At 36.2% G+C, this 144,179-nt stretch overlaps 1 protein-coding gene and 1 pseudogene across 1 annotated transcript; both read right to left on the bottom strand.

Annotated features, from left to right (window-relative positions):
- Nucleotides 1-23,158: 23,158 nt before the first annotated feature.
- Nucleotides 23,159-128,006, bottom strand: LOC101320699 (uncharacterized). Its single transcript, XM_019919135.3, has 3 exons — nt 127,964-128,006; nt 125,933-126,132; nt 23,159-23,993 (listed from the first exon to the last, which is right to left on the bottom strand). Exons 1-3 carry the CDS (start codon nt 128,004-128,006, stop codon nt 23,385-23,387), a joined length of 852 nt encoding a protein of 283 aa, XP_019774694.1. The 3' UTR covers nt 23,159-23,384.
- An 11,736-nt stretch (nt 128,007-139,742) lies between these two features.
- On the bottom strand, nt 139,743-143,534 carry LOC117313842 (alpha-ketoglutarate-dependent dioxygenase alkB homolog 4 pseudogene; annotated as a pseudogene).
- Between the last annotated feature and the right edge of the window lie 645 nt (nt 143,535-144,179).

Genomic DNA, 144,179 nt, shown 5'->3' with positions numbered 1-144,179 from the left:
GCAATGGTGGCTGAAAATTGAGTCTAATTTGGTCAAGAGAAAGAGAAATGAGTTTGGCCAAGAACTAGCTAGCCTCTGCCTCTTTTTCTACAATTAGGTCTCAGATGAGTATAGATCCCACTCATTGATTCATAACCCTAAAAAGAAACTAAACTGGAGGTAAAAAACAATGCACCCCCTTAGAGAAAGTCATCATCAGTGATGTAAAAGGCCAGCAGAATAGGCCATACTAAAGATCATTATCCAGCTATCAGGAATAGCAGTGATAGGCTTTCACCCAACACAGTCTCCTTCCTCAGGTTAGGCATTCCTCTCCCTTACCCAAGAGCTCATCATTCTGGGAAGTGAGGCAAATCACTAAAACCCCATGAGCTCTCAATTAGAAATTTCTCAGAAGAGCTGGTCAAATAAGTAGAGGGTGCTGGGGAGTAAAATATTGAGGTGTTTATTTTCCATAAGATATATCAATATATTAGAATACAATTAATACTGTGCGGTGGGAAAAGATGTACCATCTGAGGGAAAACAAACTTGCTCTAAAAACAAAAGCAAAAGTGAAAAGGTGGATAGGTTAGTTTGACACCAAATCTGCTATCTACAAAAACAGTCTATCACTGAGTAAAACCTTGTCTCATTGATTTTGAAACAGGAAACTCAAAACCAAAACCTAAGTGCCCCTAATATTAGGCCTATGGGTAAACTTTTCAGTATCCTGAAGGAAGATACTGGGTACCATGTAGTCCCTCAGACCATTAATATCTTTCCTAGTATTGAGGCAGAGAGGAGGGAGAGGGAAAATACTCTTTTTTTTTCCCTACTACTACCCATTGTGATTAGCTATCTGCTCTTTGCTTGGTTATAGTAAGTTATCTTCTGTGAACAGCATCATATACTTGGTCTTGCTGTCTTTTTTCCCATTGGTGTTTGCTGCTTTTCTGTCTAACCCATACTGCCTCTAGTGGCAAGCACCTGAACCCTGACTCACTTGGGAGGGTGTATTTGTAAGCTCTTTGGAGTGCCATGTCCTAACCAATCCTCTAATTTGGAGAATTTGTATCAGGCTTAACTTCTATTTTCCCACTTCTCCTATGTCTTCCATCACACAGTCTCTTGCTTCCAGAAAACTATCTCCAGAAGACTGCTTTCTTGAGCTGAAATTGTGAGACGCTAAAGGCAGACAGCTGACATCCCAATTGTCTCAGCAATGACTATCTGATTTGTCACATCAACCACAGAAACGTAAATATGCCCTCACCCCTACTCCCATCCATATGACCTCTCTCAGGTCCATTATGTTTCTTTCAGGCCATTTTCCTAATGCCACAGCTCTGTGATTTCAGAGGATGAGCACACTTCAGACAAAGGATTATCACCAGTCCTTGACTTGCTTGGAAAGGAGAGATTTGTTTACCTCCTGAATACCATAGAAAATGAAGTAAAGGAGTGATACCAAGTGTTACCCTCACCAAAAGGAAGGGAAGGGCAAAGGGATGGGCAGCCCTCCATTCTTCCACTCTGTTCCCAGGGAAGATCTCTGATTGGTCCATTGTATATAATTTGCACATTCATAGGCCAAATTCCTTGCTACGGATTTGTACTATGATTTAACAGTTTTGTGTAATATGCTCAGTCTTGTGTCCCTAATAGCGGGGTACACCAATTGTTGCTCCAAAATAATCATGGAAGATAGGAGGTGAAGTTTCACACAGGAAATGCTCTTACCAGAGAAAAGAGAAATACTGTGAAGATAAAATTAAATATCTTTCAACACATAAATAGAAAGAGAATATATGTGTAGACTTGCACACAGATTTCTACATATCTTATATAGTAATATAATGGTAGAGAGGAATAAAAATGTAATAGAAATAGGGCTCAACTTGAAGTTAGTAGACTTATTTAATGTCTTTTCCTGGTTTGACTGTTAATCATTCTGGCCTTAGGAAAATCTTATTTTCTACTGTGATCATTTCTGTCTTCCTAAAATCAAGGTTTGGGCTACATTAGAAGTCAAACTCAATTTCATATGGGTACTAAAATTATAACACAGATGTATGACATTGGCAAGGTAGGGCTATCCATCTAGCTTCTCTTTATTTGCATATTGAACAAAAGAGAATAAAAGAAAAATGTTCTCTCATTTTCTTGAACTATGCAGGCTTCTAGGTACATCTGCCATTTTATAAACTTTGAGAGTTAGGCAAAGACAAGCTATCTATCCAGTGAATACTCTTATTCTCTCTTTCACACTGTAGAATTGAAGGAGCTGCAGGCAGGGACTTCATTTCTCAGCCCAACCCTTGCATCTAGGTGGCATATGGGGCTTGTTACACCAAAGGAGAAATGGTATGCATCACTTCCAGGTCGTGGAATTACATAGATGCAGAATTATGAAATGTATATACTACGTACACCCTTTCTTTCCCTTCCACTAAGTGATCACAGATGATCTCAAAATCTCAGGGGATCTAAAAGTCACAAGATGAAAGGAAAATGAGTTCTTAAATCACCACTTGGAAGAACACACACACTGAACTATAACATAAAAAAGAAATAAAATTACTTTGGGTTAGGTCACTGAACATTTTCTTGTTTCTCACAGAAACTAACCCTGCTCTAATGAATATAAAAATAAAAAGGGAAGAGAGAAATTGTCTTTATTCAAAAATATATATATATGTACATGGTAATAAATGGTAAGAAGACACTGTTGTAGTGTCTTGGAGACCACAGTGAATGATTGGGACAATCTTGAACCAAAGAGCACATACAAATATTCTGTTTTTCCCGTAAGAGTTTGAATTCCAGTAATTGTGGGATTTTTATCTATTTTGTTTATTTTAATTTTCTGAGCAACTAGAGGAATATTATGCAGAATAGGCTATAAATAGATATTAGTTTGAATAAACAAACGAAGGAATAAATATCATATATAAAGGAGTCAGTTGCTAACAACCGTAGTACATTGCTGTTATTCAATAACACAGATTTTCTTTTGTCAGATTTTTTCCTTTTTCAAGATAAGTTGTAAATGTGGCTATTTTATGTTGATTCAAAACATCTGAAAACACTTTATAGACCAAAGAAATAATTTCTGTGAGTTGGATTCAGCCCACTGGCAGCCAGTTTGTGACCTCTGAATCGTAGTATTGATTCTCAAACCTGGATGAGCTGAGTGCTCTTGAGAATCCCTTTAGGAGCTCTATGCTAAAATTAAAAAAAAAAAGTTGGCTCTCCTTTCAACCTATTAATAGAATTTCTAGGAGTGGGACACATATATATACATATATATATATATATATATATATATCTCTCTTAAAAGTTCTTCAGGTGATTTTCAAATAAACTGCCTAGAATTAATCCATGGAATAGTACTAGGAATCACTATATTATATGACTCCAACTTGTATGCTAAAATTTATATTTTCTGGCATAAAACCTAATAAGAAATTAGACTAAATTATGATAGAATTTTAGAACCCCAATAATTTATACAAAGAAAGTTCTTCTTTATATTATTTCATTAATGTCTTACCTTTTTGCATTCATGAGAATTTCTAGAATTTCTTTCATATTACTAACAAACATATCTAGCCTTCATAATGTTACTGTGTAGTATCAGAGATAAGTTATAAAGATACTGAATAAATCTATAACATATTCAAAACCTACAAAATGAATGAAGCCTTAGGTAAATTGAAAACACCAGTGTTTTCCAATACCTAAAAGTAATAGTTACCAGATTTCATCAACCCACTTTCTTTGACTATGGAACAACTTTCATCTTAACAGAGTTGGAGCAAATATTAAAAGAAATATTTGAATATTAATGTGAAAATAACACCCACTACCAAATATTGATTTGAAATATCAGTAATTTTTACAAAATTTAATTAGACTAAGTTAAAGAATAATCAATTTACATTTTGTCTCACATCAGGGATCTTTCAGTAATAAATTACATAGTATCAAATTATTACCCATGTATTTATTTAAATTGATCATTTCCATTAAATATATTGAATGAGCTGTTATAAATTTGTGTGTATTTAATCACTGCACTGAATCTGATCCAGTTGTAGCTGACTCTAAATGTGAAACATTCATTCATTTAATAATTGTTTATTGAGTTCCTTGGGGTAGCTGATCAGTATTCCAAACATGGGAGGTACAAATAATGATAAACAATTACATTCCCTCCCCTATTTGAGTTCATATCAGAGAAGATGGACACTAAGCCAATAATTACATAAACAGTGATTGAATCACAAATGTGATGATTGCAAGAAGATAAAGTCCAGTGGCTTGAGCACCTATATTTTGGTCAGGGATAGCATATAGCTTGTGAGGTCAGGGAAGATATATGTAAGGAAATATCAGACTTAAAGGCTGAGTTATCCAGGTGAAGAGGGAGCAGAGTGGAGCAGAAATGTGTCAAGAGAGAATAGATGATGAGTGAAAGAATGTAACATGTTCTTAGTAGTTGGAGTAACATGTTCTGAAATGAAGGTATGAAGAACCTTGATTTTCAAAATGAGATTAAAGAAAACCCTTGACTAGGTTTCAAGTTATCAGGAAATAAATATTTCTGGGGATTTTCATTGTTTTTATAAGATTATTTCCTGAGTATAAATTGGAATGTAGGGAGAGAAGAGGGGATGTAGAAATAACATTAAAGTGCAACAGAAAAGTCCAAGAGAAGATGGTGACTTGCCCAATAAGTATGGAAAGATGTGTGCTGATTAAAAAAAAAAAAAATTAAGAAATAAAGAATATAGCACTTCCTTAAAGAAGTCTAGGCTGAATCTTTCTAATCTAAATTAGGTCACCTTACAATATTTTAAAATGTACAGCCGATCCCCTTTATAAAATTTGTAAGTGCCCTCTTATTTATGTGATGTTTTTTAACAACTGTCCTTCACTAGTTGGTAAGGTCCACAAGTGCAGGTTCCACGTCCTTTCTATTTGTCACTGAAGTCACCATTTATGACAGAGTTTGGCAAAGAACACTTTTTGCCTAAGTTATTTTGATGGGATTGGAAGGATGATCTGGAAAACAGAAATAAAAGATAACTTCTAGGTTTCTGACATAAACAGCTAGAAGTGTGATGATTTTTTCTAGGTGAAGGGAAGATTATTAAGTCTGTTCTGAATGTACGATGTTTAGAGCTCTGAGGTATCAGAATAGGGCTTTTGAGGAGACAGTTGGACGTAAGGGTCTGTGATTTAAAACAGACATCTGAGGGATATACATCTGGGATCTGTCTGTATGCAAACCATGTAAGAGGGATGGAGACTACATCATTTAAGCAAACAGTATAAGAAGATAAAAAAAATCCTGGGACAGAATCTTGTGAAACTCCAAAATGTAGAGCTCCTAGAAACAGAGAGAATTGTCAAAGAAAACCAATAATCCAAAGCCTGACAGGTAGGAAGAAAAAACAAACAAACAAAAAGAACTGTGTACTTTTCTAAGAATCTAAAAGAGGAATGTGTTTGAAAGGAGTCATTAACCGGGTCAAATAACTGTGCGGTCAAGTGAAAAGGGAAACTCTACAAATATTCATTAGCTGTATTTGTTTGAGACTGTTTGTCAAAATGCTTGACTTCTTTCCTCTGCAGCCCCATAATCACATGTCACTTGAATTGTCACCATCCATCTACCATCATACACTCAATAACTAAAGCCAGAAATCTGGGTGTACTCATTGATCCTACTTTTCTCTACTTCCTAAGGCCTTGTTCTTTAAGCAATCCTGGCCCTTCAACCTCCAAAATGTATCTGCATCTCTCCCTGTCTCTGACTTAGCCAACCACTGTCCTACTTCGATTTATCATTATCACTTACCTAGGCCACTCTAACTGTACCTGTTCCTGCCCTTGCTCCCTGCGTCCCTTCATTCCATTCAACATCTTAAAAGACAAAACACATGCTATCTCTTCCCTACTTAAAAAATTTTCAGTGACTTTTCTTTACAACTCTAATAAAACCCTAGCTTCCTACCAATGATTCTAAAGCATTCCTGATCTAAAGCCTGATTAGTTGCAACCTCTTCCCTTTCACTGGCCTCCCTACTCTCTAAACTCTGTTCCTATTAGCCTTTGTAAAAAAATTTCCAAGAACACAGCAAACTCTTTTTCACCTTATGGTTTTGGTCATGCTTGTGCCTTTTCCAGGAATGTTTTTTTCATCAGATATGATTGGATTTAGATCTCAGCTTGTCCTCTATTAACAACAACTATCAAAAACTTCTCTTACTACTTAGGTAAGTAACCCCATTCTACACCAGATCACTTTTCTTTAAGATTTATCTCTATTTGTAAACATCAGTATTTGTCTACTTATGCTCTGTCCTTTACTAGAGGAGCAGTGTGGCCTTTGCCATCCTGTTCACGGTTGCATTTCCCAACCCTATCACAGTGTCTGCCAGAGAGTAAGCATTTGATATATAGTTGCTGAAGTGAACTGAATTAGTTAGAGCTGTGTTACTGAGGTGATGGGAACAGACTCTGTGTTGGGGAGGCTGGGGTGGTGATTGAGTGGTAAAGAGAAGACCTAGGAAAATGTGACGGGAAGGAGGGAAGGAGACAGTAGCTTTAAAGAGCTGTGTTTCCCAGAGAAAAATTTAAATGCTCTTTTAATGGGTATTATAGAGAGAAGGAGTAAGACTATATAGCAGAAATAGGTTGATATTTGATAGTGAAAGATTACTGACAAGGCAAGGGGGGCTGTGATTCAGACACTGGTGAAGGGATTAACCATTAATACAAGGACAAATTCTTTTGTTAAGACAGAAGCATAAAACTTGGGAAGGGAATGGTTGGTATGCAGTGTTTCTGAACAGTTCCATAAATTTTCAGTTAGGTAGTGATTTCACTTTTGCTTCTGATGATCCTTTTTTTCCTTATTTTTTACTAAAAGCCTATGGTTACTTCATCATTAGAAAAATTCAAATTGATAATTTCAGTTCAGTAGGTTAATGGAAAATCTTCCTTATATCGTATTGTAGCTAGTTGCATACACTCCTGATATTAAATTAAAGCAAAACTGTCCCACTAATTCAAATAAAATATATCTTCTTTATTCTGTACATAGGTCTCAAAATGCTGGCGTATATTACTAAGATATTAAAGAGAGGCATTGTGTTCTGGCTAAATTTGGAAATGCTATTAATTCTCTACATATAATTTCTACTGCCTGTCAAAACAGTTTAGTCAGTAAGTTTTATAAACTGGTTTCTGAATAAATGCATTTCTCATTATTTTTCAGATATTGTATATAATTCCCGATTGCCTCCATTCACACTTTCTCACACATATAATCTCATGCCTTAAAAACCTCATGAAATCTTTATGTGAGAGGTTGTCAACTCTGATAATTAGCAATAATGCCTTAAATTTCTACTACTGAATGGGTTATTCAAAAATAGGGGAAAAATTAAATTTTAAAAATTTCCTTTGCTAATTTAGATAATTTAGCATTACATAACTTCATTTTCTATAGGGAGGTCAGTAGATTCACTAACAAGAAGGAACTAAATTCATTATTTAGGCTCACTCATGTCTGCCTTGTTGATGAGCTGAAAACAGTAGATACACCCAGAGAGCTTTTTAATTGATAAGTCCTAGACGTTGTTCTAGATCAGAACTGAAGAAAGTGTGTAAATATGCAAGTAAAAAAATGGATATAATAGGTATACTGCAGACGGTTTCCTGGGAAGTTTGCGTCTATTGTATCCCTATGTCTCTTCTTAGCAAGAGCTCACAAAAGAGCAAGAATATATCAGAAAAAATATTCACCAAAGAATAGTACTGACCTTAATGGATTGAAGAATAACTAAGCCAGATGTATGAACAGACTTCCTTCCTGCGTCAAAAAGCCATGACGCTTGACTTCCAGAAACAAATAGGAAGTTTGGTTGGTCTGTAGGTCTCAAGCCTTTCCTCCACAGAGGACTCCTCTTCCTGCTTCTTCAAGTCTGCTCTGGAACTCACTCTTCAGTGTGGTGTTGACCTGTTGTTTTTAAAAATGAGTAATATATATGGACTGAATATCTGTGTCCTAATAAAAAAGAAAATAAAAATTGAGTAATATAGAGGTTAGTAAAACAAGCTGCAGTGACCATTCTTCTGGCTTGTCCAAAGATGATAATTAATTATTTATTTCCTTCACCACCCTTTCTCACCCTTGGTAAATACTTCAGCTGGGCCAAATGACTTACCTGGTGGTATAACATAGACCTCAATTACAGAGTGGTCTGGGACCTTGCTCTTCTCCTGGTCAGGCTGTAATTGCTACAATGTCCTGTTCACTGTTACCACCAGGAATGGAAGAATGGAAAAACTTCCATGTGAATTTTAGACCTATTGCTCTCTGATGATATTATGTAGCAATAACCCTAACTTCTCAACATGGTCAGAGTCAATTACATCTTCTAGCATGTTACCTCATTTCTATGTCTACAGTCTACTAGCATGAGAAGCCCAAAACACCTTGATCACAGTGGTTTTAGGTTCAGTAATCCTTACTACCCACTGGTGGAAGGATCCTGCTCCTGCGATCTAAAACCAGTAATCCAGCATCCCTAAAGTAATGATACAGGAAGAATGAATTCTACTGGATAGTTAGTGGGAATAGTGGTGGGAGAAGTCAATTCTAACTTTTTGTTTTCTAGACCCATCTATTCTAGCTTTTGGGGACACAGCAATATATGGTTTTTGGTTCAATAAATATACCATATACCATCCTGGAGGAAAGTATGAGCAACCCAGGCTGGCATCAACCCTTCTATAGGCAATTCCAAACTTCTATCAGGTTGTCTGCTTCTATGTGATGCAGTGTATTGTCATGAATCTTGTGGACATGTATTCTTTGTCACACCTCTTTCACTGTGAAATGTGTTTCTTTGTCTGAGACAATATTATGCATTATTTCATGTCAGTAAATAAAACATCATAAATCCCTAGGATTGTGGTGCTGCTAAGGTATTACGTGTAAGAAAAGCATACCACCATCTGGAATAGGTGCAACTCCAGGAAGGATGAATTGCTGATGCCTAGAGTGGAAACGTTGTGATGAACTGGCTTGCTATCCAGTGCTGGTGGTTCTCTTAGAGGAGAGTACCATATTGAGGGCTCAGTTTTGATCTCTGCTGCTGACCAGTTGGTCTTCAGCAACAGCACTCTTAATGAAGATTCCCTGATGTTGAACCAGTTCATAGCTTCCAATCTGCCACTTTGTCCACTCCATTCAGGGTGCATTTCATAAGCTATCTCTATGTTATGGAGGTATTTGGCAGGTTGAAGATGGTGGGGTTTGAAAATTCTTCTCCTTAAAGGACAAAATAAATTGGATAGTGAAAATAGTTCAGTTGAAAACAGTGAAATGACAACAGTGAAAACAGGGAATGTGGTAGTCAATTTTATGTGTCAGTTTGACTGGCCAGAGGGTGCCCAGATTAAACATTATTTGGGGCTGTGTCTGTGAATGAGATTAGCATTCTGAATGAGATTAGAATTTGAATTGGTGGATTCAGTAAAGTAGATTGCCTTCCCCATTGTAACTGGGCATATTCCAATCCCTTGAGGGCATGAATAAAACAAAGGCACAGGAAGGAAGAATTTGCCCCTTTTTTCCCCTGCCTCACTGATTGAGCTGGGTACTCTTATCTTTTTTGGCCACTGCTCTGGGATTTACATCATCAGCTCCCCTCGTTCTCAGGCCTTCAGACTCCGACTGAATTATTCCACTGGCTTTCCTGGGTCTTCAGCTTCTCGCGGGACTTCTCAGCCTCTATAATCACATTAGCTAAGTCCTCATAATAAGAAACCTCCTTTAACGTCTATTTCTATAGATCTTATCTACGCCTATATCTACATCTATATTCATATTATATAATATGCAGATATCTCCATCCTACTGATTCAGTTCTCTGGAGAACCCTGATTAGTACAGTAAAGAAGTTCAGCTGTCTATAGAGTCTATCTAGAAAGTCTTTCAGGAAATTACACTTTCAACTGAGAATAGTCCTTGGGCCAAAATAATGGGAGCAACTTGGAGTTTTCAGAAGCCAAATCTACATTTAGAAAAGATATTGGATGAACATATAAAACTGGAAATAAATATAAAGAAGAGAACTAACATTTATTAAGCAAACCATATTATTCAACAAGCAATATCCCCAACGATATATGACATTTTTCTTACGATTTCATTCCAGTTGCCTTTCAAAATTAGTATTAATATCACCACTTTATAGGTAAGGTAATTTAGACCCAAAAACACTTACCAAAACACCTTAGATTACACATTAATGATAGAGACCTGGCTGTTATTCAACTTAGGACCATTTTATTCCAAATGCTTATGCTCTTGTTGAGTGAAAGAAACCAGACAGAAAAGAGTACAAACTGTATGATTCCATTTATATTAATTTTTTTATAAAATTCAAACTAATGTATAATGAAAGAAAACAGATCTGGGAAACACAGGTAGGAAGGGGGATTGAGTGCAAGGGGCACAAGGAAACTTCTGGGGGAGATGAAAATGCTTTTATCCTGATTGTGGTGAACGGTTTCATGGGCACATATATTTGTCAAAACTCTAAATTGTACGCTTTAATTGCACATAATTGTTTACCTAGTGGTGTAAATTATGCTTAATAAATGACAGTTTTTATTAGTTATAAAAATAAGACACTCGTGCATGTACTGAAAACACAAGATAGTATAAAGAAAATAATACAAATTATCCAGAAGTAATCTCTATTTTAGTTTTCCTTTATACCTTTCTTCTAAACATGAATATGTGTGATTGTTTGTATAAATTAAATATACACTCAATCTAAATATACACTCAATCTAATAATAGATTTTATATTTCAGCAAATTTTCCTTATATACACACTTATATACACACTTTAAGCAGAAAAGCTGTAAGTACTATAAACTTCGCAGAAGTGAAAATATTTAAAGGAAAGCAAATTCAAACATATGCTGCAAACACAAAGATAGTCTCTCAAATGAAATGGATAATTTAAGCAATAGGGTAATATTTTCCAAAATCTGAAGTGATTTTATTGAAGTTATAGTGATATAGACAATGCATATGCAGATATACTGTGAAAAACAAAAACATATAAACAAAAAAAGAGCTTTTTAATTATCACTTGTCTATACTTACCAAAAGCCATAACAAAATTCACATTACCCATTTAGTTATTTTACTACAAGTCATTCATGAGAAAATCAATCAGCAATTCAGCCAAAATCTAGGTAAAAGGATGTTTATGCAGTACTTTTTAAAACAGCAAAAAAATTACATAACTTGTCAACAATAAAAGAGTGATTATGATAAAGCCAGTCTCCATAATAAATACAACTTCAATTCACATTAAACTAATGCAAAAATTTTTATATTTGTCTTCCTGTTTAGACATTATATACCAGTTATAGATCTGAAGTATTTACTGCACAAATCACGTGACATGTTATGAGTCCCACATTTAGCTTTTAATTACTTTATAAGTACAAATCTATCTCTCCTTTTCCTAATTGGGGATATGCTCTCTTACATCTCATACCTATGGTCACAAGGCTCTTGCCCTCCTCCTGACCTCAAGACTAATGTCAAGGGAATCATTGATGGTATTTTTTTTTTTTTTTTTGCGGTACGCGGGCCTCTCACTGCTGTGGCCTCTCCCGTTGCGGAGCACAGGCTCCGGACGTGCAGGCTCAGGCCACGGCTCACGCGCCCAGCCACTCCGCGGCATGTGGGTTCTTCCCGGACCGGGGCAGGAGCCCGCGTCCCCTGCATCGGCAGGCAGACTCTCAACCACTGAGCCACAAGGGAAGCCCCAAGGTCCTATTTTTAATTTCTTAGTCTGTGATATTATTTTTCCCAACATTTGTATAAATTGTTTTACAAAATTATGATATTATGAAGGCATTTTAATCACAGTTTCCAATAACTATTTAAAGGATTATGAAATCTTTGACATATAATACTAAGTTAAAATGACAGTGCACAATTCTGTATCCAGCCTAAAGCAGGGAAATAAAGACTAGTTCAAGGTTGAGTAAAGCAAATACCATAATGATGGGGTTTGAGAGAAGTATATAGTTGTAATTTCACCTCTGAATTGATTATAGCTCTAACTGTATTTCTGTATTGCTTACGTTTTGGGTTTTTTTTTTTTTTATTATTATTTGGTTTTGGGTGTTTGGGGTTTTTTTTTTTGTTTTAAAGCATACAGCAATGTTGGGTAATGTTTAATTTCTTCTTCATATACCATCTTTCAACTCCTACTCCAGGACCTAGATTCTGTTAGTCCTTACTGCTAATTTGTACCTTCCAGAATAAGTTGCTTTTACCCAGAGGTTTATCTCATACTGCAAAGGTTTTACCAAGGTGTAAGAAAGCACAGTTTAAATAACTGCATCACTCCTAACGAACGTTTATGAAGGACCTACTATGTTCAGAGCACTGCAGTGTAAATTCTGGAAATTCTAGGATAAAATACAGAATACCTATGACATAACTTGAAAACAATGCTGAGAAATAAACACATAATTTCAATGCAACATAAAAATGCTTTGAACAAGTAAAAATTTACTGAAATTGGGGGTCACAAAACACATAAAATATAGGTTGGATGGGGAAAGTTAGTAACCTTTTTTGGATAACTGAGTTTTGAAAGATGAATTTAATTTTACTATTAAAGAATCAGTATAACAGGAAGATTAAGTGTAATGTGCAAAGACACACTCACAGAGAGATTGAGGATGTGTTTAAGGAGATAGAAATTGTTCCATGTGGCTAAAACATAAAGTTCAAGATGCCAAGTGGAAATAGATGAGGTTGATGAGACAGGAAGATGTCAACTCACAAAGGGACATAAATGTTGTAAAAATAATTTTGACCTCCTCTTGAAGAAGATAGAGAAAATTGAAGACTTTTCATCAGAGGAGTGATATAAACAGTTCTGCATTTGATATGGTCATGCTGGCAACAGTGTACATGAACTTGAGGTAGGTGAAGATTACAGGAAAATACTGAGTAGAAGGCTGTTGTAGTAATTTACCTGGAAGATAATGGAGATCTGACAGTGCCAATGAAATAAAAGAGAACAAACTAAAAAGACTGCAGTAATGATAGTTAATATGTATAAAGTGCTCACTATATGCCAGGATTTATTCTAAGTGCTTATAACCTATAACTTAGTGTACTATATGCATTAAGTACTATTGTTCTTCTCAATTTATAAATAAGAAAATTAAAGCACTGAAGACATGAATTAATTTGATTGGGATTACATAGCTAAAAAAGTTCTAGAATCCAGATTTAAAGACAGATATTTAGATTCCAGAGTCCTTGCTCAGAACCGTCGTAGCAGATCAACTTGCTTAATTGAAGAAATAAAAGTCAAAGAACAAAAGATACAGTTTATTTACTAATAAGAATGGGTGGTAAAGATAATGGACTATTTATCCCAAGCATTTAGGCTGTAAATGGAGTTATGCCATTATTTTAAGTTAACTACATATGTGAAGGAAAAGTCTATTTAAGGGTCTAAAGAATATAATGAGCACCTGAACATTTGCAGTGGTGACTTATTCCACCTCCTCTAAGAGTATGTATGGATAAAAAAGAAAAAAGATTCAAAGAAATACTTTAAAATTCAAGTCCATAAACTACAGTACATACCATCACTGCCTGACGAATGCACTTGCTAAAATTTCATGCTTTTTCATCAAGACTGAAAATAACTTGCTTCTTTAAACTCCGTATTTTCCATTGACTCCTAGAGGAATAATGCAAAAACAACATCATTTTTGTCACCTTGCTCATTGACTGGTAACAAGCTAATGGCTAACAAATAGCATGTAGTTAATCTTTTCTCCAGATTAATTCATGTGTACAAACAGGGTAGAGATACATTTCCAAATTAGTGTTCTGACAGCCAGTGTTCTCATGCATATTTTATTACAGCCTGATGTACTAACATTAGACATCCTCAGCACCTACCATCAGCAGGGAGGCCAGCAAATACTGCGAACTTCACAGAAGTACAAAATTTCTTGTAGTAAAAAAAACTCTGTAGAGAGATTTAAAAAGAATGTCCAAATCCTTAAAATAATTTGAGCACAAACGAGGCTATATTTGTACAGTTGTCATCTATGCTATAAACAATGATATCATAACATGTTTCCAGAGGCCCTGTGAATCTAAATTCTACCTCTGGGCTGACCTAGATTCACTGAGAATATATTCTTTGTGCTGGTTTACCTCGCTGCTCCTTCCCAGAGTTTTAGAGCTATTTGTTCATAGCATTTGCCGACTTGCTCACACTGAATTTTCTCTCCCAGTTCAGTGCTTTTCAGAACACCAGATTGGAGGTACATGTGTTACCAACACTCTGTGCAGAGCTGCAGTGAACACTACTTTCATACTGGTAGTAACTGTTTGCTATTTAATTTTAAATCTACCTTCTGGCATCTAGGAAGGACCCATCTAAATCTGTCTGCCATGAAGAACACGGAGCATTATCACCTCTTCACAGCCTTCATCACAGTGAGGAGCTTCAGGCTATTGGATGTCATACTCTCTCAACCTGCCTCCTAAAAACCCAGTCTGCCTTTCTTGTTTTCATTTTTTCTACTTATTTGTCTACCAGAGCAGTGTTGTACACAATGTGGTATGTGAGAGATCCAAGCCTGGGGCTCCAATTAGAAAGGGTTGAATAGCCAGGAAAACTGCAATCTGCCTACCATAAACATCTTAGGCTCCAAGTGTGTTCACTGTTGAATAGGCGAGAGGCCTAAAGGAAAAAAGGATATTTGCTTAATCATTGCTGGTATGTAAGTTAGGTTTTAACTTTTTAATCTCTTGAAAGAATGAAAATAATGGCACTTATTGGATGGTGCAATACCTTTAAAACACTGGGACACCTACTTGGGTAATTTTCAATTGTAACTCTCATACTGCATATTAAGACACATGGACTAGGGTAAAATATTTACTTTTATTTTTAATTATCCCTTGCTTGTCTGACTTTCATTTCACATGTTTAGATAATGGTTTAATATAAAATTGGTATAGCCACAACTTCCTATTTGTTAAAAACAAAAAAAAATCAATGAAAAAACATAAGCACTGTGTATTAGAATTCTCTAGAGAAACAGAACATCAGGAGATATGTAGCTATAGATATAGATATATAGGTATAGGTAAAGGTAAAGGATATAGATATAGATAAAAGGATAGTGATAGAGAGGTTAGCGATAGAGATTGAGAGAGGGACATTTCTTTAAAGGAACTGGCTCATGTGATTGAGGAGGATGGTAAATCCAAAATCTGCAGTGAGGGCCGGCATGCTGGGGACCCAGGGAAGAGTTGCAGTTGGAGTCCAAAGGCAGTCAGCTGGCGAAATTCCTTCTTGCTGAGGGGAGTTTTCTTTGTTCTCCTAAGGTCTTCAACTGATTGGACAAAGCCCATCACATTATGGAGGGTAATCTACTTCACCTACTAAGGTCTTCACATTACATTATGGAGGGTAATCTACTTTAACATTCAAGAAATGTTAATCTCACTGGAAAAAAAAACAAAAAAACCCTTCACACAAACATCTAGAATAATGTTGGACCAAATATCTGGGCACTGTGGCCCAGCCAAGCTGACACAAAGTTAACCATCACAAGTATCATATACATTTCCAAAGAAAATTGAGAATAGAACACATTCATTTGTCAGGATTTTTGATTATTATATTTATTAAAAGATATGGTATACCTAGTTTCCCCTTAACATCTAGCATTCTTTCCTTACAGGAACATTCTTGGTTACTTTATATTCTACAGTGGTTCCAGTTCAATTCGACTAAATTAAACACATGCCCACAAGCAATATAGGGTAAAGTCAGAGCTAATATTTTTCATTATTAAGAAGGGACATGATGTCTCTCTCTTTTCTCATAATTTTTAACAATTTGCCAAATTGCAAAATGCATTAAAAATGTTCTTAGATATTGCCAAAAATCCTTAACTCACCTAGACTACTAACTTTAGCTGGCTCTTGATAACTTAAACAAGCTGAGGAGTATATCAGCTTCCTTTGTGAGATGTTTTTAAAACACCCTATCCCTTTTTCATTTTCTTGAAAAATAATGTACATTGTCTATAGATTTTTACCCATAACTTAGTGAATTTATGGAGAAATGAACACTAAATATCTAAGTATAGCATATGTTCTTTAAAGTGAACTTTTTTATCCTAAATCTGTTTATTTTCTGCTAAAATAGAGAATTTGCAAATCTTTATCTAAGTTTCCTTATGTTCCCAGTGTTCTGTGCTTCACTATCCTAATCATCAATCCACATGTCATGCCAAAGGGTAAACCTACAGTTAAGCCTGAGGTATATGGGAATAACAGCTCTGCTGATTAAAGTCCTTAGTAAGTGTTTTACATTTATGTCCCTGATAATCTATTCAGCAAATCTATGAAGTAGATATTATTCCCACTGCACAGCTGACAACACTAGGGTAACATAAGTTACCACTGTCACACTGCTAACATTTTTTATGATAAAGTCATAATAGGTATAACCAGGTTAAGTAAATTCTGTCTCTGGGGTTTAAAAACTTAAAGGACTTAGTTACTCTGACATTTTGTGGTTATTTATTTATATAAGCACTATTACTAGGGTCACCAGCTAAAATTTAGGATGTCTGGTTAAATTTGAACTTCAGATAATAATGAATAATAATAATAATAATGTATGGGACATACTTTTACTTGAAAATTAGTGTTTATCTAATGTTCAAATTTAACTGGTCACTTTTTATTTTATTTGTTAAATCTGACAACCAATAATATGAATTAAATATTATGTATGATTTAAAAATTAGTCAATAAACACTCTGGAAACAAATCTCTTATCTCAGTAGATAAAGATTTTATTTTTCTTGTTTTTTAGGTACTGTAAGACCACACAATCATGATTTTTTGAATCTTTGACAGCCCTCTTGTGCCCACAACTTCTACATTCCATTGTTTCTTTCCATATTCTTTGTTCTCATTTTCTATCAACTTGTTTCAGTTTATTTCTCTCATATTTTTCTTGGAGTGGCTTGAATATTTTAAATATTGCAAATCAAAGTGATTGTTCCTTTCTTTCTAGTTGCTAAGGTGATCAATCATATTGAGTGAAAAAATATTCTCATCATTTCTCAGATTAATTACTGCTGAATATTCAGAGTTTGTTTATAATATTTCAATTTGGCACTTTTCCATATGCCCAATGTCAGAAGGTCAGAAGGTCAGAAGGCTGATCTCCAAAGAACTGAGGAATATTAGGATCACTATTTGTAAATTAATTGATGGCTATAAAATACATACCATTAACTTTTACTTGAAAGTTCAGATCACTCAGAAGTCTAAGGAGGAAAGTAAGTTATAAAATAAATGATTATTTTTAGCTTAATTATTCCTTAGCAAGAGCAAAGAGCTCTGCAACAAGTGGAACATTCCCAACTAAACAGGTCAACAAATTTTGGTTTTGCTCAAAGCACTTTGGAAAATGATGGTATCTGCTTGTATGGGACCCTTGATTGGTAGAATATCTTCTATAAGGAAATGTTCATTAAAATACTTTACATTTTATCTAAAACTGTATATAACAAGATATCTATATTAGTTTCCTTCTATAATCAATCCATCAATCATAACCATATCCCTAAAGGGATTTTAGATTTAGATTTCGTTCTAAATAAAAGGGAACATAAATTTCCTAGGATCTAGAAATTGACATTAAATATGACTTAATTATTATTTTGGAAAATATGTATCATTTCAAATTTAAAAATTCTAATCTATCCTAAATCATCCTTCTAGTACCAAAGAAAATCTATTGGCTGAATTTTACTATGGTTTTCCTGAATCAGGGACCCACATAATTCACATGTGCCTGGAAACCCTATCCTCACCTCTTAGACAATAATCACAGACCCCCTCTGGACACTCTTGGGCAAACATTCAATTTGTCTAAGAGATCATCAAAACTATTTCAATAACCCCAAGATTTACAGAAAACCCAGTATTCCCAAGTTGTCATTCATTTCCATGCCTCATCACCTAGACACTAATCTCCTTTGGGCTTTACATAGACTTAATCTCACACACCTTTCCCAACCTTTAATCGTTCTAATCTGAAGCTCAGAATCCCCAATCCCCAAAATTTCGACTCTCAATAATATCCTTGCTGATGTTCCATTCATCTTCTTTCTTTAATTGATACTAACCTATCTCTTCTAGAGTTGGTTGATTCCTCTTCAACCCTCCTGATTAATTTTTTTTTTTCTCCTACTCCCCAGGTTAACATTGTTCCTAGACACAGATTATATATTCACCTTGCTCCTCATTGCCACTTCCCAATCATTATTTTCCAACTTCTTTAAAACTCTTTCCTTCATTCTAAATTCATGATAATAATATCACCCATTGCTTTTTGCATTTGTTTACAGATTTCCACCTCATTTCTCATTTCTTCAGTACTTTAGCAACTTAGTGTTATTAAACAGTAAAAAAACAAACAAACAAAAACCTTACTGTTGCTTTTTTTTCTTTACATTATTACTGTTTTATTTCTTGGTAATTCTGATATACTGGTAGAAGTTACTTCTAATACCTTCTGCATTTCTAACTCATTTACCCTAATACTACAACTCCAAAAAATTTGAATCCACCAACTTATTTATTAATCCATTAATCTTACAAAATTCTCATTGACTCTTATTTCACCTATGATCTCAATTCACTCTTTATCTGGTTTATACTAGACCAATCATCTCTTTAATAACTCCTTATATACACTTTTATCTCTCTGGAAACTCATACATTCTATTGTACATGAAGAGTGAACCCTAAGTCCAACACTATTTCATATCTTCATCTAAATAGCTAATGTATGTGTATAAATATAAAACTAGTCGTGTCAATTTAACTTGATGAACAATAACGTTGGCCCTTGGTGTTGGTTAGCAAAACTGTTGCTTTTACTCAGCTAGTTCACTCTCATAATCTCTTCAATGATTATTTTATACCTCTGTCTCCTCATATCTCATGTTCTTTTCCTTATTCCTCATTTTCAAGTAATGAAAATAAAAGCTATTAAAAGAGAATGACTACCACTCCCACTAATAAAACCATCTACTGTTCCAGACTTCACTTCTTGTATTTTTCAAAGGATAAAGAGCTGGTAGTCATATCTAACAGTACATCCTGAATTTGTTCACTGGCTTCCCTTATTTATCAGCTATTCATATGCTTCTCTTGTAATTTTCTGCACTTTCTCCCTAATCATTCATCATTCCCTCCCTACTCCCATCAGCATATACCAGAGGTTCTCAAAATTTCTCATTTCCTGCTGCCCTCAGTGTGCCTCACTAATTTTTTCAGGGATCACAAGCCACAACAAATATTTACCATTTCTGTTACCAAGCAGTTCAGTCTAAATAAGTTAATCAGTATTTATCTCCTAAAAATTTAATACCCCATGAAGTGACAATCATTTTGCCTGTTGCTCAGGCCCCAAATCCTGACTTCCCTCTGTCACACTCCACATCCAAACTTACTGGCTCTAAATTGACAAAAAATATTGTCTCTAATTTCACAAATCAAAAATCTAATAACTTCTAACCAGTTCTACCACTACCACCTGACTTTGAGCCATCAGTATTTCTCATCTAGGTTATTACAATAACCTCCTGCTTCTACTATTGCCCTCTACAAACCACACAGCAACAAAAAAAAAAAAGACCCTTTAAAACCTACATTCTTCTCTTTGAAACAATCCAGTGGCTTCTCATCTCACTCAGACTAAAATTCAAAACTCTCTGTGATCTCCCAAACACTTCTTTATCCCTTTGACTTCATCTCCTACCAGTCTCCTCTTCCAGCCACACTGGCCTCATTTCTGTTCTTTGAACATGTAAGCATGGTTCATCTCAGAGTTCTTGTATTGTTCTCCTGCCTGAATTGCTCTTCCCTTATATAAGGATTTTGGCTAATTTCCTCACTTTTTTCTAGTCCTTTTAGAAAAAACAGCCTCAGTTTCTATCCCATCTAAAATAGTACCCTACTTATTCACTCAATATCTCCTTGCCTTGATTTTTCTTCATTTATCTTCATTAATCACCACACAAAAGAGTCTATGTTCATTTATTTATATCTTGTCTGTTACTCTCTGGCACCCCATTCAGAATGTAAATCTTCTGAAAATAGAGACTTGCTTTTTTTGTTGTTACTACTGTATCCTGGTTCATATTAAATTTTAATAGATATTTTGATGCATGAACAGACAGACAATTGAATTAATTTTTTGACAACATTCTGAGGCCACATTCAGTTTGTGATGATTGTTTAGAAATTTTAGCAGCACAATGTCAGTGCACTTTATAAATATTTTCGAGGAATAGGAAAGGACTTCGTTTTGACTATATTACATATTCTGAAAATGAGTAGTTCTTCAAAGTGTCGATAAACCAAGAGATCAGTTATTTCCTGTAGTATATGCAAGGAATTGCACTCAGATTTATATTTCTAGAGCTAGGGTGAAAGGTGAGTACTGATGGGGTTGAGGGAGAAAAAGTAAGGCCAATTTATGAATGGCTTCATAGCCACTTTGTTCCTCAATGTCAGTGCCTTTAGGAAGTCAAATTACAGATCATGACACGTTGTGCAGGAACCAGTTTTATAACGTCAACTCTTTTTACTAATCAGGCTGAATTGAGTCATTCGCCTTCTTGTGAAAATAAATAATGCATTTTAATGCTTTTTGGTGTTCATATAGGCATTTTCCATTCAAATGCCAATGCACTTCAGGAAATCTTGTTTCCTATTATTTTATATGGCAGAACTACATACAACAAGCTTATCAATTATTTTAATGTGAGCAACTAAGCTTTCCATTCCCATAATTAACAATGCATAGCGTTCCTTGTAATGTGTTTTCATGATCGTGGCTAATTGTATGCCCCTGATAATTTTTAATGAATTTGAGGGTATGTATATGGAAATTAATGGACAATAAACATGTAAATTTATTAGCTGAATTCAATTCAATGCCATTAGTTAAATGAATTTTACTATGCAAATATATTTTAAACACTTTAGTGATTACTAGTTTACCTACAGGTAGGTTCATTCACCTTCATATTTCAAAGCACTATTACTAAAGAAATGTTGAATTAATTGTCAATAACTGTAGGTAGAAAGCTTGTAATGACAAAAGGGTAATGAATATATAAAAGGATGGTCAATCTTACTAGTGGTAAGGAAATGCAAATTTAAATAATGGTAAGATATACTCAGCATTATAAGGAGAGTATATCCCACAATTTAGGGAGTACATTATGTAGGGCCACCATATACAAATGTGCAAGTTGTTTATTTTATCAAGGGTGACAGGCCAGGGAGAGAAAGGGAGGAAGCCTGTGCTCCATTAGACAAGCCTCCTGTCCTGGAACAGAGCTGTGTGTACCTAGAAGAATTAGTGCATTTCTTAATTCACATTAAGTTGCTTTGTAGGCTGGTAGAAGTACCTATCAATATTCTAAAAATGTTATACTGTTAGACCTAGCACTTCCATTTATAGAAATCTATGCAATAACATTCCTGTTAACATGTTGTTTGTTAAAGAAATATTTTTAATAGAGAATATGAGGGGCAATTGAATTACCTATCAAGAGGGGAATAATTAAATAAGCCACAATATACATATGTAGTATGGACTATTAGTTTGCTTTTAAAAATAATAAAGTAAATCTGAAAGTAGTACTATCAGAAGATATTAATGGTATTACCATTAAATTTTAAAGTTATGTAAAAATATTAAAAACCACAGTGTCACATACATTTAACTATAGTTACCTCTACACAAAGATACACATGACATGTATATTTCTTCAGTTCTAAAGAATCCTCTATTCTAAGTTATGCAGTCTAAGATATTTTTAGAAGAAAAAGAGCACAGGGCACTACATTAAACTTTTTTTAGGTAAATTAAAGTTTAAGTAAATTAAACATTTACTTGTAGACTTTTTCATATAATTTAAAATATGAAAAATAGCTCTTAGTGAAAGAATGTGTAACTTCTGTATTATGAGAAACATACATAGGAGAATACAAACTTGAATACTAAGAGTAACTACACTTGAATCATGGAACAAGCAGGTAAGTGGTTCATACTTATACAGTAAGTCCCTTACATAGGAACCTTCAAGTTGCGAACTTTCAAAGATGCAAACATGCATCTGGTTCCAGCAAAGAACCAGAACCTGTGCTATCAATGTCAGGAGTCAGTGAAATTGCAGTTGCCCTCCATCTCCTATTGATGATGATTCTTCAGCTCTACCATCTCCCACCTCCTGTCCCTGCTCCAGTCAGTAACTCTTCTTGCCTGTTCACTTGATGCCAGCCCCTGTGTGCCAGCTGTTATAGTGTACTTTTCAAGGTATTATACTGTAAGATTAAAAATGTTTTCTTTATTTTTTGTGTTCATTTGTTTTATATGTATTATTTGTGTGAAAAGTATTATACACCTATTACGGTACAGTACTATATAGCCAATTGTGTTAGCTGGGTACCTAGGCTAACTTTATTGGACTTACGAACAAATTGGACTTACAAATGCGCTCTCAGAATGGAACTTGTTCATATGTAGGGGGCTTACTACATTTTGATACACATATATTGGCTAATTATCTGCACTGGTCATGTATAGCTTTTTAAATAATTTTAGGTCAATATACAAAGATAGTACAGATTGTTTAATTGGTTAGGGAGATTTTAATATAATCACCTTTTAATAGGTCATGGAGGGCTTCCCTGGTGGCGTAGTGGTTGAGAGCCCGCCTGCCGATGCAGGGGACGCGGGTTCGTGCCCCCATCCGGGAAGATCCCACATGCCGCGGAGCGGCTGGGCCCGTGAGCCATGGCCACTGAGCCTGCGCGTCCGGAGCCTGTGCTCCATAACGGGAGAGGCCACAACAGTGAGAGGCCCGCGTACCGCAAAAAAAAAGAAAACAATAATAGGTCATGGAAATTAAAAAAAGTCAGAGTGTCCTAAAATATTTGATACTTAAGTTTATTTTTTTATTTTTTTTTTGCTTTGTAAACTGCTTTATTAATTTCGTATTATGAAAAGAATAATTTTCCTATAACTGGATGAAATTGCCCTGCTGACAGAAAGTTTCACAGAGACAAAGCAATATTCAATTAGAAACTGGTAAGTGGAAACACCAAAAGGTTTACAGAAAAAGTAAATCAGAAAAACTACAAGCATGTAGAGCAGAGGCCACATTACTGACCTCAGGGATAATCTTAGGATTCAAGGTATAAGGCAAAACTCATAATGATTGTCAGGTTCAGGAGTTTGGTAGCGCAAATGATGCCTCATTTGCTGCTTCTTAGTCTTTCTCCTGATTTCCATCATCTGCCCTACGTGCTTTTCTACATCATCCCCCACTTCACTGTGATCAATATGCCTGCTGGGTATGGCCCATCGAAAATTAGGGACAAGTTGTCTAATCCGTCCCAGCCTGACATGTCCTCCAGGCTTCTGGCCTCTACCCCCTCCTAAATCGCGTGATTCCTCTCCATTCTGCAAAGGGGCCTGGTCCCCGCCTTCCTTTTCCTGTTGGGTATTTTCCACGTTGAGATTTTTTACTGCTTGTTCCTCTTTGGACGCCACTGCTCCTGGGCCTATCCTCGCGGTCTCCTGCCCCTCCCGATTCTTGCTGCAAGTGCGCCGCCGCGACACTTCGACTCGCAGACCTGCTCCTCCCGCGCCTCTTACTTTTGGGGGCCGCCCCCGGCCCGCACTCCCGCAGGGACCGAGAAGGCAGCGAGCAACACCTCGGTCTACCGTTAGAGCGCGGCGAGTGCCAGTCGGCGCTGGCCGTTCACGTCGGGCCTCCGTCACCGCGGGACGCTGATACTTAAGTTTAAATGAATGGTTATGGGTTAAAATTAGTACTGTAAAACTTATTCACAATTTAATAAATAATATTTATTTATAGTATTATGTGCTTAGCACTCTTTAAGGAATGTAATCCAATAATGGAGATTTACACTCTTCTTTCACTCATGAAAGTTATGCTAGAAGTATTTCTTATATAATTATAAAGGTACTAGAATTTTATTTTAAGAATATTTGACTAACTACAAAAATAGGTGCTATATTAGGCAATCCTGAAATCATCAGTGAATTCTCAAGAGCAGATGTTGAAATAAACTGAACAATAAATCATAACCAATGTAAAATGTAAAATTTCTATCTTTATGTTGCTGAAATTTTCTGTAAAATAAGTTTATAAATATGTGTTGCATAATCAAAACTACAATGAGGTATCACCTCACACCAGTCAGGATGACCTTCATTAAGAAGTGTACAAATAACAAATGCTGGAGAGGATGTGGAGAAAAGAGAGGCTTCCTACACTGTTGGTGGGAATGTAAACTGTACAGCTGCTATGGAAAACAGTATGGAGGTTCCTCAGAAAATTAAAAATAGAGTTTCCATATGATCCAGCAATCCCACTCCTGAACATATATTTGGACAAAACTACCTCAAAAAGATACATGAACCCCTATGTTCACAGCAGCACTATACACAATAGCCAAGATATGGAAGCAACCTAAATGTCTACTGACAGATGAATGGATACGGAAGCTGTAGTACATATACACAATGGAATACTACTCAGCCATTAAACAGAATGAAATAATGCCACTTGTAGCAACATGGATGGACCTAGAGATTATCATACTAAGTGAAATAAGTCAGACAAAGACAAATACCATATGATATTACTTATATGTGGAATCTAAAATATGACATAAATGAACTTACTAATGAAACAGAAACAGAGTCACAGACATAGAGAACAGACTTGTGGTTGCCAAGGTTTGGGGGTAAAGGATGGATTGGTTGTTTGGGATTAGAAGATGCAAACTATTATATATAGAATGGATAAACAACAAGGTCCTACTGTATAGCACAGGGAATTATATTCAATATCCTGTAATGAACCATAGTGGAAAAGAATATGAAAAAGAATATATATATATACATATATATATGTATATATATATATCTGAATCACTTTGCTATACAGCAGAAACTAACACAACACTGTAAATCAACTACACTTCAGTAAAATAAATTTGAAAAATATGTGTTGCATCAAAGAGGAAATAAACATTACATGTAGAAGTAGTTTGCATAGTAGTTTGAAAAATAATAAAATAAGAATCTTAACCATTAAGGGGAACAAAGCTACAATCACAAACTTACATTACCACTTACCATTAAATGATTCATTAAATAAGAAAGAATGAAGAAAAGTTATTACATCAGAAAATACAAGTTAGAAAAGTAAAGCAAAGCAAATCCCCACCTTCATAAAATCAGGGGGAAAAGGTAGTGAAGAAAGAAAGAGAGAGAAGGGAGAAAGGGAGGGAGGGAGGGAGGGAGAGAGAAAAGGAAGGAAGGAAGGAAAGTAGGTCAAACCTGGATACAGAAAGAAGCAATAGCATTTTAAAATAAATTGGAGAACTGATTCCTTAACGAAAGATTTCTAACACTTTGTGAAAATTATATTCTAACAGTGTATAAATAAAGTAGATATATAACAAGAGATAAGAGAGATTTTTCTAAGTATGAGAAAAACTTGCAAGAAATAAAAAGACATGAAAAACTTTTACCAAATATAAATACCATCCATATTTTTAGGTGTAATTTGAGTTAAATATTAGATTTAACATATAAACAATACAAATGAACTTATTTACAAAACAGAAATAGACTCACAGACATAGAAAACAAACTTATTGTTACCAAAGGGGATGCCAAATGGGGGGAGGGGGAGAGGTAAACTAGGAGTTTGGGATTAACAGATACACACTACTATATATAAAATAGATAAACAACAAAGATCTACTGTATAGCACAAGGAAATGTACTCAATGTCTTGTAACAACTTATAATGGAAAACAATCTGAAAAAGAATATGTGTATATAGATATAGATAACTGAATCACTTTGCTGTACACTTGAAACCAACACAACATTGTAAATTAACTATACTTCTATTTTAAAAATGATAAAAAAAAAACAGCAGCAAAAAAACATAGGCCAACCAAACTTGGAAAGAAATGAAACAAAAATGAAACTGGAAAATAATGCAATTAATCGTATAAATAGGCCAAGGTGAATATCATATGACTATCTTTATAAACACTAATAGGTCATTTAAAAAAAATTTGGTATCTGTTTGTGACTAAAATTTTTAGAAATTAACATGTTCCAATAAATGATACAAAACTCTTTCAAACCAATAGAGAACATTTTTAAAATAGTGAATCATTAATGAAACCACATTGAAAGCTGAGTCAAGTAATAAATAACCGTATTTGAATGGGGGGATCAAGATGGCGAAGTAGGAGAAGCTGGAGCTAACCTTCTCCCACAAATACATCAAAAAGAGATCTATATGTGGAACAGTTCTCACAGAAAACTAACTGGAAAGTGGCAGAAAAACTCCTATTCAACTAAAGCTGCAAGAAAGATCTCCATGTAACCAGGAAAGACAGAAAAAACAAAAAAGGCCTTGGGTTAGGGCATTTGCCTCAGGGAAGGATCTGTTTGGAAGAGATAGTCCACATGCGTGGACTTTCGCCCTGGAGAGTGAGCAGGTCAAGGCAAGATCTGGGCATTTCAGTCCTGGTGTCTTGCACAGAGGAGAGAAGTTCCCTTGCCTGCTGGGAAATCCCCTGAGACAGAAGGGCTGGAGAAGCCTAGACTGTACTGCAAGCATGCAGGCATGCAGGCATGCTAACAATCAGGCAGAGAGCCTTGCACTGGTGGCTGTTGCATTTCCGCCCTTCCCAATACAAAGGGGCAAACACCCTGGCCCCGCCCCCTCCAAACCACAGCCTGCCATCAGATCTGGGGAAAGATTTGGTCTAGCTATGCAGAGGCAGAGAGGGGCACCTGGAGTATATCCTGAAGGAGGCTTGGAGGCCATTGTCAGCATGCACACGGGATGCAGCCACAAGAGCACGCAGCGCCTAAGTGCTGAATCTCTAGCAGGCAGGCGCTGGGTAGGAGTACACAATGGTTCATTTCCCAGAGAGAACACCCTGGCTCTGTCCACTCTAAAAGGCAGCTTAGTGCTAGATCTGGGGCAGACAGATCCTGGGAGAAGTCTGCCACAGAGGCAGCCAGATCTCAAGCTGCAGTGCAACTACCTCAATTCTTGCAGCCACAATGCCCTGATGCCTGACACCAGCCTACTCCACACCATAGCCTTGCACTAGATCTGGGATGAACACAACAGAGAAAGGGACGTGACCTTGGGCTACTACTGAGTGGACCCTAGGATACCTGCTCAGGTGGTGCATAGGTTCTCTGTGACCACATGTGTCTCACTTGCTTCAGCAATCACCTCCTTTGGGGCAGGGCACACACTCAAGGGCTACAGAGTCTGATCAAACCTGACCCTTAGGGCTCCTACTCCAACTGTGGAGCAGACCCTTCCCCCAATGGCAGCAACAGCCACAGAGTAGGGAGGAAGCCCCTTCTCACGTCATGCACAGGCTTTAAATATCCCAAGACCAACCACACCCCTATCAAGGGTATAGTGACCAGCACACTCAGGAAAGATGTGGCTGGTATCCATACAAAAACCAGCCTTTGAACCAAAAATACTGGACACGGACAGTTAACAAAGGGACACTTCCACATAAAAAACACCCCTTCAAGACAACAGCAGCTAACTCTTTCTCCTAAATTCAGAGGTAGAGAAAGATAGGTAAAATGAAAAGACAGAGAAACTAATCCCAATTAAAAGAATAAAAGAAATCAGCTGAAAGAACAAATAATGAAACAGACCTCACCAGTCTACAAGATTCTGAGATCAAAAAGGACGTAATAAAAATGCTAAAGGAATTAAGAAAAAATATTAATAGAAAATGCAGATCACTGTAACAAGAAGCTAGAAACTATAAAACAAGCCATTCAAAAATAGTCAATTTGGGCTTCCCTGGTGGCGCAGTGGTTGAGAGTCCGCCTGCCGATGCAGGGGACACAGGTTCATGTCCTGGTCCAGGAAGATCCCACATGCTGCAGAGCGGCTGGGCCCGTGAGCCATGGCCTCTGAGCCTGCGCGTCCAGAGCCTGTGCTCCGCAATGGGAGAGGCCACAACAGTGAGAGGCCCGCATACCGTAAAAAACAAAAAAAAAAAGACAATTCAATTGCTGAGATAAAAACCAATCTAGGAGCAATGAATAGCAGACTAAATGACACAGAAGATCAGATAAGTGATCTGACAGACAGAATAATGGAAATTACACAATCAGAACAAAAGACAGAAAGACAAATGAAAAAAAAATAAGAGCAATGTGCAAGATCTGTGGGATGATATAATGTATGCCAACTTACACATAATAGGGGTTCCAGAAGGAGAAGAGAAAGACAAGGGGATCAAAAGTGTATTTGAAGAAATTATGGCTGAAAATTTCCCAAACATAAAGGAAGAAACAAATATCCAGGTACAGAAAGCACAGAGGGTCCCAAATAAGATGGACCCAAACAGACCCACACCAAGACATATCATAATTAAAATGGCAAAAATTGAAGATAAAGAGAGGATTCTAAAAGCAGAGAGAGAAAAACAGTCATATACATGGGAATTACCTTAAGGCTCTCAGCTTATTTCTCTGCAGAAACTTTGCAGGCCACTAGGAAGTGGCAGGGTATATTCAAAGTTCTGAAAAGGAAAAACCTGCATCCTAGGATACTCTACCCAGAAAGATTATCATTTAGAATAGAAGGAATGACATATCATTTCTCAGACAAGCAAAAATTAACAGAATTCAGCAATAGTAAACCAACCCTAAAGAAATATTAAAGGATCTTAACTAAACAGAAAAGAAGCAAGACTCTATAGGAGAGGGAAAATCACAATAGGAAAGGAAAACATATAAAGGGATCAAAGATCACTTACATATCAGGACATAGATTAAAAAAAGTTGTAGAAGTGGTTATAATTAAAATTAATAGTAAAAGGATAAGCATGTAAAACAGGACATCAAAATCACAAAATGTGAGGGAGGAATGTATAAAAGTTTAGGTCTTTTAGAACGTGTTTGAACTTGAATGATTATCAGTTTAAAGCAAGTAGATATAGTTATGGGTCAACATACTTGAACTCAATGGTAACCACAAATCAAAAACATACAATAGATTCCAAAAACCAAACAGAAAGGAACTCAAGCATACTACAAATGAAAAACATCAAACCACAAAGGAAAAACAAAAAGAAGAAGAAATGAAGAACTATAAATATGATTGGAAAACAGGTGATAAGATGGCAAATAAGTACATACCTATCAATAATTACTTTAAATGTCAATGGACTAAATACTCCCGTCAAAAGACACAGAGTTACAGATTGGATTAAAAAACAAGAACCTACATCATGCTGCCTACAAGAGACCCACTTAAGGGTGAAATACATGCACAGACTGAACATGAATGGATGGAAAAAGATATTTCATGCAAATGGAAACAAGAAAGTGGGGGTAGGAATATTCACAGCAGATAAAATAGACTGTAAAACAAAGGCCGTAAAGACAAAAGACAAAAAACACAAAATTTTTTTTTGCCCTTTGTAAAGACAAAAAAGGGCATTGTGTAATGATAAAGGGATAGAGACAAGAAAAGGATATTATTTTATTTGACAATAATACAATAATAGTAGAAGACTTTAACACTCCACTTACATCAATGGGCAGATCATCCAGAAAGAAGATTAATAAGGCAACAGAGGTCCTAAAATGATACAACAGACTGGTTGGACTTAATCTACAGCATACTACATCCAAAAAAAGTAACAACCCCAAAAAACAAAAAAACAGAATAAACATTCTTTTCAAGCACACAGAGAATCTTCTCTAGGATAGACATACTAGGTCACAAAACAAGCCTCAATAAATTTAAGAGAATAGAATTTATTTCAATTATCTTTTCTGACCACAATGATATGAAACTAGAAATCAACCACAGGAGAAGTATGAACACATGGAGACAAACCAAAATGCTATTAAAAAGCGAATGGGTCAAAGATGAAATCAAGGAAGAAATCAGAAAATACTTTGAGACAAATGAAAATGAAAAGACAATCTTACAAAATCTATGGGATGCAGCAAAAACTGTTCTAAGAGTGAAGTTCATAGTAATACAGGCCTTCCTCAATAAACGAGAAAAATCTCAAAAAATACCCGAACTCACCACCTAAAAGAATTAGAGAAAGAAGAACAAATTAAATCCAAAGTCAGCAGAATGAAAATAAAGATAGGAGAGGAAATAAATAGAGATCCAAAAAGGAATAGAAAAAATCTTCCATAAAACCAAGAGCTGTTTTTATAAAAATGTAAATGAAATTGACAAACCTCTAACCAGGCTCACCTAGAAGAAAAGAAACAGGACTCAAATAAACAAAATAAGAAATGAAAGAGGAAAAATAACAAATGATACCACAGAAATGCAAAAATCATAAGAGAATACCATGGACAATTGCATGAAAACACCGGACAACCTAGAAGAAATGGAAAAGTTTCTAGAAACATACAGCCTGCCAAAACTGAGACAAGAAGAAACAGATAGTTTGAAAGGACCAATCACTAGACATGAAATAGAATCTGTAATAATAATTTTAAAAAATCCCTGAAAAATAAAGTACAGGACTAGAAGGTTTCATTGGTTTATTCTACCAAACATACAAATAACTTATACCTATCCTTCTCCAACTATTCCAAATGATTGAAGAGGAAGGAACACTCTCAGATTTATTTTGTGAAGCCACCATCACCCTTACACCAAACCCAGAAAAAGACACCACAAAAAAAGAAAATTAAAGGCCAGTATCTTTGATTAACATACAGTATTTGCAAAAATCCTTAACAAAATATTAGCAAACCAAATCCAGCAATACATAAAAACGATCATACTCCATGATCAATTTAGGTTCATTCTAGGATCTCAAGAATGGTCCAACATATGCAAATCAATAAAGGTGATACATCACATAATAAAAAGGTCATCTCAATAGATGTGGAAAAAGCATTTGATAAAATTCAACATCCATTCATGATAAAAAAAACTCTCACCAAAGTAGTTATAAATGGAAGATATCTCAGTATAATAAAAACCATTGACGATGAATCCACAGCCAACATACCCTTCAATGGTGAAAAGCTGAAAGCCTTCACACTAAACTCAGGAGCAAGACAAGGATGCCCACTCTCACCTGTCTATTCAACATAATAATGGAAGTCCTAGCCATACAAGAAAAGAAAAATTTTAAAAAGGTATCCAAACTGGAAGAGATAAAACTGTCACTATCACTATCACTATGACATGATACTATATAGAGAAAACCCTAAAGTCTCCACACAAAAATTACTAGAACTAATAAATTAATTCAGCAAGGTAGCAGAATACAAGATTAACATACAGAAATCTGTTGTATTTCCTTACACTAATAATGAAATATCAGAAAGAGAAAGTAAAAAATGAATCCTGTTTAAAATCATGTCAAAAAAAAAAACCTAGGGATAAACTTAACCATGGATGTGAAAGGACCTATATGCTAAAAACTATAAAATATTGATAAAGGAAATTGAAGATGATTCAAATTGAAATGGAAAGAAGTCCCACGCTCTTGGACTGGAAGAATTAATATTGTTAAAATGGCCATACTACCTAAAGCAATCTACAGATTTAATGCCATCCCTATCAAAACACCAATGACATTTTTCACAGAAAAAGAATAAATAATCCTAATATTTATTTGGAACTACCGAAGGCCTAGAATTGCAAAAGCAATCCTGAGAAAAAACAACAAAACTGGAGGCATTATCCTTCCAGATTTCAGATTATACTACAAATCTACAGTGATCAAAATAGTGTGGTATTGGCACAAAAGTAGACATATAGATCAATGGGACAGAATACAGAGCCCAGAAATAAACCCATGCACTTACAGTTAATTAATCTATGACAAAGGAGGCAAGAATATACAATGGAGAAAACAGTGTCTTCAACAAGTGTTGTTGGGAAAGACTGAACAGATACATGTAAATCAATGAAATTAAAACAATCCCTCACACCATGTACAAAAATAAACTGAAAATAATTTAAATTCTTAAATATAAGATATGATACCATAAAACTGCTAGAAGAGAACATAGGCAAAACATTTTCTGACATAAATCTTAGAAATATTTTCTGAGATTATCTCCCAAGGCAAAAGAAATAAAAGTAAAAATAAACAAATGGGACTTAATCAAACTTAAAAGCTTTTGCACAGCAAAGGAAACCATCAACAAAATGAAAGGACAAACTACAGAATGGGAGAAAATATTTAAAAATGATATGACCAACAAGGAGTTAATATCCAAAATATACAAACAGCTCATAACAACTCAATAGCGAAAAAACAACCCAATCAAAAAAATGGGCAGAAGACCTAAATAGATATTTCTCCAAAGAAGACATATATATGGCCAACAAGCACATGAAAAGATGCTCAACATTGCTAAATTTTTAGAGAAATGTAAACCAAAACCTCAATGAGGTATCACCTCACATCAGTCAGAATGACTATCAAAAAGTCTTCAAATAATAAATGCTGGAGAGGGTATGGAGAAAGTGGAACCCTCCTACATTTACTGGTGGGAATTTAAACTGGTTCAGCCACTATGGAAAACAATATGGGAGCTCCTTAGAGATACTAAAAATAGAGCTACCATATGATCCAGTAATCCCACTCCTGGGTATATATCTGGAAAAGAAGAAAACTCTAATATGAAAAGATACATTCACCTCGATATTTATAGCAGCACTATTTACAATAGCTAAAACATGGAAACAACCCAAGTGCCTGCCAACAGATGACTGGCTTCAGAAGATGTGGTGTACACACCACACACACACACACGCACACACATACATACACACACACACACACACACACACACACACACACGCATACAAGGGAATATTTCTCAGCCATAAAAAAGAATGAAATATTGGCGGTTGCAGCAACATGGACAAATCTAGAGACTATTATACTTAGTGAAGTCAGAGAAAGACAAATACTATATGATATCACTTATATATGGAATCTAAAAAATAATATAAATCAATGTATATACAAAAGAGAAACAGACTCAGAGACATGTAAAACATACTTATCGTTACCAAGGGAAGGAGGAAGGGAGGGACAAATTAAGAGTATGGGATTAACAGACACAAACTACTATACGTAAAATAGATAAGCAACAAGGATTTACTGTATAGCACAGGGAATTATATTCAATATCTTGTAATAACCTATAATGAAATACAATCTGATAAAAATATGTAACTGAATCACTTAGATATACACTTGAGAAACTAATACAATATTGTAAATCAACTATACTTCAATTTTTAAAAAGTTAAAAAAATAACTACCCTCACAATTATTACATGGTTTTTTTCTGGAAGTTATACCTAAATGCCATACATAAGAAAATGTTTATAACATGTGTGTGTTTCATTTCACCCCCAGCCACACACATGGAGGGATATGTGTGTGTTTGTGTGCACACACATGTGTGCACATGCATAGAGGAAACAAAATCATAATTTTCAATTAATTTCACACTTATCCTAAGAAAATGTCTAATAGGAAAAAATATTTTAAAGCAATGAAAGAGCTCAAGATGGTCTCTACTTCCTTTACCTCTGTAGAACATTTTAAGATCCAAAGTAGGAGTTAAAGAAACATATCTAATTTATTTCCTACATCAAAGACTCTTCAAGAACCATCATGATGTTCCCCTATGGGATATTTTTTCCAATAGTAATGATTAAAGAAGTGAGAACTTACTTCTATAGCTCTTTACAATTTATAACACATAAAGAAGCTTTAGGAACTGAGGCTTAGAGAAGAACTTGCTGACGGGTGTATGATTAGTAGCACTGAAGTCAGTGACCTATCCATTAGAGCAGGTTTACAAACCAACTGAGGTATATTTCGGCTCTTTAGAATTTAATATGCAGTAATATTAAGGCTTGGGTCAATGCTCTAGCAATGCTTGTGTGTTATAAATTTATTACCTCTCATATCCAGAAGCACCCTTTTTTTGACTGTTCTGTGCTAAGGGAGGTAGTTACATAAATGTCTCCTTGCCATCTAGCACTATGTCAAGCCATGTTAGCAGAGGGTGCTGGAGAGACATAGAGGGGGAAGGGGTGTTCTCTTCCTGGTAGCTCTTTGTCTCACTTGCCAGATTTCTACAGTATAATTTTACAAGAACTAGTCTCCTGAGTTTGCACACTTCTGTCCATGTCTAGGGTACTGCAAAGCACACTTTCTCCAGCACTTAGCTCAAGAAAAGTGCATGATGTTCTCACATGTGAGTTTCTTGAAGAGCATAGTTTTCTCTAGCACCTGACTTCAGCACGGTATTGGGTTGGCAAAAAAGTGCCTTCGGTTTTTAAGTAAAAATAAAAGACACATTTTTTCTTTTCACCAAGAACTTTATTGAACAACGTATTCACCCTTTTGTTCCATTACCTTCTGCCATTTTTCAGGCAACTTCATAATTCTATCTTCCCAAAACTTATCTTTTTGAGCAAAGAACTGTTCCAGGTGCCTTTTACAATCTTCCAGGGAATTGAAATTTTCTCCATTAAGAGAATTTTGTAAAGACCTAAATAAATGGAAATCTAAAGGTGCAATGTCTGGTGAATATGGTGGATTAACCAGAACCTCCCAGCCAAGCTGTAACAGTTTTTGCCTATTCATCAAAGAAATATGTGGTCTTGAGTTATCCTGATGGAAGATTATGTGTTTTCTGTTGACTAATACTGGACGCTTTTTGTTGAGTGCTGCTTTCAGTTGGTCTAACTGGGAGCAGTACTTGTTGGAATTAACCATTTGGTTTTCCAGAAATAGCTCATAATAGAGGACTCCCTTCCAATCCACCAAATACACAACATCACCTTCTTTGGATGAAGACCAGCCTTTGGTGTGGTTGGTGGTGGTTCACTTTGCTTGCCCCATGATCTCTTCTGTTCCACATTATTGTACAGTATCCACTTTTCATTGCCTGTCCAATTTGTTTTAAAAAACAGCACCTTTTCATTACGTTTAAGTAGAGAACTGCATGTGGAAATATGGTCAAGAAGGTTTTTTCGCTTAACTTATGTGGAACCCAAACATCAAAGCAATGAACATAACCAAGCTGGGGCAAATGATTTTCAAGGCTTGATTTGGGTATTTTGAGTATGTTGGCTATCTCCCACGTGGTATAACGTTGACTGTTCTCAATTCATGTCTCGATTTGATCGCTATAAACTTCAACTGGTCTACCCGACAGTGGAGCATCGTCTGTAGAGAAATCTCCAGCACGAAACTTCACTAATCATTTTTGACGTGTTCAGTCACAGCACCTTTTCCATACACTGCACAAATCTCTTTTTTGTGTTTCAGTTATGTTTCTACTTTCTTGAAATAATAAAACATAATATGCCGAAAATGTTGCTTTTTTCTTCCATCTTCAATTTTAAAATGGCTACACAAAAATTCAACAATTTGGATTTTTTTTTTTTTTGGCTGCATTGGGTCTTCATTGCTGCATGGGAGCTTCCTCTAGTTGCAGAGAGCAGGGGCTACTCTTCGTTGTGGTGCATGGGCTTCTCATTGCGGTGGTTTCTCTTGATGTGGAGCATGGGCTTCAGTTGTTGTGGCATGTGGACTCAGTAGTTGTGGCTCTCAGGCTCTAGAGCACAGGCTCAGAAGTTGTGGCACATGGGCTTAGCTGCTCTGCAGCATGTGGGATCTTCCTGGAACAGGGATTGAACACGTGTCCCCTGCATTGGCAGGCAGACTCTTAACCACTGTGCCATGAGGGAAGTCCCCATAATTCACCAATTTTGATAAGCCCTTTTTTAAATGCATGCTGATATGACAGCTGCCACATACAATCTAACCAAATTGTTTCAAATGAAGTTAAAGACAACTAAGTGCTACTAGAGCCATCTTACAGAAAAAAAACTGTATGAACCTTTTGGCCAATCCATGTCTTATTGTTGAGTTTTGTGTGTTCTTGGTGTATTTTGGAAAACAGTCCATTATTAGATGTGTATTTTGCAAATATTTTCTTCCAGTCTATGGCTTTTCTTTCAGTCTCTTTACATTGTTTATTGCATAGCAGACGTTTTAAATTTGAATAAATTGAAGCACATCAATTATTTCTTTCACAGATTGTACCCTTGGTGTTATATCCAAAAAGTCATCACTGTACCTAAGGTCATCTAGGTTTCCTCTTATTTTATCTTCTAGAAGTTTTACATTTTTGCATTTTATCCTTGGGTCTATAATTAATTTTGAGTTAATTTTTGTTAAAAGTAAGGTCTGTGTCTAGACTCATTTTTTTTTGCATGTGGATGTCCAGTTGTTCCAGCACCAATTTATAGAAAAGACTATCTTTTCTCCATTGTATTGCTTTAGTTTCTTTATCAAAAAATAAGTTGACTGTATTCATGCAGGTTTATTTCTGGGCTCTACAGTCTATTCTATTCATTCATTTTTTCTACTCTTTTACCAACACCACACTGAATTGGCTATTGTAGTTTTATAATAGGTGTTGAAGTTGTGTAGTGTCACACCTCCAACTTTGTTCTTCTATTCAATATTATTTTGGCTACTTTGGGTCTTTTTCTTCTCTATATAAACTTTAGAATCAGTTTTTCAAAATACACAAAATGATTTGTTGGGATTTTGATTGGCTCAGCTTTTGGTTGTGTTAATATATAGTGAGTTTAAGGCACATGTCCTCCCTGTGGAAGACTTTTTCTGGTAAACTAAATGGAATTGCCAGCAGGTCTCTTAACAACTTATGTGTCATCTAGTGAGCCAAAGATGTGTCCCCTACAATAAGATCTGGATCCTACCCTTGATGAAGAATCTATTCCTTGGGGCTTTATATCTCAACCACATGGATAGTGGCTACTCTCTATATCTGTTATTGCTATATTCTTAAAAGTTCTCTTTAACTCTCATTCATCAATTCACTATCACTCCAATCCTGTCAATTATTATTTAAACTTTTCTCTGTTTAAATTACTTTATGGTACTTCTCTCCTAATTGAATGCTAACTGATACAGAATTGGTACCAGGAGTAATGCCAGGATACAGATTCACAAAAATAGAAATTTGGGATAGTTTGTTTGAATTCTTAGACTTAGTGCAATGCTGAGCTTCATGGCAATGGAAAATAGGATGCTAGTAACCATGACAGATAATAGCATCACAATTTATCACATATGATTAATTGTAATGAAATACCAATTGAAGTGCATGCTTTGGAAGCTTTTACTTGACTTTTATGGTGGTTAATGACTGAAAGCAGTGTAGTATGGCATGGAGTCTTTCAAGTGTACTTGAGTAATTATGTGACAAGAGCCTGTCCATTAACTATCATATCAACTCACAGTCCGAGAAACTGAGAGCCTTTGTGACAACCCCCAAACCAACTCTTGCTTCTTGTAGCCATAGGTCTAATATTGCTGAAAGAAGCAAAAAATTTAAACCTGCATGACACTGTTTTAAAACAACATTTGAACTTAGTCTTTCCAAGTTTTCACATGAAAGTAAAGGCATTACTGCTTAGGAATGTGATCCTGAAGCTTGGAATGGAGACATCTAATTTGAAATTTATGAACTTGATAATCTTGAACTTTCAAGTTACTATAAGTCTCCCTTACCACTGAAAGGATGTAGCCTGCCCTCCAGTGTCTGAGGAGACTAGCTTTTTTCTGCTTGAAAGCCTGTGATAACCTCGCCTAGGTCAGATGCCTGGAAAGAAGATGAAAATTCCTCTTAAGACCCACCAAAACTACACCTTTGTCACTAGACCCCTAACAGAGTAAAATCTCAGTATGTCATAAGGGAACACATTTGGATCCAGTAGGAAATAGCTTATTTGGTAAAATAATTGCAAGAAAGTAGCAGAGGTAGCTGATAGACCATCTCCAGCTACAGGAGTTAACACTTGAATCTCTAATGATTGCATCCATATCAATACACTTGCCCAATATAGTGTTATAGTCTAATTTTCTTGTTCTAATTCCCTCAGCATCCTCTTCCACCTGTCTTCCCTAGGTGTCTGATAGAAACTCAAAATGCCACTGTGGCCCACCAAAGTTGAGACTTTTGGTTATCAGGTGATATATGGAGTCTTAAGTCCATTCCACAGTATGTCCAGTTTGTCCACAAAAATTCTGTGGTTACTTCATAGGTTCCTGAATGCATATTTGGAAGAGTTATGCTTTATACATTAGTTAACAGAATATTCACACTGGCTCGGTGACCCATGGTGATAGGACCATCATGGTGAGAAGGACTAAGTGAAAGCCCCTAGAGCCTCTACTTCCTACTAAGATAGTAAACCAGAAGTAATACTGCATTCTTGGAGCAACTGAAGAAATTAATGTAACCATCAAATACTTGAAAGAAGCAGAGTAGTACAACATCCCCATTTAAGTCACCAGTTTGGCTTGGCAGAAGTCAGCTGGATCTTGGAGAATGACTGTGGACTATTTTAAGCTTGATTGGGTAGTGACTCCAATTGCAGCTGCTGTCCCAGGTGTATCTTTACTGGGGCAAATTAATACTTCCCCATACCTTGATATGTAGATATTGACCTAGCTAATGCTTTTTTCTCCTTACAAATTTGTAAGGATACCTAGAAGCAGTTTTAACTGCTTTTGTTTTTAACGTTGCAAGACTACCAGTATATCTTGCATGTCTTGTGTCAGGACTATCTTGATTCTACTGCTCTTTTCTGTGATAAAATATAGGGAGATCCTGATTATCTTGACATTCAATGAAATATAAAGCTGGTCCACTACATTGATGGCATTTGTTGATTGGATCACTAAGTAGAAAAGAACTTTATATGCCTTAATATGACATGTACAAACTACAAGGTTAAACCACACAGGAAGTCATGAGTCCTCCATCTCAGTGAAATCTGTAGATATTCAATCACCTGGGGCATGTTAACATGTGCCTTACAAGTGAAAGACAAGTTCTCACACATTTCACAGCTTAAAGAAAGAGGCACAATACTTGGTAAGCCATTTTGGATTTCTGAGGCAACATATAGCTAATTTGAATCCCTTGAAAGGCTGCCAGTTTAATGGAGGGACAGGAAAAAGAGAAGGCTGCAGAAATTGAGGCTTCAGTGAAAGCTATTTTACTACTTGGTATTTATAATAATCTAGCAAATATAATGATATGCAAATCATCCATGGCATATAGAAGTCCTGTATGGAGCCTTTGTCAACTATAAAATGGAGAATCATAACACAGGTCTTAATAAAATTTTGTAGTAAATACCTCCTTCTGTAAACAACTATTATCCTCTTGAGTTTTTCGATGTTACTTGCTTTGGTAGAAAACATAAACATGAGATATCAGGTCATAAAGCAGCTCAAGCTCCCCTGCAATCTACTATTAAATGTAAATGTTATATAAGAAGCCAAGCTGAGGCAGATCTGGAAGGAACAAATATGTTGCATGAACCTATGACTCAGACTTAGGCCCCCTGGAGCATTCCTTGTGACTAGTTGATTGAGGAAGAAAACAAAACTTAAGTTTGGTTTACAGATGTATCCATGTAATATGCTGGTATTAACCAAACATGGACAGTGGCAGCACCACAACCCCGAGTGCCCTTGAGGGACACTAATAAGGAAAATCCTCCCAGTGGGCAGACCTTTGAGCAGTTTTCTACTACATCTAGACTGAGAGCTGGCTAGAAGATCTATGCTGCTTCAACCACAGAAGCTTATGGTTTTGCTATTTTATCAGGGGTTGCAAGGAAGAGCATTGGAAGATTTGGGGACAAAAAATGTCTGAGGAAAGGCCTATGGATGGAACTGTCAGAAAAAATAAAGACTGTGAATATATTTCTGTTTATGTCAATGCCCACCAAGGGGCACACACTATAAAGTAGGCTATTCAAGTGAGAAAAAAATTAACAGAGTGTCATATTAGTAGAGATGGAGGCTAGGTATGGGCTATACAAGTTGGAATTCCACTTGCCAATGCTGTCCTGGCTAATACTACTGCTAGGTATGAATCTGTCAAAGCAGAAACTAACACTGAGCCATTGTGGCGTTATTATCCAGGAAGAACAGACAGCCACCTTGTGGCAGGTTACTTATGTTGGAACCTCTTCAATTATTTAAGGAACAGAGATTTGTCCTCACTGGCATAGACACATTCTGGGTATAGATTTTCTTTCCTTGCCTAGCACCACCATCTTTGCAATGCCAGCACCACTCTGTTTTGGTATATAGAATGCTTATCCACAGTCATGTTATCTTGAACAGTATTGTGTCTGATCAACAAATTAATTTCATAGAAGAGGAAATGCACCTATAGGCTCAAGTCCATGATGTTAATTTTTCTTGCTACAGTGCACGTCACCCATAAGTGTCTGAGCTAATTGAAAGGTAGAATGGCTTACTGAAGTCTCAGGTCTTCATGTGGAAGACAATATGCTAAAAGGAGGTAGTTCTGTCTTACAGGATGCAGAATATGTTTTGACTAGATCATCATATGATTCTACCACTTTAAAGCCAGAATACATGGGTCTGAGAATCAAGGAGTAGCAATGGGAATCTCTTCTCTCACTATCACACCCAATAACCCACTTGGAGAACTTTAGTTTCCTATTCAGGCAACATTGAGCTCTTCTGGCTTAAAAGCCTTAGTTGCTAAGGTGGTAGTATTTCAGCCAGGGGCACAACAATGGTTTAATTGAATCTGAAAATTAGACTGTCATTTGGATATTTCAGCTCCTAATGCCACTGAACTAATAGGCAGGACAAAGTTGCTGAGCAGCCTGGAGTCATTGATTCCAGTTACCAAGGAAAGATGGTGTTGCTGCTGCCCATGGGGTCTAGATCTCAGACAATGCTTTGGGGCAACTCTTAGTACTTGCATGCACAATAGTAAAACATAATGGAAAACGTACACAACCAAAAAATAGCAAGAGGACTCAGACCTTCAAGAACAAAGAATTGGGTCACCCTACTGGGTGAAAAATCCTGACCAGCTGAAGTTCTGGCTGAAGACAGGGGAAATATGAAATGCACAGTGGAAGTTGGACTCACAGGTATCTAATAGCTTTGAGACCAAATGCAGAAATGAGGGCTATAGTTAACTCTGCATATTTTCTCCCTTTCTTCTCATATACATTCAAGGTGTCGTGTGTGTGTGTGTGTGTGTGTGTGTGTGTGTGTGTGTGTGTTTAATTTGCTTTGTATGTTTTTATTAAATAACTGAATTTTAAAACACTGTTAGAACAAAATATTTTAAGTGATACATATATTATTATAAGAGCTAAATATAGAATTATCTAACAAAACAGGTTAAAAATAATGTTAAGATGTGTCTAAAAAGGGAAAGAACAAATAATAGCATAAGACACATAGAATATGCTCACGTGTTTCTGGTGCCACTAAAGAAAAGTGCAGTGTATTTTTGAAAGGCAGTTACATAGGGCTTCCCTTCCTTAACCACTGCGCCTTCCACAGTGGAGCAGTGGCTAAGAATCCACCTGCCATTGCAGGAGACATGGGTTCGAGCCATGGTCTGGGAAGATCCCACATGTCACAGAGCAACTAAACCTGTGTGCCACAACTACTGAGCCCACGTGTCACAACTACTGAAGACTGTGTGCCTAGAACCCGTGCTCCACAAGAGAAGCCACTGCAATGAGAAGCCCATACACCACAATGAAGAGTAGCCCCCACTCGCCGCAACTAGAGAAGCCTGTGCACAGCAATGAAGATCCAATGCAGCCAAAAATAAATAATTTAAAAAGAAAAAGGCAGTTGCATAGGTGTATAAATTCTTAATTTCAGTCTTTTCCTTAATCTAATTAGGTATTGTGGTTATTACTTTTTGTATCAATCCATATCACCACCTTTGATTACCTAAGTAGCAGAAAGTGGAAGCTGTCTCCCAGTGTCACTTCTCCCATATTCCATAGCAATAGAATTCTTTGCATTTTAGTATGGGAGTTTTCTATTGAGCTATCCTCAACCTCACTGATTCTTTCCTTGGTTTTGTCCAGTCTACTGATGAGCCCATTAAAGGAATTTTTCATTTCTATTACAGTTTTTGTTTCTAGCATTTTCTTGTGATTTGTTCTTAGAGTTTCCATCTCTCTACTTACATTACCCATTAGTTCTATTATCTACTTTTTGCATTACAGTTCTTAATATATTAATCATAGTTATTTTAAAGTTCTGTCTGAAAATTTCAAAACCTGTGCCATATAAGTATATGGCATTGATGCTTGCTTTGTCTCATTCTTAAATTTTGGTTTTTTATTTGCCTTCTAGCATGCTTTTAATTTTTTGTTAAAAGCCAACTATGACATATCAGGTAATAGGAACTGAGATAACAGGCTGTAGTATGAAGTTTTATATCAATCTGGCTAAGAGTTAGTCTGTGTTTAATGTTTGTTATAGCAAAAATACTCTGTGCCTGCCAGAGGCTTTCAATTCCTCTGATGTCCTTGTTTTTATGTCTACTTCTGACTTCAGGCTTCCATGAGAACGCCTCCTCAGAATCTGCATCTTGTAGCTCCTTCAGCTGTAATCCACCTTTACTATACTAGAGCTCTGTTGGTAAGGTGTGGGAGAGGGATAGCATTCTATCATCTCATTCCTTTAATGAGCCTGTGTTTCTGCCTTGTGACTTTTAAAAACATTTCTTAGTCCTCCTTCCCTTAGATGAGACAGGAAAGCTAGGGGACCTGGAATGAGAGAAATGCTCCTCTCCTCCAAGTGGCATAAGGCTCTGGTAGAGTAGGTCTTTGTGATGGATAATTCTGTGAGCATATTTCACAATGATTCCTCTTCTTCTACTCCTGCCTAAGTCACCAGAGGACCTTTCTTGCCTCTTCCCCATAAGAACCTGGTGGGGTTTCTGGAAGTAAAAGCCACAAAATGTGGAGCCTCCTAAGACTATGGCCCTTGGAGATTTTCACTCATAAGCTAGTCCACACTCAGACTCCAGCCATTTGTTAAATTACCATTTAATTTTTCTTACCAGTTTATGGCTCCAATAGCCTGTGCTCCAGGTAATCAGATCTTGACTAAACTCTCTGGATTTGCCTGTCTTTCCAGATTTCAGGGATGCAGTTTGCCCTGAAACCTCACTTTTCTGATAGTTTTAAGAAAAATTATCTTCAGCTTGTTCAGATTTTTCTTGGGTGAAGACATGAATGATGACTTACAAGCCCTTTGCATATTGGCACTGGAACCAGGAGTCAAAAACCTGTGTTGAAATCCTAGTGGTATAGTCAGTTCTTCAGGGAAAGTCACATGGTGAGTTTTACTGGAAGAACACTGGTTTAGGAAACAAAACCACCTAAACTCTAGTCTTTTTTCCTCACTTAAAATTGTATGGCTTTCTCTAAATTATAAGCTTTACAATTGCATTTTCCTCACTAGGAAAATGAATATAAAAATTCTGATAAAAATATCTGGCAGTTTGAATCCTGGTGCAATGAAAGAGTAGACAGTGGAATCTCGATAGGTATCTAACTAGCTCTTTCTCTGCTTTGCTGATTGGAGCTTCAGCATAATTTGAAATGATTGGTGGCAAGGCTGAGAAGAACTCAGGGAAGGCCAAGACAAATGTGGTTTCCTACTCACAGAGAGTCAGCCTGCAGTTCTCAGCTGGCCATAATCATGGTGCCTAAAACCTAGGATGACCAACCACTGATGTGTGGGCATGACTGCCACTGTGTACAGCACAACCATCCTGGAGTACTTCACTGCAGAGGGACTTCAACCAGCTGGAAATACATCAAATCACTTAAAATAAAATGTATCAATCCTAGTCAATTCTAACTTACTATTTGTAAAGATGAAGAATTAGACTTTCTAATCAAAGCATAATTACTATCATTCCACACACCTACACATGTCTGACTGAGAGAAAAGGACAAAAGACTGTCTAAAGAATGCCTGGATTCGTTATTATCTCAGGATTCTAAATATTGTAACAGCTGCCCAGCACTGGTGATTCTAGTGAACTGAATCTGTGAAAAACACAATTTTTCCCTTTTGTAATTTTACTTGAGCAGGTTGGAACTCCAAATTATATTTGGAGCAAGTTTAATTAGCTTTCCAACCAACCTAATTTTTACATTCTAGTCTTAACAATTTTTAAGTGTTACTGTGACTTCAAAGAAGCTATTGATTCTGAAGTAGTGGGTTTTGATTGAGTTGACTATTTTTAAAATCCTGTTTGTATTTTAATTACAATGCAGAAATTACAGTAACAAACGTTTGGTTTTGTACAGACATTATTTATATCCTGATACCTAAGCTCAATAAATTTTAACCCCCTGAGCCCTGAAAATAAAAAAAATATATATATATACACATACATATATTATATATATATGTATGTATGTATGTTAGGGTTCTTATAGGGTGATAGAAGAAAAGCAAAATGGAAGTACTTTTAAACTATAGTTTAAGTCTTAGCAATGCATGTGAAATATATTCTTAGAAAAAGCTAATAGTCTCAGGGAAAGATGTACAACATTTTTAATAAATGTTTAAAATTGTATTGAAGGGACTAAAATATTCCCAAAGTAAATAGAACATTGGAGGCTCTGTTAAACAATGCATTTGTCATAATGTCTAAGTAACAGGTCATGGATCATAGGCAATATATCAAATTTAAACATGGCTCATTGCAAATATTATAACAGTGTCCTAGGACATAATGAATGCTAAAATAGAAGGTAGAAGCTATACTGTTGCAAAAGTGGTTCTGTAAATCTTGATCTCAAAAGTTACTCACTGAATCACCCTCCAATACTTGCTTCTGTGGAGTGAATTATTAAAGCTGATTACAATTATTTACCTAGTAAAGGAAAGAAAAATAACAATCTTCTGGTTTTGTTATCCTAGTTTGCTTTTATTTTTCCCCCAATGCATACAGTGATATAATTGTAGTTAAATTGCAAATGCTTGGGGAATATTTTATATCTTTGAATAGTTTTATTAGCTATGTGAGATCTCATTTAATTCAACCTATTTAACTGTAATCATGGAATGTGATCATAATGAGCAAAATTAGCAGTGCTCCTAAAAATGATAATTACCTCCTACTGGCTATATAATATATGAACTGGAATCCAAATTTATGCTTTGAACAATATGGCAAATAAGATGAATATCCAAAATGAAGATGTAATATAAAGATTGAGTTTAATTAGGCTAGGTATGGATAATCTGAATATCTTCTAGACCAGGAGTCAGCTAACTTTTTCTCTAATGTGCCAAAGAGTAAATGTTTTAGGCTTTGTGAGCCATCTGGTTTTGGTTGTAGCTCCTTAACTCCAATATTTAGGGTGAAAATCGACAAACACAATGTATAATCAGACATGGCTGTTTTTCAGTAAAACTTTACTTATGGATACTAAAATTAAGATTTCATAAAATTTTCACTCGCCAAACATTATTTTTCTTTTAAATTGTTTTAACCATTACATTCTTAGCCCCCAGGCGGTACTAATACAATACAAGGGCCATAGTTTGCCAACCCCTGTTCTAGATTTTAAATAATTCCTCCAGGGTTTTGTCAGTAACTTATTTTTTCCTTTTCTTTCAATGTATAAATTGTATGAGAAAACTAGAGATATGACGTATCTGAACATGTGATCCTCAATGTATTTCTTCGCTCACAGTGTAAGGGCATATTCATATTTTCAGAAATTATTTGAGAAGCATTACTGTATGTTAGGCACCATTCTCGTATTGCAGCTGTGAAGAAAGCAAGTAAGTTGTTGCTCATGGAGGAGGTTAAACTGTAGAGGTGGGAGATAGACCATAAGCAAACAGATATATAATAGGACACCAGATAATAACTGTGAAGGGTTATAAACCAAAATAAACAACATGATGGAGATAGAGTTAGTGAGCAGTTTGTTAATCAAATGGGATTGTTAAGGAAGACCCTAAGAAGGTGAACTTCTGAGTTTAAAAAAAGAAAAAAGGATAGAGTATGTCATGGGATATTTGGAGAAAAGCATTTAAGAAGAAGCCTGCTGGTTGTTTCAGAAGAACACCCAAGAGGGGCAATGTAGTTGAAAAATAGCAAAGAAGGATAACCTGGTAAGAGACAAGGTAAGTGAATTATCAGAGGCTAGACTATGTAAAATATTTTGGGCCATATTAAGGACTTCAGATTTTACTTCAGTGTGTTATGAAACTATGGGGCATTTTTGAGCAGAAGAGTAATATTTGTTTAAAAGGATGACTCTGGTTGTTCTCTGAAGAGGGGTGAGAGGAAATCCAATAGGAGGCTAATCCAGGTGAGAGATGAGAGTGGTTTGTACCATGGGATTAATAGTGGAAATGGTGAGCAGTGATAGGAATCAAAGATTTTTTTCTTATTTTCCCAAATTATTATTTATAAAAATTCCAAACAAGCATACAAACTGTTAACTATGAATCTCCTGCACATTGCTTTTAGTGTCTCAGAAGAAACAAATAGCAAGAAAGATGGAAAGAAAGAGATAGACTTGTATAAATATACTGATTTATAATTTATAATTTCCCTAGTATTAATACTTCCATCAGACCTGATTTCAAGCCACTAATGGGAAGCCACTTAAATCAGTGTTATGAAGAATTGTTCACAATCAGCTCTCTCATACTGGTGTGAACATCTCCTGCACACCACTGATTCCTTCCAACAACACATATCAAGATGCTCTCAGAGTTTATCTGAACAGTACAGTTATTGGATATTTTGTATAAGTGTGTGCTAAGCTCCAAGATAAATTAAACAGCCACATGAAATTTGGGGAAATATGAAGAAATTAAGAGGAATACTCAATATAAAGAAAGAAAAAACTAAAATAAATGTATATGGGCCTTGGATAAAACATCAAGACTGTAAGTGAACCTGTTGTTTGATTTGTGACCAGAGTCCCCAGATGTTTTGGCCTGATTAAGTTACATTCTGACCAGGAAGCTTGATCTCATTTCAAGCCATATGTCAGGCAGACATATAAATGGAAACTGGCATATATAAAGACTGTCTGTCTTGATGTGAAATGGAGGATAATATAATATGAACGAAGATGCAGGCAGCTGGAACCACTTAAAACACCTAAAATTATAAGTGCTGGAACTTTTCTTAGCTCATGCTCTGTGTGAGGTAATTTGGACAGTGCTATCTCTATTTTAATTACCATCAATTTTGATAACATATAATTCAATCTCAGTTCAATCTACAAAGGGCTGTTATAGTTTTTGCCCTAAACATATATCTTTTATCTTTGAATATTAAAAAAAAATTATATGCCAAACCAAGTCTATCTAAATTCCCTTTATGAGTCGAGGAAAGTATGCATTATTTAGAAATAAAGAGAAACTAAAAGGTTCACTATAAATAAACATGTAAATATATCAAAGAGTAAAAAGCAGTGTTTTTTATAAGGCAATGTAGAAGATGTACAAAAGTTAATAATGGCAATGTCACATCTTTGTGCAACTCGTGCTTTTGAATAGAAATTATCCAGCAGTCATAAAATCAAACCTTTACAAAGGTACTCAATTTTAATCAAATTTAAATCACACTTTACAAGAATACTTGTATATTTCCATGAAAGATTTTCCAGAGACATGCAAACTAATAACTACAAATTAATGTTGCATGGGTTCTTGATCTCTCTGTCACAAGATTGTAAAAGCTTGGTTTCATAACCAATAAGGGATTATGCAGTGGATGAATTTAATCTGAGAACTACAAGAGAGAACACAGTCTTTTTTGAGTATATCTTTACCTCTAATAATTTCAAATTTCCTCAAAGAGCTATATTTTCTTGGTATATTTTCAAATACTAGGAGACCTCCAAAGTGAGTATACTGGGGACTTTTAGGAAAAAGAAAAAGAGAAGGGGAAATCTGAAACACATGCAACAAAGGGAATTGTGAATGAAAGCAGAGTGTGACCTTGTGCCTTGGCTCTAATGCCCACAAAGGCTGCATTTTGAGTAGCATTCTTCAGGGTATGGCAAGTGCTCCATTTAAAATAGAACAGGTCTAAATCACTGGCACATAAAGTTTCTTCTATAAGTGAATTTTCTGGTCACTAAGCAGGCGACCTCTAAGACGAGTCTAAGCAGGTTGCTTTCTTCAATATGCAGCACACATTGGAAATGTGAGATGTGAGGAAGGCAAAGTTAGGGTTTGTTTACTCATGTGAAAAAAAGTAGAATTCACAACAGAATTGATTCTTATTTATTATCTGTTCTCTCCATTGATCATGTTTCAAATGCAGAAGCCTACAATTTTGTTCCTAAAATCTCCTTCTCTAATATTTCTCTTCCTCTGTTGTAGAGTTCCCTGTGTTTCTTTTCTTCTCTCAAATAGCCTTTTTTTTTTAACATCTCAAATAGTCTTCATGCAAGTGTACACTAGTTCTGTCTGCTGGTTGTCTAACCCCTAAGGTTTTACAGAATTTTATATTTTCAGAGATCTTTAAGAAAAACAATTAATCAATTAATTGGTTTAATAACTATAAGCCAAATTCATGCCTGGGACTTTCTGAAACAATTCAAAAAGAGAAGCATAACCTATAAGAGTCATCCTAGACTTTAGAGTCTGGAAAGGAAGGCTGGTATTAATCAAATAGCTATTCAAGTAAATGTAACATTGCAAAGGTAGCTAGCTAGTGCCATGGAAGAGATACTTGGCACCACGTGAGCATCTATTAAGGTACTGAAGTATTCAAGGAGGACAAGAAATTTTTCTCTTTGGGAATGCTGACTGGAGTTGGGTATGGATATGAAGACATTAATTTGAAGAAGAAGGGGGGTAAGACATACAGAAGTAATCATAAGCCCAGAGTTTCTATAGTTGGAGGGACCTGGAGTGAAAAGAAAGATGAGACTTGAGAAATGAGTAAATGTAAACTCTTGCAAAGATATTTGAGTAATGTTTAAAGAAAGATTTTTGTCCTAAAATTAAATGGGAAGTCACTGAAGTCTTTTAAGCAGTAGATACTATATAATCATACTTGTGTTTCGGAAAGATTTCTCTAGCTGCAGTGCAGATGAAAAAAAAAAAAAGACAGGCAGTAACTGATACCACTGACCACTTAGAAAACTGTGGAGTAGTCTCAGAAAAAGATGATGGGAGGTTAACTAACACTGGGTTATGGAGATGGAGAGGCGTATATGGATTTGAAAAATTTCTTCCTTGTGTAACCATGGTATTGGCATTTTATTGATGTGTAGCTTAAATTCACCTTTTTATATGATTTTAATATATGGGTAATATTCGTGTATTTTTTGTATGCATAATCTATATTCCAAACTAGATTATACATAACAAAGTCAAGGACAAAACATTTCATTTCATGATTTATAAGTAAAGAGGGAGTCACAGAGCTCCATGTGTCACTAGATAAGTCCATTCTTGCAATATCCACGTCAATACCAACCCAATTTGCCTAAATAGATCCTCATTGCTAGACCTGTTCATATGCTAATCTTTTACCAACAGTCACCTCTTTCCAGCTCCCCCAATTTTTCCACTGTGCTCTCTGGATCTCACAGTCTGTGATGTCCTCTTTCTTCCTTCAGATAATTGTTCTTTCCTTCTGTCTAAAATCCATAATGTTTGAAGATCATAGTCTCAAATTTTACTCAATATTAATTTTATTATAATCCTTGAATATTCAATACTGTATAAAACGACTTTTCAATAATCTGTCCTCTTAGAAACTTAACTTCCTCTCTCTAGTTTTATGCTTTATCTTCCCAGTCCCTGGTGGTAACTTAGGCTTCTCCCTTGCAACTAAAAGCAAGTCCCTCCAAAATATAATCTCTAAGGACACCGTTAGAAACTCTCTGGCACACTCCCTTTCTTATTCCTCTCCATACCCACACCACTTGCAATTTTCATCGATTGATTTTGTCAGCTTTCCAGGGTTCCACAGTCCCATAATATCCTCATATCTCTCCTTATCTAGCCTACATGAATTGTTATATCATCAGTTCTTTGCAAACACCCTTATTCCTTTTTATCTCAGTTATTCTGGCCTGGCAAAACACCAGTCTGGTTAAATTCGAATTTCTGTCTATTTTACAACTTCTTCAGGATAGCCTAACACAGCTGGGGAAAAATGCACAACCTTGATAATTGCTCTTACTTTATTTTTATGACCACCAACATCAAATAGACACCTAGTACTATCCATCAATTCTGTAATATTTACTGAACAATTTTCTCCGCTTAAAATTTGGTACTCCCACTTCTTCATTCACAAGTAATAAAGGTGCATCTAATTTTCAATGAGAGGATAGAAATAATTAGAAGAGGGTTTCCACCAAATCTCTCCACAAGTTACATCAATGCCTTTGTATCTTTAAACATACACTCTGATATTCTTTTTCTTAGAAAGGATGACTCTCTGTGTTCCACTTTTGCACAAATCCCATCCCCCCTTTCCTACTCAAGGGCATCCCAAGGGCGATTTTCTCACTAGTGTTGATCTTTTACTGGATTATTTCCATCAGCATATGAGCAGTATTTAATATCTCACTTCTTTAGGAAAAACCTTACTTGTCCCATTATCCTTCTCCAGCTAGTGCTTCAGCTCTGTACTACCCTTTATAATAAATTTCTTTATAATTATTTTCCAAGCCAATTACAACCAATTTCACTTCTCTCATTCTCTCTTAATGTTGAATGATTCAAGATTTTGTCTTACCACACTACAAAATGTTCTTATCAAGCTCAACATCATCTGTCACAATAGCAAATCCACTGAACAAAAATTAATGGTTGCCTCATTGATCATCCCTTTCCAAACTCTCAACTGCCTTCATGAAAAATCAACTTAGATATTTCATGTGCATCTACCAAGAGAATCTGCCAACCTTCCAATTTTCAACACCTTCCTTATTAAAAGTCTGCTTAATTTCTCCCATTGTACATAAAACACTTCAGAGTCATTTACTCTTTCCCTCAATTCCTTGTATTCATTTTTACAAAAATAAATTTACTTAGGTCTTCCTGTATGTATTGTGAGGTATACAGGGAGTATCATAGAATATTTATTCATCATGTGGCTTATAATATAATAAACTCTACCTATAAATTTCTAGGCTTTACAAGGAGATTTGCCACCTACATTAACCATACCTAAATATCTGATTTTTTAATTTTAAAGGTACATTTAATTCTTTAATATCTCTCTATATATCCTAATATTATAAAAAGCTTTATATAGCTTAAAACTGCTATATATGTCATAGCAGTTAAGAGCACAGAATTTTTAAAAGATATATTGGCACGTCACAAACTTACAGGAAAGTGCACAGATTATAATGTGAAGCCAAATGTATTATCAAAAGTAAAAATACCCATATAACCATTACCCTGGTCAAGAAATAGAAAAATTACCTGCACCCTAGGAGCTCTCTCATGTCTCTCCCAATAATAGTAACCTCTCTTTTCTCAACTCTTTTTACTTCTAGCATTATAGTTCAATTTCTTTTGTTTTAAAACTTTATATAATACAATCATGCAGTAAATATTTATGCCATCACTTCCAGCTATTGGCATAATAATACAGCATAACAAATTGCTCCAAGCCCATGGCTTAAAACAGCAATCATTTAATCTCACATACACATCTATGGATTGGCTGAGGGTTAGCTGATAGACTATGGGTTTGACTATGTGGCTTTTCTTAAATATATGTATCTGGCTGATTTTGGTTTCTCACTGCATGTTGGACTCATATATGCCAATGTGAGTTCGTTCTTGTCTAAGCTGAAGGAGCAGCAACTACATATGAGACATTTATTACATAGCAATGGCAGAATTTCAAGAGGGCAAGCCCTAGTAGATAAGCATATTTCGAGCTTTGCCTTGTGTCATGTTTCTAATAGTCCTTTGGTCAAATCATGTCACACGGCCAAGAGCAAACCTTGAGGGGTAGTAAAGTACACTTTGTAGTGAGAGGAACCACAAAGTTATGTGACAACAGGCACGGATACAGGGATGGGTAAAGAATTGAAGTCAGTAATTCAATACATAAAATTTGTCCTTTTCATCACAATTACTCTTGCCTCTCCCCACCATTAAAATATACTTGCTCTATCATGGCCAACAAAAATCTAATTGAACCATGTCTTCAAGCTTTAAGTTCTAGATTTCATAAGAATATAAGATACAGATACCTATGAACTAAAAGAAAGTTATACACCTCCAAGCACAAACATGTGACACGATGGAAAGAGACGGAATTGCTACAATAAACTTTCCCATTCAAAAGGGAGAAGGATGGAAGCCACATAGTAATTGGTGCTCCAAAACAATTTAGAAAACAAACTTGAAAACTTGAAAATTTGCCAAGTACTCTAAATTAAACTCCAGTTCTGCTCTCTGGGAAAAGCTGCACAGTCAAGTTTTCTCCAATAACTATTAGATTCTGTAATCAAGGTTGTCTTTTCTTTTCTATCATTTTCCTTGGTCCTTCCTAAAAGGGACACTAGATAATGTGATGGGTTTTCTGGATATGAAGCTTTCTTAGCCTGCTTCTTTTCTGTACAAAGTTGTTGGCCCAGAAGTCGTTTTATATCCAGAATAGTCTTGGTCTCCTTTATTACAGAGAGTGTTTTTTGGCTTTTGTTTTGTTTTTCAACACAGTTTTAAACTTCATGGGTTTTCAAAGTATTTAATCTCATGTAACACCATGTTCCAATAATCACAGCCAGTTTCTTTTACAGAAACACTTGTCCCTCTGGACTCAAAAACAGTTACTTTGGGTGCATTAGGTAACTGAACATCTGATTCTGTTGTCTGTTTCTTCTCTCGATATTTTTAATCACATCAATTTGATTCCATGTGCACGCTAAGATTTCTCATTAAATGCCAAACAAAGTAAAAAATTGGGGGATTAATTTAAATCCATTCTGATATTTTTTTCTTTCAGTGGGGGCACTAGCAATACCAGATCTATTTATCCATTTTCCATTAAGATAATTTGAAGCTGAGTCTCAGTGCCTGTGATAGCCAATTTATTTCCAGTGGTCATTACTTTTAAAATACTATTTCTCCTTGGTCCCAATCAAGCATGGTAACCAGGGATCCTCCCCTGTTCTTTAGACTCTGATGTCCAAGTATTATTTCCTATCTGCCATATCAGTCAGCAAGAGTTCTGCTCAGCTGCTCAGCTTATTAATTACCTCTTGCTCAATCAGAATAGTTTAAAACAGAAATCTGTTGAGTAAAAGGGGCCTCAAAATCTAGACTCACAATTTTAAGTTTATTTCTTTTGTAAGACTTTGGTCCAATAAATCTTTATCTTATTATTAGCTCTCCAATGCCTTCCAACAAATCTTTTTTTTTTTCTTTCTATCTAATCCAAGTTTTCTAGTCATTGCCTGTGGGAGATTTTGCCCATTACTAGAAGGAAATCAACTATATTAATCTTAATAGTTGTATAACCATAAGTAAATAGTTAACTTTTAGAGTACTGAGCTAGCTCATATTTAAAATATCAATACACATATTCCATGGTCTTTATCAGAATCATAATAGGTAATGCTTTAAGTACTAAGCCACAGATTTTATGCTTGCCACAATATAACGGTCAAATAAAAGTTAGTAATGATTATTCTTTTTTTTTTTTTTTTTTTTTTTTTTGGTGCTGTGCAGCGTTCTCTGACCAGGGATCAAACCCGTGCCCCCTGCATTGGGAGCGTGGAGTCTTAACTACTGGACCACCAAGGAAGTCCCAGTAATCATTACTATTAGTATTAATTTTACTTAATATGCCAGATTCTTTTCCAAACTCTGCATTATATATCTTTTCGAACTTTCAATTTATTTTTTTAAAGTGTATGGTGCACATGGGAAAATGCATTCCCAAAACTGAAATTCTCATATCATCTTATTAATATCATATCATCTTATTTGATCTAGGAATATAAGATAAAGTAGTAAAATATAAATCCACGTTGGTGGGTTTGAACAACAGGATGGATGGAGTAGCCATTGAGATTGGGAAAATTGTAGTTAAAAGAGGTGTGGTGCCGAAGTCCAAGATATTCCCCAGTGATCTCTGACTCTTGATATTCATGTGGTATGTAAACTTCTCCCACGTCAGAAGGGCTGGCTTGTGTAACTAATAGGATATTGTGGAAATGACACTGTGTTACTTCCAAGGCTACTTCATAAAAGACATATGGGCATCTGCTTGTTCTCTCTGGAAACACACCACAGGAAACTAAATGTCCTGCCATAAGGGCACACACGAAGCCCTATGGAGAAGCATAAACTGGCAGGAACTAAGCCGTACAGTAAGACATAACCTGCAAGCCATGTCAGTAAGGCTTCTTAGAAATGAGTCTTCAGCTCTAGTCAGATGAATGTAGCCCCAGGTGAGATCTTGACTGCAAACTCATGAGAAAACCTGTACTGGAAACAGTAGGCTGAGCCATTCCTATGTGAGACAATAAATGTTTATTGCTTTAAGCTACTAAGTTTTGGGGTAATTTCTTTTGCATCAATAAATGACTAAAATATCAGGTTTTAGGGGGAAAAAAAAAGAGTTTGGCATTGGACAATGCAGCAGATGTGTGTGGCCCAGCTCTGCTTGGCCCAATTTATTTCAATGAAGCTGTAGTGAACAGTTTCATTGACTGCCAGTGTCCCATCCAAGAATGTACCAGAGCATCTCTCTGATTTTCTTCCTCAGTGTTTTTCCTGATGCTTGACAAGTCTACTTCACCAGATGTAGGCGCAACTCTGCTTCACACCATGTTTTCAAAGGTATAGAAATTAAACATATTATATTTGAAGTGCACACACACATATATATATACACACACATATATGTTGAAATGTTGATAGGCAGTTGGATAATGTCTGGAATTCAAGAGGGTGGTCTGAGCTAAAGACATACATCTGACAGTTGTCAGAAAACATATCAAGCCATAAATCTGAATGATCTCCCAAAGGAATAAATACAGGTAGTAAAGACCAAAGTACAAGAACTGAGCTATGAGGCACTCCAACAATATAGAATATTCCATTTTTGCTTCTAAATAAAATAGAAACTCTGATACACTTGCTTATTCTGTATTGTCAATTTTTTTTTTCATTTTACTACTGTATAAAATATATATGCATGTGTATTGGTCAGGATTCTCCAGAAAAACAGAACTCACAGGATATGTATGTGTGTGTATGTGTATGTGTGTGTGTGTGTGTGTGTGTGTGTGTGTGTGTGTGTGTGTGTTTAAAATAAATAAATTAAATATGGATAATTCCCTTCCAGCACAGGGCAAATTCAAAATCTCCCATAGGGAATGACTAGAAAATTTGGAATGAATAGAAAAAAAAATCTGTTTGAAGGCATTGGAAAGTTAATGATAAAACATTATTGGGTCAAGGTCTGGAGAAGAGAGAAACACAGAAATGTGAACCTGTATTTTGGGATCACTTTTATTCTACAGATGGCTGAATGGGACTCTTTTTTCTTCCACTGTGAGAACTGAGAATTCCAGTTATCACCACCATCAGCACATTTATTCATTTGATTATTTCTGTATTTCATTGAAATTGGTTTCAGAATTGCTTCTCCACTTACTACTACCATAAGCATATCACTAAAAAAATGTCAGGATTTCTTGGCATTTTGTTCCTTAATCCCCACAGCTCAGCAATCCCAGACTCAGGATATTCAATCAAATAGTATATACGTGTTCCTAAGTTATCTAAGTGTTTTCTTTTCTGCATATTTTCCTTCCTCCCTTTCTCCCTCCCTGTCCTTCCTTCCCTCCTTCCCTCACTTTCTTCTTTTCCTTCAGTGTGGTTAGTGTATTAATTTGAAATATATTTAGGTTCATTTCTTTCAGTTTGCTTTTAGTCTGACTTTTTTTTCTCTTCCCTCAGTCTTACTGATTTATTTTATAGGCACAATATCAACATGTTTTTAAAAGTAAAAGTTGCATAAAAAGGTATACTTTGAGAAATACCTGATGGCTCCCCTTTGTGTCCCTTTACCCCATACCTACCCCATTCCTTGTATGTATAAATTTCATTGCTTTATGATTTGTCCTTCTCATGTATCTTCTTGTAATGATAACCAGATATATGTCCATTTTTCTTATTTTCACTTCTTTCTTACAGAAAACATACCATGTATGTTATTTTCCACTTTGGGTTTTTATTTTGTTTTGTTCACTAAATAACATCACCTGAAAATCACTCCAACTCAGTTTCATATAGCTTTTTCTCATGATTTTTATAAAGCTGTATTAAAATATACTTCAATCACTAAAATGCATCTCTTTTATATCATTTCCATTGGATATACAATAGTCACTTCAAATGTTCAAACTTAATGTCTGCATTTGAAATGATCTTTTTGTTCCACAAAACTCCCAAGGACAAATTCAATTTTTACATGTTATCTTTGTAAATCTTTAGACTATCAGATAATTACTCTTTTTCTCCACTGTTCTACTTACTCACCACCAACATTATTCTTTGAAATATTTTTATTTTTGGAATACTTTCTTCATCTTATTGCTACTATCCCAGTCCTCAACATTTCCATCTTCAATTATCTTCCTTAATATCTCATTGTTTTGGGGATTCGCCCTCCATTTTAGTCTAATTTACATTTGCTTGCCAAACTAAGATTTTTAGAATATGCTTTCCTAAATTCATTGTGGTCACAACCTACAATAACTCTCCACTATTTATTTCAATATGCTAAAATACCATTCCCTGGATGCGAACATCTTTCTATTTGGGCTTTTCCTTAATTATGCTTATTATTGTCCATAATTTCTCATACCTTATGATCACATATTATGTGTTTGCTTGGCCTAATTTTGATTAAACTATTCCTATAAACTGGAATGCTCTCATCTGATGATCTAAATGGATCATATTTCATGATTCTCCTGTAACTGCTTTTGATCACGTTCCTTTGAAGCTCAGTTAGATGCCTCATAATCCCTAAGGTATCACGTAATTGCATAAAAATATTATGTTCATCTTTATAAGTTTATGAGATGGATTATGTGAAATATTGCTTTTCATATAATTCACAAAAACAGCAGTTATTAACATTTATTAAATATTTCCTGAATATTTAAAAATATATTTTGAAAGTACTATCAGTCATATTTCATTATAAAATTTTAAATGTATATTATTTATACATTTTCTTTATATTATTTTTGTTAATATGATATGATTGATATTAAAGTCATTTTGCCTATTTCCAAGCAACTTTGGAATTTAAGATTCTATTTTACAAATTGCACTGAATTAATAATTACTATTATTAATATGAAAATAATTATTTTGCAAGACATGGAGTTTTTCATCTTTATTAAGTGAAGAGTATGTTATACAACTAAGAAATAAAGATCAACATAGCCATAAAATGGACCATTCTATTTTAGTTCTTAAAATAGCTGATAGCCCTGCTATGCCTATTTTAAAGTACTTACCTATTTCAGCTTGGTGTCTTCATTATGCTCAGAAACACCCTTCTCTGGACTGCTTTTAAAGTGTTTATGTTAACTATTGAACCAGCAGGGACTCAAATCTTCATCATTAATTTTTTTGGTTGTTCAGCTCTCTATATGCTCTTCTTCAGTAAACACTAACAATGTTTCTGTTTGAATTAAGTTTCTTTAGCTTCACTAATGGTTATCATTATGTAATAATGTTATTATTATGAAAATCCATCAGTTTCGAGTTAAGCAAGAGACAAAAAATAAATGCCATTTATTCTATTGTATAGTGCATTTTTAATATCTTGGGTTTTATTCCCCCACTAGTATCATCAATAATAGACTTGGGATTACTGACAAGTGTATGCAACCTTTGCTGCAACCTAAGCATCTAAGGATGCATAAAATAAAAGCCAAATAAGATTGATCAAGATGAGAAATTATACTGGAGTTCAGTGTGCTTTGAGGTCACCAGTAAGGAATTACAGAGGATAGGACAAACTTAAGCTGAATTTTGAAGGAAGGGTAATATTTAAGTAACTAAGGAGGAATAAGTATGACATTTCCAGCGAGCTAAATGACAGAGTAGGTCACTTTATGAAGACCACAGGAGAAAAGTTTAGAGAGTCCGAGGAACAGACTTTTATCCATGAATGCCAAGTGCAGGAGTCTGGACCCCTGATGCAAGCTTTCAAAATCTTCCAGATGCTTAGTAGGCATACTAATTATTTGAAATTACTATGTGATTTATGATGAATTTTAGTGGCAATAAACCAGTTTAGAATTAGTTGAAATAGCTGTGAAATGCAGAATGCCTGAATTAGGGTATATGCTAAATTCTCATTACAATTGCACATTCAGACTCCATCTTTAGCTTTTGCATTTACCGTAAAAGTACAATCTTGCTGCATTTGTAAAAGAGTATTAATCAAAACAGCTTTTCCTTTCAGTGCAGTTATTTGTATCAGATGAACACTAAGACCTTAGTTCTATTACTTTAAAAAGGTCTTGACCACCTGATAAAATCCATTACAGAAAATTCCACTTGTACTAGATACCATGTTGCCTCTTCAAAATAGGTAAAGTGCAATAAATCTAAAATTCTCACTATAGTAATTACAACTTCAGAGAAATTCTCAGATTGGATACAGTGACAAAGTAATTTCTTACCATTTCTGGACTTTGAACAAAGGACAAAAAGTTAATTGACTAAAATGATAGTTTACTGTTGAAATAAAAGCACATTAACCAGTAAAGTCAGTCTATCTCACTGAAAATAAATGATTTTACCTCTGTATTTGCACTGTAGAAATCTCTTATGGGAAAGAAACAACATTAAACCATAAATTGTGAGGTTTAACAAAATCTGTTAATAACGGTTAAATAAATTCACTTTCATGGCATCCACCCAAATATTGCAGGCACACGAACATGTGTTACTAGCTTAGAACTGTGGGGACATCATTAGAAGAATATACTTGTGTCTTTTTTTTTACTAAAATGCTCTAATCAGGGGAGCACAATGTATCATAAGCAGTAAGGGGAAAGTGTTGAGAAAACAAGTCAATTATTGTTACTAGAGTCGCCACCAGACTCCTGCTCAAAATCCACCAACTGCTCCCTTGAACAGGAACTAACATATGTCTCTAAGTCACAGTGTCTAGACACAAAGAAAGGAAGCTATGAGAAAAACTGAAACTGAATAGAACCAGCTGAAACCAAGATGGCAATAAATCTGACCTCCAACAGTTCCCCGTCTCATTCTACACTGATTCTACTACATTAAGCACTCCATGGCACACCTCGTGTGGCCATGACCAGAAGTCACAGACCAAAGAAGAATAGAAAAGGGGTGGCACACCATATTTCCATGAAAGCCATGTCTCTTTCCCGGAAAACTAAAGCATGTGCCTCCCCATCATTAGTCCCATTCCACTCCTCATCGTCCTTGCTCCTTAAAAGCAAATCTCTCTCACCATTAAGGCAAAAAGTTGATTTGTGAACTAAGTTCCTGCTGCTCTGTTCTTTGGCCACTGAATAAAGCTTGTGCTCCTTCAGTGTCAGCTTCTGTTTCATTTTTGGGTATGTGAACTCAAATAGAAAAAGAACCTTCCCCACCAAGGCAGGGGCCCTCGGCTGAGCTACGGCCCAAGTGGGGGTCCATATAATTTAATTTGGTAACATAATGTTTGCAACATATGAAGGACTATGGAAATATATAGGAGGTGTTTCAGACTATATATTTTAGCATATGTCTTTCAATAAGGAGTGGTTTTACTTAAAAGTGTATTTCAATCTACTTACTGCATATTGGCAGGTGAAAGGATCACTCCATTATAAACTCCGTGTAGCTTTAATTTTTTTTTTTTTTTTTGCGGTACGCGGGCCTCTCACTGTTGTGGCCTCTCCCGTTGCGGAGCACAGGCTCCGGACGCGCAGGCTCAGCGGCCATGGCTCACGGGCCCAGCGGCTCCGCGGCATGTGGGATCTTCCCGGACCGGGGCACGAACCCGTGTCCCCTGCGTCGGCAGGCGGACTCTCAACCACTTCGCCACCAGGGAAGCCCTGTGTAGTTTTAATTTAAAAAAACAATTATCTACACTACTGCCCTTTTCCTAATCAATATTTAGCCCACATTACAAGACTGTTGTTGACATATGTTTTAATGTAAATATTGCATTTAAATTGTCTGAAAGTTATGGTTAACTCAAAGAAGTATATGGTTAAAAAATAATTGTTTACCAAAAACGTTGGGTCAGTCCATTATTACTGTCACTTCTAGCCCTTATCAAGCACCCAGTACCTTGTAAAGTGCTAAACCTATGTAAGTTATGGTTATATCTAGCTCCCCAGAGCTACAAAACAAGTTGAATAAATGTAAATAATAGAATCACAAACTTCTCTGGTTTAAGAGACAAGCAAAAGTTGGCTGCCTATAAATATAGAATATTTACTGTAGAAACAAATTAAGAAATACTGTGTTGAAAGCAAAACTAGAACTTTTCAGCAACTGTTGAGTAAGGTTTGAGTAATTCTTGGGTTAGAAAAGAAAAAAACGTAAGCAAAATAGGAATGCTGTAACTTTTTAAGAATAGCTTTCCATCTCCATTGAACTAAATCAGGGTATGAAAAACTAGTTCATTCTCTATTTAACTGGTGAGGCAATTGAGACCACCAGAGGATATTTGAACTTCCAGTCTTTAGTACCACACACAAGAGCCTTGGAAATCACCACTATGTTCTAACAAGTAAACACCAAACAAACAAACAAGTCAACAACTCTCTTAGATCCTTTAGAGAAGTAAAGTCACAGGGCAAACCCCTGCCCCCCCGAGATGGAGTGAATACAGAAAAATCACAACTTACCAGAGCAGAGACTCTGGAGCTGAACCCTTGGCAGGAACCGCTGTTGAAGCAGGGAAACCTGAACCGCAACTGAATTGAAGGAGGTTCCAGGCAGACAAGTCTGAGGGTTAAAGACTCCTGGGGACCCAGTTATAGTGGGTCCCCTCCACGTATTTGTAACTTTTACCTCCAGGAGCTCGACGAGGTCCTCACAATGAGTATCAGAGAAAAATCTCCCGTTTCTGGCAGGCAGAGGAGAAAAAGAGCCATTTTGAAATGTGGCGTAGCACTCTGCTCTTAACAAGGGCTGCCCTCAGGAGAAACCAGTTTTAACTAGAGCCTAATCTAATGGAGTTTTATCAGAGCCAGCTGACCTGGAGGAAGGGAAATAGCCAACTTCAGCTGGATCTAGCCATCCAATCCCTCCTAAGGGCCTTGAGGATATCTCAGTAGAAACCTCCCAAACTGAAAGCAATCAGAAAATAAGACTGAAAAAACAGAGTAGAATGTCTAGGAACTGTGGGACAACTATAAAAGGTGTAACATAAGTGTTATAGAAACACCAGAAGGAGACTACTTGAGCTTAGTTAAGGGTACAACCGCTAGAATTTAGGTCTCTTAACACCAGCTCTGTTTTTCTTAATTCTACCACATGCACATGCTTCCCAATTAACTAGTTGCCTCAAATTGCTGGCTATTCATAAACTCCTCCTGGAATATTTCTTTGCAAATGCCTTTGTCCTTCAATTTACTAATATATACCCATCCACAACCAAAAGAACATCACACTGATTAAACTTTGCAGAGTACCAAATAAATGAGAGTTAACAGGTTAACAACAAAATATTTTATTTATTTTCTAAAGCATGAAAGTGGAAATTAATCTATGTGTTCAATTAGTTGCATAAGAGGAGAAAGCAACCAAAATGAACAAAAAGAAGAATCTGCCTAACATATTCAGGATTTCCTTGCTAACATCCCACTGGAAATTGAAATAGCTTATTTCCTCTTCTTAGAGATTAAAAGAAAAAAAAAAGTCTGTTACTTGTACTTCCTGGAAGTACAACTTCTTCATTGCAAAGTAGTTCAGTCATTCCCAGATGTGAATTTTGATTGTGTCACCATTATAATGACAATGAAAAGAAAACAAAACCTGCCAAAGTTAAGTTATAGAATAGCTGCTGATTACCATTGTATCCAGAAAGACAGCATAAAATGTTCACATCACTTTTGGAATGGATTAATTACTCAAAAAATATTTTATCTGAACTTTGGGAAACATGTTATATGTTAGAGAAACATATTATGTGGTTCGAGAAAGGGAATAGTAGTGAGTAATGTTTCTTATTTCCAAAATATTGCTTATTCTTGTGTTCCTGAAGGTAGTTTTATTTTCCATAAGATTACACGACCTTGCAAAAAGCACAGTTTTCTGAAAGGGCCATGAACTTTGGAAGTCACCTTCTAATACATGTTGTTTCTTAACATATTTCTTTTAAGGTCATGCCTGCCTAAATATTTGTAAAAATACCTCTCGTATCACTGCCTTCTCAAGTCTCCTCTAAGCAGAGCTGTCTTAGGAGAGAACAAAATGTCTTCCTAGTCATAAGACTTCATGGTTCTTGGGTAAGTGGCAATCTTGGAGTCAATGAGTATCTCGACTACTGTCCATGATTTTCCTACCCAATGCATGTTATTTTAGTTCATGAGGAAATGTTTTACCTCCAATGGGAAGGATATTTAATGAACCCATTCTTGTTACCATCCCACAATAATAATTACTACTTTTTCCTGAGAGCCTTGTACTAGGCCTCTTCTACGTACTGTGTGCTGGCTTTATGACAGTCCCACTAGATAGACAGATATCATTAAATCCACTTGTAGTTAAGGAAATTCAGACTTGAAGATATTAACTAACTTGATCAATCACAGGCCTGAGAATTTTACTAATGTCCTTAGGACAGGATTAAAGAAAAGCACTTCTAAATAGGATCAGAATTAGCTCCTTATGAAAAGACATACAATGAAAAGATATATAATGACTTTTTTCCCCCATGGCACTTGATTTACTCTTTCTGGTTAAGGTATTGGAAACTTAAAAAAAAAATAATGCATAGGTAGGGAGAAACCATTAACCATTGAGCTTAAATATATATTTTTAGATCTCCCAAGAGAAAGTCAGAGTCTGAGAGAAATAGGAGATAGATGGATCTTTTGTGGAACAAATAAAGAGAATCTTGACAGTTCTGGAGCAGCGTGTTTCTGTCCAAGGTGCCCTGGTGATGTCCCAGAGGTACCTGGGGACAGGGGAGCAGATAAATAAACAAGTGGGATTATGGGCTAGCTTTTCCACATTTACTTTATTTGGAAAGTCTTACTGAATATTTTGAGGAAAGATTTAGTCAGGTAAAAATAATTTGAAAACCATAAATTTAGGGACTGAGATGTGGAGAGAATGTGAATCATCAGGCAATCAGTGGACTCAGGAAGAAACCACAATGATGGGGAAGGGGAATAATTTGCTTGCATCAAAATTTTCCTGGACTTAGGCTGATAGGAAACCCATTACCCTGTCAGAGGAGGGAAGCAATACCAAAACTAAGAGTGTAGAGTGACAGTTCTGCCATTGCTGCTCACACCCCTCTTTGCAATGTTTTCTTCACTGCCTGTATTCATAGTTTGAACTTTCCATCCACTAATTTGCTGGTTAGCATAGAGGCAAAATCTTTAATGCTTTCATCAAAACAAAACTGGGTTACAATCTCTGATCTAGGTCCACAAAGCTCTGTTGTACTTTGTATGTATTGTACAAAGATCTTGACCAAGGAGACAATTAGGAGGTAAAATCCAGTTGGCACTCAGATCACCAAGCCTTACTCCCTGGCTCAGGAATGAGTCTGCATGGAGGAAGAGGTACCCTTTTCTCACTTACACAAGGGCATATCATATGGGCTAGTGACAACCCTGCCCGGTGCCACAGTCCCCCTCACACATAGTAATGTAACATCCTGTAAATTTAGATTATTATTCCTTGTCATGTAATAGCATAAGCATAATTATTTGTTATTATATCTTTTACATCTTAGTACTGTCCCTGACACATAATATACACTCCCTAATTAATTTTGGCTTGTTATTGAATGAATCTTCCATGTGGTGAATTTAATTCACATCATTCTCAATACAGAACTTTAAAAACTGTGTGTGTGCTTATGGACTTTAGGATTTTTTTATGTTAAACACAACAAGATATTTGATGCACTATATGAATTAGATTAATCATATAAAGTATATTTAATTCACGCTGAATTCCAGCATCAAATTCGGTTGTTTTCTATTATGTATTGCTTCTCTGAATTCCTTTTTTTAAAAAAATTTATTTATTTTTATTTTTGGCTGTGTTGGGTATTCATCGCTGTGTGCGGTCTTTCTCTAGTCGCGGGCTTCTCATCACAGTGGCTTCTCTTGTTGTGGAGCATGGGCACTAGGGTGCACAGGCTTCAGTAGTTGTGGCATGTGGGCTCAGAAGTTGTGGCTCATGGGCTTTAAAGCACAGGCTCAGTAGTTGTTGCACACGGGCCTAGGTGCTCCGTGGCATGTGGGATCTTCCCGGACCAGGGCTCGAACCCACGTCCCCTGAATTGGCAGGCAGATTCTGAACCAATGCACCACCAGGGAAGTCCACTTCTCTGAATTCTTTAAACACTGTGATGCTCTCCAATGGCATAGATAGTAAAGCCATAAAAGCCATAGGAATGTGTTTTAGTCAAATCATGTGTTTGACTAAGAGGCACTGGACTGGAGAGGGAAGAGGAAGTTTCTGCTATGTGGTAGATTCCATGTCCACTTGAAATCAATTTATTTCACTTTAAACTTATAACCACTCTTTTTTTTTTTTTTTTTTTTTTTTTTGCAATACGCGGGCCTCTCACTGTTGTGGCCTCTCCCGTTGCAGAGCACAGGCTTACTCTCAAGCACTGCGCCACCAGGGAAGCCCTACAACCACTCTTTGATTTAGGTATTTCATTCTAAAAATGAGGTAACTGAGTATGAGAGAACTTAAATGACTTAGTAAAAGTCACTTATAAGTGCCAGAATTGGAAAGTCCAATGTTCATATGAGAGACTAATTTTTCCAGTTGATATTTTACTTACACTGATGATGCCTTCACAATGATGAAGTATTTTGTTTACTTGGGAATTTCATATAATTATCTCAATACTTTCCCACACAATAAAAAATGACCAATTTGAGTGATGGTATTTTTCCTTAATTAGGTGATTTTTTTTTTCATTTTACTGAATGCATTGACATCGTTGTGCATGGTCCAGAGCCAATCTCTAATTTCCCATTGAATCTGGGTACATGAAGTAAAATACCAGGACACATTTGAATATAGACCACAAAGAATTTTATACATCTTTGTGTATTTTTATTATTGGTCCCCACAAAGAATTTTATACATCTTTTAATAAAAATGATCATCTTTTCCTAGCTTTGGTCATGCAGAATACCTGAGTTTTCATTGTTTAAAAATGCTTACATCTATTGCTATTTTTCAAACTCTTTACATCTATTGCTTCAAACTCTTTACATCTATTGCTATTTTTCTTGGCTAAGTTTTTTTTGTTGTTCTACTGTTGTGATTCTCAGAATTCTTACATAATATACAATTTTCCAAAAAATCTATTAATATTAAATCATGCCCAGAATATATATTTTAAAAAATCAAAGATATTTAAGAATGCCAAATGATAAAATAAAACAATCAGTTACATATAGATATTCTGTATGTGTTTTATAACATACACAAAGAAAGATAATAGAGAATTTAGATGTCTCTACAAAAATGTGTGTGGAAGATTGTGTGTGTGTGTGTGTATGTGTGTGTATGTTTTCTTTTTGTTTCAATAAAGTCAGAGTTAAATTGCAACTTTGCTTAGAGGTGAGAACTTTTCTTTGAAAACAATAAATAGAATGTTGACTATCTGGGCAATATTCAAATATCAAATGAGATCCTAAGCAGGTAGCTTAAGTATGAATACATCCTGACTTCATGCAGAACTGGTAAAATAAATTTAATAATTCAACTAAATATCACACTACTCCAATCGTGTCATGTTTTTCAAACTTAATTAAGCTAGTTCTGCAATTATACACACTATATGAAATAATCTTAGTCATTCATTTCAATGGTATTTAGCATGTTTGTGGAAAAAAAAGGGTATCATGTTTTACTATTATTCTTCAAAAGATGACTATTTGTAGGCATAGATATAGATATATAGACATAGATATCATATATTGTAAATAATGCTGCAATGGACATAGGGGAGCATATATGATTTCTAATTAAGTGTTTTTGTTTTCTTAGGGTAAATACCCAGAAGAGGAATTGCTGGATCGTATGGTAGTTCTATTTTTAACTTTTTGAGGAACCTCCATACTATTTTCCATAGTGGCTGTACCATTTACATTCCCACCAACAGTGCATGATGGTGCCCTTTTCTCCACATCCTTGCTGACACTTGTTATTTGTTGTCTTTTTGATGATAGCCATTTTGAGAGGTGTGAGGTGACATCTCACTGTGGTTTTGATTTGCATTTCCATGATGTTTAGTGATATCAAGCATCTTTTCATGTGTCTGTTGGCCATATGTGTGTTTTCATTGAAAAATGTCTGTTCAAGTCTTGTTCACTTTTTTAAAAAGATTGGGTTATTTGTTTATTTTAATATTGTGTTGTATGAGTCCTTTCCATATTTTGAATATTAACTCATCAGATATATCATTTGAAAATATCCTCTCCCATTCAGCAGGTTGCCTTTTCATTTTGTTGATGGTTTCCTTCACTATCTAAAATATGTTTTAGCCTGATGTAGTCCTATTTGTTTATTTTTGCTTTTGTTTCCCTTGCCTGAGGAGAGAGATCCAAAAAATATTACTAAGACAGATTACAAGGAGTCTAGTGCCTATATTTTCTTCTAGGAGTTTTATGGTTTTGGACTAATGTTTAAGTCTTTAATCCATTTTGAGTGTACTTTTTTACATGGTGTAAGAAAGTGGTCTGTTTTCATTCTTGTACATGTAGTTGTCCAGTTTTTTCAACACCATTTATAGAAGAGGTTGTCTTTTCCCCACTGCATAGTCTTGCCTTGTTTACTGTAGATTAATTGACCATATAAGTGTGGGTTTACTTCTGGGTTCTCTATTCTGTTCCATTGGTCTATGCATCTGTTCTTGTGCTGGTATCACAAGCACAAGATTACCATAGCTTTGTAGTATATTTGAATTGATTACCATAGCTTTGTAGTGTACTTGAAACAAGGCAGCATGATAGCCCAAGTTTGTTTTTGTTTTGTTTTGTTTTCAAGATTGTTTTGGCTATTTGGGACCTTTTGTGTTTCTATATAAATTTTAAAATTATTTTTTCTAGTTCTGTGAAAAATGCCATTTATATTTCACAGGGATTTCACTGAATCTGTAGACTTCTTTGGTTAGTATGACATTTTAGCGATATTAATTCTTCCGATCGTGATCACAATATACCTTTCCATCTGTTCGTGTAATCTTTCATTTCTTTCATTAATTTCTTATAGTTTTCAGAGTACAAATCTTTCGCCTCCTTGGTTAAATTTATTCCTAGGTATTTTTTGATGCAATTGTAAATGGGATTATATTCTTAATTTCTCTTTCTGACAGATTGTTATTGGTGAATAGAAATGCAACAGATTTCTATTTATTAATTTTGTATCCTACAACTTTACTGAAGTCATTTATTGGTTCTAATAGTTTTTTTGGTGGCATCTTTATGGTTTTCTATATATAGTATTATACCATCTGCAAATAGTGACTTCTTACTTTCCATTGTGGACACCTCTTATTTACTTTATTTTTTCTTTTAACATCTTCATTGGAGTATAATTGCTTTACAATGGTGTGTTAGTTTCTGCTTTATAACAAAGTGAATCAGCTATACATATACATATATCCCCATATCTCCTCCCTCTTGCATCTCCCTCCCACCTTCCCTATCTCACCCTTCTAGGTGGTCACAAAGCACCAAGCTGATCTCCCTGTGCTATGTGTCTTATTTACTTTTCTTGTCTGATTGCAATACTATGTTGATAAAAGTGGTGAGAGTGGGCATGTTTGTCTTGTTCCTGATCTTAGAGGAAAAGCTTTCAGCAATTCACCATTGACTATGATGTTAGGTTTGTCATATATGGCCTTTATTATGTTGATGTGTGTTCCTTCTACGTACAATTTGTTGAGTTCTTATCATTAATGAATGTAGAATTTTGTCAAAAGCTTTTTCTGAATCTATTGAGAAGACCATATGATTTTTATCCTTTGTTTTGTTAATGTGGAGTATCCAGGTTGATCAATTTGGGAATATTAAATCATCCTTGCATTCCTGAAAAAAATCCCACTTGATCATATTGTACAATCTTTTTATATTTTGTTGAATTTGGTTTGCTAACATTTTGTTGAAGATTTTTGCATTTGTGTTCATCAGTGATATTGGCCTTTACTTTTCTTTTTTGTAGTGTCTTGTTTGGCTTTGGTATTAGGGTAATGCTTGCCTTGTAGAATGAATATGGAAGTGTGTCTTCCTCTTCAATTTTTTGGGATAGTTTGAGAAGGATAGGTATTAACTGTATCTTGACTGTTTGGTAGAATTCACCTATGAAGCCATCTGGTCCTCAACTTTTGTTGGGAGTATTTTGATTACTGATTCAATTTCATTACTAGTAATTTTTCTTTCATATTTTCTATTTCTTCCTGGTTCAGTTTTGGAAGATTGTATGTTTCTAGAAAGTGTCCATGTCTTTTAGGTTGTCTAATTTGTTGATGTATAATTCTTATAGTAAACTTTTATAATCCTTTGTATTTCTATGGCGTTGGTTGTAACTTCTCTTTCATTTCTGCTTTTATTTATTTGGCCCTCCTTTTTTTTTCTTTTGATGAATCTGGCTAAAGGTTTATCAATTTTGATTATCTTTTCAAAAAAAAACAGCTCTGGGTTTCATTGATCTTTTCTATTTTTTGTCTCTATTTTATTTATTTCCCCTCTGATCTTTATTATTTCCTTCTTTCTGCTGACTTTGGGTTTTGTTTGTTCTTCCTTTTCTAATTCCTTTTGGCGTAATGTTAGTTTTTTGTTTTTTTTTTTTTGAGATTTTTCTTGTTTCCTGAGGTAGGTCTCTATCATTACAAACTTCTTAAAAAACTGTTCTAAGCTGTGGTTTCCACTATCCTGTTTTCTAGATCACTGATCTGTTCTTCTGCATCATCTAATCTGCTGTTGATTTCCTCTATTGTAGTCTACATTTCAGTTATTGTATTCTTCAGCTGATTGGTTCTTTTTTCATACTTTCTATCTTATTGTTGAAATTCTCACTGTGTTCTTCCATTCTTCTCCTGAGTTCAGCAAGCTCTTTATGACCATTTCTTTGAACTCTTTATCTGATACATTGCTTATCTCCATTTTGTTTAGTTCTTTTTCTGATGTTTTACCTTGTTCTTTCATTTGGAACATATTCCTTTGTCTCTGCATTTGCCTAACTCTCTGGGTTTCTTTTTATGTATTAAGTAGATTGGTCATGTCTCCTGGTCTTAAAGGAGTGGCTTTATTTAGAAGTTGTCCTGTGGGGTCCAGTAGCACAGTCTACTCTGTTCGTCAGAGCCAGGTGCTCTGAGATTGTACCCTATGTGGGTTGTGTGTGTCCTTCTGTTGTAGCCGGACTGCAACTGCTGCAGGTGTGCTAGTGTGTGGGGTTGGTCTTGACATGGCCGGCTGTAAGGCATAGCTGCAACCACTGTAGGTCCTCTACTGTGCAGGGCCAGCCCCCCAGGGTGAGAGCCAATTTAGACAGGCCCTGGTGCTGGCCAAGGCTACCTACTGGTTGTGGCGGGGTGGTTGGAGGCTGCTTTGGAGGACCGCTGGCTGGGGTGTGTCTGCAGGTGAACACCAGGGCAGGGTAAGCAGTGCCAGTAAGGTAGATGCATAGATTCAGAAGTGATCACCCCTCAGAGTGCTGGACCATCTATGTAGAAGTTAAGCAAAAGAAAAAAAATGGTGCCCACCAGCACCTCTGACCCTGGCAAAAGTTCCAACAGTTCCCTGTCCCTCTGACACATGCCCTAAAATTAGCCAATGAATCTCCTTTACATATGACCCAGGCACTTTTCAAACTACTGCCTCTGCTCTGGGACTTGGAGTGAATGAGTTTTTGTGAGTGCCCTTTACGAGCAGAATCTTGGTTTCCTATAGCACTCTGGCTCTCCCAGACATAAGCCCTGCTGGTTTTCAAAGCAAAATGTAATGGGGGCTTGTCTTCCTGGGTGCAGGTTCCCCAGGCTGGGGAGCCCAAAGTAGGGTTCAGATCCCAGAGTCCTCAGGGAGGACCTCCGTGGCTGTGATCTCCCTCCCACCTGTAGGTCACCCTGTGTGGGGTGTGGGTGCCAGCCAGACTGTGTCTCAGTCCCTCCCACCTGTCTCATGGGCTTTTTCTTTACTTCCTTAGTTGTGGAAAATCTTTTTTGCTAGTCTTCGGGTCATTCTCAGAGAGAGTTGCTCTATGTACAGTTATAGTTTTGGTGCATCATGGGAAGAGGCAAGCCCAGGATCTTCCTACTCTGTTATCTTGTTCCCCTCTCTTGATACTCAGTTTTCTTGTATGAAAAGATTACTGAGTTGGTTTAAGTTTCTCTCTGCTCCTACTCTGGATTACAAAATCATCATGGCAACTGGGTAGTACTTTCATAAAGAGCATCCCCTTTCATGAGACAAGGAAGAATTCCATGGAATGGAATATCTAGAGGTAAAGTAAAAAAAAGGAAATAAAACTAAGCAAACAAATAATAGAACCCCACAAAAAGTTATTTTAAAGATAAATACATTGTTCAGTTCACTTGGACCAGAGTTTTATGTGGTTTTGTGATAAGCAAAACTAGGGTTGGACATCTTGAATGTTAGATGTTATTACATTTACAGTTAACTTGGTATGCACAGGGGTCAGCAATTCATTTGACTATGACTGGAGCTGTTCTGACAGACTTATGAGAAGGATGACTTGAAGAGGAAGAGCCTAGAAAGGAGTATAATTTCGAAGACATGCCGGGAATTCAGGATCAAGTTAATGAAGGTCTAAACTGAATGACAAAAATGAGAAGAGAATAGGGAAGAGAACAGACATGAAAAAGAATAAGATACATATGAATTGTGTGTGTGTGTGTGTGTGTGTGTGTGTGTGTGTGTATGAAGTAGTAAGGATAAAAAAAGGGTACACTTTGAATTTAAGTGTTAATACCTGGATAAATGGTGGTGTCATTTCAAGAAGACATAAGGAGGAGCTTGTCTTGGGGGAGTCCAGACTGAAAATAAAACAAAACCTCATATAATTTAAGGGCTAGGAGAAAGATGAGAACTCAACTAGGATAATTATTGATTTCACATGTAAGAAACTGAGGCTCAGAGAAATGGTTTGACTAAATCCCATGACTATTAGAGAATGAAATTTTGAAACATGCTGAGCTTGAGTGGTCAGTAAAGGAGCAGTGAGATACCCCATAAGGCAGTAGACTACATCTGATGACAGCAATAAAAATACAGTTTACTGTTAGAGTAAAATGATCACCTCACTACAATTATAACTTTGAAAGAAACCTACAGAAGAACAACTTGCTACTAAAGTGCCAGGAGTAGCAAGAATATTGCATTATAATTTTAGGAAAACTAATTTTCTTATGACACTTCCATATTACACACTGTAAGGAAAATTGGGAAAAGAAAACAATTTTAAACCTCAGAAATATTTCCTGCTATTCTGTTACACTGAGATTAATTGCAAGTCACACAAGTTAAACAGTACAAAATGTTTTATAGAATACATGGAAGGTTTCACATGCCTAAAATAAAAGGCTATAAATATGACATAATATACTCTACTGGAAGAATTTCTGTATATTTCTATTATGAAGTAATTTTTTCCTACTGCAGCTTCCCTAGGAAAGTGACAAGATAAAATTGATTTCTTAAGCCATCATTTCAGAGGATGATATAATTATCTCATTCTAAAATTGAAAGAAATGTAAAGGAGTGATGCTGTTAGTAGCTTTCATGTGTGAGAAAAGTTTCAATAAATTTGCACACTATGATTAATTAAGAAATTGCTAAAAGGGGTAAATGGAATGAATTTATAAGTAGTAAAATTTGTCTCCACACTAATCAAATAGTTTTAATCATTACAGTTATATTTTTGAGAACACTTGTGTCATTTCTCATAAATATATAAATAATGCTTTTAATAAATATAACCATTATATAAATAGAGGTTACTTAATTTCCATCTATTTGTAAAATATTTCATATAATTCTCAAATACATATTTAAAAATATTTCTTTGACCAAAATTTTGATATACTGAGAATCTACAATATAACACGCAATTTTAAAATTTCTGCCACTTATATTGACGGAAACAAAAATTTGAATATTTTATTTTGAAAATAAGGATACTTTCCCTAACCTTTGCATGAGACGTAAGTGTGACTGGATATTGAGACTTCATTCTGTGAACATTTTTTCATCATATTTCTAGTTTTTATATTAAATCGAATCAGACCATTTGTTTTCTGTACAAAAAATTATAAATATTATGTATATGGGATAATTCACCTGCATCTAATGTCAACACCTCATGAAATTTTAAGAAATTTTCTAATATTACATTCATAAATACTACGTGCTATTGAAAATATGAGCTCTTGGTTTAAAATTTTTGTTACTTGCTAATGCTATATACCTTCTAAAGCCTTGTAAACTGTCATATAGTCATCTGCATAATTAAATTATTTCCTTTAAAAAATATTTACTTAGCACTATGTGCCATACCATGCTAAGGAAAACACAGTCAAACCAAAAAAAGCTGTAGGTAATTGATTCAATAATAGCATTTTCATTTTCTATTTTTCATTCGTATAATATACTTGGTGTTCTCTGAATAAATACAGATGACCTTTTGAAAAGAAGCTTTCATAGTCCATAGTTAAAGTCATTTTTTCAGGACTTCCCTGGTGGTCCAGTGGTTAAAAATCCATCTTCCAATGCAGGGGAAGTGAGTACGATCCCTGGTCAGGGAACTAAGGTCCCACATGCTGCAGGGCAACAAAGCCTACACGCTTTAGAGCCCATGCACCACAACTAGAGAGAAGCCCGCAGGCCACAATGAAAGATCCCTCATGCCACAATGAAGATCCTGCATGCCGCAACTAAGACCTGACACAGACAAATAAATAAATATTAAAAAAATTATTTTTTCATGTTATTTCCATTTACCTATCATTTACTCAAACATATGTTGAAATAATTGCATTATACCAAACGTCTTCTATTTTTGTAGGATAAAAAACTGATAAAAGTGGCAATGTCTTAGTCCTCAAGTTGCTCACTACCTAGAAAAGGAAACAGTATAATATGTACATAAAAATGGCAATGTCATCACAATTATATATTATGTAAATATATAATTGCTATATAGTCAGTTAAATGACTGCATAAAATGCATATAATTATATATGTGTATATCATAGATGAAATAAAGATTGATTAACTCTATTTGGGAAAGATCACAAAAGGTTTCAGGATAATAAATCTCAGCAGGATGTTGTAGTTCAAATATGAGCTATCTAGTCTAAAAGGTAACAGAATAATTTAAAAAGAGAAAGAAGGATTTCAGTATCTCCAAGGTGTCTCATCAATTGCAGATAGTAGTTAGAGATGACTCTGATTATGTAGACTGAAGCAAAATCATGACGCACCATTTAGGTCATGCTAACAACTTGAAAGCTGAGGAAGGGCTCTGAGCAAATGACTGATGTAGCCACATTTCATTTCCGAAAGGTCTCTTAATACCTGAATACAGAAGATGAATTGTAGGGAAGTGATATAATTATTATTCTGCTTGGAACAATCCACTTCTAAATTTCCTTTTTCTGACAATTTTCACTTTCTCACGTATGCTATAATTTATTCATTATTTCTATTGATTCCAAGCCCTAAAGTGTGAGTTGCAAGGAGCCTGGGATCTTTATATATTTTGTTCACTGATGTTTTGCAGGTACCTAAAAAAGTACCTAGCATAGTATGGGCCATTGCTTAATATTTCCTCTATAAATAAAATGTATGAATTGTGCTAGTTTAGAAGATAAGTTATTGAGTTCTTTATTTTGTATGACAAATTCTTTTAATAATCATAGAATTTTTTTATCTGTTGCAGGCTTTCTAGGTATATAAGCATATGATCATGAAAGGAGATAATTTTCTTTGATATGCTAATATTTGTATAAATTATTCTTGTTTTTGGCTGACTGCATTCATTAGTATATCCTAAACAGAGATAAACAATAATAACAATAGTCAATATCCTTGTAGTTTTCTTGACATTAAAGAAGAAAGTAAACATTCAAAAGTTTTAAATTATGGTGAGGAATCTCGTAATTTTCAAGAAAAGCAAGGACATTCATGGGGTAGGAGGAGAATAAATCATGAGTATGAGATAGATATTTTTGAAAGTTTCATACTTGGCTGTCATATACTCTTCTGTATTTTCTATTTTTTCTCTCTATTTGGTTTGGATATCTTCTATTAACCTTCGATTTATATTTGATCACCTTATGTCTCTAATTTTATCTCTTTATTTTCACAACATTCAAAATATCCACTTGTCTGCTTCTTTTTTTTTTTTTAGGTTTTTTTTTTTTTAACATCTTTATTGGAGTATAATTGCTTTACAATGGTATGTTAGTTTCAGCTTCACAACAAAATGAATCAGTTATATATATACATATATTCCCATATCTCTTCCCGCTTGCGTCTCCCTCCCTCCCACCCTCCCTATCCCACCCCTCCAGGCGGTCACAAAGCACCGAGCTGATCTCCCTGTGCTATGCGGCTGCTTCCCACTAGCTATCTACCTTACGTTTGGTAGTGTATATATGTCCATGCCTCCTTATCGCTTTGTCACCGTTTACACTTCCCCCTCCCCATAGCCTCAAGTCCATTCTCTAGTAAGTCTGTGTCTTTATTCCTGTTTCACCCCTAGGTTTTTCATGACATTTTTTTTTTAAATTCCATATATATGTGTTAGCATACGGTATTTGTCTCTCTCTTTCTGACTTACTTCACTCTGTATGACAGACTCTAGGTCTATCCACCTCATTACAAATAGCTCAATTTTGTCTCTTTTTATGGCTGAGTAATATTCCATTGTATATATGTGCCACATCTTCTTTATCCATTCATCCGATGATGGACACTTAGGTTGTTTCCATCTCTGGGCTATTCTAAATAGAGCTGCAATGAACATTTTGGTACATGACTCTTTTTGAATTATGGTTTTCTCAGGGTATATGCCCAGTAGTGGGATTGCTGGGTCATATGGTAGTTCTATTTGTAGCTTTTTAAGGAACCTCCATACTGTTCTCCACAGTGGCTGTATCAATTTACATTCCCACCAACAGTGTAAGAGGGTTCCCTTTTCTCCACACCCTCTCCAGCATTTATTGTTTCTAGATTTTTTGATGATGGCCATTCTGACTGGTGTGAGATGATATCTCATTGTAGTTTTGATTTGCATTTCTCTCATGATTAGTGATGTTGAGCATTCTTTCATGTGTTTGTTGGCACTCTGTATATCTTCTTTGGAGAAATGTCTATTTAGGTCTTCTGCCCATTTTTGGATTAGGTTGTTTGTTTTTTTGTTATTAAGCTGCATGAGCTGCTTATAAATTTTGGAGATCAATCCTTTGTCAGTTGCTTCATTTGCAAATATTTTCTCCCATTCTGAGGGTTGTCTTTTGGTCTTCTTTATGGTTTCCTTTGCTGCGCAAAAGCTTTTAAGTTTCATTAGGTCCCATTTGTTTACTCTTGTTTTTATTTCCATTACTCTAGGAGGTGGGTCAGAAAGAATCTTGCTGTGATTTATGTCATAGAGTGTTCTGCCTATGTTTTCCTCTAAGAGTTTGATAGTTTCTGGCCTTACATTTAGGTCTTTAATCCATTTTGAGCTTATTTTTGTGTATGGTGTTAGGGAGTGATCTAACTTCATACTTTTACATGTAGCTGTCCAGTTTTCCCAGCACCACTTATTGAATAGGCTGTCCTTTCTCCACAGTACATTTCTGCCTCCTTTGTCAAAGATAAGGTGACCATATGTGCGTGGGTTTATCTCTGGGCTTTCTATCCTGTTCCATTGATCTATCTTTCTGTTTTTGTGCCAGTACCATACCGTTTTGATAACTGTAGCTTTGTAGTATAGTCTGAAGTCTGGGAGCCTGATTCCTCCAGTTCCTTCTTTCGTTCTCAAGATTGCTTTGGCTATTCGGGGTCTTTTGTGTTTCCATACAAATTGCAAAATTTTTTGTTCTAGTTCTGTGAAAAATGCCAGTGGTAGTTTGATAGGGATTGCATTGAATCTATAGATTGCTTTCGGTAGTAGAGTCATTTTCACAATGTTGATTCTTCCAATCCAAGAACATGGTATATCTCTCCATCTATTTGTATCATCTTTAATTTCTTTCATCAGTGTCTTATAATTTTCTGCATACAGATCTTTTGTCTCCTTAGGTAGGTTTATTCCTAGATATTTTATTCTTTTTGTTGCAATGGTAAATGGGAGTGTTTTCTTGATTTCACTTTCAGATTTTTCATCATTAGTATATAGGAATGCCAGAGATTTCTGTGCATTAATTTTGTATCCTGCCACTTTACCAAATTCATTGATTAGCTCTAGTAGTTTTCTGGTAGCATCTTTAGGGTTCTCTATGTATAGGATCATGTCATCTGCAAACAGTGACAGCTTTACTTCTTCTTTTCCGATTTGGATTCCTTTTATTTCCTTTTCTTCTCTGATTGCTGTGGCTAAAACTTCCAAAACTATGTTGAATAAGAGTGGTGAGAGTGGGCAACCTTGTCTTGTTCCTGATCTTAGTGGAAATGCTTTCAGTTTTTCACCATTGAGGATGATGTTTGCTGTGGGCTTGTCATATATGGCCTTTATTATGTTGAGGAAAGTTCCCTCTATGCCTACTTTCTGCAGGGTTTTTATCATAAATGGGTGTTGAATTTTGTCAAAAGCTTTCTCTGCATCTATTGAGATGATCATATGGTTTTTCTCCTTCAGTTTGTTAATATGGTTTATCACATTGATAGATTTGCGTATATTGAAGAATCCTTGCATTCCTGGAATAAACCCCACTTGATCATGGTGTATGATCCTTTTAATGTGCTGTTGGATTCTATTTGCTAGTATTTTGTTGAGGATTTTTGCATCTATGTTCATCAGTGATATTGGCCTGTAGTTTTCTTTCTTTGTGACATCCTTGTCTGGTTTTGGTATCAAGGTGATGGTGGCCTCGTAGAAGGAGTTTGGGAGTGTTCCTCCCTCTGCTATATTTTGGAAGAGTTTGAGAAGGATAGGTGTTAGCTCTTCTCTAAATGTTTGATAGAATTCGCCTGTGAAGCCATCTGGTCCTGGGCTTTTCTTTGTTGGAAGATTTTTAATCACAGTTTCAATTTCAGTGCTTGTGATTGGTCTGTTCATATTTTCTATTTCTTCCTGATTCAGTCTTGGCAGGTTGTGCATTTCTAGGAATTTGTCCATTTCTTCCAGATTGTCCATTTTATTGGCATAGAGTTGCTTGTAGTAATCTCTCATGATCCTTTTTATTTCTGCAGTGTCAGTTGTTACCTCTCCTTTTTCATTTCTAATTCTATTGATTTGAGTCTTCTCCCTTTTTTTCTTAATGAGTCTGGCTAGTGGTTTATCTATTTTGTTTATCTTCTCAAAGAACCAGCTTTTAGTTTTATTGATCTTTGCTATTGTTTCCTTCATTTCTTTTTCATTTATTTCTGATCTGATTTTTATGATTTCTTTCCTTCTGCTAGCTTTGGGGTTTTTTTGTTCTTCTTTCTCTAATTGCTTGAGGTGCAAGGTTAGGTTGTTTATTCGAGATGTTTCCTGCTTCTTAAGGTGGGCTTGTATTGCTATAAACTTCCCCCTTAGAACTGCTTTTGCTGCATCCCACAGGTTTTGGGTCGTTGTGTCTCCATTGTCATTTTTTTCTAGGTATTTTTTGATTTCCTCTTTGATTTCTTCAGTGATCACTTCATTATTAAGTAGTGTATTGTTTAGCCTCCATGTGTTTGTATTTTTTACAGATCTTTTCCTGTAATTGATATCTAGTCTCATGGCGTTGTGGTCAGAAAAGATACTTGATACAATTTCAATTTTCTTAAATTTACCAAGGCTTGATTTGTGACCCAAGATATGATCTATCCTGGAGAATGCTTCTTTTTTTATATTCACTAGTTTGTTGTATTTTTTAGATTCCAAATATATGTGATATATGACTCGCAGATGTAAAGAACAAACTAGTGGTTACCAGTGGGGGGGAGGGGCAGTACAGGGGTGGGGGTGGGAGGTACAAACTATTGGGTATAAGATGGGCTCAAGGATGTATTGTACAACACAGGGAATATAGTCAGTAATTCTGTAATAACTGTAAATGGGAAGTAACTTTAATAAAGAAGAAAAACATATCTACTTGTTTCTTTGTCTCCCAAAAGTGACTCTCTGCTAGAGCTTTATTCTCATACCAAGAATTGGTAACAGCTTCTCTAGAAAAGTGTCTGCAATCTACTAACATGAAAATTTTACTTTTCTGGAATATTAGATTATCTAGTCTTCCTTACTTCAAGGTATTTTTGATGGCTTCAAATTATTTTTTTGGTATTTTGCCTGTTTTTTTCTAGTTGATAACATAGGTGCATTAGTCTACTCCCAAATAATCCATCTTTAAGGAAGTAAAGATTCTGATTTATCTGATCAGTTTGCTTTATTATGAGTTAGTAAGAACAAAAGCCAGAAGACCAGTTGGAAGACCACTGCAGTATTTGAGGAAGAGGTTATGATGATATCAACAAATTCCAAGTTTGCAGAAGAGGGGATATTGGTGAGTTATCAGGTTTTGAAGGCAGAACCAACAAGATATGCTGATAGTTGATGAGGTGAAAGAAAGGAATGAAGGATGATTCTAAAATTTTGGTTCAGTCAAAACCTGAGTAAACAGACAACAATATCATTCATTGGCCTTGGGAACGTGGGTGAAGAAGAAAGTTTGAAAAAAAATGTAAAGTTTAGTTTTGGGATTATATGCCTATTAGAAATCCAAGGGGAGTTATTGGATAGGCAGTTGCATATATAAGTCTGGAAGCCAATAAGATTTAGAGTTGAGTAATCCTATATAGATAGTATTTAAAGCTATGAGGCTGGATGATATAATCCAGAGAGACCATATAGACAGAAAAGATAGCAGGACATAGAACTACAAAGAAAAGTATTTCAAAGTGGGTGAAGGAAGGATCTGGCAAAGAGAATTAAGTTGGAATATCTAGTGGCTATAAGGAAAATCAGGAGAAAATGGAAATTCAAAAGGGAAATGAAGAAAGTATTTTAAAATGGAAGGAGAGATCTACTGTATCAAATGCTGCTGAGAATTTATTAAAATAAAGAATTCATTAAATTAAAATAAAGAATTTATTAAAATAAAATAAATATTGATGACCAGGGTAAGTGATGCTGAGATCACAGGTTGACTCACTAGTGTACTAGTGACAGAAGGTTGACTCTAGACTTGACAGGGTTAGCTCTAGAGAAAGAGGAGTTTTGCTATAAAGGAGAAGAGAGAAATGTAATTAAAAGCAATTGGATTAAAAGGAGGACTTATTTTGTTAGTTGGAAAATGATAATAGCATGTTCTCTTGCTGTTGGAATGGGTCCTACAGAGAAGTAAAATGTGATGATGTTGAATAATAAGATAATAATTAAAAGGGCATAGTACTCAAGGCTAGCAGAATTGCTGCCCTTGAGGAACATGGTCAGTTCATACACTGTAATGGGAAAAGAGTGCAGCACATGTGGTACAGTTAGTTGCATGTAGTTGAGGGATTGCTCACAAAGAATGAGCGTTTCCTTCTCATATATTTTCTCAATGAAACAAAGAGCAAGGTTATCAATATTTGCAATGAAAGAAAGTGTTGGAGGATTTGGAAGAGAGTACAAACTATAAAATAGCAACCTATGGGAGTAGAGAGTGAATGGTTTGGTAAAATATAGTAAGATTGCTTTTTGCACTAAAGGCCCATATAAGATGCTTAGTCATGAAGTCAACATGGCTTGTGTTTTCCGTACTCACAATTTGAGGATGTGATAAATTATTTTAATAGATTTTAAACCTCCCTTGCTTTTCTGTAATAAAATCTACTCAGTTTTTGCAACAGAAAATAATTTTCACAGTATCTAGTATCTATTTTTTTTTTTTGTAATAGAATCCACTGTTTATGTTGTGAAAATGGCTGTGAGACCAAACACTACAGTTTATCATTCCTCCCTCAGCTAACTGTGTTTTTATGGCAGAATTCAGGGTAATAAACTACGACGTGTTTAACTTTTAGTTGAACTCATTAAAAACCAAGATTCCTGTCCTTGATTTTCTCTTTCTTTGTTCCACTAGCTGCAAATAGCAATAGCTGGTAAACCCCGAAAGCCATGTGTTATGGAGGGCATAACTGTCGTGCTCTGCTGTGTCACTAGAGGAGCCATTTGCAACTGCACCATTTAAAACAAGAGTAATAAACATTTATTGTTTTTGAGCCACTGTATTTTGGGGTCTTACTAGAAGCTTATCCTAATAAAATAATAGGATATTGTTTCATAAATTATTTGCTAATGTTTGATTAAAATACTTACATTTATAGCCATAAGCAAAATATAAGCATTTTTCTTATTTAGTATTATCAATTGTGCTATTAAATTTATATATTAGTTTTCTAATATTGACTGGATATTGCATATATTTATGTTATGGATCACTGAAATAACATTATATTAACTGTACTTTACCAGAAAGTTGGAACACAGTTTTGGAAAAATCTGTTCCAAATCCTTATTTAAAAGATTAATTTTGAACCCTTCTATTTTCAACTATAATAGCCAGCTTAAGTACTAGTATGTCTTGGGTCAAATTTGGTTATTCTTTGCTAGGATATCAACAATTTCCTTTAGGATTTCTAATTTGTTTCACATAATATTTAATATTTTTCTTATTATAGCTGACATTCTTTACCTTCTAAAATATATTTTTTGCTATCTCTTTTTAAGCTTATTGATCCAGTCATTCAAACAATCAGACTTTGAGTTTAGAATTTTTTGTTTCCCATTTCATTAACATCAGATATTTACCTCTTGTTTCCTTTAAAAAATGTATTCAAGGAAACAATCCCATTTACCATCACATCAAAAAGAAAAAAAATACCTAGGAATAAATCTACCTAAGGAGGCAAAAGACCTGTAATCAGAAAACTGTAAGATACTAATAAAAGATGACACAAACAGATGGAGGGATATACCATGTTCTTGCATTGGAAGAATCAATATTGTGAAGATGACTATACTACCCAAAGCACTCTACAGATTCAATGCAGTCCCTATCAAATGACCAATGGCATTTTTCACAGAATTAGAACAAAAATTTTTACAATTTGTATGGAAACAGAAAAGACCTTGAATAGCCAAAGCAATCTTGAGAAAGAAAAACAGAGCTGGAGGAATCAGGCTTCCTGACTTCAGACTATACTACAAATCTACAGTAATCAGAACAGTATGGTACTGCCACAAAAACAGAAATATAGATCAATGGAACAGGATGGAAAGTCTAGAGATAAACCCATATACCTATGGCCACCTAATCTATGACAAAGGAGGTGAGAATATATAATGGAGAAAAGACAGTCTCTTCAATAAGTGGTGCTGGGAAAACTGGACAGCTACATGTAAACAAATGTAACTAGAACACTCCCTAACACCATACACAAAAATAAGCCCAAAATGGATTAAAGACCTAAATGTAAGACCATATACTATAAAAGTCTTAGAGGAAAACATAGGCAGAACACTCTTTGACATAAATCGCAGCAAGATCTTTTTTGATCCACCTCCTACAGTAATGAAAATAAAAATAAAAGTAAACAAATAGGACCTAATTAAACTTAAAAGCTTTTGCACAGCAAAGGAAATGATAAACAAAACAAAAAGACAACCCTCAGAATGGGAGAAAATATTTGCAAACAAAGCAACCAACAAGAGATTAATCTCCAAAATATACAAACAGCTCCTGCAACTCAATATCAAAAAACAAACAACCTGGGCTTCCCTGGTGGCGCAGTGGTTGAGAGTCCGCCTGCCGATACAGGGGACACGGGTTCGTGCCCTGGTGCGGGAGGATCCCACATGCTGCGGAGCGGCTGGGCCCGTGAGCCATGGCCGCTGAGCCTGCGCATCCGGAGCCTGTGCTCCGCAATGGGAGAGGCCGCAACAGTGAGAGGCCCGCGTACCGCAAAAAAAAAAAAAAAAAAAAAAAAAAAACCTAATTAAAAACTGGGCAAAAGATTTAAATAGACATTTCTCCAAAGAAGACATACAGATGGCTAAAAAGCATATGAAAAGATGCTCAACATCACCAATTATTAGAGAAAAGCAATTCAAAACAATAATGAGGTATCACCTCACACTGGTCAGAATGGCCATCATCAAAAATCTACAAACAATAAATGCTGGAGAGAGTATGGAGAAAAGGGAACCCTCTTGCACTGCTGGTGGGAATGTAAATTGGTACAGCCACTATGGAGAACAGTATGGTGGTACAGCCACTATGAAAAACAGTATGGAAACAGAGCTACCATATGATTCAGTAATCCCACTCTTGGGCATACATCTGGAGAAAACCTAATTCCAAAAGATACATGCACCCCAATGTTCACTGCAGTACTATTTACAATAGCCAGGACATGGAAGCAACCTAAATGTCCATCTACAAAGGAATAGATAAGGATGTGGTACATATAAACAATGGAATATTACTCGGCCATGAAAAAAGAATAAAATAATGCCATTTGCAGCAACATGGATAGACCTAGAGATTGTCATACTGAATGAAGTAACTCAGACAGAGAAAGACAAATATCATATGATATTGCTTGTATGTGGAATATAAAAAAAAGGGGTACAAATGAACTTATCTACAAAACAGAAATAGAGTTACAGATGTAGAAAACAAACTTATGGTAACCAGGGGGTAAGGGCCAGGGAGGGATAAATTGGAAGATTGGGATTGACATATACACACTACTATATATAAAACAGATAACTAATAAGGACCTACTGTATAGCACAGGGAACTCTACCTAATACTCTCTAATGGCCTGTATGGGAAAAGAATCTAAAAAGGAGTGCATATATGTATACATATAACTGATTCACTGATTCGCTGTACACCTGAAACTAACACAACATTGTAAATCAACTACACTTCAATAAAAATTTTTAAAATGCAGGAAATAACAAAAAATTATATCCCATGCCTTTTTTAATTTCTAAGCAAATAATTTTAATCTATTCTCATATTTTTCTAAATTTTAAACAAAATTAATTTGTTCATGAACTTATGATGTGACTCCTTGAATACCATGTCTTCTGTGCCTTATGTTCATGCTTCATGTCTGCTGTATCTGGACACCGTTATATATTCTGTTATTAATATTACATGTTAGAAATAACAGTTGCCATTTAGCTATCTAGCTCCTCCACAGCATTTCATTGCCAAGTAGAGTAATCAATGATTGACAGAACTCACCTCTGCCTGTTCATCACATTTTTCCACATGTCCAGGGTTTCTACAAGCCTAGTTTTCTACAGATTACAAAACAGTTGTTCTGATCCTCAACTGATTAGCTTCTCATCATTTGCAAATGAGAAAACATTCCTGGGCCAAATTTCACTGTTGCGATGGAGCAGCACAACTGAGATTGTAGTAGCTCTTAACTTGCAGAGGTAGAACAGTTGGATTGGCTTTATGGGCAAAAAAGCAAGAATGAACGTAAATGGCCACTTGGATTGGTGAACACCCCCCTATGCCTAACCTACCACCATTGGTCACTAGGTCTATGACTATCTAAACTCACCTAAGTGGTTATAAGATATTTTGCTACAGAAGACATTCAGATCTCCTCTGTGAATCATTAATTTTTAAAAATATAATTTAAAACATTTTAAAAGCCAGATTTAATCTAGTTCTAAGGCCATAACATCTAATGCTTTTGAAATAGGCAATCTAGATGTATTTTTGTAAATGGATTTAGGCAAAACTAGACAGATCATAATGGAATATTTCTGCTATTCAATCAGATAGTGCTTCCATTAAGACACAAGAAAATTAAAATTCAGTAAAATTACACAGCTATATTGATGATAGTTGTAAAGTTATGGATAAGAAGCATCTAAATATTCCATTCAAGAAAGCAAAAGGTTTTTAGTAATATAAAATTCATTTAAATAATTGTAAAAAATGTATGAAGAAACAGATTTAAAAATTTTTATGAGAACTTTATTTTATTAAGTCAAAATACAAACTACTAAGATTTCAATATAAGTAAAGGATAACAACTTTAAAAGCTTATTCCCTCTCTAAAATGAATTACTAGAGTGATTTTTTCTGATTTCAAAATATATATTTAAATGTATAAAACATTGTCTTAAAAACCTTTAGTAAGCATATAACATTGATAATTATATACTCTAGGGCTCCTAGCAAAATCTTGAAGCCTTTCATCTAATGTGCTATTTAACTCTTTCCATATTTTGGGGAGGCAGGGAAGCACATATACAGGCATACTTTTTAAAAATCATTTTCTATTGATCTATTATATTTTTCATAGGGCTATAGAGAGATGTCCTGATTATCATGTATATATCTGTAGCCTAGATAAGTGCTTTTTTCTTGGAAGGTTAGTAAAGAATTTTTAAGCAAATTAAAAAGGATCTTTTATGTTCACTGGTTTGTCAAGAGTTAAATTAATATTACTAGTCTACCTTTACTAATAAATTTTTTTTTCTTATTTTGTTCACTGAAGAATAAAACACAAGTGTTTCCTTTGGGATTCTCTTCAGTGGCTTGTTTCCAAGATTACTTGGTAAAATCATTCATCCGGGAGCACAATGTTTCTACAGATGTTTAATAAAATTTTATAATAACTTTTTCCTAGAGTATGAAAAATGAAAATTATAATACCCCTTGCATGTAGATAGGAAACCAAGAATTTCTTTTTGGATTGATATTTCGGGAATAACAGCCATATTATGCTTTTAGGAGATGATGTGTTAAATATTTGTTTATTGGTATTGTTGTTTAAGAAATAAAGTTTAAATTTATATACTGAGTCTTGAAATTATTACTTTAAACTGCTAAAGTCAAGTTTAAAGTAACAAAATAGTCTATACTAACTTAACACTTTACCCATTTTGAATGTTTAAATACCAAACTCTTTTTAAAAGTACATAATAGTATAAAAGAGTAGGGTGGCTACTGCAGCATTATTTTCCTGACCAAGCATGCTTATTTGTAAACACAAGTGCTATAACATAAAAATGCATTAATAAGGCATTGAAAAAATTTATAGATCTCAAGAAACCATACCGCAAGTCTTCTATATAAATTAAGTCAAATAGAAGAAATAACTTGGGAAAGGTAATGATGGAAATATAATATTTGACACAATTTCAAAAAAATTAATGATAAAAATTTAAACTATTAATTAGATTTACATATGCATGTGATGAAACTCAATATTCTAATAAATATGAAAATTGATTTCTATAAATTATGCCAGAATACTCGTCACTTGATTTATGTGTAGGCCTATATCACTTCAATAGATTTTTGTTTAACAGTTGATTTCGTTTTTTTTAATTTGTATTTTATATTGGAGTATAGTTGATTAACAATGATGTATTAGTTACAGGTATACAGCAAAGTGATTGACATGCACACACTACTGCATTTAAAACAGATAACCAACAAGGATCTACTGTACAGCACAGGGAACAGTTGATTTCTTTAATTATTTCCTATGGATCCAGTGTCCCAAGAATGTCTAGAAACTAGGTAGTAAATTTAATTATCATAGGTGATTTTGGTAATCAGCTTCAAAGGGACTCCCAATGAATCTTGCTTCCTGATATTCATGTCCTTGTGTGATCCCCTCTCCTTGTGTGACCTGTGTTTAAAATTAAAATGTGGCAAACGTGTCACTTCTGAGATATACCTATAAAACACTGTTACTTCTGTCTTGCTCATGTTCTCTCTCTGGCTTTTCTGGTATGCTTTCTCTGATGAAGCCAATTTTCATGTTGTGAGTTGTTCTATGTAGAGACCCATACAGCAAGGAACTGAGGGTGGCCACCAGCCAGTGAGGAACTATGCCCCTTAGTACAACAACCTCCAAGGTACAATAACCACATAGTGAAATTGTTGTGCCTTCCAATGAGATCATAGGAAGCTGATACAGAGCACCCAGCTAAGCCATATCTGGATTTCTGACCCCTAGAAACTGGAAGATAATTAATGTGTTCTCTTAAACCTCTAAGTTTTGAATACATTTGTTATTTAACAATAGGTGACTAATACAATGCTTTTTTAATTTTAGTTTCTTAAACTCAGTGAAAAATCTGTGAAAAAACTTAGGTATGAAGCTGAGGCTAAGAAATTTCAGTAGATCCCATTCCTCTCTTCTGCTGTAATTTGGTATATTTCATTCTCAGCCTAAAGCTGAAAGCAAGATGTATGTTTCTACCAGGGTCCAGTGTTCTTGGATACAGAACAAACAATTGCCTGAGAGACTCATTCTCAACATGCTTCTCCTAGGTTTTTTAGCCTAAGAGGCTATCAGCTCTTGTCATACCATGATGATCCATTTGCTCCCTGTGTTGAAAGAAACAGGTTATTTCTAAAGAGCCTGTTAACTATATACTATATATGGAATGCAGACCCCATTAATTATTCTCCTATTTTAAAAATAATAATTTTATGTAATGAACTATGTACTTGAATTTCTAACATTGAACAATTAATCTTTCCATTCTAGAAACTCCCAGTTTTATCATAAATGTTAATCTACTAAACTCAATTAGCTCACAAATCTGCATTTGTATATCAGCATTTCTGTGCTCACTAGAAGACATCTGATACACAAAAGTAGTATAGACAATTTCAGCCTAGTAAAGTATTTTAAAATTATATATTCTTATCTCTTATTTTCCTATAACATTAAGTTGAAAGAAGTTTTAAATGGACTTAAGATTTAAAATTTTACTGAGATTTTTCTGTACTTTTTAGTACCTGAAGATTTGGCTATTCATGTTGTTGATAATAATCCAATAGCTATGGGATCTGCTGAAGATTTCACTGAAGCGTGGGCAAAGTATGTTTAAAGGTAGCCAAAGGAGAAAAATATAGCACTCTTGAAATTACTCTGTTGAATTTAATAGAGTGATGGGTGGATAGTTGGACAGAAGGATTGATACAGATAAAGATGTGGAAACAATAAAACAGGGAGAAAGAGAGAGAGAGGAAGTATTCATCATTTCCTGTATCATTTGTCTTCCTCTTTCGTGAGGTTTTTTTCTGACTAAACTTTCATTTGATGAGAGTCATCTTTGAAAATTTTTCTATCAGAGTATATGCATGGTTATATCCTGAATCCTTTCATGTCTGAATGTTCTTTCCTTTTGTTTGTGTGTTTTTACTTTTTTCACATATCTTGAGGTATAATGTACATATCATAAAATTAACTAAAAAGTGTAAAAATCAGTGATTTTTAGTAAAGTTATACAAATGTGAAACCATCTTCACCATTTAATTCTAGAAGATTTCCATCACCCCAAACAGTTCACTCCTGCCCTGTAATCAGTTTCTGGTTCTATCCTCAACCCAAGGCAACCACTAATCTGTTTTCTGTCTATATAGAACTTCCTTTTCTGGACATTTCATACGTTGAATTATACAATAAACAGTCTTTTGCACCTGGCTTCTTTCGCTTTCATAATATGCCTGAGATTCCTTTATACATTATGATGAATGCATACTCTGTTCCTTTTTATTGCTGAATAACAGTTAATCATTTCCATATAACACAGTTTGTCTATCCACTTACCAGTTGATGGACATTAGGATATTCCAAATTATAGTTTGGAGCTAAAACAAATTATGCCACTATGAACATTCATGTACAAGAATCTGTGTAGAGGGCTTCCCTGGTGGCGCAGTAGTTGAGAGTCCGCCTGCCAATGCAGGCGACATGGGTTTGTGCCCCGATCTGGGAAGATCCCACATGCCGTGGAGCAGCTGGGCCCGTGAGCCATGGCTGCTGAGCCTGCGCGTCCAGAGCCTGTGCTCCGCAACGGGAGAGGTCACAACAGTGAGAGACCCGTGTACCACAAAAAAAAAAAAAAAAGAATCTGTGTAGATATACATTATTTCTTTTATGTAAATTCCCGAGAATGGAATAACTAGGTTATATGGTAAATTTACGTTTAACATTTTTAACAAATGCCAAACTGTTCTTTAAGATGGCTGTACCATCTAATATTCCCAACAGCAAAGCATGAGGGTTGTAGTTTCTCCACATCATTCCAACACTTGTTATGTTTGTCTTTATTTATTATAGTCATTCCTGTGGGTATATAATGATAGCTCATTATAGTTTTAATTTTTATTTTCTTAATGACTAATGGTGTTGAGCACTTTTTCATGTGCTTAATAAAATTGAGACATCTCCTCCAGTAAATTGTCTATCCTCCAGTGAATTCATATCTTTTACCCAATTTTAAAATTAGGCTCTTTGTCTCATAGATTTCCAAAACATTTTATCTTTCTTTCTTTTTTTCTTGCTGTTCTTTACACTTGACATTTTCTATTTCTCTATCTTGAAATGCACTGGTTCTTTCTTCTGCGATTTTAAATCTGATTTTGAGATCCTCTATTTTGTATTTTACTTTTTATTTTTTTTAACTCCAGAATTTTCTTGTTTATTTTAGTAATTTATTTTCTTTATAGAGATTCTTTACATGTAGAGTCATTATCATCATACTTTTCTTTAATTCTTTGAAGATGGTTTCCATTAGTTTTTTCAACATCTTTATAATACTTAAAAAATTGTCTGCTAATTTCAATATAAAACAATTCTATAAAACAATTTTTATTGACTGGCCTTACTTGAATGTGTGTCCAACATTCTGGTTTCTTTTCAAGTGTCTTAATTTCTTGTTGAATAATTGAAATTTTAGGTATTATATTTTAGCAACTTTGGATTCTGAGTTTTCTCCTAATACTGTTTTTGTTACTGTGCTTTGTGGTGTTGTTGTTGTTTAATAACGTTATTGAACTAACTCTGTGGAATCTCATGGTATTTGGCCACAGATGTCTCTAATCAGTTTTTTTTTTTTTAATTTAAGTTTAAATTCAAGTAGTCACTGGCCAGAGGCTGTGCTTAAACACTTACAGTGTGAAAGGCTTATACCCTCTGCTGATGGATATGATATGTATGTATGCATGTGGGTGGGTGGGTGGTAGTATTCAAGGCACTTTTCAAATGTGTCTTACTTTTACTTTTGGTTGACCATCTTATATGTTCTCTGAGATTCTCACAGTTAGTCAGGAATATATGGTTAGGTGGGACCCCCTCCATTTTCTCCTGAAAATGCAGTCTTTCAATCAACTACTGGATATATGGTAATCTTATCATGACCCTTAGGGCTATTTCTTTTTCTGGATCTTTCATTTAAGTTTCTAGCTAGTCTGCTAGTCCATTGCTTGCCTAAATCAGGATCACAATCTCTGCCTCATGGATCTGCAGATTTTTATATTTGTTTGTCCTGAGATTACTAATGTTACTAATATCTTAATGCCCACTCCCTTCCAAATGAATTGGGCTCCCTCTGGTGGTGAAGCTGTTGTCTTATATGGCTGGTCTTGCTTTGGTAGAGCTACTTCAATGGCTGAAACAGAGTTGGAAGGATGAAAACAGTCCCTAGTAAGAATACTGCATTCTCACACTGTTTTCACCAGAGATTTAATAGTATTCCTGCATAAACAATTCGCAATTTTTGTATGCCTTTGTCAACTACCAGAACTCAAATATATATTTGTATTTCATCATTTTATCCAGTTTTAGCACTGTTTTTTGAGAGATTTGCTGAGCAACTCATTCCATCGTGTCAAATGTCCCACAGACATGACTTTGCTCCTCCCAACAGATGTATGTTATTTCTAATGACTGTAATATTCTTGCATCACAGTCTTTTTTTGTCAATAGTCTATACATGGTATTTCATAATTTCTTACATTGCAGTATTGATAGATTCAGTGTTAGTACAAATCTCTTTCCTTTTTAAAACCCTATTTTCCCCCTCTTGAATCTTGTAGTGTATCTTCTTTACTCCTGGAGTTTGGAAGCTTCATCAGAGTTTAACTCATGGAGTCCCCTTTCATATATATTTCAAACTCAAGAGAATTTACCTCCTCCTCTAAGGACCAAGTTCAACAAATGTTCTCTTTGAGCTTCTTGTGAAGGGATCAAATGATATTTACCTGTCCCCAACTTCAAGGAGAGAAATCCAAACCATATACTTTGAGTGGCCATTTATTCTATCTGTTGCCAAGGGGTACAAACACATCCACTCTCACATAAGTGTCAAAACAATCATTGTTTCAGACAGTGGTTTCATAAATATGCTGAAATTTACTCTCTTCAAGAAGGAAGTTAGAAAGAAGAGTTAAAACTATATACTAAAGTCACAATTTTTTTGCTCACCCATGTAATTTACAGTAACTCTTTGACCACTTTAACTATTTGATATAGTGTTATCAAAAGCCCAAATAATTTGAGATACCAGAGTTGAAAGGCAGTGATAACATATTATACTGCACAGAATATTCCATTTAAGAAAGTACATTTGAAATGTTAACTTTTGAGCTGAGAAATTTATTCCAGCTTCTCTCTTTTGTTCTTCATAACATTTTAAAGTTATTCTATACATATATATGTATACATTTTTCAAGAGGCTTTCATCAGAAGACATTACATTCTGACATAGATGACTCATTTGTTGTTTCTTACAATGCTCTCTACCCCCAAATAATTGATTCTCTACTATTTTTATTCACATATTTATAAGATTATATAATATTCATACATATAACCTACCAAGAACCCTGCCAGATAACTTTTCTTTTTTTTTTTGCCACTTCAGAGCTGATGCTTTAAGAAGTAGTGATTGGATTGCCATGTATCTTTTCCACAAGACCTACAGTATTACAGATACAGGGTGCTCTGCTCATCACAGGTATGGAATGAAGATGATATGGAATAGAGCAAAACCTGACCCCCAAATTTTGAAAGACAAACATTAGTTTTTGTAAGCTGATGAGAATTAGTAGTTTATTATTATAGCAAAATGCAGCTTATTTTATCAATGCATTTTTAAAAAATACATTTCTCAGACTTCCTCATTTTTTATAGGTCAAATAAAAATTAACAAGGAAGTGTTTTAATGTTCATTATATTCTCTGTAAAACTAATGAGAAGAGACAATAGATATGGTAAAGAAAACAATATGCCTTTCTTATGTATATTGCCAACACTGTGTTACTGAGTTTTTTTCAGTTCTCATGAACTGCATTCTCAGGAAAACTACAAATCACCCACCAAGGATTTCATTTGTGTCTTTCTACTTAGTAGGTTTATCATTTCTTGGCTTTAATGGGACCTAGTCAGGGCCACAACCCGGCTGATTTTCATAGCTATAGTGAAATACAAAGCCATCAACAGTGGGTTAATCAATTACAAATTATGAAACCCAGACAATAAAGGCACGGTGTGAATTGGTTAAGCAAATGAAAGAAAATGAAATAAATATTAATCAACTTGGGAGCTGCCAAGTGAATTATCTGGGCAAGGATTGCTCTAGGTGAGAGATCAACAAACATTTTCTGCAAAGAGCCAGATAGAAAATATTTTAGGTTTTGAGGACCATATGATAATCTGCTGTTTGTAGTATGAAATAAGCTATAGACAACACAATTGGATGCAAATGAATAAGAGAGGCTTGTTCCAATAAAACTTTATGTACAAAAATAGGCAGCTGGTGAGGTTGGGTCCCATGGTCTTTACTTTGCCAATTTCTGTTCTAGATAGGCATCCTCTGTATATTGGCTTCGAAAACATTGCATACTTAAGGATCTTTATTTCTAAATGAATTTGTATATCACAAATTAGCAATTCTCATTCTAGGTAGTCACTATAACGTTTTCATGAAGTTAATAGTATTATTCTATTTTTTGAGCTGCAACCTAAGCTATTGCTACCATTTCGACATCTATATAATTGTTGATGTGAAGGAAACTTAGATATTGATTTGAGATCCATTTGGTTTAAAGAATTTTCTTAATGATTATTCACAAAAATATGAGTATATATCAATTGTTTATTTATTCAAAGTTAAATTAGCAAGTTCCTGATAGGCAATTTGAGTTGAAAAATAAAATTTAAATTAAACGTGAAAAATAGCTATCACTGCTAAAGAAAGACTATCCTTCTGTGAAGTTGTTCTTGTTTTAACATTATAAATATGTGTAGAGCTTATAGAAATCTGAATAATACCTAAAAATGTCTCTGATTATGGAATCAGCCATTAGTACTAATATTATCTGTTGCATGTAATGGCATTACCTTCATTGCAACCATATCTAATTAAAGTTGTATCACAATAAAAGATATAGCAGCATAAAATAAATACAATGTTAAACAAGCATTAATTTTATTTAAATGGTTTATCTCTTCAGTTGCATATTTTATGCTTATTACTAACTACAAAGTCAATTAGATGTAATTCATTTTATTAAAGGTACAAATAAATAATCACTTTCTTTTCTACAACACATTTTTATTTCAGGCCCTTATTTGTTTTGTCTCCAAATGTTTTATCAGCAATTTTAAAAAGGCAATAATAATGCACATAGTAATGATTGTAAGAAATTTTGTATGAAAGTTGGAATTAATATTAAGTTTTCAGGCTAATTTTCTTTTATTTTTTTTTTATTTTTTTTTTTTTATTTTTTTTTTTTATTTTTATTTTTTTATTTTTTTATTTTTTTTTAACATCTTTATTGGGGTATAATTACTTTACAATGGTGTGTTAGTTTCTGCTTTATAACAAAGTGAATCAGTTATACATATACATATGTTCCCATATCTCTTCCCTCTTGCGTCTCCCTCCCTCCCACCCTCCCTATCCCACCCCTCCAGGCTGTCACAGAGCACCGAGCCAATATCCCCGTGCCATGCGGCTGCTTGCCACTAGCTATCTACCTTACTACGTTTGTTAGTGTGTATATGTCCATGACTCTCTCTCGCCCCGTCACAGCTCACCCTTCCCCCTCCCCATAACCTCAAGTCCGTTCTCTAGGAGGTCTGCGTCTTTATTCCTGCCTTACCCCTAGGTTCTTCATGACATTTTTTTTTCTTAAATTCCATATATATGTGTTAGCATACTGTATTTGTCTTTTTCTTTCTGACTTACTTCACTGTGTATGACAGACTCTAGGTCTATCCACCTCATTACAAATAGCTCAATTTTGTTTCTTTTTATGGCTGAGTAATATTCCATTGTATATATGTGCCACATCTTCTTTATCCATTCATCCGATGATGGGCACTTAGGTTGTTTCCATCTCCGGGCTATTGTAAATAGAGCTGCGATGAACATTTTGGTACATGACTCTTTTTGAATTTCGGTTTTCTCAGGGTATATGCCCAGTAGTGGGATTGCTGGGTCATATGGTAGTTCTATTTGTAGTTTTTTAAGGAACCTCCATACTGTTCTCCATAGTGGCTGAACCAATTCACATTCCCACCAGCAGTGCAAGAGGGTTCCCTTTTCTCCACACCCTCTCCAGCATTTATTGTTTCTAGATTTATTGATGATGGCCATTCTGACTGGTGTGAGATGATATCTCATTGTAGTTTTGATTTGCATTTCTCTAATGATTAATGATGTTGAGCATTCTTTCATGTGTTTGTTGGCAGTCTGTATATCTTCTTTGGAGAAATGTCTATTTAGGTCTTCTGCCCATTTTTGGATTGGGTTGTTTGTTTTTTTGTTGTTGAGCTGCATGAGCTGCTTGTAAATTTTGGAGATTAATCCTTTGTCAGTTGCTTCATTTGCAAATATTTTCTCCCATTCTGAGGGTTGTCTTTTGGTCTTGTTTATGGTTTCCTTTGCTGTGCAAAAGCTTTGAAGTTTCATTAGGTCCCATTTGTTTATTTTTGTTTTTATTTCCATTACTCTAGGGGGTGGGTCAGAAAGAATCTTGCTGTGATTTATGTCATAGAGTGTTCTGCCTATGTTTTCCTCTAATAGTTTGATAGTTTCTGGCCTTATATTCAGGTCTTTAATCCATTTTGAGCTTATTTTTGTGTATGGTGTTAGGGAGTGTTCTAATTTCATTCTTTTACATGTACCTGTCCAGTTTTCCCAGCACCATTTATTGAAGAGGCTGTCCTTTTTCCACTGTACATTCCTGCCACCTTTATCAAAGATAAGGTGTCCATATGTGCATGGGTTTATCTCTGGGCTTTCTATCCTGTTCCATTGATCTATCTTTCTGTTTTTGTGCCAGTACCATACTGTCTTGATAACTGTAGCTTTGTAGTATAGTCTGAAGTCAGGGAGCCTGATTCCTCCAGTTCCTTTTTTTGTTCTCAAGATTGCTTTGGCTATTCGGGGTCTTTTGTGTTTCCATACAAATTGCGAAATTTTTTGTTCTAGTTCTGTGAAAAATGCCAGTGGTAGTTTGATAGGGATTGCATTGAATCTATAGATTGCTTTGGGTAGTAGAGTCATTTTCACAATGTTGATTCTTCCAATCCAAGAACATGGTATATGTCTCCATCTATTTGTATCATCTTTAATTTCTTTCATCAGTGTCTTATAGTTTTCTGCATACAGGTCTTTTGTCTCCTTAGGTAGGTTTATTCCTAGATATTTTATTCTTTTTGTTGCAATGGTAAATGGGAGTGTTTTCTTGATTTCACTTTCAGATTTTTCATCATTAGTATATAGGAATGCCAGAGATTTCTGTGCATTAATTTTGTATCCTGCTACTTTACCAAATTCATTGATTAGCTCTAGTAGTTTTCTGGTAGCATCTTTAGGATTCTCTATGTATAGGATCATGTCATCTGCAAACAGTGACAGCTTTACTTCTTCTTTTCCGATTTGTATTCCTTTTATTTCCTTCTCTTCTCTGATTGCTGTGGCTAAAACTTCCAAAACTATGTTGAATAAGAGTGGTGAGAGTGGGCACCCTTGTCTTGTTCCTGATCTTAGTGGAAATGCTTTCAGTTTTTCACCATTGAGGATGATGTTTGCTGTGGGCTTGTCGTATATGGCCTTTATTATGTTGAGGAAAGTTCCCTCTATGCCTACTTTCTGCAGGGTTTTTATCATAAATGGGTGTTGAATTTTGTCAAAAGCTTTCTCTGCATCTATTGAGATGATCATATGGTTTTTCTCCTTCAGTTTGTTAATATGGTTTATCACATTGATAGATTTGCGTATATTGAAGAATCCTTGCATTCCTGGAACAAACCCCACCTGATCATGGTGTATGATCCTTTTAATGTGCTGTTGGATTCTGTTTGCTAGTATTTTGTTGAGGATTTTTGCATCTATGTTCATCAGTGATATTGGTCTGTAGTTTTCTTTCTTTGTGACATCCTTGCCTGGTTTTGGTATCAAGGTGATGGTGGCCTCGTAGAATGAGTTTGGGAGTGTTCCTCCCTCTGCTATATTTTGGAAGAGTTTGAGAAGGATAGGTGTTAGCTCTTCTCTAAATGTTTGATAGAATTCGCCTGTGAAGCCATCTGGTCCTGGGCTTTTCTTTGTTGGAAGATTTTTAATCACAGTTTCAATTTCAGTGCTTGTGATTGGTCTGTTCATATTTTCTATTTCTTCCTGATTCAGTCTTGGCAGGTTGTGCATTTCTAAGAATTTGTCCATTTCTTCCAGATTGTCCATTTTATTGGCATAGAGTTGCTTGTAGTAATCTCTCATGATCTCTTTTATTTCTGCAGTGTCAGTTGTTACCTCTCCTTTTTCATTTCTAATTCTATTGATTTGAGTCTTCTCCCTTTTTTTCTTGATAAGTCTGGCTAGTGGTTTATCTATTTTGTTTATCTTCTCAAAGAACCAGCTTTTAGTTTCATTGATCTTTGCTATTGTTTCCTTCCTTTCTTTTTCATTTATTTCTGATCTGATTTTTATGATTTCTTTCCTTCTGCTAGCTTTGGGGTTTTTTTGTTCTTCTTTCTCTAATTGCTTGAGGTGCAAGGTTAGGTTGTTTATTCTAGATGTTTCCTGCTTCTTAAGGTGGGCTTGTATTGCTATAAACTTCCCCCTTAGAACTGCTTTTGCTGCATCCCACAGGTTTTGGGTCGTTGTGTCTCCATTGTCATTTGTTTCTAGGTATTTTTTGATTTCCTCTTTGATTTCTTCAGTGATCACTTCATTATTAAGTAGTGTATTGTTTAGCCTCCATGTGTTTGTATTTTTTACAGATCTTTTCCTGTAATTGATATCTAGTCTCATGGCGTTGTGGTCAGAAAAGATACTTGATACAATTTCAATTTTCTTAAATTTGCCAAGGCTTGATTTGTGACCCAAGATATGATCTATCCTGGAGAATGTTCCGTGAGCACTTGAGAAAAATGTGTATTCTGTTGTTTTTGGATGGAGTGTCCTATAAATATCAATTAAGTCCATCTTGTTTAATGTATCATTTAAAGCTTGTGTTTCCTTATTTAATTTCATTTTGGATGATCTGTCCATGGGTGAAAGTGGGGTGTTTAAGTCCCCTACTATGAATGTGTTACTGTCAATTTCCCCTTTTATGGCTGTTAGTATTTGCCTTATGTATTGAGGTGCTCCTATGTTGGGTGCATAAATATTTACAATTGTTATATCTTCTTCTTGGATCGATCCCTTGATCATTATGTAGTGTCCTTCTTTGTCTCTTTTAATAGTCCTTATTTTAAAGTCTATTTTGTCTGATATGAGAATTGCTACTCCAGCTTTCTTTTGGTTTCCATTTGCATGGAATATCTTTTTCCATCCCCTTACTTTTAGTCTGTATGTGTCTCTAAGTCTGAAGTGGGTCTCTTGTAGACAGCATATGTAAGGGTCTTGTTTTTGTATCCATTCAGCTAATCTGTGTCTTTTGGTGGGAGCATTTAGTCCATTTACATTTAAGGTAATTATCGATATGTATGTTCCTATTCCCATTTTCTATATTGTTTTGGGTTCATTATTATAGGTCTTTTCCTTCTCTTGTGTTTCTTGCCTAGAGAAGATCCTTTAGCATTTGTTGTAAAGCTGGTTTGGTGGTGCTGAACTCTCTCAGCTTTTGCTTGTCTGTAAAGGTTTTTATTTCTCCATCAAATCTGAATGAGATCCTTGCTGGGTAGAGTAGTCTTGGTTGCAGGTTTTTCTCTTTCATCACTTTCAGTATGTCCTGCCACTCCCTTCTGGCTTGTAGGGTTTCTGCTGAAGGATCAGCTGTTAACCTTATGGGGATTCCCTTATGTGTTATTTGTTGTTTTTCCCTTGCTGCTTTTAATATGCTCTCTTTGTATTTAATTTTTGACAGTTTGATTAATATGTGTCTTGGCGTATTTCTCCTTGTATTTATCCTGTATGGGACTCTCTGTGCTTCCTGGACTTGATTAACTATTTCCTTTCCCATATTAGGGAAGTTTTCAACTATAATCTCTTCAAATATTTTCTCAGTCCCTTTCTTTTTCTCTTCTTCTTCTGGAACCCCTATAATTCGAATGTTGGTGCGTTTAATGTTGTCCCAGAGGTCTCTGACACTGTCCTCAGTTCTTTTCATTCTTTTTTCTTTATTCTGCTCTGCAGTAGTTATTTCCACTATTTTATCTTCCAGGTCACTTATCCGTTCTTCTGCCTCAGTTATTCTGCTATTGATCCCATCTAGAGTATTTTTAATTTCATTTATTGTGTTGTTCATCGTTGCTTGTTTCATCTTTAGTTCTTCTAGGTCCTTGTTAACTGATTCTTGCATTTTGTCCATTCTATTGTCCATTCTATCTCCAAGATTTCGGATCAACCTTACTATCATTATTCTGAATTCTTTTTCAGGTAGACTGCCTATTTCCTCTTCATTTGTTAGGTCTGGTGCATTTTTATCTTGCTCCTTTATCTGCTGTGTGTTTTTCTGTTTTCTCATTTTGCTTATCTTACTGTGTTTGGGGTCTCCTTTTTGCAGGCTGCAGGTTCGTAGTTCCTCCTGTTTTTGATGTCTGTCTCCAGTGGCTAAGGTTGGTTCAGTGGGTTGTGTAGGCTTCCTGGTGGAGGGGACTAGTGCCTGTGTTGTGGTGGAAGAGGCTGGATCTTGTCTCTCTAGTGGGCAGGTTCACGTCTGGTGGTGTGTTTTGGGGTGTCTGTGGCCTTATTATGATTTTAGGCAGCCTCTCTGCTAATGGGTGGGGTTGTGTTCCTGTTTTGCTAGTTGTTTGGCACAGGTTGTCCAGCACTGTGGCTTGCTGGTCGTTGAGTGAAGCTGGGTGCTGGTGTTAAGATGGAGGTCTCTGGGAGATTTTCGCCGTTTGATATTATCTGGAGCTGGGAGGTCTCTTGTGAACCAGTGTCTTGAAGTTGGCTCTCCTACCTCAGAGGGAGAGCCCTGCCTCCTGGCTGGAGCACCAAGAGCCTTTCATCCATACGGCTCAGAATAAAAGGGAGAAAAAGTAGAGGGAATTAGTAGACGTATGAGGAAAGAAAGAAGGAAAGGAGGGAAGGAAGGAGGGAAGGAAGGAAGGAAGGAAGGAAGAAAGAAAGAAAGAAGCAAAGAGGGAAAGAAGGCAAGAAGGAACGAAAGGAGGGAGGGAGGGAGGAAGGAAGGAGGGAAAGAAGGAAAAACAAAAAGAAAGAAGATACAGTAAAAATAAAATAAAGTATAATAAAGTTATTGAATTAAAAAATTCTTAATTAGAAAAAAAAAAAAAAAGGACGGATAGAACCTTAGGACAAATGTTGGAAGCAAAGCTGTACAGACAAAGTCTTACACAGAAGCGTATACATACACCCTCACAAAAAGAGGTAAAGGGGGAAAAATCATAAATCTTGCTGTCAGAGACCACCTCCTCAATTTGGGATGATTCGTTGTCTAAAGGAGGGAAGGAAGGAGGGAAGGAAGGAAGGAAGGAAGGAAGAAAGAAAGAAGCAAGGAAGGAAAGAAGGCAAGAAGGAACGAAAGGAGGGAGGGAGGAAGGAAGGAAGGAGGGAAAGAAGGGAAAACAGAAAGAAGATACAGTAAAAATAAAATAGAGTATAATAAAGTTATTGAATTAAAAAATTCTTAATTAGAAAAAAAAAAAAAGGGACGGATAGAACCTTAGGACAAATGTTGGAAGCAAAGCTATACAGACAAAGTCTTACACAGAAGCGTACACATACACCCTCACAAAAAGAGGTAAAGGGGGAAAAATCATAAATCTTGCTGTCAGAGACCACCTCCTCAATTTGGGATGATTCGTTGTCTAAAGGAGGGAAGGAAGGAAGGAAAGAAAGAAAGAAAGAAAGGACGAAGGTAAAGTATAATAACGTTCTTAAAATTAAAATTGATTATTAAGAAAAAAAATTTTAAGAAAAAACCATGGACGGATAGAACCTAGGACAAATGGTGGAAGCAAGACTATACAGACAAGATCTCACACAGAAGCATACACATACACATTCACAAAAAGAGGAATAGGGAGAAAAATCATAGATCTTGCTCCCAAAGTCCACCTCCTTAATTTGGGATGATTGGCTGTCTGTTCATGTATTCCACAGATGCAGGGTACATCAAGTTGATTGTGGAGCTTTAATCCGCTGCTTCTGAGGCTGCTGGGAGAGATTTCCCTTTCTCTTCTTTGTTCTCACAGCTCCCAGGGGCTCAGCTTTGGATTTGGCCCTGCCTCTGCGTGTAGGTCGCTGGAGGGCGTCTGTTTTTTGCTCAGACAGGACGGGGTTAAAGGAGCCGCTGATTCGGGGGTTCTGGCGTACGGAGGCCGGCGGCGGGGAGGGAGGGGCACGGAATGCGGGGCGGGCCTGCGGCGGCAAAGTCCGGCGTGACTCTGCACCAGCCCGAGGCCCGCCGTGCGCTCTCCCGGGGAAGTCGTCTCCGGATCCCGGGAACCCGGCAGTGGCGGGCTGCACAGGCTCCGCGGAAGAGGGGAGTGGAGAGCGACCTGCGCTCGCACACAGGCCCCTTGGTGGCGGCAGCAGCAGCCCCAACGTCTCCCGCCCGCCTTGGGGTCCGCGCCTCCAGCCGCGGCTTGCGCCCGTCTCTGGAGTCAGCGCCCTCAGCCGCGGCTCGCGCCCGTCTCTGGGGTCCGCGCTTTCAGCCGCGGCTCGCGCCCGTCTCTGGGGTCCGCGCCCTCAGCTGCGGCTCGCGCCCGTCTCTGGGGTCCGCGCTTTCAGCCGCGGCTCGCGCCCGTCTCTGGGGTCCGCGCTTTCAGCCGCGGCTCGCGCCCGTCTCTGGGGTCCGCGCTTTCAGCCGCGGCTCGCGCCCGTCTCTGGGGTCCGCGCTTTCAGCCGCGGCTCGCGCCCGTCTCTGGGGTTCGCGCTTTTAGCCGCGGCTCGCGCCCGTCTCTGGAGTTCCTTTAAGCAGCGTTCTTAAACCCCTCTCCTCACGCACCAGGAAACAAAGAGGGAAGAAAAAGTCTCTTGCCTCTTCGGCAGGTGCAGGCTTTTCCCCGGACTCCCTCCCGGCTAGCTGTGGTGTACTAACCCCTTCAGGCTATGTTCAAGCCGCCAACCCCAGTCCTCTCCCTGCGCTCCGTCCGAAACCGAAACCCTAGCCTCAGAGCCTCAGCTCGCAGCCCCGCCCGTCCCGGCGGGTGAGCAGACAAGCCTCTCGGGCTGGTGAGTGCCGGTCGGCACCGATCCTCTGTGCGGGAATCTCCCCGCTTTGCCCTCCGCACCCGTTGCTGTGCACTCCTCCGCGGCTTCGAAGCTCCCCCCTCCGCCTCCCGCAGTCTCCGCCCGCGAAGGGGCTTCCTAGTGTGTGGAAACTTTTCCTCCTTCACAGCTCCCTCCCACTGGTGCAGGTGCCGTCCCTATTCTTTTGTCTCTGTTTATTCTTTTTTCCGTTTGCCCTACCCAGGTACGTGGGGAGTTTCTTGCCTTTTGGGAGGTCTGAGGTCTTCTGCCAGCCTTCAGTAGTCTAATTTTCTTTTAAATGCTTAAGTTACGTTCACCTATCATAGGTTCAAAGTGATTAGAATATGATCATCTTAAAGCAGCATTATCCTCTTTTGATAAATGTTATAGCATTTTCCTTAAAGTCTCTGTCGATATATAGCATAGCCAAATATTACCAAACGAATCTGAGAATTTATAGTCAATTATTCAGGTAGAATTCCTGATTAAAAGCTAAGATTTTTAAAATGAGATAGAGCAAGGTGACCTAACTATGTATTTCCATACTATTCAGTTCAGCTAAATTTATATACTGTTTGTTCCTTTGCAAATATTTAAGAGAAAAGCATGTCTTAAAAAAATTTACAGCAAACCAATAACAACTGGGTTTTGACCATGCAAATCTAATTTGATCATATTTATTCATTTGAGCTTTTTAGAAAACTGATTTGGATCTGCTTGGCACACCTAACTTACTCAGGAAAAGTAGTTTGTGTTTTTTTAATTTTCCTTATCATACAAATATTCACAATAATTCAAGTCACTGAATGGCTAGAAAGGCCAATAATAATTATATAATAAATTGAAAAGCTAGGGCAAAAAGTTGAAATTATGTGTGTTATCCTTTAAAAGATTTAGGTCTCTGAGTCCAAAATGTTGAACTCATATAATAAATATTGCTCACACATTTGTTTTTATATTTTAGTGGTATTTATGGTAATATTTTAAAATTAATTTTATAAATATTTGTATAAAATCTATTATGTGTTAATTGCTAAAACTATAATGGAACGCTATCACTCTTAACATCACTGAACTCACTCAAATGTAGTAAATAACCTTTAGAGAACTAAGTTTTATCATAGAACTCTGCAGAAGTCTAGGGGATCACAAAGACAGGAACAACTAACTCACAATGGTTAAATGGGAAATGACTTCCTGCTTCAGTTTACAGTTGAATAATCAGTGATTCTAGTATCATTAATAATGTTGCTAAATATATTTCACATTTGAACTAGAGTAATTTTTGTTTGCACATTTGTTTTCAGGGAAACAGAAACTTTATTTTGGAAATGAGTTGTCCTTTTACCAATCAAGATGGAGTAACAGGGACTAGATTTACCCTTCTGCCTTAAACAACTAAGAAAAAAGACAAAACATATGAAACAATGGTATGTAGGAGACTGGTCTTGAGACAACAAAGAATGGATTTCTGAATGATGGGAAATAAATGAGTTGAGTTCTATGATCACCCCAGTTTACTGCACTGAAAGAATTTCCAGGCCATGGGAACAGTACCCATTGCTGATACAGGACTAAGAATAGTGCATTTCTTGCTAGACAGACTGGAAATATCATCATTCACAGGGAATTGGGTAGAATGCCATGAAGAATCTTGCCTCAATAATGAGGAATAATTACCCAAGTCTAAATGCTGCTCTAGTCTTTCCTGTCAAGTCTTGAAAGACCTAAAAGGATCAAATCATTTCAAAGCAATCTGTGTCTCATAAGGAAGCTCAAGAACATTTTTAGGAACACAAAAATATCTAGCACCCAATAAGGTAAAATTCACAATGTCTGGCAACCAACTGAATATTATAAGACAGGCAAAGAACCAGAAAAATATAACCCATAATCAGAGAGGAAAAGGCAATGAAATTTAACCACAATTGGCAGAGATGTTTTCATTACTATAAAAGAATATTAAAACTTTTTATCAACTTATTCTCTGGGGAATGGGGGTGAAAGCTAGGTGACAGATGGAATTTGTTGAGACATGGAATGTACAAAATAGATAAATTAAGCTTTTAAAGAAAAGAACTATAATATCTGAAATAGTATGCATTGCATGAAATTAATGGCAGATTAGACCACTGCACTGCCAAAACATGATTTGTGAAACTTAAGACATAGCCATAGAAACTATCTAAAGTAAAATACAAAGAAAACAATCATTTAAAAATGATCAGTGATCAGTAAACTTTAGAACATCAAGAGACCTAATATACATGTAATTTGAGTCCCCAGAGGAAAAAGGGGTGGACAAATATTTGAAGATATAATGTCTAACATTTTCAAATGAATAAAACTATACCAAGACACACCAAATAGAATTGTTCAAACAAATAATAAAGAGAAACATTCTAAAGCAGATACAGTGAAAAGACATCAGGTACAGAGGAACAAAATAAGGATGACAGATTTCTTCTTGTTGGAGAAATGAAAAGACAGTAGAACTACATTTTACTTAAGTCCTAAAAGGAAAAAAAGACCGATCGACCTAGAATTTGTATTCAGTAAAAATACCTTTCAAATATCTTAAGGTGAAATAAAGTATTTTCCAGACAGAAAAGATGAAAAACTTCATCATGAGTAGACCTGCAGTACAACAACAAATGTTAGAGGAAATTCTTCAAATAGTAAGAAAAGGATACCAGATAGAAATGTGAATCTACATAATAGAATGGAGTGCTCCCCAAATAGTAGCTATGTTGGTACATGTAAAACATTTTTATAGCAAATTAATTTAAGATTATTGAAGGTTTCCACAAAAATAATACCAATGCTGTGTGATGTTTATAATGTATAAGTAAAAGTAGGAAAATATAGTACAAAGGCCAACAGGTGAGAACTGGAATTATACTCTTGTAAGGGTTTTATACCAAGCATGCAGTGATATACCATCACTTTCAGGTAGACTATGATAAGTTAGAGATGTATAGCATAAACTCTGAAGCAAACACTAAAATTAAAAATAAATTGCTGATAAAAATATTGAATTATGAAAAACAGTCCACATAAAGGCAAAAAATTGAAAGAAGTAACGTATGTCAGGGATCTCCAGAGAAACAGAAGGCAGAAGCCATATATACCAAATCTAAAAGGTAAAATCAATGTATTTCTTTTAGATTATGGAATGACAGAGATTTAAGTTAGGGATTTGGCACATATGATTCTGGAGCCTGGCAAGTGTGGAGCCTGTAGAGCAGACCACAGCAGGCTGGAAACTGGCAGCAGTTGGTATTGTGGTCTTAAGTCTGAAGGCAATCTGAAGGAAGAATTCCTTATTCTTCTGAGGACTACAGTCTTTTCTCTTAAGGACTTCACCTATTGGGTGAGGCCCACCCACATTATGGAAGGTAATCTTCTTTATTTAAAGTACATTAATTTAAATGCTAATTGCATCTAATAAAAGCCTTCACCACAACATCTAGCCTGCAGTTTTACCAAACAACGGGGCACCAGAGCCTAGCCAAGTTGACACAGAAAATTTAACCATCACAGGGAAACAAAAACAGTTGTGACAAATAGAAAATAAATAGCAAGGTAATAGATTTAAACTTAACCACATTAATAATCACATTAAATTTAAAATAGTATAGACACCCTGATTAAAAGGCAGAGACTGTCAGAGTAGATAAACCAGAAAGTCCAACTATATGCTGTCTTCAAAAAACCCACTTTCATTATAAAGGTACACATAAGTTGAAAGTAAAAGGATGGAATAGATATACCACCGTGACACAAGTCAAAAGAAAGCTGGAGGAGGTATATTAATATCAGACAAAGTATATTTCAGAGTAAATAATATTATCAGGAATTAAGAAGTTAATGTCATAATGATAGATGAAGATAGAGGTATGCACTACTTAATAATGAAGTGATCACTGAAGAAATCAAGGAGGAAATCAAAAAATACCTAGAAACAAGTGACAATGGAGACACGACGACCCAAAACCTATGGGATGCAGCAAAAGCAGTTCTAAGAGGGAAGTTTACAGCAATACAAACCTACCTTAAGAAACAGGAAACATCTCGAATAAACAACCTAACCTTGCACCTAAAGCAAGTAGAGAAAGAAGAACAAAAAACCCACAGGGGCTTCCCTGGTGGCGCAGTGGTTGAGAATCCACCTGCCAATGCAGGGGACACAGGTTCGTGCCCCGGTCCAGGAAGATGCCACATGCCGTGGAGCAACTAGGCCTGTGAGCCACAACTACTGAGCCTGCGCGTCTGGAGCCAGTGCTCTGCAACAAAAGAGGCCGCAATAGTGAGAGGCCTGTGCACCACGATAAAAAGTGACCCAACAGAAACGAAGACCCAACACAGCCATAAGTAAATAAATAAATAAATAAATATTTAAAAAACAAAAACAAAAAAAACCCAAAGTTAGCTGAAGGAAAGAAATCATAAAGATCAGATCAGAAATAAATGAAAAACAAATGAAGGAAAAAATAGCAAAGATAAATAAAACTAAAAGCTGGTTCTTTGAGAAGATAAACAAAATCAATAAACCATTAGCCACACTCATCAAGAAAAAAAGGGAGAAGACGCAAATCAATAGAATTAGAAATGAAAAAGGAGAAGTAACAACTGACACTGCAGAAATACAAAAGATCATGAGAGCTTACTACAAGCAACTCTATGCCAATAAAATGGACAACCTGGAAGAAATGGACAAATTCTTAGAAATGCACAACCTGCCAAGACTGAATCAGGAAGAAATAGAAAATATGAACAGACCAATCATAAGCACTGAAATTGAAACTGTGATTAAAAATCTTCCAACAAACAAAAGCCCAGGACCAGATGGCTTCACAGGCGAATTCTATCAAACATTTAGAGAATAGCTAACACCTATCCTTCTCAAACTCTTCCAAAATATAGCAGAGGGAGGAACACACCCAAACTCATTCTACGAAGCCACCATCACCCTGATACCAAAACCAGAAAAAGATGATGCCAAGAAAGAAAACTACAGGTCAATATCACTGATTAATATAGATGCAAAAATCCTCAACAAAATACTAGCAAACAGAATCCAACAGCACATTAAAAGGATCATACACCATGATCAAGTGGGGTTTATTCCAGGAATGCAAGGATTCTTCAATATCAATCAACGTGATACACCATATTAACAAACTGAAGGAGAAAAACCATACAGTAATCTCAACAGATGCAGAGAAAGCGTTTGACAAAATTCAACACCCATTTATGATAAAAACCCTCCAGAAAGTAGGCATAGAGGGAACTTTCCTCAACATAATAAAGGCCATATATGACAAACTCACAGCCAACATCATCCTCAGTGGTGAAACACTGAAAGCATTTCCACGAAGATCAGGAACAAGACAAGGGTGCCAACACTCACCACTCTTATTCAACATAGTTTTGGAAGTTTTAGCCACAGCAATCTGAGAAGAAAAGGAAATAAAAGGAATCCAAAACGGAAAAGAAGAAGTAAAGCTGTCACTGTTTGCAGATGACATGATACTATGCATAGAGAATCCTAAAGATGCTACCAGAAAACTACTAGAGCTAATCAATGAATTTGGTAAAGTAGCAGGATACAAAATTAATGAACAGAAATCTCTGGCATTCCTATACACTAATGATGAAAAATCTGAAAGTGAAATCAAGAAAACACTCCCATTTACCATTGCAACAAAAAGAATAAAATATCTAGGAATAAACCTACCTAAGGAGACAAAATCCTGTATGCAGAAAATTATAAGACACTGATGAAAGAAATTAAAGATGATACAAATAGATGGAGAGATATACCATGTTCTTGGATTGGAAGCATCAACATTGTGAAAATGACTCTACTACCCAAAGCAATCTACAGATTCAATGCAATCCCTATCAAACTACCACTGGCAATTGTCACAGAACTAGAACAAAAAAATTCACAATTTGTATGGAAACACAAAAGACCCCGAAGAGCCAAAGCAATCTTGAGAACAGAAAACGGAGCTGGAGGAATCAGGCTCCCTGACTTCAGACTATACTACAAAGCTACAGTAATCAAGACAGTATGATACTGGCACAAAAACAGAAAGATAGATCAATGGAACAGGATAGAAAGCCCAGAGATAAACCCACGCACATATGGTCACCTTATCTTTGATAAAGGAGGCAGCAATGTACAGTGCAGAAAGGACAATAAGTGGTGCTGGGAAAACTGGACAGGTACATGTAAAAGTATGAGATTAGAACACTCCCTAACACCATACACAAAAATAAGCTCAAAATGGATTAAAGACCTAAATGTAAGGCCAGAAACTATCAAACTCTTAGAGGAAAACATAGGCAGAACACTCTATGACATAAATCACAGCAAGATCCTTTTTGACCCACCTCCTAGAGAAATGGAAATAAAAACAAAAATAAACAAATTGGACCTAATGAAACTTCAAAGCTTTTGCACAGCAAAGGAAACCATAAACAAGACCAAAAGACAACCCTCAGAATGGGAGAAAATATTTGCAAATGAAGCAACTGACAAAGGATTAATCTCCAAAATTTACAAGCAGCTCATGCAGCTCAATAACAACAAAACAAACAACCCAATCCAAAAATGGGCAGAAGACCTAAATAGACATTTCTCCAAAGAAGATATACAGACTGCCAACAAACACATGAAAGAATGCTCAACATCATTAATCATTAGAGAAATGCAAATCAAAACTACAATGAGATATCATCTCACACCAGTCAGAATGGCCATCATCGAAAAATCTAGAAACAATAAATGCTGGCGAGGGTGTGGAGAAAAGGGAACACTTTTGCACTGCTGGTGGGAATGTGAATTGGTACAGCCATTATGGAGAACAGTATGGAGGTTCCTTAAAATAGCTACAAATAGAACTACCATATGACCCAGCAATCCCACTACTGGGCATATACCCTGAGAAAACCATAATTCAAAAAGAGTCATGTATGAAAATGTTCATTGCAGTTCTATTTACAATAGCCCGGAGATGGAAACAACCTACGTGCTCATCATCGGATGAATGGATAAACAAGATGTGGCACATATATAGAATGGAATATTACTCAGCCATAAAAAGAAACGAAATTGAGCTCTTTGTAATGAGGTGGATGGACCTAGAGTCTGTCATACAGAGTGAAGTAAGTCAGAAAGAGAAAGACAAATACCATATGTTAACGCATATATATGGAATTTAAGAAAAAAAATGTCATGAAGAACCTAGAGATAAGACAGGAATAAAGACACAGACCCACTAGAGAATGGACTTGAGGATATGGGGAGGGGGAAGGGTAAGCTGTGACAAAGTAAGAGAGTGTCATGGACATATATACACTACCAAACGTAAAATAAATAGCTAGTGGGAAGCAGCCTCATAGCACAGGGAGATCAGCTCGGTCCTTTGTGACCACCTAGAGGGGTGGGATAGGGAGGGTGGGAGGAAGGGAGACGCAAGAGGGAAGAGATATGGGAACATATGTATATGTATAACTGATTCACTTTGTTATAAAGCAGAAACTAACACACCATTGTAAAGCAATTATATTCCAATAAAGATGTAAAAAAATAAAATTAAAAAAACCCCAAAAAACAATTTTTATGACATTTAGGAGACAACTGCAAAAAAAAAAAAAAACAAAAATCATTAAGAAATCTTAGCCATAGCAGACATTTATGTATATAATATAACAGAGCTTCAAAATACATGAAACAGTATTTGATAACACTGCAAAAAAGAAATGGGAAAATTCACAGTTGTAGTCTCTCTCACTATTTAATAGAACAACTAAAGAGAAAATAGTTAATGATATGAGACACAAATAACTTGAGTTAAAACCAAGTCACAACACTCCATCCAACAAAACAGAATACATACCTTCTTCAAGTGTATATGTAATATTTATGAAGATTATCATATTCTGGGCAATAGACATTTCAATTGATTTAGAAGATTCAAATCATACAAATATTTTCCATGAATACAACAATATAATACAATATGTTAACTTAGAAATCAACAAAAAGATCTCTAGAAAATCCCCAAATGTTTGGAAATTAGATAGCAAACAACACACGTGTTGCTTCATAACCTCTTTGGGAGCTTCCTGAGTGTAATCTGAAACCATTCCCTATACTCAGAGGGCAACGAGAGACCGAAGAAAGAGGCATGTCACCCCACATTGGTAGGTGGCAATTTTAATAAGCAAAAGAACTTACAAGGCTTGTCTTGTGTGGCTGCAAGATCAGTAGATCTCTGCATCCATCTGCCGGAATCTTAAAAGTTTATATAGAGTCCTTCACTATGTTCAGTCATATACACATAAGACCTTAACTGGGTTCAGTCACATACCTGTCCAGAAAGCCTCAACACCACATTTCTATTTCAAAGTTGTATCCTTGGAGCAGCTTTTGGGAGCAGAGAAGACAAGTGAACACATATGTCAAGGATAGGGGAGGAATGGGGAGCCTCCTATTGCCCAGGCTCAGCTTGAGGGTCGACTGGAAGTTATGTCTTTTTGATGGCCTCCTCCAACACTATGGAGCAATAAAGAAAGCAAATGGGAAATCAGAAGGTACTTTTTCCTTAAATGAAAATAAAAACACAGCAAATCAAATTCTGTGGAATGCTGCTAAAGCAGTGTTTAGAGAGAAATGTATAACACTAAATCCCTATCTTAAAAAGATCTTAGGTGTGCTCTCAATTAGTGATCTCAGCTTACATCTAATAAAAGCAGAAAAAGAAAAGCAAGCTAAACCAAAAATAAATATAAAAAATAAATGCTAAAGATCAGCTCAGAAAACAATGAGATTGGGGGAAAAAAAAAAGAAAATCAGTAGTTCTTTGTGGAAAAAAAAAAAATTCTGGTTCTTTGTGAAAAACAACAAAGTTCAAAGTTTATAACACTTTAGAGAGACTGGAAGAAAATAAAGAGAGAAAACACAAATTGACCAATATCAGGAATGAGATAGGTGACATCATTACAGTTTATATATATATATAAAGAATAATAGGGAAATAGTGAACAATTTTTGCCAATAAATAAGACAATTTAGATGAAATGGAAAAAAAAATCTTGACAGATACAAACTACCAAAGCTATTCAAGAAGAAGTAGATCTGAATAGCACTGTATCTATGAAAGGCATTGAATTTATAGTTAAAAATTACATGACACAGAAACCCCCAAACCCAAATGATTTCATTGGTGAATTTTGTCAAACATTTAAAGAAAAATAATACCAATTCTATGCAAATAGAATTTTCCTCAGAAAATTGAAGTAAATTATACTACCTAATTTATTCTATGAGGCTAATATTACCCTGATACCAATACCAAAGCTATTATAAGTAATTAAAACCTCACACTAATATTTCACATGAACATGGATACAAAAATTTGCAACAAAAATTTAGCAAATTGAATCCAACGATACTTAAAAGAATAATGTATCATGAGCAAGTGGGGTTAATACCTGGAATGCAAGGTTAATTTAACATTACAAAATCAATCAATGTAATTTATCATATGTATAAATCAGTGACCAATCCAGAGAGACACCACACAGTAATTTGAATAGAACTGTATAAAGAATGACAAACTACAACAGGAGTTGGTATAATGATAAATTGGCTGGTAAGAAGAAAACATAACTCTAAGAATTTTCTAACAGATATATATAGAAGCAGTCACTTCCCATAGGGTCAAGATAGGGAAGAGCCCCTACCCACAGTTCAAAGACCCAGAACGTGACGGAGATGGCAAAACCGTGGCTCACTGAATGGCAGAGCAGTCACTGTTAGACTGCACTGCTGGAATTCCCTGTAAATCCACCTTCTGGAACTTGCCAGAAACCTGTCCTGCAGGTACTAGGGAAAGCTCTTCATGGGGAATTTTCTACTGGAGACACTTAGCTGCTATATATAAAATAAAAATGGGAAGAAGAGAGAACAAAATGGCTAATATATACAAATAAATACATATACAAGAAAATAGAAAATATACAAAGCTACTATAGTCTTCATTTCTATAACTGTTCACGGGGTCCTAATTGACATCTGTGTCTTTCTTCTTCAACTACTCTTTCAGTATTTCCTTTGTCCTCAGACAGAACACCTGCTGGTCAGTGTTCTTTATCTAGTATAGACACATAAACCTTCATTCTATAAAGGTCTGAGCTCTCATCGCTCTGCTTTTTTGATTGCTGTAGTTTTCCACTGACATTTACTATTGGGCATAGACGTCCTAGGAAGTACTCTAGAGAATCCCCTGAGATCCAGATATAGTCTATCTTGATTTAATTGTGTAGAAGCAACACATTTTCACTTAGCAGTCAGGGTCGATCATGCCAGCAAGCAGTTTAATCCCCTTTTATTCCTGTCAGTTTAGTTGCATAAGGAGCCCCAAATATCCAAGAGGGACTCTAATCTTTCAATTTAGCAGAACCATTATTGTATGCCCTGGCTGGAATAATCCCACCTTGAGAATTAATATCTCCAAAGAAACAGCTCAAAGTTATCAGATAGCAAACAAGTATGCTCTAAGTGGGTTGGTTTTTAGGTATAATAAGACAGGAGCCACTCCCACTTCAACAACTTGCTTCCCAGACCTAGGGACTCTGGCTACAGGGGAGACAGCATTATATAGGGAATTCTAATTAAAAGCTTATACTGTATCCTATAAACAGAATCTCATCCTTTTAGGTGGTTCTCTCCCAACTCTTGCCAAAATGAGCCTTCAGTATGCCACTGTACCTTTCAATTAGGCCAGCTTCTTCAGTTGATGGAGTATATGGTAAAATCAATTAATAACTAGAATATGAGCCCATTGCTATACTTCTGCTCTGAAATGAGTTCCTTGATCATACCCAGTGCTGTGTGAAATGATATGAAGCACAGGTGTCTTGGTCACCTGGAATTCAATGGTTAGGCTGTTAGTCTCTATCAACATCTAGTAGCAAGTCAGATCTGATTTGCAAAAGACTAGTTATCTACTGAATATGGCACAGATTTTGTTCAAAATCCTAGAGGCCTTCTCTGGTATTTTCCTATTTTTGCTTGTCAGGGGCCCATATAGCGTGCCTATATGCCATGTATATTGCAAGCATTATTAGATCTGCTAAAAAATAAGGTCCAAGTGTAGAATGGCTTATACTAAAGCCTAAATATGCTATGGTGTCTTCTCTTTTTCTGGTACCCATTCATAAACGGAAACCTTATGGGTAACTCTGTAGATAAGTCAATGTAACACACTGAAGTGTGGTATATATTACCTCGAAAATCCAAAGTGGCCTATCAAGTATTGTGCCTCTTTTCTCACAGTAGATGGTGAGAGGTGCAGCAACTTGTTGTTCTCTTTAAAGGGGGTATCTTGATATGTTCCAGACGATTGAAGTACCAGAAACTACACTGAGGAGGCAGGCTCATGAAATTTTGGAGTATACCTTCTATCCTCTCCTATGCAAACTGAACTTGCTATTCCTGCTCATCAGATCCAATCAGCATAATGTCATTAGGGTAGTGAATCACTTAGATGTTTTGTGGAGATGATCAAGATCTATAGAATACATTATATCAAGGAGAAGAAAAATTAGCATAGCTCTGAAACAACATTCTGGAACGACATTGCTGGTCCTCCCAGGTAAAAGCAAACTACTTCTGGTAATCCTTGCAAATTGGTACAGAGAAAAAAGGATTAGTCAGGTCAATATGTGCATGCCAGGTGTCAGATATTGTGGTAAGCTGAATAATGGTCCCTCAAAAATGCCCAAGTCTCAACCCTGGAACCTATGAATAGTTTACTTTACACGGCAAAAGGAACACCGTTAAGTGTGATTAAGTTAAGGATCTTGAGATGGAAAAATTATCCTGGATTATACATGTGGGCCCAAAGTAATCACAAGCATCCTTTAAGAGGTGGAAAGAAGGATCAGAGAGAGAGAAAAGATGTGATGCCAGAAGCAGAAGTTTAATTGGGGAAAAAGATGCAATACAGTGGCTTTAAAGATGAAAAGAGGGGCCACAAACTAAGCAATATAGTTGACCTCTAGAAGATCGAAAAGAAAAGGAACAGATTCTCCCCTAGAGCTTTCAGAAAGAACATAGCCTGCAGACACCCTGAATTTAGCCCACTGAGAGTGATTTTGAACTTCTGATCACAAGAATTATAAGATGATAAATTTATGTTGTTTTTAGTTGCTAAGATTTTGGAAATTTGTTAAAGCAGAACAAGGAAACTAAAACAATGGCTCTGTTGATTTGTTCCAGTGAAGATGTCACATCCACATTTGAATGTTAAGTGATAAATCCCATCCAACTAACCTACCCCCATAGCCTCTGCAATTCCTTCTCCAAATTATGCCAAGTTGCTCTGGCAATTCAGTCTCATCAACTGTAAACCACTTCTGAGTCCACGTTTCAGTCCACCAACCAAGTTAACTGATAGAGTCACATGCAACTGCACAAGCTAACATTTACTCCAGACTCTTCAGTAAATACACTGACTATAGGCATAACAGATAAAAGAACAGGTATTACTCCTACGGCTGAGCCAGAGCACCTAAGAAATAGCACCCCCTCATAAAACACACATATGGGCTTTGGATCAAGATCTTTTGGAGAAGGCAAAGTAGTGGCTCATTGAAGGGGAGAGAAGTTGCTTTGGTGATCTTGCCAGAAATCTGCTCTTCAGGGTGCTGGTGAAATTTATTCATGGGCAGGTGTCTCACCAGGGTGTCAGGGGAAAGCTGTTGGTTGCTAGATGCGGCTGGCTTTCATGCAATGCAGGAGCCGGGCTGTGGAGAAGCTGTAAGCACTGTAGTGCTAGAGAAAGCCCAGCACACTTTCAGGAACATGCCAAATGAACACAACAATAACAGGAAATGAAATCTTTATTCTGCAATGTCTCTCTACTTCCCTCTACTGACAGATCTTCGGTGTCAGGTGTTAACGCAAAAATATTTAGAGGTGTCAGATTCATTTTCACAGAGCAGGCAAAAAGGGTGAATTTATAGCTGAGAGATAAGTCAATAAATGGCATGCCATATTGAAAAAATAAAAAAAAAAATGATAGGATCATGTTAATATATGCAGCTTACCCAACCTCAGTTTGCAGTGTTTTTTTAACAGCGGTCCCCAAACTTTTTGGCACCAGGGACCGCTTTCGTGGAAGACAATTTTTCCACAGTCCCAGAGGAGGGGGGTTGGTTTCAGGATGATTCAAGCACATTACATTTATTGTTCCCTTTATTTCTATTATTATTATATTGTAATATACAATGAAATAATTATACAACTCACCATAATGCAGAATCAGTGGGAACCCTGAGCTTGTTTTCACTTGCCACCCACTGACAGGGTTTGATATGAGTCTGCAAGCAATTGATTTATTATGGTCTCTGGGCAGTCATACCTCTCTGCTAATGATAATCTGTATTTGCAGCCACTCCCCAGCACTAGCATCACTGCCTCAGCTCCACCTCTGATCATCAGGCATTAGATTCTCATAAGGAGCGCAAAACCTAGATCCCCCGCATGCGCAGTTCACGGTAGAGTTCGCGCTCCTGTGAGAATCCAATGCAGACGCTGATCTGACAGGAGGCGGAGCTCAGGAGGTAATGCAAGCGATGGGGAGTGGCTGTAAATACAGATGAAGCTTTGCTCACTCACCTGCCGCTCACCTCCTGCTGTGTGGCCCGGTTCCTAACAGGACACGAACTGGTACCAGTCCATGGCTCGGGGGTTGGGGACCCCTGTTTTATAATATAAACTCTTGTGTGCTCAGTGAAAAACCTTTAGAATGATACATTCAATATATATATATATATATATATATATATATATATATATATATACACACAAATATATATGTTTAATAAACACATTCTGTCCACTCAGTATGATATTCAAATAAAATATTGTCAAAGTATTCTCATTCATTTTCTTAGCCATGTTACTGAATTCACAGCATTTATAAATTCATAATGATATTTCTTCCATTGTTCTGCTATTTCTAGCTGTAAGCTCAATTTTAAATTAGAAAAAAATATATGCTTATATAAATGTTACAAAATTGCACTTGCAGATCTTCTGGCACATTTTTCATAAATAAAAATAAGCATATTTCAGGCAGAATTCCAAAACAGAAACATGATTGAATTTGATCATGGGGGAAATCTCCTTTGGCTAGAAAGGGACTAATTACACATTCAGAGAAGAAATATCCATATTTTAGATGCTTATTTATAAAAAAAAAAAAGCATTGTACCTCCTAAAATAATACAGAAGACAACAGCTATAGGAGATATGATTTATACAGCATATATACTGGCCCACAAGATATACATAATTTCTGGCAATAATTTTTTATTTCAGAGACCACTAAAGGTTGACAAACACTGAGATGCATTTTTCCTAGTGACAGATTTTTTTAAAATAAATAATCTAATCAATGAAGTTTGATTACTTTTAATTCAAAGTAAAAAAAACTTGCTGATACATATATTTATGCCCCAGAATATCATTTAAATATTATTCTATTATTTGATACAAAATTTTTAGGTATGAATAACTAATGAACTGGCTAAAATAAAGGACTTTAAGAAGACTAGGTGGGAGGATGGTTTGCTGTTTAAACAGACACTATTTTATTATATTATAATGTAAAAACACTGGATTAATAAATTAGAAAACTTTGTTTTCTTTAAAACCACTAAACAAAATGTGTGACTCAGATTATTAACATTACTGACTCAAAATTGTAATCTGTTAATAATTTGGGAAAACTTTTTTTTGACAAATGCAACGAGTTTAAATAAGTTAAAAGTCTAAAACCTGGAGAGTATTATGTCATAGACTAGATTCGTTATATATTGTTATACATGTTCTAATCATCAGAAATTATAGTTTGCAAGTTTTCTCTTAAATGTCTTTCAGATTTCAAAAGAAAAAAATACTATATATATATATTATTCTGAGAAAGATATGTTTCATTTGCACAATAAAATAATAGGAAGTGAGGTAATAAATGGATAAAATGCTTACACTAAAGGTTGTTTACATAGTTAACAGATCTTTTGACTACACTATTTGTTTGCAAATTACTAAAAGAACATGGATAAGAACATTCTTTTCTATTTTAATTAGCTGTCATTACGTATTTTCCGTAAATCAGCCTCTTTATGAATACAACTGTGTACATTTTATTATTTTCTTTGTAGATAGTATAGAGGCCAGAGATTTCATATTAATAAGGAAACAAGCAAATACTGTGAATGCTGATGCAATTAGAAATGATGGGAACTGTGAGTACAACCGCCTTTATTTTACCCTTACAAAAAGAAATTGAGTCAGAGCACTAGATAGCCCACAATGTAATGAAAAAAATCATCTGAGCTGAATGCCTATTTCACATTAACTAGTCAAGGCTGAGTCACCACCACCACAAAGGCAAAAATTCAGTTTTATTTGATACTTACTGTTCCAAAATTAGAACAATAGAAAGAAGACATAGGCATCTATGAAACCACAGAGCTTCCAGTTAACTTTTTATTTTAATCTGTTAGTTTCCAATTGCTGCCTCAAAGGTAACTGTGATTCAACATCTACACCACCTTCATTTAAATGGCAGGAATATTATTATAATTCCACCTATTTTCTAAATTTGGATATAAATGTAACCCTATGAGAAAAAAATGCCATTATCTTCCCCAATAGTCACTACATAAGAGAGACGTTTGCAACTATGATGAAACCAATTTCAGTTTCTGCTAAAAAAAAACTTGATTAAATATGAGTATATATCCCCCTCTCACTTTTCTTGAGGGACTACAAGCCCTCTATAGAAGGGCTTCTAAGAGTTTTCATTTCTGAAGCAGTTTTGAAATGATATATTCCTAAATCTTAGACAAATCTTAAGTCTTAGACAAGACACTCTTGTCTAAGAGTGATGGAATTTTGTGATAAAATTGTGATAGAACTTATAGGCAGAATTAAAGTTCACAGTAATTGGGAGTATAAATATTTAAGTAAAGTCTAGAAAGTCAAAATATATACTTCTTTAAATAAAGTGGTGCATAATTATTGTTATATTTTGTCCTGTATATCTTCTCTTGTTTATTTTCTTCTACATAAAGTCAAAACAAATAAATTGTAAACTCTAGAACGGGAAAGTTGAGTGAATAAAGCAAATTTGTCCTTGTAATAGCCTCATACCACTTTACAAAGTTATATGAAACATCTGGCTAAAGAAAAAGAACGGACATAATTTAATGCCAACAGTTCTACCCCCACCTCAGTTTCAATGTAAATTTTAGCTACTGAAAAAAACCTAGTGCTTTTAAAAACCAAAAATATCTGAGCTTTCAATTCAAAAACAGGAATAAATTATTAGAGGAAAAGTAATTAGAATATGATTAAGATATATTTATCAAATTCTTCCAAAGGTATCAATATAATACCTTTCAAAGGTATCAATACAAGTGAAGCAGTCAGACTTCACTTATATTAATTATTTTAAAAATTTGCTGTAAGAAAAAATGTGCTTTACATTTACATGTTTAATGAAAATATTTTTATAAAACTGTCTTTTATAACTTAAATCAATAAAAGTTTAAGAGTTACTATTCAGATCACGTGGTCACGTCACACTATCTTAACAACTATTATTAAGAATATATATACAGGCTCTGGCAAGACCTGAAACCAAGGAAAAAAAAAAATAGCAAAGTGGCAGTTTTAAAATTCAAACCGCTGGGAATGCTCCCTCAGGCAAACTTTACAAATAGTAAAGCCTTAGTCATCTGAGCAAGCAACTTTAACATATTCCAACAGTTCTTTGTAAACTGATTCAGCTCCTGGAGTTACTGGAAAGAAGAAGGAAAAAGTTCCCATGAAAGACTCCAGGTGCAAGATCTCAGGCCTAGGAGCTCCTGTCCGGGAGGAGGACCTACCAGTTGGCGCTGTCTTATGCCGAGACTCAGATCAAGGAAGCTGTTGGCTGAATACACCAGAAATACACATGGAACAACTCCTACAGAACACCTACTGAAGGCTGGCAGAAGACCTGAGACCTCCCAAAAGGCAACAAACTCCCCCACGTACCTGGGTAGGGCAAAAGAAAAAAGAAAAAACAGAGACAAAAGAATAGGAATGGGACCTGAACCAGTGGGAGGGAGTTGTGAAGGAGGAAAGTTTTCCACACACTAGGAAGCCCCTTCGCGGGCAGAGACTGCGGGTGGTGGAGGGGGAAAGCTTCGGAGCCGGTTGCGGAGGGCAAAGCGGAGAGATTCCCGCATAGAGCATCAGTGCCGCCGACCCGCACTCACCAGCCCAAGAGGCTGGTCTGCTCACCCGCCGGGGTGGGCGGGGCTGGGAACTGAGGCTCGGGCTTCGGTAGGAGCGCAGGGAGAGGACTGGCGGCATGAACACAGCCTGAAGGGGTTAGTGCACCACGGCTAGCCAGGAGGGAGTCCAGAAAAAAGTCTGGACCTGCCTAAGAGGCAAGAGACTTTTTCTTCCCTCTTTGTTTCCTGGTGCGCGAGGAGAGGGGATTAAGAGCGCCCTTTAAAGGAGCTCCAGAGACGGGCGTGAGCCCCGGCTATCAGCACGGACCCCAGAGACGGGCATGAGACGCTAAGGCTGCTGCTGCCGCCACCAAGAAGCCTGTGTGCGAGCACAGGTCACTATCCCCACCGCCCCTCCCAGGAGCCTGTGCAGCCCGCCACTGCCAGGGTCCCGGGATCCAGGGACAACTTCCCTGGAAGAACGCACAGCGCGCCTCAGGCTGGTGCAAAGTCACGCCGGCCTCTGCCACTGCAGGCTCGCCCCGCACTCCGTGCCCCTCCCTCCCCCAGGCCTGAGTGAGCCAGAGCCTCCGAAGCAGCTGCTCCTTTAACCCCCGTCCTGTCTGAGCGAAGAACAGACGCCCTCCGGTGACCTACATGCAGAGGCAGGGCCAAATCCAAAGCTGAGCCCCGGGAGCTGTGCGAACAAAGAAGAGAAAGGGAAATGTCTCCCAGCAGCCTCAGGGGCACCGGATTAAATCTCCACAATCATCTTGATGTACCCTGCATCTGTGGAATAACTGAACAGAAAACGAATCATCCCAAATTGAGGAGGTAGACTTTGAGAGCAAGACTTATTTATTTTTTTCCCATTTTCCTCTTTTTGTGAGTGTGGTTTGTGTATGCTTCTGTGTGAGATTTTGTCTGTATAGCTTTGCTTTCACCATTTGTCCTAGGGTTCTATCCATCCGTTTTTTTTTTTTTCCTTTTAAAAAAATTCTTTTTCTTAATAATTATTTTTTATTTTAATACCTTTTTATATTTTATCTTACTTTATTTTATCCTCTTTCCTTCCTCCTCCTTTCCTTCCTTCCTTCCTTTCTTTCTCTTTCTTTCTCTCTTTCATTTTTCTTTTTCTCCCTTTTATTCTGAGCCGTGTGGATAAAAGGCTCTTGGTGCAGCAGCCAGGAGTCAGTGCTGTGCCTCTGAGGTGGAGCCAAGTTCAGGACACTGGTCCACAAGAGACCTCCCAGCTCCACATAATATCAAACAGCGAAAATCTCCCAGAGATCTCCATCTCAACACCAGCACCCAGCTTCACTCAACGACCAGCAAGCTACAGTGCTGGACACCCTATGCCAAACAACTAGCAAGACAGGAACACAACCCCACCCATTAGAAGAGAGGCTGCCTAAAATCATAATAATTCCACAGAAACCCCAAAACACACCACCAGACATGAACCTGCCCACCAGAAAGAAAAGATCCAGTCTCATCCACCAGAACACAGGCACTAGTCCCCTCCACCAGGAAGCCTACACAACCCACTGAACCAACTTTAGCTACTGGGGACAGATACCAAAAACAACAGGAATTACGAACCTGCAGGCTGCAAAAAGGAGACCCCAAACACAGTAAGATAAGCAAAATGAGAAGACAGAAAAACACACAGCTGATGAAGGAACTAGATAAAAACCCACCAGACCTAAGAAATGAAGAGGAAATAGGCAGTCTACCTGAAAAAGAATTCAGAATAATGATTGCAAAGATGATCCAAAATCTTGGAAATAGAATAGAGAAAATGCAAGAAACATTTAACAAGGACCTAGAAGAACTAAAGATGAAACTAGCAATGATGAACAACATAATAAATGAAATTAAAAATACTCTAGATGGGATAAATAGCAGAATAACTGAGGCAGAAGAATGGATAAGTGACCTGGAAGATAAAATAGTGGAAATAACTACTGCAGAGCAGAATAAAGAAAAAAGAATGAAAAGAACTGAGGACCATCTCAGAGACCGCTGGGACAACATTAAACGCACCAACATTCGAATTATAGGGGGTCCAGAAGAAGAAGAGAAAAAGAAAGGGACTGAGAAAATATTTGAAGAGATTATAGTTGAAAACTTCCCTAATATGGGAAAGGAAATAGTTAATCAAGTCCAGGAAGCACAGAGAGTCCCATACAGGATAAATACAAGGAGAAACATTCCAAAACACATATTAATCAAACTGTCAAGAATTAAATACAAAGAAAACATATTAAAAGCAGAAAGGGTAAAACAACAAATAACACAAAAGGGAATCCCCATAAGGTTAACAGCTGAAACTCTGCAAGCAAGAAGGACTGGCAGGACATATTTAAAATGATGAAGGAGAAAAACCTACAACCAAGATTACTCTACCTAGCAAGGATCTCATTCAGATTTGATGGAGAAATTAAAACCTTTAAAAACAAGCAAAAGCTGAGAGAGTTCAGCATCACCAAACCAGCTTTACAACAAATGCTAAAGGAACTTCTCTAGGCAAGAAACACAAGATAAGGAAAGACCTACAATAAAAAACCCAAAACAATTAAGAAAATGGGAATAGAAACATACATATCGATAATTACCTTAAATGTAAATGGATTAAATGCTCCCACCAAAAGACAGACTGCCTGAATGGATAAAAAAAACAAGACCCATATATATGCTGTCTACAAGAGACCCACTTCAGACCTAGAGACACATACAGACTGAAAGTAAGGGGATGGAAAAAGATATTCCATGCAAATGGAAACCAAAAGAAAGCTGGAGTAGTAATTCTCATATCAGACAAAATAGACTTTAAAATACAGACTATTAGAAGAGACAAAGAAGGAAGCTACATAATGATCAAGGGATCGATCCAAACAGAAGATATAACAATTGTAAATATTTATGCACCCAACATAGGAGCACCTCAATACATAAGGCAAATACTAACAGCCATAAAAGGGGAAATCGACAGTAACACATTCATAGTAGGGGACTTTAACACCCCACTTTCACCAATGGACAGATCATCCTAAATGAAAATAAATAAGGAAACACAAGCTTTAAATTATACATTAAACAAGATGGACTTAATTGATATTTATAGGACATTCCATCCAAAATCAACATAACACACATTTTTCTCAAGTGCTCATGGAACATTCTCCAGAATAGATCATATCTTGGGTGACAAATCAAGCCTTGGTAAATTTAAGAAAATTGAAATTGTATCAAGTATCTTTTCCAACCACAACACTATGAGACTAGATATCAATTACAGGAAAAGACCTGTAAAAAATACAAACACATGGAGGCTAAACAATACACTACTTAATAACGAAGTGATCACTGAAGAAATCAAAGAGGAAATCAAAAAATACCTAAAAACAAATGAAAATGGAGACACGATGACCCAAAACCTATGGGATGTAGCAAAAGCAGTTCTAAGAGGGAAGTTTACAGCAATACAAACCTACCTTAAGAAACAGGAAACATCTCGAATAAACAACCTAACCTTGCACCTAAAGCAATTTGAGAAAGAACCAAAAAACCCCAAAGTCAGCAGAAGGAAAGAAATCATAAAGATCAGATCAGAAATAAATAAAAAAGAAATGAAGGAAATGATAGCAAAGATCAATAAAACTAAAAGCTGGTTCTTTGAGAAGATAAACAAAATCAATAAAACATTAGCCAGACTCATCAAGAAAAAAAGGGAGAAGACTCACATCAATAGAATTAGAAATGAAAAGGAGAAGTAACAACCGACACTGCAGAAATACAAAAGATCATGAGAGCTTACTACAAGCAACTCTATGCCAATAAAATGGACAAACTGGAAGAAATGGACAAATTCTTAGAAATGCACAACCTGCCAAGACTGAATCAGGAAGAAATAGAAAATATGAACAGACCAATCACAAGCACTGAAATTGAAACTGTGATTAAAAATCTTCCAACAGGGGCTTCCCTGGTGGCGCAGTGGTTGAGAGTCCGCCTGCCGATGCAGGGGACATGGGTTTGTGCCTCGGTCCGGGAGGATCCCACATGCCGCAGAGCGGCTGGGCCCGTGAGCCATGGCCACTGGGCCTGCGCGTCCGGAGCCTGTGCTCCGCAGCGGGAGAGGCCACAACAGTGAGAGGCCCGCATACCGCGCCCAAAAAAAAAAAAAATCTTCCAACAAACAAAAGCCCAGGACCAGATGGCTTCACAGGCGAATTCTATCAAACATTTAGAGAAGAGCTAGCACCCATCCTTCTCAAACTCTTCCAAAATATAGCAGAGGGAGGAACACACCCAAACTCATTCTACGAGGCCACCATCACCCTGATACCAAAACCAGACAAGGATGACACAAAGAAAGAAAACTACAGGTCAATATCACTGATTAACATAGATGCAAAAATCCTCAACAAAATACTAGAAAACAGAATCCAACAGCACATTAAAAGGATCATACACCATGATCAAGTGGGGTTTATTCCAGGAATGCAAGGATTCTTCAATATACGCAAATCAATCAACATGATACACCATATTAACAAACTGAAGGAGAAAAACCATATGGTCATCTCAATAGATGTAGAGAAAGCTTTTGACAAAATTCAACACCCATTTATGATAAAAACCCTCCAGAAAGTAGGCATAGAGGGAACTTTCCTCAACATAATAAAGGCCATATATGACAAACCCACAGCCAACATCGTCCTCAATGGTGAAAAGCTGAAAGCATTTCCATGAAGATCAGGAACAAGACAAGGGTGCCCACTCTCACCACTCTTATTCTACATAGTTTTGGAAGTTTTAGCCACAGCAATCTGAGAAGAAAAGGAAATAAAAGGAATCCAAAACGGAAAAGAAGAAGTAAAGCTGTCACTGTTTGCAGATGACATGATACTATGCATAGAGAATCCTAAAGATGCTACCAGAAAACTACTAGAGCTAATCAATGAATTTGGTAAAGTAGCAGGATACAAAATTAATGAACAGAAATCTCTGGCATTCCTATACACTAATGATGAAAAATCTGAAAGTGAAATCAAGAAAACACTCCCATTTACTATTGCAACAAAAAGAATAAAATATCTAGGAATAAACCTACCTAAGGAGACAAAATCCTGTATGCAGAAAATTATACGACACTGATGAAAGAAATTAAAGACGATACAAATAGGTAGAGAAATATACCATGTTCTTGGATTGGAAGAATCAACATTGTGAAAATGACGCTAACACCCAAAGCAATCTACAGATTCAATGCAATCCCTATCAAACTACCACTGGCAATTGTCACAGAACTAGAACAAAAAAATTCACAATTTGTATGGAAACACAAAAGACCCCGAAGAGCCAAAGCAATCTTGAGAATGAAAAACGGAGCTAGAGAAATCAGGCTCCCTGACTTCAGACTATACTACAGAGCTACAGTAATCAAGACAGTATGGTACTGGCACAAAAACAGAAAGATAGATCAATGGAACAGGATAGAAAGCCCAGAGATAAACCCACGAACATATGGTCACCTTATCTTTGATAAAGGAGGCAGCAATGTACAGTGCAGAAAGGACAGCCTCTTCAATAAGTGGTGCTGGGAAAACTGGACAGGTACATGTAAAAGTATGAGATTAGAACACTCCCTAACACCATACACAAAAATAAACTCAAAATAGATGAAAGACCTAAATTTAAGGCCAGACACCATCAAACTCTTAGAGGAAAACATAGGCAGAACACTCTATGACATAAATCACAGCAAGATCCTTTTTGACCCACCTCCTAAAGAAATGGAAATAAAAACAAAAATAAACAAATGGGACCTAATGAAACTTCAAAGTTTTTGCACAGCAAAGGAAACCATAAACAAGACCAAAAGACAACCCTCAGAATGGGAGAAAATATTTGCAAATGAAGCAACTGACAAAGGATTAATCTCCAAAATTTACAAGCAGCTCATGCAGCTCAATAACAACAAAACAAACAACCCAATCCAAAAATGGGCAGAAGACCTAAATAGACATTTCTCCAAAGAAGATATACAGACTGCCAACAAACACATGAAAGAATGCTCAACATCATTAATCATTAGAGAAATGCAAATCAAAACTACAATGAGATATCATCTCACACCAGTCAGAATGGCCATCATCAAAAAATCTAGAAACAATAAATGCTGGAGAGGGTGTGGAGAAAAGGGAACACTCTTGCACTGCTGGTGGGAATGTGAATTGGTACAGCCACTATGAAGAACAGTATGGAGGTTCCTTAAAAAACTACAAGTAGAACTACCATATGACCCAGCAATCCCACTACTGGGCATATACCCTGAGAAAACCATAATTCAAAAAGAGTCATGTCCCAAAATGTTCATTGCAGCTGTATTTACAATAGCCAGGAGATGGAAACAACCTAAGTGTCCATCATTGGATGAATGGATAAAGAAGATGTGGCACATATATACAATGGAATAATACTCAGCCATAAAAAGAAACGAAATTGAGCTCTTTGTAATGAGGTGGATGGACCTAGAGTCTGTCATACAGAGTGAAGTAAGTCAGAAGGAGAAAGACATATACCGTATATATGGAATATATATATATAACACATATATATGGAATTTAAGAAAAAATAATGTCATGAAGAACCTAGGGGTAAGACAGGAATAAAGACACAGACCTACTAGAGAATGGACTTGAGGATATGGGGAAGGGGAAGGTGTGACAAAGTGAGAGAGTGGCATGGACATATATACACTACCAAACGTAAAATAGATAGCTAATGGGAAGCATCCGCATAGCAAAGGGAGATCAGCTCGGTCCTTTGTGACCACCTAGAGGGGTGGAATAGAGAGGGTGGTAGGGAGGGAGATGCAACAGGGAAGAGATATGGGAACATATGTATATGTATAACTGATTCACTTTGTTATAAAGCAGAAAATAACACACCATTGTAAAGCAATTATACTCCAATAAAGATGTAAAAAAAAAAAAGAATATATATACATACATCCTCCTATATTCCTTCCCCATATAAAATTATATGTTTAAAATTATACATGATATTATATGTATAAATAAACTATACATATTTATATATGTGTATCAAGTTAAGTATGTTAAATTATTTAATATTATATATTATAATCATATATATTAAATAAATTGAATTATACATGTTTATGTACTTAGTTTGTTTAAAACATAGCTAATATTTATAGCTATATATAGCTAAGTTTATATATAGCTAATAAAGTTTATAAGAGTCACCTAGCTTCTTAGGAAGGTGATAACATGTGTACCTAAGGAAAAGGGAAATTAAAAGTCATGGATATAAAATTAGGAACCTCCATGGAAATTTAAAAGTTTTTCATCTCCTATAATAGCCGGGAATGTCAGACTGAATCTGTAAGAGAGAGAGTTGACTGCCAGTTAAATATTCCCCACTCCATACTACAAATTTCCTGTGCTAAAATAAGGACACTGGTAGGAAAGGAACAGGACCCTAAAATATGGGTCCTAAAACATAGGCTGAGGAAATTTAGGCAGATGTAGAAAAGGCCAATAATATCAAACTTACAAATTCCCCCAAGCCTCCCTTGCCACTGGAGGTGGACATCCTTCCTCTTTTTGAAGGAACCAGTTTCTCTTCTACATAAAATCCTTTCTGTAACTTCATCTGCAGAAGTTGCTCCAAAAGTTGAAGCTTGTTTTCCTCAGAATCTACCATCACCATTTTCATTGCCCCCAAGCCTTTAATGATATTCCTCCCAGCATAGCCTAGAATGAGAGATAAAGGCCTATATGTGGAGATGGCCTATATGGGAAAGACAGAATTTCACAAATCTATTTTGTCAGTAGTCTGAGGTGTATAAGTTAGGATATTGTAAGGGTGATAGAGCAAGTTGGAAAAAATATAAGGCTTAATTGGCTGCATTCCTTTCTATGAGGGTAACTTATCCAGGATTTTGGATTTAATGAATTGGCTTGAACACCTGGGAGAGATGTAATTAGTTTACTATGTTAGTTAATTAAGGCCTAGACTCAATATGACCTACAGTTAATGGTATAAAAATTTGGAACTTTCCATATTTGCAAATGAAGCAACTGACAAAGGATTAATCTCCAAAATTTATAAGTAGCTCATGCAGCTCAATAACAAAAAAACAAACAACCCAATCCAAAAATGGGCAGAAGACCTAAATAGACATTTCTCCAAAGAAGATATACAGACTGTCAACAAACACATGAAAGCATGCTCAATATCATTAATCATTAGAGAAATGCAAATCAAAACTACAATGAGATATCTCACACCAGTCAGAATGGCCATCACCAAAAAATATAGAAATAATAAATGCTGGAGAGGGTGTGGAGAAAAGGGAACACTCTTGCACTGCTGGTGGGAATGTGAATTGGTACAGCCACTATGGAGAACAGTATGGAGGTTCCTTAAAAAACTACAAATAGAACTACCATATGACCCAGCAATCCCACTACTGGGCATATACCCTGAGAAAACCATAATTCAAAAAGAGTCATGTACCAAAATGTTCATTGCAGCTCTATTTACAATAACCCAGAGATGGAAACAACCTAAGTGTCCATCATTGGATGAATGGATAAAGAAGATGTGGCACATATGTACAATGGAATATTACTCAGCCATAAAAAGAAACGAAACTGAGCTATGTGTAATGAGGTGGGTAGACCCAGAGTCTGTCATACAGAGTGAAGTAAGTCAGAAAGAGAAAGACAAATACCGTATGCTAACACATATATATGGAATTTAAGAAAAAAAAAATGTCATGAAGAACCTAGGGGTAAGACAGGAATAAAGACACAGACCTACTAGAGAACGGACTTGAGGATATGGGGAGCGGGAAGAGTAAGCTGTGCCAAAGAGAGAGAGAGGCATGGACGTATATATGCTACCAAATGTAAGGCAGATAGCTAGTGGGAAGCATCCGCATAGCACAGGGAGATCAGCTCGGTGCTTTGTGACCACCTGGAGGGGTGGGATAGGGAGGGTGGGAGGGAGGGAGACGCAAGAGGGAAGAGATATGGGAACATATGTATATGTATAACTGATTCACTTTGTTATACAGCAGAAACTAACACACCATTGTAAAGCAATTATACTCCAATAAAGATGTAAAAAAAAAATTGTAACTTTCCTGGCACACTATAGAAGAGAGTTCTAAGGCTCAGGAAATGGGCTCTGCCACCTGCTAATCATTATCCTGACCCCCATCCAGGTTGTGGAGGGACTATTTACAAAATTATTTTTAGGGTGGATAAAACTATAGGGAATTTTGCAATATTCTGCTGGTGGTAATAGAAGAGCTATTAACGCCTCCAGGGCTACAGGGAAATGTGTTTATATGAAGCAAGAATTAATGAGATGAAAAACACCAAATGGAGACTTTTTTTAAAAAAAGTGAGCTGGCTTATAGCAAGCTAGACAAGCTAATAACGAGATATTTTGAAGTGAATTATGTGATTGTGGAAATTATAACTGCATTAGAATATATCACTTCTGCATTTAGGACTTGCCTTCTAAAACCATGGTTTCTCTCTCATTCCAGACCTCTCTCCAACTCTGACTTACACGAGATACTTGGTTTACGAACTTTTAATGTTTTATTTTCCATTTTGATTTGAGTTTTATTTTTAAATCTATATCTAGAATCATATATAAAATGGGGTAATAACAGTCCCTACTGTATGAGGTTCTTGTAAGAATTAAAAGACATAACACCTGAAAAGCACTTAGAACAGTTCACTCAATAAACTTAACTCTTCTTAGCACTAATAGAATTATGTCCATTACAAAAGCTGCAGTATCAGCTAGATCACTCTTTTAAGTTTCACTTGAATGTATCATTTTACTTTTATCTCCACTTTTATATTTATGTTGCAATCTATGTCTTAAATAAAATCACATTTAGCTTTCTAGATCTAAATAAATTAGCTCAAATTCAACTAATTAGTACATCTTTTTATATTACTCGTTTGGCATTTTAATTATCTTTTTTTATCGCTAAAATGATTTATGTATATATGGCTGATAACTGTTAAAGAAAACCAGAACTCAACAGTAGTTAAAGTGGTAAAAAAAAAAAAACAGATTTTATTCGGGAACTATCACAATAAGAGAAAGAGACCTCAGTATAGAACTCAGTTCCACATATGGCATGGACAAACAGAGATATAGCCAAGCAGGGTGGGGATCAGTGGATGAAAAATTAAGAGAAAATATCAAGAGTAGGGGAGATTTCGGTTAAATAGACCTAACAGGATTCTTGTTAAAGGCAGGCCAGGGTGATCGGATATCACTTGGGGGATAGTGGGAGATAAGGAATTTGGTCAGGTAGGGGATTCTGGCTAAACTGAAATCTGCTAAATTTGAGCCATGCAGCCCCATAGGACGGATGTCAGAGTTGAGGCTTAGAGGATTTAAAGGAGTCTGCCTAAAGTTAGGTCAAGGAGGGCATCTTATCCTTCTCTCTTCTTGTTCTAGTAGAAGAGGCAGTCTTTTTTGCTTGAGTGATATAAGTCTATTTCTCATTCAGTTGTCTTTTATTCATGAAGTATCAGCTTAACTATCTACTGTAACTTGGTAGTAAAGATTTTTGCTGAAAGGTACAAAAAGTCAGCATTTAATGAGGGGAGTTTCTATGAAAATTAAAAAAAGACAAAGATTAATAGTTGGACACCCAGTTTCTGAGTCCAGAGGGCACTCAGATGGAAAGATTTCTAGATGTTGGGCTTGAAGCATCTTTAGGTGGTGGAGTTAGTGAGGATGGCAGTGGCAATTCAGTGGATATCCTGGTGTGCAGTGAATGTATCCGATGATGGCACTGGGTGTTCCAGTGAACTTTATGAGTGTCCCACAGCAGGAGGCATGAAGGTGGCCCATAAATGGTCCCTGTCAGGGGGGTGAGAGAAAAGCTAGAAATGCTAATTCCTAACAGAATGCATAAGACAGGATCCAGATCAGTTCACAGGTAGATAAAAAAGTAGAAAGTAATATAGCTTACCTAGCGGAGAAAATTACTTTAGAGAAAATGAACAAGATTATAATCTAATAATCTACACAGGTGTCCTATAGTTTCCCAATTAATTATAAAAAATATGTCTCCATAGTCACCCCTCTTTTGATTCTTGTTTACAAAATAAGTGTCGTCTCTTTAGATTGGGCCTGATTTTTTACATAAGTGGAACAAGAAGAATGGTAATTGACCAGATAGGCCTTTTTAAGTTTGCTTTGTTGGAACTTTTCATAAAGAATCTCAGATGAGACTTTTAAAAGCCTCTTGAGCCTAGGGCACCACACCAAGAACTCACCATCAGACTTCTGCATTACCTACAGATTTGGGTGAATTCCTCTCTTCCTGAGGTCCCCAAATAGCCTAACCTTCCTGGGCCTGCCAGGAAGTGACTTTCCTTATTCACCTCTAAGGCTAGGAATCCTATAAGCCAGTACCAGGCCAGTTTTTCCGAAAGGGATTTGTAAGCATTGGTTCCATAAAGTCAACCTTTGATCTTTAAAGCTATCTGGTCATATCAGATTTTCTGCATTATTCTCAAATATGACATTTCAGGAAGACCTTGGTAATATAACTGACATTTCCAATTATGGCCTGTTACAAGGAGGATAGATTCTTATTGAACTTCCACAGATAATTATATTTCAATGAAAATAAGAATACTTCATTATAGTTTTCAAATTCTGGAGGGAGCAGATAGGTGAAAGGTAAATGTTTCAGTTTTGTTTATAAAAGTATAATCTACTAATCTGTTATGAGTTATAGATAGCTTAAGGGAAAAGGGTGCCTTATATATAGAAAATAGAACATTAAAGAACTATCAACATCTCAAAGAAAAATTGTAATCATCCTTTATCCGTTCATTCAGTATCATGAAGTTTATTCTTGTTCTGCCTGATCTTGGGTTAGCAGTTTTATGAATCCATCAGCCTCTTCACTAGAGTTCTGGAAATCCATACTCAGTCCAATGGTATGCCTTTAATATTATTTAAACAATGCTGTCAGAAGCCTGTACATCAGATACCTCTTACAGTCCTTTCGATGGTCTCTGAGACAGTCACTTATTGTTGAAGATAAAGCATTCTGGCCTTAGCTGGTTGCAAATTCATTCACAGAAGAATCAGACTAAGATGGAAACTATCTATGGGTGATGAATAAAAATGACCATGGCCATGTCAAAAGATATAAGAGTTCATTTGACAAGGAAATCTGGTTATTTCTATGACATAGAACATTTAAAAATAATAATTGGAATTATGACTGATAACATCACAGCCAATCTACCATGGACAGTGAGGGTAGTGACAAATTTCTGTGAAATTCATACAACTTCTGAAATACTTATATTAATAATATTTACCCATGCCAATACAACCTGGGAGAGGTTAAGGCATCTCCTCTTATGTGATAATGCCTTTTTATGTAATTCAACACATCAAATAAACTGAATTAGCTTAACATCTCTTTTTTAAAATGTGAGGGAACAAATCATTTGAGACTTTCCAGGAGCCCTGTGGGAGATCTCAAAGTCAGTTTGAGAACAAAAAGGGTTAATCTAGAATTTGATTTTGGAAAGTTGTCGAAACTGTCAAAATGTTTGAACACCTGATCACTAAGAAAAAATATTTAGTTTCTCTTAAACAATTGAGAACATGATAAAGTATAACATAAATCATAGGAAATTATTCTAATAAAATATAAAATCTTGGATTCTTAGGTAGATTACTTAAAAGGTAAAGAAAAATCTTTTATCATCTTTTATTAATAGCAGGCAAATAATCCAAGAAAGCTTTGCTGTTTTAACACTGAGAAAACCAAACTCTAGTTTTGCATCAGTACACCACTGAGCTCATAAAAACAACAACAACAAAACTTATATATAAACCCATCCAATTAGCCAGCTCTGATCGTGTGAGATGATTCCTTTTCTAGGATTCCTTTCCCACAAAACTTCTGCAACCTGTTTTTAGACTCATTTAGGTGGGTTTTTTTTTTTTTTTCTCCCTATATTTTCCTCTTTCTCATTCTGGAACAAAACATGAGTACCTTTTTTTTTTTTTTTACAGAAAACTATAGGGACTAGATAATTGTGAAATGTCTGTCACATATTAGGATTTTGTAGCAGACTAGCAAATTTTACAAATATAGTATCTCACAATTTTTACAGGTTTATGCTTCCTCATGGTACATCTTTTCAAAGTGGCAAAAGGAATATATTTATGAACTGAACCAAATATATTTAGTTTCTCTATATTACATAAAAATAAAACCCCAAAAGTATCTAAAGTTAAACAGATGCTAATAGGTGTTTCAGCAGTTTTCTTACTTAGAAATTATCTAAATGTTTAGTGAATATTTCAGCTTAATTTAATTTAGCATAGATTTAATGTTTCAAGTTACCAAAAAAGACATGGAAACTGTTTTCACACACATACACTATATAATTAAACAAAGCTAGCCATCATCTCAAGTTATTTCCTTGTTAATAATTTTTATAGAACATGCATGTTAGACAAGTATAACAAAGCAAGAAACCTAAAAACTTCATTACAAAACACGTTTATATTATATTTAAGTGCTGATAGTTTAGAAGACATAGCTGTTTTTATTAGACTAACAATATCAAACTAACATTATTTGTCAAGGATTTACCCAAATCATGTGAACTTGAAAAGTATTTGGGTTAGTTTCTATATTTTGGTGAGTTTTGCAATATTTAATTAATATCAGTGCTCATTTATCTCTAAGTCAATTTAAATAGTACTCCTTGAAAGGATTTTATAAATTAATTTGGTAATACCATCCAGAGGTAGAAAAATATCAGATATAGTATAACATACATATACATGATAAACACACATACAGATGGGCACATGGATCCTACTGCTTTTATTATAAAATTTTAACAATGTGTCAAACGAGTAATATACTCTCATCTTTGCTCTATTTACGTTTGTATCTAAATTGTGTTTCTAGCAGATGGAACAATTTAAAATTACCTGTTCAATGTGAATGCTACAGCTTTTTACCAATATTTATGAGGGTGACTTTTAAGATTTTCTTTTGCCCTAGTTTGTAATCTTTTGGAGGCTGTTAACTGTGTTTTAGGTAAGAGACTAAGGGAATATCAGGCTGCTGTCTGGATGTTTCCAAAGCTCATATGAATGGATAAAACATCCAGCGTGTTTCTAAGTAGTCTTTTTTTCCTTTTGTTTCATTCAGCCTCGAACAGTTGCTTTTGGGGGTTCCTGAGTTTCTTCAGAGACATGAAGGGGCAGGTAACTGAGGGGCTGGAGTGGGAAGGGAAAAGTCTGACAAAGAGATGGAGGAGCTAGGGGTTTGAAGGGGGATATAACGGAGAACTCAGGGAACTGAAGGGAAGACTGACGGTGATAAAAGGAAGGAGGAACAGAAGGTAGGAAGGGAAAGTTCTTAGGGGAGACAGTCTGGGGAGATCTTAAGTCCCGAAGAGACCACTGAATTTCCATATTATTATTCATAAAGTTATGCCAACAAGAAAGGAAAAAGACTGAGTTCATGGAGCATAAAGTCAGCATGGTTTCAGGAATGGAGTTTTCAGTTACTTGAGAAGTTTTCTTGGGAAAAGCAGGATCAAATATAGAGAACAGAGAGGTCTCACAAAGAGCTAAGAAAAATCTTCCGGAACAGGAGCTGGAGAGTGAATTCCCACATGAGACAAACAGACAAAAACAATTTTCCAGCCCAGGGAGTCAGGAAGTGAATTCCAACTTGAAGCAATGAGCCAAGAAAAAATTTCCAGCCCAGGAGTCAAGGAGTGAATCCTCACACCAAACAAAGAGCTAGGAAGAAAGACTTCTCTCTAGCCCAGTAGGTACCTTTCAAACAAAGAAGCCTGGGCCTCTAATCCATCTTCAGAGAGTACTCAGAATCTTAAGAATCGAAATCTGTCTTTACTGTGCTTCAGTGGACTGTCATTCAGACCATTGGTTTAGGAGACAGACTGACCAATGGATTCCTGATGAATCAGCCAGGAGTGAAGACAAAAGCTTCAAAGGTACGCATTTGAGGTCCTTGGTGAGAGGTCTTGGGGTCCAATGGTGAATCTGATTTTATCCAAGTCATGACACCACAACTGTTCAAGAAAACCAAAGCTGGACTGTGGTAAAAACAGATATTATTCAGGAACTATTGTAATAGGGCAAAAGAAACCTCAATATAGAACTTAGCTCAATTCCAAATACAACATGGACAAGAAAGGATTTATAGACAAGGAACAGGGTGGGAATCAGTGGGTGAGAAATTACTAAGAAGAATCATCAGGGTAGGGGTGAGGATTCTGTTTAAACAGGATTCTAGGCCATGGTCATCAGATATCACCTAAAGGATGGGATGCATGAAGAATTTGATCAGGCAAGATATCAAGGGTGGGGGTTTCTGGCTAATCTGTCTTAGCCGGATTCTTGCTAAAACTGGGCATTGCAGATCAAACAAGGATGAACAGCCAAGGTCCAGGCCTAGAGGGCTTAGAGAAGCCCGACTAAAGTTAAGTTATGGAGGGATCTTGTTATATCTCTAACACCATTTTGAAAAATGTCTTATTTTCAGTAAACACTTTAATCAAATAATAGTATACACATGCATAGGAGGGATTAGCAAACATCAACTAACAACCCTCAGCATTCTTCATGTTCTTATTCCTACTGCCATCAAAACAAATTTTTATAACACCGACTCAGTGACGAAAGACACATACAGAGAAGAGAAAAATATGGTTAATGTTACAACACAGAATCTTTATGAGGTAGAAACGTTACAACCTAGAATCATCAAGCTTGAAAAACAACTAACTTGGAGGACTTACAGTGCCAGATGTGAAGACTCATTATGAAACTGTAGTATTTTATACCTTGTTGTATTATTACATGTACTAATTACATGTATTAGTACATGTTTTAAATGAATAAAGAAACAGGAAAACAAAAAACAAAAGGCACACAGCCCAGAAACAGAACTACTTATATCTGGTAAACTGATTAATGACAAAACTATCACTGCAACGCAGTGAGTGAGAAAAAGGATGGTCTTTTCAATATGTGGTGATCTGATCATTTGAATACTCATATGGGAAAAAGTCTTGTTCAATTCCCAATGGATCACAGATCTAAATGTAAAAGAAAAAAGTTTCTAGGAGAATATCATGAATTTAGAATGAGTAAAAATTTTTGAGATAGGGTGCTGACAGTGTTCTGTATCTTAACCTGGTTATATAGCGTACTAACATTAAAATAAGGTGCAAAGTGTATAGTGTCCTGTAGATATTCTACACTTTGAAATTAGTTTACAAAAAAATTTTAACAGGAGTGGAACTTTTCATTGAAGGACTTCTGGTATTGAAATCTCACTTAGGCTAACTTGCTTATAATTAGAACCCTAGGGCAATAATTATTGCTATAATAATTACATATTTTCAAGAATATCATACTTAAGAGAGCTAATTATTTTGGTTTTCAATATATTGTTACAATAGCCATATCACTGTAACTTAAACATCTAAATAATTTGGCTCTAACTCTCCTATTTCTTCTCCAAAGCCAATTTAGCTGCATTTGTCTCCTGTGTCTACTTCTGAGTTTCCACTGATATTTCTCAGAGTAATAGTCCAAATGATTCAAGTGCATGTGGACACTGTAAGGGCAAATTTAAATAAAAAATAGGAGGCTTAATTCTCCCTGTTGAAAATAAGGATAGACACTTCCCTTTCTCCCTTTTCTTACAGGACTTATTTTAGAAAACTTATGATTTAGGATTTTTTTTTAATCTCTTTGGAATGTATGTAAATCCCTGTAAATGCTGGACAAGCCTTTGCCAGCATTATAACCAGGAATGTCTTTGTCAAGAATCTGAGAAATATATCTTTGAAAGGTAACCAAGGAAGATACTCCCCCAATCTCTTTATTTTTGTCAGAGGGTTGGAAACTAAACTTGTGGGTACCTTACTCCAAAACTATTTCGTGTCATACAGATATGTTTATTTTTCCTTTGGATAAAGCCAATTAGCTAACACAGCTTGTCACCCAATTAGTAGGTGAATTTAGGATGAACTATGTGTGATGGGTGATGCTGGCAAATCCTCTTACTTGAGGACTAGTTATTGTTTATCTTGAAAACATGTAGGTGATGGGTATATACTTGACTAAAGGGTGAGATGTCTTCCTGTCTTTGCAATCTCCTTAGCAGATTGCCTGTGATGGGCATCACCTTCTGGTTTAATGCTTCTCAGTAATAAAACTGTCTCTTTCTCTTCTACTTTTGTGGAAGTTATCAAGGATGGGAGGAGATTTAGTTTTTAACTATATTTTCCCAACAACACATTTCAATCAAATCATTCCTTTGATAACTATTTGTCATTTATTTTATACCATCAATCAATGTGAAAACATTTTGAGGTTTTCTTGTGTGTGGGGGATGGGCAGCAAATATCAGTCTATTATCCCTGGTCAATTACTGTACATATGTTGAGAGTTACAGCACATTACTTTTTCAAGTACATCACTTTGAAGGATACAGGGAATGTTATATTCACAATTTTTGTTTTCATTATATTCTAAGAGATTTCTAATTTTGTTTTAACTTATGGCTTTTGAATTACAAAATATAAAATATTACTATCAAAAACATCATGATACTCAGGTAGAAAAAGACAAATTTTGCCTTCAGATAGAAATAATTATGCTATTTTGAAAAAATTATTATGTTCAGGATTACTTTATGACTTGCTTTTTCAAATAAACTTTAATTTTAAAATAGTTTGCCTTACAGAAAAAAATTTTTATGGTAATAGAGAGAGTGCCCATACAATACACAGCCAGTTTCCTCTATTATTGTATTACTCTATGGTACATTTGTCACAATTAATGTACCAACACTGATATATTATTATTTTTTATTTTATTTTGTTTTATTATATTTAATTTTTTTTTGGTACGCGGGCCTCTCACTGCTGTGGCCTCTCCCGTTGCGGAGCACAGGCTCTGGACGCACAGGCTCAGCGGCCATGGCTCAAGGGCCCAGCCGCTCCGCGGCATGTGGGATCTTCCCGGACCGGGGCACGAACCCGTGTCCCCTGCAACGGCAGGCGGACTCTCAAGCACTGCGCCACCAGGGAAGCCCCCCGATATATTATTTTTAAGTAAAGTCCATAATTTATTCAGAAATTCTTAGATTTTACCTACTTTTCCTGATCTAGAATACCATATAAACTTTAATTACCATGTTGCCTTTGGCAACTCTTGGCTATGACAATAAATTAATTTTTGTTGCTTTTTGTGTGTTTTTAAAAGGAATAAAATTATAAAATCACTTTAATTTTCTTCTTATAGAGAGAAAGCAAATTAAAATCCCATATTGTTGTATCACTGCTGGGGACTGAATGCTTGTGTCCCCTGTGAAATTCATCGGTTGGAGCCTAATCCCTAATGTGATGTGGAGCCTATTTGGAAGTGAGGGGGGCCTTTGTGAGGTAATTAAGTTTGGATGAGATTATGGGGGTAGAGCCCCCATGGTGGGACTGGTGGCCTTTTAAGGGGATTAAGAGCCCAGAGCTCTCTCCCTCCATGTGAGGACACAGTGAGAAGACAACCATCTACGGGCCAGGAAGAGAGCTCTCACTAGATACTAAATCTGCTGGCACCTTGATCTTGGACATCTCAGCCTTCAGAACTGTGAGAAATAAATGTTGTTTAAGCCACCTAGCCTATGGTATTTTTGTAATAGCAGCCCTAACTGATGAAGACAACAATCCATTCTCATTTTATGTGGCATCCTAAATTGTCTTTACTCCACTGAACAAATTGTTAATTTTTAAAAATGGCATCTGCTGATACTATCAAATAAATTTATAATATTATATTTTTAAAACCTGTTTATTGTAGCTACTCAATATATATTAAATAACCACAAAAATACCAAACTTGAGATAAAGTTTTATACGGGTATAAAAATCATTTTAGTAAGGCACAATAATTTTGTACTCTTTCATGTAGTAATAATTAAATTCATAGAATTATTATTTTAGACGTGCAAATTCCAAGCCAAGTTGACGTATAATGACTTGCATAACTATGAGCACTGTTTCATTGCAACCTTCCAATTACTTCTAACTAGAAATGTGGTTACTGAAGTGTATTGATTTCATTCACTATCCAGATCTTCACATTATTATCCCCAATAGATAAAATGCTTGTTGAGCAAAGGGTAATCTTTAGCCAGAAAAGCATTGAGATGGATTTTTACCTGAAATATTCTTCTAGTAAATGATTTAAAAATATTTTAGAATTTTACTCGAAGGCTTTATGCCTAGTGAAATACAATTAGAGTCAATTTTGTTTCATAGTATTTCCTCAGAATACAGCACTATGGCTGTTAGAACTGTAAGAGACAGAGCTCACCATCACATACTTGATGTGTTTGCACTTGCAGGTAGTTCGGAGCCATGTCACTAATTTTGGTCAAGAGGCTGTGAGTGAAAGGTATGGCTATATATATAGTACTATTCACTAATATGTCTGCTACTGTGTGGCTCTACTGGACAGGCATTTCATAGATTTTAGAAAATAATTACATATTTTCAAAAACTACAATTTGTCTGTGCTGTTATATATCTCTATTAGTTAGACATAACAGGTTTTAGAAGATAATTGCATATTTTCTAAACTATAATTTACCAGTGTTATTAGAATAAAACAGACTATGCTGTGGTTTTGTGGTAACAAATTAACCAAGAGATCATAGTCACATAACAAAATGTAGGTTTATTTCTTGCTAGGGTAAAGTCAGATGTGGGTTTGCAGCTTTCTTCCTTCTTGAAGCTATTCCATCTGGAACACATGGCCTTGAAGGCCCCCTCTAGGAAATAAGGGTGTTATACAAGAGAGATCCCAGCTGGTAACTGCCACAGCAAGTGATATGCATCACGTCCATTCACAGAGACGTTTGATATTTGAGAGCCTTTTCTTAGGATACTAATGCCAACCATAAAAGCAAGTTATTGTTACTAAGTCTAAACTCATACTGCTTGCCACACAACAGGCCAATAAATCGAGAGATGAGCTGTTGGGGCAAGGAACAGAGACTTTATTTGGAAAGCCAGCAGACCAAGGAGATGGTGGACTAGTCTCCCAAAGAACCAACTTCCCTGAGTTAGAATTCAGGCTTCTTTTACACTAAAAGGGGAGGAAGTCCTGCTTCAGGTCAAACTCTGCATGGGATTTGTTAATTGATTCCTTCTTGCAGCCATTCACAGGTGAGCCTGGTCAGGATGTTTCTTATGAGCTAAACAAAGGTATTTTAGTTTAACGCTCCTTACCTGAGAGGCAGGGTTCTCAGAGATGAGCCATTATGTATAATTTAAGCTTAAAGGCAAGATCCCTTCAGTGATTAACTTAGAATACAAAGATCCTTCCCTATTACATTATTATGGGAAACCTTGATAGTGAATATTTACACTGAAGTGAAAGTCTAGTGGGGTCATTTAGACCATTAGCTCAACAGTAAGATGGAGTGTGTTAAAATATTGCAATACCATCAACTCTGCTTATTTACTTGTGGTCTCTTGAACAACAGTTTACTTCTCTCAGACAGAGTTTCTTCATCTATGTTCAATTAATATTATTGTTCTAAGAAATAAATGGTTGAGATTGACCATAGCACTGCGCATGGAAGTGACAACCATTCAATAACTATTAAATACACATTTATTACCTCTATACTTTTAAAGAGTGAACACATTAACTCATAACAATGGCTCAAAATCAAGTAAACACTTAAAAATTCTGTTTCTGGACTGCGAAAAGTTGCTGAGAAACCTTACGTTTTAAAAATAGATTTGAAGTTACTTTATATAATATTCACTCAGTTATTCAACCATTACTTACCAAGAGCCTACTCTTTGCCAGGTGCTCTCAAAGCCACAAGGGATCTTGTGGAATAAAATAAAGTCTCTGCCCTCAGTAAGCTTACAACGCTAGAGTGGGGGAGAGAGACTCGATTAAATACCCCAAACGAGTGGCCGTAGCGCAGGTCAACGGGACTTGATCTGACTCACATTCCATCGCAACCAATCTCTACCTACCAACCAACCAATCAGGCGGTCGGGCGTGTGGATACGGAGCGGTCTCTGAAACCTAAGGTAAGCTGGGAAAAGAGACTCTTAGGCTGGACTTAACCCCCTTCAGTGCTGGCTAATGGTCAACTCTTGCCAGGCCCAGCGCCAGCTCCTGTCCCCAGAGAGGCAGCTCACCTGGGCTTCCTTTGAGGGAAGGAAAGGGATTTGCGGGCCTTCCTGGTTCCCGCCCGGTCCTAGCGGCCGCCTGGTCCTAGCGGCCTCCCGGCAGGACTGACTCGCCCACGGCTCCCTGAAGGTGCCGCACGCGCGGCGGCCCCGTGTGACCGCGGGGGAGGGCGAGCTGCCCTGGGTCCACGCGGCTCTGCGGAGTCCAGCAGAGAGCAGCGGGGTGAGCGGAAGGCCGCCTCCACCTCTTGGCCTAGGACAGACCTGCTGGGGCCGTCACACCTTCCACCAAGGCCTCGGGGAAGCCAGACGGGGTTTAGACGGAGCAGCCGGCTGACTTTGCCAGCGCGACGTGGACTGCACGGTGCGGACGGTAGGTTGAGGCTCACCTGCTGCTTCCCCCGAGCCATGCATCGTCCAGGCAGGGTCGAGGGCGGAGTCCCCCTCGCGGCAGTGGGCCAGGGTCCACTACTCCACACACCGAAAGTCCTCCGGGACCGGTGGAGACCCGTTCTCAACACCACCTACCGGCTGAAGCTGGGGAAGCCTCTGAGGCCAGCGGTCCTTGGCTTCTGTTACCAAAAGTTAACTTTGGGTCCGTAGTCCTGCTTCCTCTGTCCAGTCTGTGAGAGCTTTCAGGGCTCGTTGCCCATCAGCTGTGCCATCTTGGCCCCTTTGTCCCAGGTCACGAAGTCCTCCCTCAGAGTTGCACCGGGAAGGGGAAGGCCCGACCTTAAAAGTCAGACTCCTCGGCCCCCCAGGGCCCAGCCAGTGTCAGAGCAGTAGATGAAACGTTGTGTTTTCTGCTGGCAGTAGTGCCAGGGAAGGGTCACCTCCGCAGACAGGTCCGGATGCCCTTGGACTGCATTACCGAAGGACCTCCAGTTCAGGGCAGCAGCCAGGACAACACTGTGAGGACAACATTGCAGGCAGAGGAAAGAGTACAAAAACCCTAAGGGGAAAATGAGATTGGTGTGTGCAGGTAGGGAAAGGCAGCCAATGAGGCCAGACCACAGGGATTACAGAGAATAGTAGAAGAACAGAGAAATAGGCAGGGACCATATTTTGTAATATTTTATAGACCACAGTAAGGAATTTGGATATTCTTTTAGTTGGTTTGGTAAGCTTTTGGAGTGTTTAAAGCTGGGGAGGCATATGCTCCCAGTTGCCCACAGCTGTGTGGAGAATGTGCTGTGTGTGTTTGGGGGGGGGCGGGGGGCAAGTGTAGAATAAACTCACCTATAAAATGGGATCAAGATAGTACCTACCGAACTCAGAAAATTGTTCCAAGTATTTAATGAGTGGATATACGTGAAACTCGTAGACAAGTACCTAGTGTATAATAAACACTACAAAGGTGTGTATTAAATAAATAAAAATAATGCTTTATTCAAAGTTGTCAGAATTACAAATACAAGGTGCTTTTGACTTTCAAAAAATATAAAAACTATTTGAAACAGAACATGGAAGGGATAGGCTGTCCTTAAGGTGGGGAATGATGGGCACATCCTATCTGTGATTATTGAACTCTTACTCTTTCTTCAGGTCCAGTTCAGTTATTATCTGTTCTAGAAAAAATTCTAAACCCATACCTTGAATATAACAGTTACTATACCCAGATATGCATTAAAATAACTAATTACAAATTCCATCAGGGCAGGTATTTTCTGTCATTTTTTAAGTCTCCTGTAGTATCTAGTAAGCTGCCTTATATATAGATGGCCATCCAAAATGGGCAGGCATTAGAAGAGAGACATTGAAATTGAACAGTATTAAAGAGAATAAATATATTTGAGGACTGTGAACACTAAGTGGATGATTAGAAAAAAAAAATCACAAGAACAGATGTAAATCATATATGTAAAAGCCAGACATTTAGCAGTTAGTCTTACAGATACTATATCTGAAGATACTCTGTTTTACATTGAAATATTAAGAATTTTGTGTTCAGGTCAATTTTCAGCACTCTTATAAACCAATAAGCAGTAAAGTCAATAGACATATAGAAAAAATGAGCTATACACATATTCTGATAAATCTAGCTCTTGAAAATTATCTCTTCACAGAGCCCATGCCTGAATTTCATTAATTCAAACGGAAATTTTGCATATATTATACATCAAGTGGAGATGGTGAATAGTTATCAATAGTCTAACCATACTATTTAACTATTTATAATTACAACTGGCCATTCCCTACTATCCTGTCATTCTCTGCTTCTTCCCTGCTTTCTGTTCCTACTTAGTCTTATCACTAGATTACATATTTTATCGATTTGTCTGTGAATGTATATGTACACATGTATATCCTGTGTGTGTGTCTATATTCTCCTAGTATAATTTAGGATTCATGAAAGCAAGATTTTTCTTTTGTTCTCTGAGTCATACAACCCCTATAATAGTTCCTGGCACATTTTAAGTGCACAGTATATGTGTTGAATGACTAGTTGATGAATAAATAAAGGAATCATCCTAGAAAGAAAACAGTTTTAGTCATTAGGTAGTAAAGTTTTACTTTAAACAAATCTCATCCGTACAATTCATATTTTTAGTTTTTTCTATTTTTGTAATTTCTATTTCCTTTTCTGTTTTTTGTTATAGTAAAATATCTATAATAGTCATATACTGCAAAAGATATCTGAAAGTGGTATGACCCGATGAGTTTATAATTGTCATGATTTTCTTTCTGTCTTTATAAAACATGGTCATGTAAAAATGCAAGAATAGGAGAAACTTCTCTTTTTTTGTGTGTGTGAGCTGATGTGTGATTTCTATTTCCTGTAATTAAAAAAATTAGTATGTTTTACAAATTGTACAAATATGTAGAATATAACATAAGAATAAAATAGAACAATGTATTCAGCTTGACTGACTGGCAGAGCTGTGTTGCTTTCAGAGTAGTTTTGAAGGGGGCAGATAATAGCTGATTACAAAAACTGACATCTTCTATGGTGGGAAAATTAATTAATTAATAGTGTTTTTGCTAAACATAATTTTAATTATTACAACTTCCTGTGAATCCATAATTGTCTTAAGGTAAAATGATTTCAAAATTAATTTTACTTAATTTCCTTTTTACTCATCCATTTAGTAAATATTTTATTAGCGTCTGTTGTGTTTCCCACGTATGCCACAAGTGTCTGGAGCAAGTATGGTGTTTGAAGCCCGGTGTTAAAATTGTGAAAAAAACAAAGTCTCTGTTCCCGTGTATCTTAGATATTAGGAAAGACAGAAAACAAATACATGAAAAGCTTATAATAAGAGTTCTAGAAGAAAATAAAATGGAATAAAGGGTCAGATATTGGTAGGTGATACCACTTTTGATAAGATGATGATGGAAATTATCTCTGAGGTGAAAATATTTTAAAAGAGAGGGAACATGCATCTCAAATATCTGAGGGAGAATATTTCAGGAATAGAAACTGTCAACTGCAGGTATAGAAAGCTCCAGACAATGGTCTGGAGGTTGGGGCTGGAGACACAGCTTCTGTCAACAAAATGTGTATATATTCTTCCCACTCTTCCACTGCATATGTGGCCTTGGGACTTTTGACTAATAGAGCAATCTAAAAAACTACAAGGGTGCGCAGAAGGTGAAGATTTACTATTTTATAATATGGAGCTTATTGTTTATAATCCTATGGTGATGGGGCTTAGAGGAGCTCTACAGAACAGCAGTGGGGAGATTCAGCATTTCTACCTTATCACACATTCCTCACAGTTATCTTTCCCCTTTCTGTAATGTGGAAACAGGTTTTTTTCTGCATATTAGTTAGAGATATATTTTTAACAGTTGATTTATGGCATAATTTATTTCAGAGCAAATTGAACAAACCTGGCTTCTTCAACTTCACTCTCCATCCAGTAACGGTCCTCTCCCTTCAGTTGCCTCGTCCACTTTTTGCCTCTGCTTTACTTCCGTATTCTGTTATTTCATTCCTCTATTGCCTTGGCATATGTATGTTCTCACACACACAGGCATACACACACACTTACATGAATGCTATAAATTGCATTTCATACTGCATTTCAGCTTGGTTTGATCATGTCAAAAGCAAGAATCACATTTTCATCCCTTTAAGATTGGTAATATGCAATACATTTGACACCTAAGAGCATAATAAGTATTTGTTACATGAAGTAATGCTGTTAGGTTAAGCACAGTAAAGGCATTGAGGCAGGCATGTACAAAGTAACTCTCAGAAACTCAGTTGTTCCATTTGCACTAAAGGTTAAAACATGTGAATTGTTAAAACATGTGAATGTCATGTTCTGCCTTTGTGCCAGCTATTGATAAAGGGGTACATTATCCCCTTTAGTCCCTACCAATCTTAAGATGTTGAATACTATTATTATCCGCATTTTACAGATGAGAAAACTTAGGCATAGAGAGGTTAAACAACTTACTTAATTGCATTCATTTAAAAATAAGAGAAGTTAGATCCTACACCATTTGATTCCATAACCTGTATTTATAAACTTGTGCTACAAAATAGGGTAGAAGAT

This window comes from Tursiops truncatus, chromosome 1 (genome assembly GCF_011762595.2).
Source record: "Tursiops truncatus isolate mTurTru1 chromosome 1, mTurTru1.mat.Y, whole genome shotgun sequence".
Lineage (NCBI taxonomy): Eukaryota > Metazoa > Chordata > Mammalia > Artiodactyla > Delphinidae > Tursiops > Tursiops truncatus.
Note: the sequence above shows the minus strand (reverse complement) of the source record. Positions and strands in the feature narration are given on the sequence as shown.

What these genes read in the sequence shown, in the direction of transcription:
- LOC101320699 (XM_019919135.3), bottom strand. Translation starts at nt 128,006, where the DNA reads ATGGAAAATAAAACATTAAAAGTTCGTAAACCAAGTATCTCGT. An exon ending in TCGTAAACCAAGTATCTCGT is followed by an intron (nt 126,133 to 127,963) that starts GTAAGTCAGAGT and finishes CTCTCATTCTAG; the next exon opens with GCTATGCTGGGAGGAATATC. An exon ending in AGGGAGGCTTGGGGGAATTT is followed by an intron (nt 23,994 to 125,932) that starts GTAAGTTTGATA and finishes TTTAAACTTAAG; the next exon opens with TATCAGCGTCCCGCGGTGAC.